Here is a 144,179-nt window from a genome sequence, read left to right on the forward strand (position 1 = left end):
TGAAAAACTGAGAAAAGACAAGGAATTTTTCTCAAGTAATTGTAGGAAAGCATTACTGTGACTGAAGAAATTCTTTCCAACTCTCTAGATTTCTTTTCCAACGCCTCTAGCTAAATTAAAAGCAAAAAACAGACAAATTTTCATCATCTCTCTCAGCACCTTATAATTAGAACCAATTTCATCATGTTAAACATCCTTTCGTCAAATCAAATGCTGATTTGATCTGCAGTATCAACAAAAGCAATAAATCGAAGTTATGCAGCAACCCTGTTGCATTTTGCTGCTAATTAATATTGTATATGTTCTCATGACCAGAGCCAAGACTGTGACCAAGCAGCTCTGAATGCCACCCCGGCACCTACATGGCCCACTTGCTGAGTCACCACACTGCTCGCAGTTTTTATTTATTAACATTCTCGCACTTCCGTACCAAGTAAGTTCCACATAAATCTTTGAGCGCTGAAAATGAATTACAATACATTTGTATTTGCCTCCTTAACTTTTTTTTAACTTCTATTTGATACTTTCTAATAATGTTTGCTTAGTAAGCTATTGCAGGTACATTATTTCCAGTTTGCTGACAGTATGCAAACTACAGATACTGAGATCAAAACTAATAATGTTCCCCAACTTTTAAGTCCCTCTGTTTTATATGCTTTTAAAATAAACTTAGGTGGACAAATCCTTGCTGCCTTTGTGTAGAGAATTATTATTGCATAAAAGAACACACTGGTGCAATCACTAGCCTGATAGACTATTTATTTCAACTTGATCCTGTAAAGAGTTTGTACAATGAACTCCTCCTGATTACTTTAAAATTTCACATAAGGAATTCCTGTGTGACCTGAGCTATTCTAGATTTTCTCTCTTTTAAATACCTTTACCAGTCTGTGCCTATGATAGGAACAAAGCAATACCACATGAGTGGAGAACAGCAAACATTATGCCTGCAGTTAAGAAAAGTAAAAGGGGAAATCTAATAGCTATTACAGGCTTGTAAGTCTGACTGCTGTTGTATTCAAACACATGGCAGTATACAGAAAATACCATAAAATGTCACAAGTTGATTAAATGGGGACCACAACAAACTAACCCCTTATCTTTCTTTGAGAACTGATTTTCTTGACTTACCAAACATGTCAAAATTGTCTCGATTCCTTTAACGCATCTGATATAATAGCATGTGGGAGCTTATTTTTTAAAACTAGAGAAAATAAGGATTAGTAGAATTATAAGGCAGCTAAGGAGCTGGCACAAGGGGAAATTACTGCTGTACATAATGCTGAACAGGAAAATTGAGAAGGCTCACCCACCTCAAGTCAATTTGAGATGTTGTTCAGAGAAAATTGGACAACCTTGAGGAATGGAGTACAACCAGTAAGAGTAACATTTAGAAGACCAAAGCACAAGGATCTCTGCTCAGGAGAGTGAGTAACAACAAAGATTTCTACTGTAAAAGCAGTCAGTTGGAAGCAACAAGAGGGTCAGCTTTAGTTGACACTGCATGGATACTGTGAACCAGGTGATCTGCATGGAGCATCCCACAGCTGTGGTCCCCTAAGCAAGCAGTCATCTGCTGCTCCCCTCTGGCCTATGCACCTGTATTTCCCCCTAAAGAAACAAGCAGATGGCACTGCAGGAGTGAAAGCGTGCAACTTGGGGTCTCTCTGGACATACAACTGGAATGTGTGATTGGATAAAACAGCTGGGAAACACTTCTGGATCCCTTTATATTTACATATGCAGAATGGTGATGAGCTGCCACATGCATCAATGCCAGTATGTGAATATGACTTTCTGGCCACTGTGCTTCAAAACATCACAGCAGCTTACAGATGCTCCAGCTGCAAATGGAACATGTGAAAGTGTACTGTACAAGAGATTAAAATTACTCGGCAAGACCCCAGATTTTCAACCATACATTGAAAGAGACATTAATATCAGTTTCACAACAGTTCACCAAGATACCCTGCTCTGGGAAGACCCTGCAGAAGTCCGGTACGGTTACTTATAAACTGGTTTAACTCAAAGTGCTGGGGTTCACCCATGCATTTCAAGGGAATTTTTGGATCAGTTCTACCACTGATCTGCAATATTCAGGATTCGCTACATAAGTAGTTGTTGCATGAACAAACTGAGATTATTGAAGTATTTGCTGCTACATGAGTTACCTGCGCATACAGCTATAAGGTGGTGTTGGGCAAGCACTAGAGGTATGTACATTAGGGTACGCAAATCTAAAAATTTTATTGGTTCATTTAAATATAGACAGCTCTAACTGTTTGCCAAGTCCTAGAAAAGAGGTACTGGTTAATATAGTGCGACCCTTGAGGGAACAGACTATTTCTTTCCATGTACTGGTCAAACTACACTTCAGCTAATATAGGAATAACTAAATGTAATAAGAAAAATTGTAAAACTGAGAGTCAATATAAGACTACATCAAATTTCCTTGTATGATCTTCCCTAGCTCATAGATAGATATCTACACATTGTTCACATGCCGGAATGGGCTACTTTGTCAATAACATGCATATTTTACATGCATTGCTTTGCTACTAATGGGAAACAGAAGTTTTCCTACCCTGACTGCTGGGGTCTGGGGCAATCACTTTCTTATTGCTAAAAATTCATGAAAATTAAGAAAAATTATGCTATTCCAAATGTGAAGAATAATTAAAATCCCTATAATTTTCTGAACTGATAAGCCAAGGGGGAGGAAATCAAACAACACACCCATCACAGTTCAAATAAATCAAAATGCTTGTATTTCCTCATTTCAAGTTTGAATTTTTGTTCTTGGTGGTGGTTTGAATGGGAAGGAGGTTAATTCAAATTTCAGAACGAAATATTTTCCTGAAAATATCCTAGTAGGTCATTTTGACAACCTTAGAACTTTTCCAAAACACTCTTTAAATAAAAAAATTCATCAAAACTGAAAATTTCACAGAAATTATTGTGTTTTCAACAGCTTGTTTTCCCCTCTTCGCCCAAGGAAGAGGTAATGTATTGAAGAAATGCCAGTTCACACTATCAATTATACAAGTCCTATGTTTTGGTAAAAACCCAGTTCAGTAGCCTGCATACAAGTGGAGAATAACTAGTGACGTGTAACCTTGACCTAATGAGTTTGTCTCCATAGGAAACTATACATCCAACTACACATTTAAACATTGCTTCAGTCTGTTAATATCATCTGAAACATTTCATTGGATAAATTGAATAAATTGCTGTCATTATCTTTTTGCCTGAAACCCTCTTCTAAAAACAAAATGAAATTACTGAATAAAATATATCCAATTAGAATTTTTTTCTCTCCTAATCTGTCTCTCCCTGATTAAGCTAATGCTTGCCCACAAAGTTTAGCCTGGGGCTCTGTAGTACAGTCACCTCTTCTGTGTTTCAACATGCTGTCAAGGTTTTTTTTCAAGCTGGAAAAAAAGCAAAATTTTAAGTTGGATGAAGTTACTAGGGTTACTGTTTTCTTGGCTACTGTCTATATGAAAAAAAGATAAATCATAATTTCTTTGGGTAAAACTATTCACAGCAATAGAGGGAAGAAGTGGTGGATGCCTCTAGCTAAACCCTTCTGTGTGTGTGTGTGTGTGTGTGTGTGTGTGTGTGTGTGTGTGCTGTGCTCACCCTGAGTAGTGTAAGGGTGTACTAACACACCCTAAGGGTACTAACATATACTAAGGGTACTAATACACCCTTATATACCCCATATACTAATGGTTCCACCCAAAGGCATGTTAATTTAACATGCCAGAGCCAATTTCTACTAGACTTGCACATGGAATAAAATACTTTTCCCAGAAAATTAGTTTGTCAAAAAGTTTACCTCATATTCAGCACTGGAAAGATTTTTCCAAAAATCTAAGCTACAGAAGAACTTTTGGTCTCCCTGGCCTTTTAATTATTTTTCCATTTCTTCCTTTACTTTCTCCATTCCCTTTTCTTTTATGCTCCTTAATCCTTCTCACTCCTTCCTAGTCTCTCATATACGTACTTTACTTTCCCCTGAAATTCTAAATACACCTCCTTCTTTTTAGTCTTTCCCTCCTTTTCACACCCTTTACAGTGAAAGTTTATTTCCTATAAAAATGAACAATTCTAATTATTTAGAATCCTAGAGTTGTAATAGTTATCTAAATGGTAGTTGGGCAGTAACTGAAGCAGTGCTAATTAGTATGGTATTGTTCTGAAGAATGAGAACCAGACTTCCTTCTAGTACTAAAACCTTTCTGTGCCTATTCGGAGTCATTTGGATAAGAGGCAGAAAGGGTTACCTTGCATGGTCAAAAGAGTTAAATTACATGGACTGCATGCCTCACTTCGTCACAGATGACAGCAGAGTAGTGTCCTCAGTAGAACTCCTGTTCAGGAATTCACTAAAACCAGCTACTGAAGGTTTACTTCTGCATATTTTCCAATTACCTGTGACCACCTCGGACCACCTCTCTTGATAACTTCAGTGGACTCATGGACTGAAACTCGCTATGCAAAATCTTTCCAGGGCAGAAAATCAAGTCAGTCTTCAGACTCATTCAACACAGTCAAATAGCCCTTTGCAAAACTGTGGGGGGGTGTGGATCATGCTGATATGGGGGAAGAAGCCCAAGACCAGCTCTGAGCCACTTCTGCTTCTCTCAGTTGGCAAAGGTAATAAGGCTTTTACCCTCTCTCTAGACCTGTTGCAAGAGAGCAACATCTCACACCCATTCCCATCAATACACAGACAGAAACTTGTCAGTTATGCATGCCTAAATGTCCCAAAGTAAGTGGTGACCCCCTAAAGGTGCTGAGCAAGACTAATGGCTTTGATTTCATCAGGACTGGTGGATATTGACCTACAATTCTTCGATTTTTATTTCGCTTTACTGAATACTTGCTGCCTTATTCTAAACACTATGTTTTCTCTACTAATTACATCTGAAAATGCTTATTTAGTGCTGCTACAGCAAAATTCTGCCACTGTCCACATCTCTTACATTTTTTTGTGAACCTGGTGCTAATTGCTTCTTGTGCAGTTCTATTAAAAACAAAGATTAGGAGTTGCATGCACCTCTGTATTTATGGTGCCATTTATTAGCACAGAACAAAGACTCTCACAGAAATGGAAATCAAACACGGAACCTCCCTTTTTCAGTGTGCTTGATGCTGATTCTTCCATATACATAACTTTTAATCATTTCATTTGCAGGACTAGAAAGTCATTCTCCATCTATACAGGATATAAATTATCACAAATATCACACAGTTGAAGAAAGTTGAAGTTGTGTAGCCCAGGTGAATGCTGGTTCTGCATCCACTTTGTGCATACTACTTCCACCATGGATATAATATGTTCTTTATCTTTGACCCCCCCGTGTATAATAAGGGCTGTGAATTAAGAAACACTACCTTTTTTGATGGTGTGCTAAAAATCCCACGGTTATGAGCACGTGCTTAAAGCTAAAAGCACAAAACATATGCCCTTGAATGTGCAAGTCATGCATACTTGTTAGAAGGGCATGCCTCACTTCGTCACAGATGACAGCAGAGTAGTGTCCTCAGTAGAACTCCTGTTCAGGAATTCACTATTTATTCCGTCTGCTTTTAAATGTCAGCAATGACTGCATATTTTAAGTTGTGTTGGGCAACAGATTCTATAACCCCTAGCCATAATTAACCTGCAATCAGAATAAGGCAAGTTAGATAACCTACCAAGATGGATCTTAATACATGATTAGAAACACACAGTAATTAAAAACACACACACACGCACACACACACACACAATACAAAACACTATCTCATCTGGTCAGCGATGACCATTCAAGACCTCAAGACTAAAAATACTTCAAAAGAAACGTGAACCTACCAGTTTCACTAAGGCTTTGCTCTTTGATATTAAGCTTTTACTAGATAGAATACATTTGAAGGGACACTTAGACTCAGCATTGGATTAGAAGTAGTAGCCAGACCTTGGAATTTTGCTAACGGGATTTTGAAATCAAAAAGAGCAACAACGAGAAACCAAGAATATCAACTCCTTTGAGGGAGCAAAAACATTCCTTCCTTATTTTACTTTTTCCAGCCAGCACGAAAAAACAATAACCAGCCACAGAGTTCTACAGCAGCTACAGCTGCTGTTTGCCTGTGCAGGAGGAAGCTAGCGGAAGGGAGGAGAGAAATAGTAACTTTTGTTAGTCTCCTCATGGGTAATCTTCTACACTGTTCCCACTGTGGATGAAATAATGCCTGTTTCAGCTTCCTGTCATGCAAGATGTTTGGGTTCCTTTGAAACTTTGAGAGCTAAGTCACTCATACCTAAAGGACACTTCACTGTCCATCCATTGTGTCCATCCAGATTTAAATGTTGGAACTTCTTTTCATTCTAAGGGGAGAACAGTTAAATTACTTGGTGGGGTATGAGTCTGACCCTGACTCAAAAGAGAGAACCATGTTCTGAATCACTGCTACTGCTTTTCAGCAATACCCACCTCTTCCTGGAAAGTCGCATACCTCTGCAACCTGCTGAGTGCCCCAGCACAGAATCACACATTAAACATTTCTGACCAGGGAGATCAAATCACTAAAGAACAATTAATCCAGAAACATAAGGCTGAGGAATAAGTGACAGGGTGAAGGCAAGAAGAAGTAAAAACCCATTACAGCTTTAATAGCACACATCATTGAAATAAAATGCTTCTGTGCATGTGGGAATAGTATATCTGAAAGATTTCAGATTCAGAACCCGGAGAATGGTAATACAAAATCTTCCAAGATGATATAAAGATCTGACAAGTTTACCCACGCTTTGCTCCCACCCTGCAATTAACATGGGAAATTTTTCATCTAAAAGGGAAAGAAATCTCCTCCATCTTGCCTCTTTTGATTCCTCCACAATATCCCTTACAATTTGCTGTTATGAGGAAACTTCACCCTTTCAGCCCTATGAAATACCTGATATTGCTCCTTTCTATCAGGAATGAATGGGATTTTCATAGAGTTTCAGCTGTCACAATACTTAACTACCACATGGCATAACTATTGAAGAGAGCCAGTTGGAGAGCATAGAATTTTCAGTTAAAATATGAAACAAAAATACTCCAAAACTAGAGTGGTAAGTTTCCAGTTTTATTATAACAATGTGTATTTGTTCCATTTTATGTATTCAATTCCAGCTCTCCAAATGGAAAATTTCAAAAGAAAAAATATTTCTTATGGAAATTTTTATTTGCCAGTAATGCCCAACTTCACTAATTAAACAAATGTTAAAATTTTAGCTAGTAACTACACTATTAAGTGTCACAAAGCACTGAACCCTGGGACTATAAAGGTACTTGGGATCGCAGATGCTATTTAGGTAACTCACTCCTGATGAAATCAACAGGCACAACGCCCTTTTCAGGGTCTGTTACTCATCCTACTCACAAGAGCTGAATGTCGTGGGTTAGATAATGTTCCAGTGACTGCAATACAACTGTGCCAATGCACACCAGCCAAGACTGTTTTTACCATTTTAAGATTGAGGACTTCCAATTCCTACGGGTTGACAAGTAAGAGGCTAGAACGGGAGATCAGATTCAAATTTTACACATAACTGTGCAGCTAAGCAGTGGTTTGGATTAAAAGGCTCTTATTCAGTCACAAATTAGTGAACTGCATTCAGGAAATCCTTAGATGACATTTTATGCTCTGCTGGAGGTCAGACTAGAAAAATCACAAAGCTCCCCTCTGGCCTTCCTATATAGAGACATCTGTGAACCTAAGGCTGGGCCTATTCAGTAAGCTTTGCTCATTACTTCCTCTTGAAACAGTTTTCCAAATTTTACTTGCAAACCAATCCTGATAAATCTTCTCCCAACACCTGCAGTAGAGAGCCCACAGGTAGAAATGAATGTTTTCACTCAGGTGGGTTTCTTTCAGGAAGGATTAATTTCCAAAGGGTTGACTATGAAAGACAGTTGCAGATCTAGTTCATCAAGATACTGTGAGTCAGCAGTCTGCACACTGTCAGGGGCAGGGATTGCCAATTTTAATGGGGATTTTTGGGGGTTTGTCATGAAGTGATTATCGACCTTGCAAGGTTCTAATTTTGATAATTGCCTTACGATCATCACTGGCACAAAATTCTCAAGAGATTGCTATCACAGTAATATTGCATAGAAAACTCATATAAGTATTCAGTAGGCCAGAGAGGCAGGTGGTAAGAAGCCGGAGGACGCAAGATAGTTTGGAAACGCAGTATGATATGGAAACTGAGAAACACGAGACAGATAATGAAAAAGCCCATCTATCTAATTACAATATCTATATACCATCACACCCTCTTGTTCTCTCTCTGCTCTGTTATAGGTTTTAACTCCCCTTTTATAAACAAGAAAACACCACCACTGTCATCATGTCTAACACTTTTCGTCCATAGTCTTAGTGATTTTCTATACAGTTTCTTATGGCAAAGTATTCCCAGATCACTGACTTTAGTCTCATGGTCCTCTCTTTTACAGATTAATAGAGCCAATATGATAAGACATAATGAATTTTCATTAGTTCTCATCTCATTTGAATTATCCTGAAAGACACACTTCTCCCTTAAAGCAACAAAAGGTAATCCCAGAGATGAGAGACAAAAGAACTTCCTTCAATCCCGTACCCCAACTCATCATTCAGAAGGTGCCTTCCTGCTATTGCAGATGTTTTGTGCTTTAATTCAAAATAACACTTTTAAATAAAGAACCTATTCCTCAACCTTGAATATGATGATTTCTGCAAGTATCAGCTAAGCTTTACAAGCCCCGCTGTCTAATGAGTAACATAAGGTCACATAAAGATGGACTGAGATTTGCAGGACCATCTTATGTTGCTCAAGCAAGTCCTGCAAGGATCAGGCTTTGCCCTTCCCTCACTGCAATCTCTAAATTTCCCAAGCCCAACTATCGAGGCTGTTTTTTTAACATTTTCTTAACATTAACATTAACATTAACATTTTCATTTTCTTAACAATAAGGAATGATGACAGCAGTCAATAGTTTCCCTCAGCACTCAGCTGCTTAACTATCCTTCCTTTTATTTTTAAACCAAGCCAAAAAGGGGAAATACTGGATAGAAAAAGGGATCGAGAATTTGATAATTCTTTCGTATGAAAGCACCTGAGTCGGAAGCAATAAATCTATGGAAGCCAATTGCCTCTATTTTAAGGGGATAAAATACCCAGAACTATTGGTCACATGCCTCTCATTTCTTTGTGCTTGCCCTTAAGCTCTGGAATTTCAAGAAGATTAGATAAAATCCATTTAAAAAAAATCAGCTTAGGAAAAACTGTATTCCCAGTCTAATAACAGTCATAACCATAAGTCAGCCTTAAAACACTGGTGCTTTCTAGCCTATACCAACCACAAAGGGGAATAGCTAATCTCCAAAGGATTGTGAGCTGTGGCTCCTTTTACTTCTAGCATGTGTAGGTGCTACTTTTGTCCAAGAGGAACTGCTGGGGAATTAATTTTTCAGATGTTCATTCATAGCAGGGTTGCGTGGGGAGTCCAGTCTGAAGAGAAGTCAGCACAGAGAGTCTGCTTCTGCTTAATTGTCTAGCTTATGATTTCCACATACCACCTAAGACTTAATAGATATGGAGACTAAACAACTCTCTCTCTCTGAGAACAGTTCACTGCTGGACACCTCAGCCATTGACTCTACATAAAGAGCAATATTAAATGCAACTGGGCTGCAATATGCCCAGTTAACCACTTACATCAAGAATCACAGAGGTCACTTTACCCACACAGTGCCAGAGATATTACCCAGACTCAGACCCAGTACCCTGCTAAACTGTAAGTTCAAATTAGGATCTCTGAGGAGAAATCTAAACACCTTTTCCACGTTGGATAAATTGTTCTTTCAAGAGCAGAGAGTTATGAGGTTTTTCCCCTGGAAAACTATGCTTTGGGGTACCCTCTTACACAGGGGCTTTACAGTAGATTAACCCAATAATAGGTATAGAATGGCAGCCCTACAGAAGAGAGTTTCAGAAGAGCTTGTCAAAAGCTGCTGACAACTACTTTCCAACCGCATTGCATGTGAACAACCTTGTTAAATTCAATCAAGCAGCCATGCAGATGCAATCAGGGCAGAGAACGCTTCTATTTGGATTTGTAACGTGTCGGTCTCCAGTGAAGCCTGGACTTGGAGTCTAAGGTTTTTGATTCAACATCTTTCACGAGAAACACATACACCCACTACAAGACGCAAGAAACTAAATGAAGAGGTTTTTTTTGTTTTTGTTGTTGCTGTTTTGCTTTAAAAAAGGATCACCTGATGGACTCTGTTTTCCTAACTAAGTCACATCTTGCAGGCGTGTCAACTTTGGAAGGCCTAGAAAAGCAGAGCTAGAAGGAAACCCAACTTAAGCAGTAGACCATAGAACCGTTATTCACTGCCCGATAGCAACGCATAGGCATAGCTGCATCTGAAAGTGCTCACCTGGCCACGTAAGCATTCTACAATTGTTTCTTGACGTAAAGGATAAAACCTTTCGCCCTCCTTTTTGTTTTTTCCCATGGCCAGCATTAATGTTCTGTAATAATTCGTCTCTGAGTAACAAAGTAAACAACATTACAAAATAATTTCTGAAGCCAAATATCTGATAAAGATGATTAATGCTTCATGAAATAGCCAAGTAATATTTGCAATAATTGCAATATTTGAGATGGATAACAAGAGAATTAAAGGGTTTGCTGTAAGGCTGAATTATCTACAGGAAGTTCATGAGAATGTCATGTTACCTTCGGACTCGCTGGCACCTGCCAGGCATAGTCCTTAGCAGCTAGTTTATTTGTTTTCTGAATTTTAGAAACAGAACATTTAAAGTTTAAATATATATTTTGTAAAACTGACTTCCAGAATAACCTCATTCTTGAGAGAAACTACGTCAGTCTAGAAAAAAATGTGCAAACATATGAATCTCCCCCTTATGAACAGATTTTTAGGGAAATGTTCCTGAAGGGTTGCCCAAAATGAAATTTCACAATGTTTATCCTAGACAAAATTTAGCCAGCATTCTTCCAATGAAAAATGACACACTTCTAATTCAGAATAGGTTACATGGGTATAGTCTGTCGTTGCCCAATGCAACCAAAACTTCAATGCTTGGCAAATATTTTGGGAGAAAGACAGTTGAAAGGCACTGTGTTAAACGGCTTCAACCATTTTCAGAATACAGACAGCAGGATATAAAGACTCTTAAGGATACTATCCTTTTTTTCTACAATTATGCAAAGAAGCTCTCCTCCCATTATGTTCATAGACTGTCCCAGTGGCCAGCTAATGGGAAACAACAGGGAAACTTTTGATAGAAGGAGAATAGGAAAGAAAAGTTATTATTGCTGGCAGTCCCCTACTCAAATTTATTCATGTAAAATTATTTATTACATCATTTTGTTAATTATGAATGAGTACTTTGTAAGGATTTTTATGAGCTAAATTCACAATTGGAGTTGTTCTGACCGGACGCAGCTTAACTGTTTTGTTTTGTTTTTACAATGCCTTAAGGTTCTCTCTTATAATCAGTCACTTATCTGGTGCTAACGAAAAGCCTTCCTGCAAATATTCACCTTAATTATTTTTATATGACCACTCCTATCTCCCCCAGCCCCAAATTGTACCATCAAGAACACTGGTAGTAAGCAAGAACAAACAGGGCATGAAAAAGGTCAAAGAAAATTTATGTGACTATTCTTATAAAATACTTTTCAGCACCTGCTCAGTCTTCAGCCCCTAGGATTTTCTGAAGTTCTGCAAACTATCTGTTTCACGTGAAACAGCAGGAAAGAAATACCTGGAGGACGAAAGCTGGCAATAAGGAAGATCCTTCTCCAGCCATTTGCACCCACCATGCAAAATTCCAGGCTCCCTTGAACAGCTGCAGTGTGATGGGGGAGGAATGTGGGCAGACTTTTCCCTCCATTTCTAGTGCAAACAAGCAGAAACAGGGAAATGCTTCACAGGTCTAACCAAGCTGCTGTTGGCTGCATAGGCAATAGTGCTGAGCCACCGCACACTGTTTACTGTAGTTGAGTCCTGCACAGCTGTCTTTTTCTTAAGATGTACTACAAGATCGAGAATAGCTTGCAGTTATCAGTGAAGAACCTGGTCTTCCTTTTGCACATCCAGATTTTTGTCAAGTCCTTCCTTTACCCACCAGCACACTTGGGAATTAACAGAGACACCCTCACTTGAGCCCTTCCTGAATGACCATGAAATCCTGGAACAGCAGATGCACGCTCAACACTGAAGGCTGTAGAACAATTGCTAAATACACCTGGCAGCACCTCTCTCAGGCCAGCCCAGCCCAGAGCGCCAGGGAAGGAGGCAATGACAGAAGAAACAGCATGGTTTTCACCTGCTTCCCTGGTGTTTCATCGCTTTTCTATGTTTGTCAATAAAGTCTGTCCGCTCTCTTGTTAGCACCAAGGGCAGCTAATCTGAAATCAGCTTAGTTATGATTATCAGTGAGACTATGAAGTGCTTGCTGAATCGTTATCCACACCCAATCTGATATTATATTACCCTGCTCTATAACTATGTATGTTTATGGAAGCACTTGTAAACAGTGACTATTTTGCTAACTAATTCTAGGACAAAGGAACATTAGAAAACAAACAAACACAAAAACCTGCAGTAAATGAGAGACTTTGGAAACGATCATCTTTTATTTACAAGGAAAAAATAACCTTATGTGTGTCAGGAATAAATGGAAATCAGCCTCCAGCCTCCACAAATAAATAGTCATGGGTAGAAAACATAGCGTTTTTGTTAAAAATAAAGACATAATTTGCAATTAATGAAGGAATAAGAACTATTTCTTCCAGAGTCAATCTAATGAGGTTTTTAAAACTGATATATTCTGATCTCATCTGTTTCCCTATGGGTAGAGAAGCCAATCCTGAGTTTTCCTGTTGCAGATCAAAGTGACAGCTACAAATGTTATTAAAACAGTCTTCCCTAGTGGCAGGCAAAACGGGATAAAAAGCAAACAAGCAAGAAACTGAGCACCAAAATAGGACAACAGGACAACACTGGAGAATATTTCTGTCACCCCAAGAAAGATGAGCATCCACTAAATCCTGGATTTCAATAAATACAATATTATAATGAGAGGAGACTGTTTATCCTGTATATGTCAACTCCCTTGAGAATCCCATTTTTATTTTCCTTACCTTTCAAGGACAGCTATTCGTATATTTATTTGCATTGCCATAATGCAGAGATGCAGGATCAGAGGTCCATTGTGTAAGGTGCTGTACACACAGTTTATCAAAACAGCCTCCGCTTCAGAGAGCTCTCAGTCTAAACAGGGAAATTCTAAAAGTCCTAAGGGGAAACAAATGCTTGTAAGGCTTCCAAGACAGAACTAGAAAGTCTTCGGAAAAGACTTTGGTGACATTTCAGACTAAACTGAAACCTTGATGTTCTCATTTCAGTGATATATTTCCCTGGATTTGTGTCATTAGGAGTCTTCCCTGTTTTTTCTCAGCAATTACATCAAAATAATTTCAGATAATAAAATTTAATTGAGATTCAAAATTGTGCCCATAGCAAAACTTTACTTAACCAGATTCCTTTTCTATCAGAGAATTTGCTAGCACAGGGGAAAAATGTGTTTAAGAATCATCACAATTCCTCCTTCAAACATCAGATGTCAGAAATTCCTTGGTTGTTCCTCCTCTACAAACATCACAAACCCTAACTTCTTCCATCACTATTTGTCTCATCTTTCTTGAAGACTAAGGGAACGTGGAGAAATGGTAAAGCCTTGTCCACATGAGTGAGTGTCACATGGGAGAGTGTGCAATAAAACATTCTGTTCCGCTAGAACACTTTAAAAATTAAGGTCTGATTTGAGTAAACAAAAGAGTATCTTGAGAAGGACACCCTTGAAAGAAAATGATGCCCTGCTGTGCTCATGTAATAAAAATGAGCATTATGCGTACCTGGAACAATAACAGGTGAGTTCTTACACGTATTATGTTGCATCCATTCAGATGCAAAGTGATTACATACAAGGCATGGTGAAACACTATCCTCTAAACATAAATAGGCACTGGAGAGAGGAGTGTGGCTCTTTTAAGTGGAAAAGAAATAAATGGTAGACAGAAACAAGGGGTACAAGGAGGTTTGCGTTATTGAGAGTGCTACTGCATGAAGATGTATTTCTTGTTCATCTCTCTTCTAGAAGGCATTAGAACTAAGAAGGGAACATAAAAACCAAGGGTAGCACCAAGGTAATGCTTACATTCACGTTAATGAAAAATCAATGGCATCTTAAGGAGCTTCCTCTTTGAACTTCTCTCTTTATCCAGCAGAGGTGCAATCTCTTTGGTATCTGCGTGGACTTCACGATCTTCCAGGAGTCTGTAGAAAGGAGAGTTTGATGGGCTGAAAATATGCTTGCTCTTGGGCTGTGTAGTTGGTGGAGTTTCACCACTTGCATGTGCTTTGTGCTAAAGTTACTGTAGATCTGCATTATAGTTGTCCTACATGTTGGCAAGAAGTGGAGATCTTATAAAAAGGAGTCCTACTTTTGTTGGATGTGCTGGAGAACAGGGTGGGAAAGAGGAAGGAGAGAAAGAGAAGCAAGCTTTTCACCGATTATTCAGACTAAGCAGCACCCCTTAGCTTCTGTTGTAAACATAAATAATCCACATTTGTATTTGCATAGAATATTGATGCAAAATCAGTGGAGAAAACACTGAGAAAGAGATTTGTCGAGCTGTTGGAATTTAAGGGAGAACAAATTGCTGAAGAATTTGTTGGCAGTACTTAATTAATAGAAAATGTAAAATCAATGCTAGCCTTTTTATCACTTATGTAGTTGTTAGGTTCCCATCTTATAACGGTTGAACATAATAAAACTACTTCATTGGAGTCAGATTGCACATTTAAGTGCACATGTAAGTTCTTTTAGTGGAAAATCATATAAACCACTTTTGCACTGGTAGTTGTCAATAACATCAAGAAGATTTTTTTTTTTAATACTCTGTCTTCCGAGTTGCCAGTTTATTTCTTCTAGAGATGGGCAGGCTAATTCTGTAAAAAGCAGAATATGCCTGATCTAGTAAAAGGGATTTCTGTTCTGAAGCTTTCAGATCTCCCGTTCCTCTTCCTGCCAGTTACCGAAACGAATCCACCTTTTAGTGGAAACAACTTTGTCTAATCTTGGTGAGAAAAAAATGGTCTAAGAAAAGCTAGTTCATCTAGTTCTGCAGTATGGCAGGCTGACAGAGGTCCTCCTGAAGACAGGAGACTAACTTAATTCTTCAAGTTCAGAGACTCTAATTTTACTCTTCACTTAATAAATAACCCTGAGAAAATGCATGTAGGTGAACAGCTAGGGGGGAATACAGCCCAAAGGTGTCTGAAGGAAACTGCAAGTGAAGCACCAAATAGTAGAGAGGCTGGCAACGCAATGTGGCTAACTTCGCTGATGATGACTTTTGCTAGCTTTATACAAGCCAGAAGGAGACCTCACAGTTATTGGTCAAAGTTTGCTAAAGCACAGTCATTAAGATGTTTTATTAAATTTTACCAAAAATCAATTCCTAGACTGTAAGAGGCTTATCTAACGTGGATGTAATATTAGTTCAAATCAGCTGCTGAGCAAACGCCTGCAGTGCATGATTATTTTTGTCTTCACTTGTTTTGACAATCTCTAAAGAGAGACCAAAGATGACCCTTCTGGCATATAGCAATTCGAACCTCTTTGCAGCATACAGAAGTTTTCACCTCACCCATTCATTGGTAGTGCTAATGAGATATTTCCACAAGCTCTAGATTTATTTCAATAAATTTCAATCCAATGTCAATTTATTTTTCGTTTATTCTTAAATTAATTTTTGAAGAGTTTTAGAAGAAAGAACTGACAAGATAGGAAACAAGAGAAGAAAGGATAAAGAAGGAAGGAAAAAAGGATAAAAGTTAAGGGATGTGAGGCAAAGACAAGAGTAAAGAAAAAGGCTTTACAGGTACTTTTTAATAGGCCTAAACTGGAGTCTTGGAATTCCAGTGACACTGCAACAGCAGCTTGGATACAATTGCTCAGTCGTGTAGGTGATCATGCAGTGCTGGATGAGGCTTTGAGATGCTCTGTCAGTACAGTTCAGGTATAACACACAAGAGAAATATAACCACATTTCCCCAGTCCTAAATGCAGCAATCCTTTCTTGGGAGATTCCAGCAGCACTAGGGGAAAAACTCACATAAGAAGATTTCATTAGATTTTTGGTATTACTGAATTCAGTCTTAAATTACAGAAGATTTTTTTTTTTTAAACTTGAACTCTGAATAGCACATTGAGTCTTAAATATCATGCTGATTCCTCAAGCCATTTGCATTCAAACAGGGCTAGAGGTTTGTCTACAGATTTGATCTGAAACAATAGATTCCTCAAATTTTAAAAATCACTGGAGAAGCAACTGGCATTTTAACAAAGCGCAGAAGAGATGAAAACACGTAAATTCCTAGTGATCTCACCACACTATTTCTTCCTGTAGCATTAACTGGACCTAAAGTAAAATCTATAGAACCAACAGAAATTCCTGTGCTTTGGATCAGGTATTTTAATCTAGGATTTGCTTTTCCTCTAGTGCAGTTTTAAGGCTTTGAGGAACAGGTAGCCTTTATTATAATATACATAGGAATAAATCTCAACTCTAGATTCACTAGATTATACTTGTTATTGCCAAAGTTGACAATGAAGAGAGATATTTACTCAATATGCTTTCCACTAGGGCCAAGGACTAAGGTCATGTTTTATGGCTGTTTCTTATGTAATGAGCATCAAATGAAAACGCAAAAGGATTCCATTTCAAGATGCAGTTGAAATGAGCTATTTAATACACTAAAAGCTAGTGTGTGCTGTATTGCAAGTTCACAATGTTCCACGATGTCAACAGCTGCCTATGTTATTAAAGAAATTTAATAGATTGAGCTTCAAAAATAACCTGCAAGCTATTTAGGAAAGACTTCTGCAGCCCCTGAAAATGAATTTTCTATTTACAGCTGCATGGCCCACAACATTAGTGTGAAACTCTCCCTTGGTTTCACACTGGAGGGAAACACATCCCTCTAACGCTCAAGTGAAAATGTGAGATTCTCATGAGCTTCAGCCACTGAGTAAAACTCAGCTGAAACCTCTGCACTTCCTCTGGCTCCACAGGAAGACCACATAATACCACAATTTTACATTCTGTGAATACCCATAAATCAAGTTTCCTGCAAGACTGGCCCAAGTCTATGAAAAAGATGCATGAATATTGTAGACAAGTCAAGACTGCTCACAGCTTTTAACCTGCACGGAAATAAACTATGATTTGCTCAGTTACAGATGATGGCAAAAATTTCCCACCTGCATATTTCCTGCATATTTTCTTTCTTGTTTTTGTAATTCATAGTCTATTATGTGATAATCAACTACTACCACCGGGGAGATAAAACAGCTTAGGCAGCTCTTCCCTGGCAAGTATGGGAGAATTGCAGGGGTAATTAATTAATGTTGTAATATGCAGATAAATGACACTCTTTTACAGCTGGGATTTTTCATAGTATTGTATAATTATACAAAGACTTCATCTGTGGTTCAGGAAGTCTTGCGACCACAAATCATAGGAAGCTGGAAAAATACTACTTTTTCCTTGCCCTATCCATACACTCTTCCTTAGACATCCACATTTAACCCTTTCAGGGACAGGATTCAAACCTAGAAGGACCTTTAGTTTGGCTTGGTACAGTCATTCTTTTGTGTAAGCAAGCACAGCTTCAGAAGGAAACAAGTTTTGCAAATGGACATATTTATTCTATTTCTTTTTTCCAAATGTAAGTTCTGTTTGATTGCTCTTCCACAGGTGTACAACATGAAAGTGGAATCAGGCATAGGGGAAGCGTGTATGAACAGGGAGCTCAATCCCACTGGATGATACACAGCCCAGGTCTCGACTCGAGTGACTCCTGAATTCAACTCCAGCAGAAATGACAGCGTGGATATTGTGATAAGTACCACCACTTAGACCTCATAGTGAGGTAAAAAATGAAGGCATCAGAAACAGTTTAGGTGGGAGGGAAAACTGGGCACTGTCCTATGCTTGGTTTCTGTATTGTTTCATTTTGTTTTAATACTCTAACTGCCTGCTGCTCATAAGGGTTTAAGGTATTTTAGAATACAGATATCCCAAGACATAAATGTGCTATTCATTCTGTATTTTCACCTTAAAGGCAAAAAGGTAGTAGATGGAAGTCAGATCTTCTTTAAAGAAATATCTATTTACCCGCAGTGGGTCACCATCAGCTGCTACTGCTACTCCAGTTATTGGTTTGCAGATTGTATTTTTCTATATAGACACCAGTTCCTCCAACCTCTGCCATTTGACATCAGCAAGGAAGGGGCAAGGCAGTCTGGGCGGCACTCAAATCCTGGTGAGAGAAGAGGACAACAACAATGTTCTTCCTTTGATTTTAGGAGAAAGAATAGTATTTTTTAAACTTTTTTGCTTGCATAAAACTTTAGCAAGTTAATCATCTCTCTATAATAAAATAAAAAATAAACAAAGAACACTGGAAAACTAAAACTACCGACTTGTGTCTCACAGCCAGCTACCACTGGTGCTTATGATGGCACAGGCTTTGATGGATGGTTTTCTCATGATCCAATCACTTAGAATCTCTTTCGCATGTATATTAAGTACCTATTAAAAGAAGAGCTCATGATGGTGCCTTTCCCTATGACAAACTTGTTTTCTCCTCTGCATATTTATTTTGGAAAGCTTATAGGAAATGAGTATCTTTGAAAAGTCTACTCCTCCATCAAATCTAGCTAAAACTAGCTCAATGAGTTCAAAAGGTATTGGGAGGATTGTTCAGATGGAAGGCAAGCACACAGGCAATAGTGGGCACACAGGCCCATTTCTTTAGGAAGCCAGGCAAGAGAAGAAATCCATGCTCAGAGGGACGCCAAAAGCCCTCTGTGAAATTGAGCTGAGTGCATGAAGTGATCAGGACACAGAGAAAAGGCACAATGAGGTTTGTGCAATTCGGCTGTGTTATGGCATTTGACCTACTGCTTAGCTGAGCACCAGCCCTACTGCCAGCAGGAGCAACAGTCAGGAAGTAAGCAGGTAGGAGGAGACAGGGAACAAAAGGAAAGAAAGAAAGAAAAAAAAAAAGGCTTTGCTAGCTGATCTGGCTGATTGATGTGATTAATTGCCACCCACACAGGTAGGTGTTGCTACTGTTTACTTAGCACTCTGCCAGCAACAAGTGGTTGAGATTCCTTTGGGTTGCTCCACAGGCTTTGTCTACCTGGAAATCAAAACCAGTTGTATCTTACATATTGCCAACAACAAAACAAAACATCATGAGCATAAAATAAACAATTCTAAACTGCTGGATTGCAGGGACACTGCATTCACTTCCCATCTCCCAGGAATTTGTGGGCAAGGGAATCCAATGATCTCTCTTTACAAAGTTATCTCTCTTCTAAAATGTCTCTTTCTACAGAAAGATACTATTGCAGCACTGAATAAAAAGACTCACAACTATATATGTTCTTGGAAACTTGTGGGCTTGAAGATTAAAAAGCAACTCCTTCATGTGCTTCATAACCAACAAAGACAATAAGAGAGGGAGAAGAGAAAAGGGAAAGAAAATGACATAAAAGTACTGTTCCACTGGGGAAGGAAGCTTACATTCAAGAACATATAGATCATGCAAAAGATCCTTGGGGCAGGAACTACTTTGCTTTTGTTTTTTGATTCTGTATTTATATATCCTGCCTGGACTAAGTTTACTAGGAGCTACTGCACTTACAAAGGATAAAAAAAAGAAAGAAAAAGAAAGAAAAGCTGTAAAATATTCTGACTTACTCAAAATAAACATATGCATTTCATTCCACACATACAGCTTTCTAAAACTCTTCCAATTTTAGTCACTGCTGAAAAGCATATTTTGAATACATCTGTGCAAGTGTGCAAAGGTGGAATGACTGCTCTTTTACCCATTGGTGTGTATAAAGATAAGTTACTGCTCTCTTATTGATTAGAACAGTTAGCGTTTCAAGTCTGGGTAAGCTTCTCTCAGGAGATCCAGTTGCTATTGCCAGTTTCCACATATTAAGCATAGCAAGAGTAAGCACCAAGAACACAGTAATAGCTAAAGACATGTCAGATATTTTCTAAGGTTTCATTTTTAGACTACCTTGCAACATTTTTTCTAACACTTTCCCACTTCCCACTAAGTCTGTGAATGTACATCTCCTTTAGTAACATGCACAGCTCCATGTCTGTTCTCAAGAAGCAATGTGCACATAGACACTCAGCTAGTATGAAAGAAAAACCTAGACTATGGGAAAACATGCTTTTAGCCAACAGTTTATGCTTTAGAAGAGAGATATGAGAGAAAATGAGGTCAGTTGGTCAGCATACCTGTTAAAAAAGAAAAACCATAGAGGGTGCTTGGAGCACTTTGTGTCATGCTGCTTCAATGCTTTATCTTGGCCAGGGAATGTACCGAATGTGGCTTTCCCAGCTGAAAATAGGTGTCTATTGTTTTCACTTTTGGTAAGAAGCCAATTAGTTGTCAAACAGGCTCATCACAAAATTCTTAGTGTGCATGGCAAAGCAAAAATACTTTTGACTTACACGTTCACTTTGTCAGGAACAAATTAAAATACAAGTATTTCCAGCTAGGAGGGGGTGGCGGCTAGAGTGGTATATCCTTGTTCACAAAGCAATTGAGATGCAAACCTTCCTGTTAAGCTAGGCTTGAGCTGATGAGGAAAACGAGTGATGAATTATAGAGGATTGGTCTATAACATCCTGAATAGGCATCACATAGAATATTTTAAGTACTACAGGCCAACTCCTCCTACATACATATACCAGCTCTTGATCAGATAATATAGTACCTGGAACGTACAACATATGGTTTGCTGCTGAGGGTTTTCTTTATTTTCTCCTCAGTGATATTTGCAAAAGGCATGAAGAAAACTGAATTGTCATAGGTGCATGAAGTCAGGCTTGCACTGTACCGGAGTGAATAAATCTATGTTAGCATTAACAAGAGTAACAACAAATTTGAGAGGCATTACATGCCTCTTTCTGCCTATTAGCATTACAGCATTCTTTCCATATGCAATTAGCCCTGCTTACCTCTCTTAGCCACCATCTCTCTGCCTAACACATGGCATTAAAGCTAATCACCCAGGCATAGCAAATGCCACACTTCCAGTTCAGGGATATATGGAGCCCAAACACTTCGTGCTTCAAACTTTATATCGGAACACTGCTTCACACTAGACAAAAAGATCGTAGGTAGAACTGGTTTCAGGAAGAACACCCACAACGCCTACAAGCCTAATGGGCAACTTTTTGGGCAAAAGTTCCCAGGCTGTCCTTGGAGTTCAGCTGAGCAAGCTCAGGTGTGGGCATGTCCAGGTTGCCAAGACCTATCACGCCCAAGGCCTTCAAGACTGGTCTTTGCATGTATGCAGTGCTGTGAAGGATGACAGACAGATGATGCATGGCTAATCTTTCTTAATATTGTTTAGATTCTTGCCTTACTTGCTTTGCCTGGCCACAATAAAGCTAACCAGTAGTACCAGAGACAATGGCTACCGAAGGCACAGGAGCTTTGGGCTACCTGTGTAAATAGGTTTCCAAAAGGTTAGCAAAGGCCAGTGGGCATTGTGGTCTGTCAGCTGAAGAATGCAGTTTAAGAAGATCATATAATCTGGCCATGATAAAAAGATAAATCCATAGCTAAATTAAACCTAGATCTGATTCTGCCACCTCAGTGCCTTATATATTACACCATGGATAAACGTCTCCTAAATGTATGGCATCAACTTTTATTCCTAGCCAGACTTTCATTGCCTAAGCCCACCATGCTTGTACAATGTCATACCTGCCCTGCTAAATCCTTGGTAAGCTCGATCACTTCCCCTAACCACTGAACTGGTGTGCCTGTGGATCAGGCAGCATGCTCTGAGTGAGAGAGATCAGCTTGGGGTGTGGTATTCAACCAAAAGGCTACCTGCTGGCTGTTCCTGAACCAGGCCAATTCACCAAGTTGATAAAAAAAAACCCTGCGAATACTGATGGGAAGAGGAACAACCACATTAAGGGCACTCAGACTACAGGTACTGTACATGAAGTTAAGATGAGGGAATCTCTGCCTCTTGGCCAGGCTTGGCTGGATTTACGCAAAATGAATGATCTTTTCCTCAGATGCATCCCTTTTAAGTTTACCACAAGCGTATGTGCCACATGCATTTACACTGTCTTTACAGTGGTAGGTACCATGCTTAATGCTCTGTTCCCACCATGTGCACTGCTGAATGTGTATAATACACAAGGCATGCCATCCAAGTTTATTTTCAATTACTTCAGAGAATGTTTCTCCCTGAGGCACAGTTTCTGTTTAGCTTGTTTAGTTGCCACAAATGCAAACCCTTGAGGGAGAGGGGAAAAAAAAAGATATAGTTGAATAGCATAAACAAAGCACTGTGAAAGACTGCCCCTGGGAGGGAGAAGATGAACTACAATTTTAAAAATTAAAACTCCTGCAAACGTTTTGCCAGTTCCTTTGATGATGAAAGCAAATTTCATTAAAGTGACAGCAGTCTATTTCCTGCAACTGCACTGATGTCTTCCTGCAAAAGCAAAACTAACAAATATATACATATATATATATATACACACACATATATATATATATTTAAAGGAGTGCATGTTGATACTGCACTAGGAAAGGCATAGGGAGCCTCTGCCTCTCCTTCCACATTCATATGTCAAGTCTTCCTTCCTGCAGCAGGCTCACCTTCACTAATATCCTCCTGCCTTTGCTTTTCTTCTGACAGCAGGTCAGAGGAAGGGACAGTCCCCTCTAGTGCGGTGGGTTACGTGCTCTCATGTACCAAAATAGCTACTTCTTCACTGACACAAAAGAAAGAAAACATCCTTGCATCCTGTCCTGCTGCCAGCTTTCAAAAGGTAATTAAACATCCCCTGTTTTCAAAGAGCAGAGTTCTCCAGGACCGTGGTGTCTCAGCTCTGATGTTGTCAAACAACAGGGGGTTGCTTAAGCTTTGACTGACCTTTCCAAAGACCTACAAGCAATTTAATGGGAGCGCTCTTTAGTGGAGACAGAAATGTTCCATTATCTGCTTCCTGTTGTCTTGATTACTTGGGGTAAGGAGGAACTTTGATTCTCATGGTCTTGAGGGCCAAATCAAACCACTCCAGGCAGATTAAAAAGATGCACATTCATCCGTATCTCTAGTGTAAAGAAAACTTTTGCTTTGTACCTACATCTTGATCACTTGAATTTTAGTTCTTTCCTGCCCCCATTCTATTCTCTTTGCCTACTGTTTCTTTCTGGTGTTCAAAAACTGTAGTAACTAAGTTCTATAAAGATCCAATTCCACTCCCAAATTACAAGTATGTTTTCTGTGTCCACGGAGATCAACTTTCCACCTCAGGGCTCCTAAGAGGTAGGAACGGCTTTGAAAGAATTGCTTGTCAGCCAAGATCTGTTGGAGCACAGCACAGAGTCTTCCAGTGACACCTACTTTTCCCCTACACTCTACACTAGCTGCTGCAGAGACAAAGGTAGGCTAGGAGTTGACTAGGACAGTGCTCTGCTGGGTCAAGACTCCTTACGCTCAGAAAATTTCCTTGTTGCTTTGCAGTCCGCCAGAGACATCAGAAGAGAACTAGGGAACAAAAGTCCCCTCAAAATTCACTCTACAATTTGTTTTTCTCTTATTTCTGTTTTTCCATCATAATCAAACATGAAAATAGGAGTCCAAAAACAAATACTGAGTCAAATTTTGCTGGCTGCAACCCAATACACAACCCACTCATTTCATGGGAATTTTATTCAATTAAGAACCATTAAGCCTAGCTCTGTTTCATGATTTTATTGTCTGCCGAAAAGCCCCTGGAAGGCAGCCTCTCAAAGAATCGGATCTCTGCTGCCAACGTGAGGTGAAGAAGTTGCACTTTTACTATTCCTGGACTCACTCAGACAGGACCCATTCACCCATGATGTTGAAGTGAGGCTCTTGTCATGCCATCCAACATTTAGCCGTTTTCTCTGTCTTAAATAAAAGGAGAGAAATAAAGCAGGCTGATTTTTGGCTGGAGAGAGCCCTATAGCGGGCCCGCTAAGGGGCCAGCTGGCTTCAGGCAGGGCTCTGGCTTCTGCGTTTTGTCTTTGCCTCAGTGAGATCATTCTCTGAACCGCATTCCCCTCACTCAAGTTTTCCTCTGCTTAGTTGATATAAAATAAGAGAATTACTGGCAGGAAACCTGACTGTCAGCTTTCTTTGCCTCTCCTCCAGATATCTGAGGGACAACAATGTTCTGGGGAAGCTATGAGATTAAAAAAAAATAAATCCTTATGTTTCATTCCTTCAACAGCACAGTCATTATCACAGCCCTCTTTTTAGCTCCCCCCGGCAGGTGAGTGAGGAGACAAGGGGATACCAACAAAAAGCAACTTGTCTAAGCCTTTTCAAGACATCAGTGGCATGGACGAGGATTGATGTGTGTTTTGGCCCAGCCCAGGTAATATAGGGAGTTGCTTAAGGCAGCAGACTCCCTGCTGTTGCCTATGCCAGAGCTCGGAAAAGCCATGCTTGCTGCTGCAGACAGGGAGAGGGGTTGCAGAGGGGCAAGGGTGATCATCGTGTCAGGAAGGTGAGGGGGAAAAGCAGCCTTCTAGAAATGCTGGCTGGGGTTACTTTCCCCCACGTTCTCCTCATGCAAGAGGGGGAGAGGCCACCAGCTCAGCTTTTCAGGGCACTTGCCCAGCTTGGTGGCAGGAGCAGACAGGCTCTTTTACCTTGGGCCAGCAAATTTAATTCTGCCAGCACTACAGAAAAATGCCTGAACTGGCCCTGCTCAAACATGGGTCAAGGTCATTACTTGAGAGCTCCAAGAATATCAGAGTAACCGTAATGGCCGTAACAAATTAATGCAACACATCAAGCAGTCGCCAGCATTTCTGGGAAAGTACCTTTGGATTATGCTTCTAGCAAAGCAAATCCTCACAGGAAGCACACACAAATTCTGCAGTCATATGGAGAAGGCGGGGGGATTGCATCTCTTATTTTCTTTTCTTTTCTTTTTTTTTGACATCAGTTGCTGTAAATTTGGAAGGCAAAATTAGCTGTGAGCTAACTGAAAAATGCATTCACATTAGTAATTTTTTTTAGTTATCAGATCAGAATGTACAGTTGAGTAAAGAGCTGCCTCGTAAGTTACCTGAACGCATCCAAATGTAACGCCTACTCTGAAAGTGATTTATGACTGCATCAATAATACATTGACGTGGCCCCAAACAGGGCTGTCATAAGCACTCGTATCACTGTGAGGTAACCCCAAGCACAATGGTGTGGCTTCCTATCAGCTCCAGGATAAATAGAGAACATGGGGCCAATCCCATTCCCTGGAAACCCCTATTTGCTTTTTATCACAACTACAGGGGATGATTTTTTTTTCTGCTTCCCTGGAAGAAGTGAGGGTTGCCTAGCTTTTCATTATGCCATCTTGACTCCCTTTCTCCCATGATCGTGGCTATGGGCAGTGCTGCACCACCTGCCACAGAGCCCCAAAATAACGGAGTCAAAGATGCCCTAACCCATGCAGAATTTCTGAACAAAAGGCAAACCATGATCTCCTCTAGTTCAGAGCATGAACCCTTGCAGCATGCTTCCACTTGCTCTGCCTTCTTTCTTCCCTCTGTGCCAGCATCCTAGATCCTATAGGAAGAAAAGCATAAGGCCACGACAGCGAGGTTTTGAGTACATTTAAGACAAAAAGAATTTCCTGGTATGTTTTTTCTCTCACTAGCATGGGGGAACAACAGGATAGAAACCACCACAAATCTCTTCCATCACCCTGAAGCACTTTCCTCTGAAATGAGAAAAGAACTTGAATAAACTTTTCATAAGCCTCATGATGAAAGTACCTAGATCCCATACTTAACGGATTTCACATCACCCACATTTCTTGGTTGCTTTCGAAAATTCTGGCTTGCGCTTCAGTGGAGATAGAGGCAAAACATACAAAAATAATTACATTCTACTTCTAGCAATGTAAAAGATCATTGCTCCATTGATTTCATTTGTATAACACTGATTTGGCACATGGCAAAAATATGACCCAACAGAACTAACCACTTCCTCCTTGTATCCAAGTCTCATGAAAGTTATCCATATATCATTTTGGTTAATCAACATCCTTAATGCAGTTCAGACAGTAGCTTCAAATAGTTGATTTCTCTGCCATCCACTATTCATCTTTTTCACGCATTGGCTTAGTTTATAATCCTCCTTTATACCTCTCAAATCTCTGCTTACCAGCTCATCTTGATTTGTTATCATGGGATTATTTTTTTTTACCTTTATCATTGTGCCATGTAATCCATTAAGCAAAGCCAGAATTTAGCAGCCAGATTGTCAGACTATTTTCTTCTTTTATCTTTTTTTTTTTTTTTTTTGGGGGGGGGGGAGGGCAGGGGAAAGAATTAGCTGTGGAAGGAATTATCTATGGGAATGTCAGATTCTTAACCCTTCTCACTTGGTGTAGCATACTGTATTTTGTATATCCAGCTGGTTTTGATTGAGAATGTTTGTTAGTGTTCATAAGACAGGCTCTATCACTATTGGATGCACAATGGAATAGCCTAATATATTCTTGAAAATTAGACCTACTTTTCTCTGCCCTGACCTATTTTTAATAGCCGTAGCAGTAGAAGTTCAAAGAAAAGTTGCTCTGCCTGGAGCTGCATCCTTCCCAAGATGATCGCATCACTAAAAGCCACAAGAACTCAACAGTCAAAGTAACGAACTCTCGTATATACTAAGAAATACACTCTCACACTCAAATACATAAGCAAGAATGTTAGCAAGTCAGATGCTGTAGATGGGGTGAAGTGATAAACAACCCCCTCCTTTCCCTATTAAGAATGAGGGATTCAGCTTCTCCTTCACAGCTGGAGGTAAAAAGGCCTATTGCTTACAGGAGTGAAAATGGTAGGATAAGAAGAAAAAAAAAATTGCCCTTAATTAAGTGGTGATTTGCTCACTCAAACACACCTTAGCTTTATAGCCAAAATCTCTCTGCTCTTTCATTTGCCAGTGTGGATGTTCTGCATTGAAGGTTAAAATCTGGAGTTGGACAGCAGTATGAATGTGGCGTTATCCTACAATGAGAGCACTTTATCCTGTTCAGGTGGGAAAGGAGTGAATATGATGATATGATGCATGCATGTGAGGAAAAGGAAAGTGCAGTCAGCACAACTAAGCGAAGGTATGACTGAGGCTTCAAAGAAAAATGATTTAGAAGATGCTGTAAGACTTTAGTCCATGCTAATCAGTCAAGCTCCAGCAAAATCTACTGTCTTCATTGGGTCACACCCAATGAAGAATGGCTGTTAAATCTACTATTTAAGCTGTCACCCAGATTTGCTTCTGAAATAGCTAGCTAATGTTATTATTGAAATTAATTGTTCCTGAGTTGCTTCATCTTGTGTATTTTAATTCAAGTAGCTGGAGGACTCCTTCAGTTTTAAATCATGAGGTTCTCTCGCCTCCAGTAAATCCACTCAAAGCACAGCTATTAAAACTCCAAGCTCCAAGCTGAGAGATTTAAAACAGCTTTCAAGTATCAAGAGTTAAACCCACAAGGAAAATTCTCTATCGAGACAAACGGGTGCAATTCCACTAAAGTCAACACCAGCAGACAGTTTAAGCAAAAGTATGGTGACAAGCATACAAGCAGTGACTGGGACATCTCTAAATGTAAGGTGCGCTGCAAATACTGGTTTCTGCCAAAACCATGTTGCTGTGACAAGATTCCAGAGGCTGATATCCTGTTTGGGTCAAGCAGGAGAGTCAATTTTTACTTATCAAATGAGCTCAATTTGTAAAATTTCTCCTGAGGCATTTGCTTCCTTCCAAAAGCTCAGCTATCTTTAATATATTCTCTTCCTTGAAGATATATTTTTGTTCCTAACTTCTGATGAGAAATTGGGCTGTGTGAAAGTGATGAGAGTCTACAGCAGTACTCCCACCTTTTCCAAGATTGTTTCTGGTGTTATTTTGACGCCTCAGGAGTCTATTTTAGCCTTAAAACAACCCACTTACATATGAACAACTAGTAGTTGTCACTCAGTGATGTTTCATATCTTCAGGCTTCCCATACCAAAAAGCTCAAGGCTTATTCTCTGTTTATGTTTCTCTGATGTGGGGTAGTGATGCTTTCCTACACACTGCTTGCAACTTTCCTTCCTAATAAATTTAATTTGGCATGTCTTTGCAGTTGACTCCATGTTGCTTAGTGGAAAAGGTGAGTGACTCAGGGATTCGAGGAGAGTGCTGACTGGACCAAAGTCTGTTGTATATACAACTCCTGTCATCCCAGGAACCCTCTTGTGCAACAGAATTGATGTGGCAATATCAACAAGCACCAGTTACAAGCATAAGCGTGCCTGCAGCTCCTTTTGACATGAAAAGAGGGCAAAGAGTGCTCAGTGGTCATGAAAAGACTCCAGTCCGCGGTCTGGGGATGAGGGGGTCATCATTTGAATAACCAGGATGAGCTTAAGATCCCTTAGTGGAGCACTGTTACCAGCCCCGGTTATAGTAAGTGGCCAAGAGAGATGGATGATCTTGCCAGTGATCTTTATTTAAACTGATATTAAACTAAAATTCATCTGTCACTGCAAAGCATTCACCCCACTTTTTGATAGATGCTATTTATCTAACACTACACCTCTGGTTTTAAATTGCCTAAATAATAACTGGGAACTTAGTAGATGGTACAAGACACTACAAGACAAGCTTTTTACTTACATAACCTTGGATCCAGCCAAGCAACAAAGAAGTTTCCCAGATTTGGAACAGGAATGTGGATAATACAACTTAATTCTTTCCTTCTCAACCTGGATTTGGTTCTCCTCTTGTTTTGTTTATCTGCCTAAGACCTAAGATATTTCATTCACAGATGCACAGTCCTTATGGTTAGAAAAGTTTCCAAATGATTACTTTTGACCTCTAGGATCGCACATATCATTACATTTCATGCCAGTGTTATACCAAAAGTTTGCATTTGCCAACTTATGTTTTCTGAGGGTTTTGGTCTAAATTAGAAGCAATTAAGAATCCACTAGTGTACATATAGCTTGTTCTAGGGTTTAGTCCACCACTTTCACATTCTCTCCTTTGTATTTTAAAAATACCAATTGACAACTTTCAGCCATTGATGATTCTTAGGCTATTGATTCTTCTAGAAAGAGGCATCCTAATAGGTGATTTGTTCTCCTTTTAAAGGCATTTATTCACTGTATTTTATTACCTTTATTACCTTCTACTCACTTAGCAAGAGCTCAAAACAAATTTTTCTGATTCTCTTGTCGTTTACACAGCAAATGAGGAATAACTTGAATCAGTGGAGCTGATGACCAACAGGACATCAGAGCTGCAGAGTTTTGACTCTCTGAAGTTTAGAAAGAATGTTACTTGCTGGTCAGAGATCAATTCATTCAAGTTATTCTTCCTCTTCAGCCACCATGGACATTCTTTGGTATGTGGCACCAAAGGAAAAAAAAAAAAAAAATTCAGGTTTTGAAGTAAACTGCTGTGAGGAAGTCTCACATACCACCTGTTGGTTAACAAGTGCCACCCTTGCCAATACTCACAAATGACTTGGAAAAACAGAGAGCTTTTGGCATCTTCTTACATGACCTGTACTGAAGAGTGGCTCTTCTGCCCTCCCATCTAGCAGAAGACACAGATCTCACATGACCTGCCCTGCAGCAAAAGCATGCAGGGGAAGGCTTCTCCTCTGGCTGTCACCTCAGCACCTGTTGTGAGATGGTTTTCAGATCAAACTGGTATGGTGAGAAGCACCGACTACCTGGTTCTACAAGGACAAGAGCTGCTGAGATGTTTCCCTCTCATTTCTTTGGAGCCACATGAGACCCTGCTGGGCCCAAACGCAGTAGTGCAGTATTTGCCTAGGTGGGAGCAGAGCACACTGCCTTTGGAGGGGCAGTAAGAAGTTTCCCATCTTCCCCCAATAACAAATGAAATTTCTATAAGGGTGGAAGGATCCTTCTTTGCAGTTCCATTTTTCTTCTGAATTTTCTTTTCCTTCTTGTCTGTTAGCTCCTGACTTATCGGCAACTGGAGTTAAATTGTGAGGACAAATTTCCTACCTGCAGGGGTTCCAAACCTTTTGGCAATAAAGAAGCCAAGGACTAAACCCGCCACCTCTTCCTAAGAGCAAAGGGGACACTTGCACAAACACAAGAATAAAAATCTCTCCACCTTTTATCCCAAGCTGTTGAATTGGGAACACCCACACTACAGACCTTTGCGCGCAGCAGAGCTGCTGGTACAACTTCTCTGCTCCCTGCTTTCATTCGCATCCCTTCAGTTCTTGTTTTTGACTTGCAGTAATCAAATAAAACACATTTGCAAGGGAGTCCTGCGCTGACGGGAATGGATGCACGTAGCTGCTTGCCTGATTACTTCATTCCAAGCCCTCCTGATAGCTGCAATTGTTCTTTATCAGCTGATATACTTGAGTAACAGCAACAGAGAGCTAAACTGCTCTCAAACAGAGCTGTCCAACTCTACCAGGTTTGATGAGACTGATCAGGTAAAATTGCTCAGTGTAGCCCTTAATATTAAAAAAAATGCTTATACAGATGTTTACAAGATCATTTCATGTTCCTCTCAGAATAGCAAGGAGCTGTTCAGTGATGCACCATGCTTGCTTTCCTATCTTTCTATCTGACCTGGCTGTCCAAGTAACATTATATAAACTACAGACATTATACAGACTTCAGCAATCCACCTTCCACTCCCTTCAAGATTTCTAAACAACCTCCTGATGCATTAAGTGGAGCGCACATACCACAGCAGGGTTTGTTCACATGTTCAGCTCCCCAACAAAATGCTTTGCACTCTTTCGAGTGACTGGTATGGTAATAAATACTCGTTAATGTTCACCATGGCGCTCAGACGAATGAATGCCCAGGTCTCTGTGCTTGGCCAGAGACAAGTGCACTAACTCTTGCTGGTGCAACCGTGGTGAGCTGAGTGCTCTGACACGCACTGCCGACAGCACTGGAACACAAAAGCATTTAGCAGTGGCCCAGTACACATGGATGTAAGCATCTGAAGAGGGATGAAGAGCATGTTTCAGAAGACAACAGTCCTCTGCCAGAAGCCATGCCCCTGCTAACAGGTCGATCCCAAGGCACCCACACGTATTTCACGTGCTTTCAGGAACTGTTCTAGCTGTTCCTTTCCCTTCCAAAGGTGTTCCTGCAGCCCTTCACCCTGGCAAAACTGAGCAAGCAATTCCAAGAGCAAACAATAAACTATGAGCTCCTTCCACTTCATAAGTAACATACTTTTGCATTCATGTAGGACACGCACACATACACACATTCATACATATTTATATCTGTGTGTATGTAATGTAAATAACATACATACATATAGGCAACCCCCATGCGGGAAATTTCCAACTACAGGGCAAAAAAAAAAATCTAACAAAGAGCCGACCTTTTTGACCCCAGGGACACCTGCCTTTTGTAGGAGGAGGGCTGTTTATTTAAGATGTTTTGCAGATAATTGTATCTCTGAGACACACAACTGCGTGCACGCATACTGCTGGCATTGAACAGGCTAAACTGAAAAGCAAAGCAGGGAATTTCTGGAAAAAAAGAAAAAGCTTGTCCCGACAGAAAGCCAGCCCTCTCTGTTATGCTTTACCAGCTTCACAGATATACTTTCAAAGGACACCTGGAAGGAGCTGGCAAGAAAAAAAAAAATCTATTTATGCAACTTTTGTGTAAATGTCCCTTAAAAGCCACAGAGTTTACAGATGTCAGAGGACACAGGAAAGCACCTGTCCGCCAGCATTCTCTTGCCTGATTAGAGGCTTTGTTATCCCTTGGTCACCAGAGAGTAGATGCCTTTTTACCACCAGTGACCAGATACAACCTGATGAACTGCACAACCATCCAATGCTAACAAAAGGAGACTTCATCACTCCAAGGAAAAGGTGTCACATGATTTCAGATTCCTATCTGATTTGTCCTTCAGTAGATCATCTACCACCTTATAGAGAAGAGAACCGTCTTTAAAAGAAAGATACCATCCTCCCCACCTGCCTGAATTAGACAAACATATTGGTGGTAGCCTCATCAGGGCGCAGCAATTAAGATTTCCCAGGCAACCTCCCAGAAAACAGGAACGGGCCATTTTCAGGAGTCTTGGTTTCCCAAAGCCTTTACACACAGTCTTAAAAATCTCACTGGAGTGAGTGTAGGTTTTAGAGCGGTAATTTCACTAACATCAGTGCTTTGATGCATTTAGGGAGCTCATAGGGCTAGATCTGAAAGCACTTTATGGAAGCTTGCAAATAATATTGTCTCCTTCAGCAGACAAGGAAAGCAAGGCATAGAGGTACACTGAGGATGCAAGATGGTTCACCACAGTATAGTGTGAATCTTTAACATATTCAAGACAAGAGAATTTACATGTTATGGTATGAAAATTTTTTTTTGGAACGATAAACATCCTGAAGAGCCTTTGCATGAAAAACTGCAAAGCTACTGCTGATCTTTTCAAGTACTGCCCCTTAACTGGTGCTTCTTCTCTCAGTAGTTTCATTCAGAGACCAGATATTTATTCATAACATATTCAATGTTTTTAAAAATGCTGTAATAGTTTGGGGGAAAAGTAAAGAAGGAAAAGAAAGAAAAGAGCACAAGCACTCCCGTCTTGCCTTAGGGCTCGCTGTTTATCCAACCTGAATTTAACCATCCCTTGCAACAATCAGCGCAGCAAAGCCTATTTTTCTAAAGACAACACTCTTCGGCATTAATGTCAGCCAACCTGATTGCAATCACTACTCTGGATTCAGACCCAGTTTATAGAAATGGCAAATTGAATATTACCAGAAGCAGAATGAGCTAACACAAATACTGCCGTGAAGCCCTGCCCTTTGTCAACATTGCACTCCTGTCTCCAATCCTCTGTAATGGATTTATTATACACGTTCCCACATAACTTCTAACTGTGCTAAAAAAAATGATGACTTCATTGCATCATACGAGCATTACAATACCAGAAAAAAAGCACTGCAGCTTGACTATCAGAATGGAGAAGGGAGACATCAGACTGTAGGTATTAGACAGAATTTGTGTAGTAACCAAGATGGCAAGTTTCAGACAGGGATAAGGTTTATAGACAGTTGTGACCAAATAACAGTTTGTGAACGAAAACAATTAGGCAACCTTAAACGTAATGGTTGCAATAAATAATTGAGGATGCACTCTATGTGCAACTAAAATTGTAGCTTTTAAAACTACTGATGAAGCTTTTCAGTGCTGGAATCACACATTTATTTGAAACATCTGTGAAATCTTGTTTCCTTTATATTTTTGTACTAGCCCACTGTTCCAGTGGAATCAGATTAAAGGAGGTCTGCCATGAATGTGAGAAAGCTGGCCACCTCTCTTAATTCACAGAATGGTTTAGGTTGGAAGGGACCTCTGGAGATCATCTAGTCCAACCTCCCTGCTCAAGCAGGGTCCTCTAGAGAATATTTCCCAGGATCGCGTCCGGGTGGGTTTTGAATATCTCCAGCAAAGGAGGCTTCACTACCTCTCTGGGCAACCTGTGCCAGTGCTCGGTCACCCTCACAGTGAAGAATTTTTTTTCATGTTCAGATACTTCTGAATTCAATGCTGCTGAAAGAATAAACATTCTAGCTGACTCACAGATAAAATGGCAATGAATAAAGAAAAGGGAACATTGGTTATGTGATCGTATTTGTCACTCCAGCCAGAGTTCATAGAAAGTTTGCTGTCAAAACTTAAAAAAAAAAAAAAAGTGGATTATTTCCCCTTAAAATCTTTAGTTATTTAAAAAACTAAGGGAACTGCAGTGAACTAGAGATCTGAGAATTCGTTGTTATAGAAAAAAATTCCTTTTTCCTCCCCCGCTTGAAAATGAGGTGGGGAAGTCTTAGAAAATGTAAGAAATGAAGAAAGCTATTCTGTCTTTTTTTCCTCTAAAATCTTTTCCAACAAGACCTGAGGAAAAAGCTTTTTAAACATACCTCAGAAAGAAGGAAAGAAAACACAAAATTTCCCAATTCCCCTCCAAGCCCCAAAAGTGGCTTTTCTGCATTTTGACCTTTCCTGTTGGAAATGAAATCTGAAACTGTTGCTTGGAGTTGTATATTTGTACTCTCTAAAAATGTTCCCTCATGCCTAACCACACTTCTAACAATTTGCTTTTCTGGCCTCAGTTTGCACTCATTAATTCCTTCCTCCTCATGCCTTCCTAGGTGAGCAAAGTGATCATTTGATCCTTGCCATCTTGTGGCTGCAGCAGCAGTGGGTGAGGAGGAGAGGAGACAGGGCTGATCACAGCAGCAGCGTGGAAATCCTGCACAGAGCTCCCTTCCCATCAACTCTTGCTTATCAAGCTCCAGTCTGAACAGCTAATATTGCTGCATCTCAGGCGGAGCAACCCCTGGCCCTAATTCTGCAGCTGGATCTGCACTGGCCTACAAGTTCACCTGCTTACATGATGCATCTTGCAGCATTAGGGCCACTGCCTCTGTTTTTCTTGGCTTCACGGCCCATGTAGTTGGGATACGTTTTAATGCTATCGTTCGCTGGCATCCGCAGCGTTCACTGAGGAGCGAGGTGCTGTTGACTGTGAGGAAGAGACCTGGAAACCAGCCCAGAGTTATATGGCAATTGGTTCACCTGGGGAAGAACCAAGTTCCCTGTTTATGCACAAGGCACCAATAGGTATTTCCCATTCCGTTTCTTTTCCCTGATTTGACTAGCGTCCCGGTTCAAAGGCATCGGGATTCTGATCTCATTCTGCCCATGGCAATCCGAATTCACAGTAACACCTATTTGTCAGGTTTGCCAAGCCTGCAGTGTCCAGGTAGGAAGGGCAAAGTGGATCTGTTACAGCTAGGAACGGCACTAAGGTTTCACAGAGAGGGAAAAATTCAACCTACATCTTGCTGTAGAGAGCTGGAAGGAAATAAAATGGCGCTTTTTAAACTGGCACATCTCCAAAGGGCAATATCTGAGCTTTACTCTTTCAGTTATTCCCATTAAAAAAATAAAATTATCAGAAATGTTTATTCAACAGTGAATAAAACGCTCAAATCAGATAGGCTTTATCTGATAGTAAGGTAATGACTGACTACCAAATCACATGGCAGTAAAACATTTTTCATGGATGTGGTAATGTGCCCTTACCTGAAAACCTCTAATTAAACAACTGGGGGCTGAAGGTGGGGGGAGGGGAACTGCAGATAAGAACAGAGAAGTCACGTAACTTAGCAATAATAGGAACACAGAGCAGGGCTCTAGGAAGAAAAAAAAAAAACTTGGGCAGCCACCTACAACCAGAGATCTGTCTCTGTTCTGCCCTGTAGTCAGACTGCCTTTCCATTAATTGCTGCCTGATTCAGTTTGCCCTGATAGTTCAACATGATCAAGCATTTTTGTATTTTATTTCTCTGACTCCTATTGCTCAGAATGACAATTTCCACGAGACTTCTATTATTTATATAAAACTCATAAATAATAAATTATTTTTTGTCTTACATAACAACCATTGTGTAGTTTATCTAGAAGTCTCAGTCTAACTCCCTAAAAAAAAACTTTATGTTCTCGGGGGACATTCTTAAAAAAAATTGTGAGACAATTACACAGCAGTAAAGTTTACAAGAAGGAATTTACTTTCTCTAAATTCAATACACACTAAGTTGTTGGCAATTTTCAATCCTATTGTATCATAGCTGCTTTAATGCTCTGTGGAAGTAGCAGTTTCACTGCTAACCAGTAGTCTTCAACATTTTTAGCAGCTCATAACGGCAAGCCTGGAAAGCCACAGTATCAGAGAATCAGAGACGGAATAGACCCAAAGGGTCATCTAAGCCAGATCAGCAATGTCTAAATCACTCCTGGCAGACGTTTGTCTAACCTGTTTAAAAGCTGCAGTGACGAAGGGAGGAACACATAGTAAATTACTAACAGAGACTGAAGACTTCAAGTTCTATTCTGAGAAATATTATAAAGCATACTCTCCTCATGTAGATAAATTTCCCTGTTAACCTCAGTATAAATGTGTTTATGGAGTGGAAGATACTTGAGCTATTAGCCACCAAACACTGCAAATCTCATGAGATTAGTAAATGACTTCTTATTTTGGACTATGAGTAGCTTTGTCCAATTCAGTGGCTACTTTCCCAGATATCGCCAGTTGCAGCAATCAAATTCAGAGATTATACAAGCGTCAAATGAAAGCTTGACAGTCTGAGGTGCGGACTGCTGGCAGAAGAGGGCGCCTTCAGAAGCTGAAGATATTTCCAGAAGAATTGAGGTTTTGATATAAGTCCCACAGCCTGGAGAACTTCTTGGCAATTTCTAGGGCAAAAATTGCACCATGCACTGCTCGGATGCGGCAGCTTTCTAAAAAGTTTCCCTTTGCCCCCAAACGATGCCCTACACAGTCTACAAACAGGAAGAAGGTAAGTCACGGGAGAGAACTAACACCAGAATTCAATATTCCAAGAATGAACTTACAGAAAGCAAAAAGCCCACCCCACAGGTCTGCAGAGCTTTCTTTACTGTGACCAGCTTCCTTTTGTTTTAAAATGCTGATATGTCCTACACAGGTTACTTTGCTCTCAAGCACACACCTGCAAGATAAATCCCTAATACTCCTTTTCAAGATAATCTGAATACATGTGTAGACATCTCTCACTTAAAGGGAGTAGCTTTATCAGGATAAAGCATTTGTAGTCAACTCCACAGTGACACCTGGAGCACCTCTATCACACATCACTCCTCATAATGCATGCTTACATGATGTCCACTCGTATCCTCCATGTGGAGGAGACTGCTCTTTAACAGCATTTTCAGGTAAAATGTATTACTTCTGCATGTAGAAAATCAGCTCAACTGCTGACTAAAGGTTGCCTAGTCCAGTGCAGCCTACGCCCTTGCTCCAGCCCACACAACACCTGCGTCCAACTGTTTTCCCTTCCACAGGAAAAGACAGCAAGAGGCTCTTCTGGCAGTGCACGCCATCCTAACTACTGAGCGCTTTGCATGCTAGCGGAGCCTGCATCCCTGTGGAAAGGCAGAGAAGGGCTGGGTGCATATTTCCCACTGCACTGTCCCACATCGTGGCATAGAACCAAGAACAACCCTACAGCCTGCAAGAGAGGTTCCCAAAACCAGGATCCAGCATAAGCAGCTGTGGAGGCTGAGGTAGCTTCCCCAAGACCACCTGCTTCAGGGCATTTCTTGAATATGACCTTTGTAACCTCTCACATTGTTCAGTCTCCCAGAGTCACACGTGGGTCCAAGCAAGTTAGTAACTTTTTTTTGTTAGATTATTTCCACCTAATTAATAATAAATCTGAATGTTGTTGCCACCATCTTCAGCATCAGCCCCATAATCCAACCCAGGTTCACCAAAGTGAAGCTATGAAAAGGTGTTCTATTCTATTGTTCAAGTAACTAATGCGAAAAGAAGCTGGATATTATTACAGGTACACATTGCCTGTGTACCTGTTTGGTTGCAAAATGCAATTCACATTACATAAATGCATTAATAGTACTGCAGTTTTATAATATAACAGCAAAGAAAATGAAGGATAACTCTAGCAAGAAAAATATGAATCAGCTTGCCCTATCAAGCTAGGAACTTTAAAGCAATTTATAGCAGCCTACAGATTCCATTTAGTCAACCCAAAATTACTCATCAGAGCACAGATAACTGACATCTGAGTCAGAAATTTCACTGAAATGAACATTTTAATATTAACAACTAAAGGGGCAGAAGACACTTATGTAATCTTAACAGCAAAAAGAACACTTGGGACTTGAGAAAGAAATTCCTTGCAATTCACTTATGCCCTGTTTAACAGAGGTTTATTTTTTGGAGGTACATTGTGTTCTCGCCCCCCAACTGATTCCGTGCACCGCTCCAAACGCTAAATATCTATACAACAGCTTCAGCTTTGAACTACAGTAATGACCGGACATCAAATAACCTTCCGGGGGTGTGAAAACTTTTTCACTCTTGGATCTAGTTATATAAAGGGGACATTTTGTATGCAAAAATGCTTGCTGTATTTGCTATCTGTAATCATTCAATTTAGAACTAGAAGCTATTGATAAAATCAATTTGGCAAAAATAACGTGGCTCATAGTGGACTTTGTTTTTCGTCCTAGCTGGCCTTAGATCCTAAATATTTCCAGTAGACTCTGATGTATGCCTGTTCTTTGATACACTGAGGATTAACCTCCTACTTTGTATACTCCTCTGATGAAGTACACAGTAAAACAAACACACTCTTATAAATGACCCAGAAAAATCTGAGTACAATTTGGATAAGTGAAAGCTCACAAGGTTATAGCATACAAGGCTCAGTTGCCCGTTATGCTTAGTAACGCTAACACAGACAACACGATGTCTGTTAAAGATATGCTAAACGTATTCTCACAAACACAGAAAAAAAACACAGTGCCCTCAGTCGTAAAAATGATTAGTAGTTTGTAGTGGATACCAAATGCCTGAGGAAAAGAAGGCAACTGATACTTTCCGGATTCTCCATGCTAATACCATTGGGTTTCAATACTACAAAGACTGCTCCACAGATAGTTTCTCAGGCAATAGCGTTTCCTTATTCCATGTGGACTGTTGTAACACTTTTAGCAACTCAGAGGGGGAAAATGCTTTCCACAAGGCCTGGTTCTGTTCCAGACTAAAGGAAAAGAAAAACGCCCACTGGCCTCCTTGAGTATTGAACTAGGTCCTCAGCGACTGGAGCCAAAGCGAGCTGGAGTTTGTCAACGCTGAACGTAAGCGTGCAAGTTCCAGTGGGCTGTTCTTCTCTGCACCTATCAACATGTTTCGGCCTGCTCACTTAGACTGGTGCCACATAGCTCAGCAATGGATCCCAAGCACCAAAACTTCAACGGCATTTAGGACCAGAGGTTTAGTTTGGCTAGGCCTGAAACTTCAGACGGTTGCCATCCACGCAGTTTGACAACAGCTCAGCTAAATCTCCTAGCCCCTGAAGTTCCTGGTAGTAAGAATTCAGTTAAGCATCAAGACTGATGATTATTGCTGTTTTTAAATTTTTTCTCACAGGCAAATAGGTAGACTATCCAGATGGCTGATCTGCAAGGAGATGAAAAGCAATTCCTCCAAATCAAATTATTAGAGCAAACTGCTTACTGCTTATTTGCAGCATTAAATGTGATGACAAATGTGACTGAAGCCAGCACCTTTTATTTTTTTCCCAGTAGGAGTGACCTGCCAAGCTAGAGGATGGAATTAGTAATTATGGCGTCCCTCGGCCTCACTGTTCGACATGTATGCATGAAGAGGCATGACAACAGATCCAGACGGATAACATGAGGAAACAATTGGTACATAGTGGGATCAGTATGTTGTGCAATTTAAACAAACACAGTGTCTAATATTGAGCAGTATGAGTCACAAGCACGCATACAATCTCCAAGGTTTTTTCAGAGAGCAAATGCAGATCCCTGTGCTTCTTCCATAGGCAGGCAAATATTATCTTTAAAGGCAAAATTCATCCATTGTTTGTGTCATGTTGCACGTGTCAATAGTTTAACTCTTCATGGTCATGTTACTGGGCACTGTAGGATGACATTTGACTTTCTGCGGTGCTGTCAGAAACAGAGAGGACCTTTCTCTGCTATTGTGCCAGAAAGTATAACCACCTAATACAGCCGGTGCTAGTAGTTGCACTGCTAATTCAATCTGTGAAATTACTGTGTGGGCAGGAACACAGGGAAAATGGGAGACTAACTCAAATGACAACTAATTACTGCTCCTTCTTATCACTCTATTTAATCCCTAGAAACTACACTTTTGTGTAGTTCTTATTAATTCAAATCTCAGAATGAACACTTTGAATAGGAAAGAGTGGGAAACTGAATGGGAACAACCCCTTCCACAACCACTTCAAACTCAATTACTCAATCCTTAAAAAATAAACAATACCCCCAGGTTCACAGTTTGATTAGAAAGTATCTGTTGCTTCGCTTATGTACCCAATGCCTGTTTCATGGCATGCTTTACAATGATTTCTGAAGAAGCTTGCCCATTTCTCCATCATTACTTGGATAATCTCCCTGTGTTCTGGTTTGGCATTTCCCAAAAAACAAAGGAAAACGCATATTTGTATGTGCCCACACACATGGATTTCCTCACTTATCAATGTATAAAGACCCTATGTTCGTATCTGAGTACCATGCAAGAGACTTAGAAGTAAAAATTTTGTAATTGCAAATGAGGAACAGGCATCTAAATCCCCATTTTCACTGCCTGAAATGTACTAGCTTAACCACCTATTATGTGCTCCGGAGGCACGTTGTGTCAGTATTTCACAGTTCACATCACAATACCATCTGGAGGAACAACCCTTCTTCAGCCTAAGAACATGAACTATTTTCTTGTGCAATATTTCACCATTCATAGAAAGACAAATATCTTCATTGGCTAACCCTACTAGAAAAAACGTCTTCTGATTTTAGGCAACAGAGATTTTAAAGGCACTGTAAAAACTTAAAATCATTATGAAAATCAACAGATTATTTCTAGATTCATCTAGGAGAAGAGTACTTGGAACTTGCCTGAAAGATCTGAACAACTGCAACAAGTGGTTTGTGTTTGGCTTGAAACCTGTGTGTTTCATAGCTTTCTAAGGTGCACAGCTCAGGCTTGTACAGCCCAACACTATTTTATCTGAGTCAGCTATGAAATACACTGCCTACGGTACATGGATCCCTAGTGGTCCACAGACTACTTCAAAGACGCATTCCACCAAGAAAAGGTCTTTTCCTTATCAGGTGTTTGTACATCAGATGAATAGACAAATACTTGAGATCTTGTTTACTTTGTTCAGCTGAATTCATCAAGTGCCTTTGCTCGTGCAAGACAAATACTCCACTCTTTTGGGTTACCCTAGTAATCTGCCTCTACATCTTTTGTATGCTTCTTCCTGAACACAAGTAACCAGCGTGCTACAAATCACTGAACTCCACCCTGCAGGAGTTGCGACAGAGTTCTTATCATCTCTGCTTCAGTCAGTGCCATAACTAATCAATTGGCTAACCAAAGACAGATATCAGGTTAGTATGGCATGTAAACTGTATCTGTTGTAAAATATCTGTTGCAAATTCATTTTGCGTTTCATTTCTTTCTACATTTACATGTACGTCTTCATATTTTCTCTCCAAAATATATTCTAAGGCAACATCTACAGTATGAGGTAAGGCTAACATGGATTAAATTCCACTTCATTCTCTTCCCTCTTCTCAACCAAAGTCCTCCTCTGCTATTGTACAAGCACAAATTGGCTATACTAGCTATATAACTCCTTACAAAGACAAAACGAATACTGGAAAACTGGCATTAGACATGGCAGATCAGGAGCACAACACTATAAATTCTGATCAAGACCGAGTCCAAAGACTGGATCTGCAATCTACACATCATAGAGAAGGTATAATAAACTCAAGAGGGAGAGGGGAAATAAATGGAAAAATTAATATATCTAGAAAATCTATCCAATCTATAAGAACTGCCTAAAGGATCACACTTTTCAAGAAACCACATCTGATGCTCCATTTTTCTGCAACGGCACCAATTCCCAAGTGGGTGTGGAAACTCAAGGACTGGGTTCTGCAAAGCAGTATCTATTTCTGCCACCACAGGTATCCTAATTACGCACCAGAATTGCACTATCCTAGACAGCACACGAGCACAAACATGCTGCATCTCTTGCAATCCTAGAACTTCATCATAGCCTTTCCCTACTTAACCCTGGACTTCAGTAAACACAAACCCTACCTAAAGGCTACTCTGCTGCAGTTATCAGAGCCTTTAGGTTAAATTCTGACCAATGCCCAAACAATCTCACCATCCTCACCGCAGAGGGTAATAGAGGGCAAGCTGTGGCCTTGAAAACTTTTTAATTTATCACCCAGTGTCTTTGTCTCTTAAGTTTCAAAAATCAGTAACAAGTGCCCACAGGCATCTTAAACCTGGACATTCTCCTTTTCTGATCTATGATAAATGAATAAGCATGTGATAAAAGAGGGAGAAATTCAGATTAGGTCTTGCCTCTTATAGTGGTCCACCCACAAGCGGGCTGTGGCTTTCTTGAATGTATTCCCTGCCATATTCAGGTAGGGCATGTGAACAGTTTGCTGCAATTAGTTAGTATTTGTAATTCAAGCTACACATACAGGTCACCTGGAATATTATGCTTCTCTTCCCCAGTGAATTAACTCCTAAAAGTTGGCTTCTGGTGGTAATACTCATGGTTCTGAATTTGTCATCTTTGTTAAATGCTCACGGCTTTCTTGAACATTCCTGCCAGTAAACATTCACTATAGAGAGCTGGAACGCAAAGAAAGAATTTGTTCAAAACTTCTAATGACTCTTTGAAATGGAGAGTCATTTGCTTCTTGTTTATAATTAGCACACTGAGTTCCTGACCTGGTCAGACCTTAAGGTGGTACCATAGAGTAAATGTTAATTTACAATAAATAATAAGCAAGAAAAGTGGCCTTGCTTGACTCGCTCAAATACCACAGTGCAAGAAAGGGCTGGTGCTAGGTCTCTTCCCCAGGGTCGCCAGCCAAAAAACCTAGCGCTGTGTCGCTTTTTTCTACATATTTTCTTCTGTATCTTCCATCTACCTACAATCTAATTGAAGGTCCTCGCATAAAAATCTACATGAAATCTTAGTACAAAAACATTTGCTGATTAGAAGGTCCCCCATCCCTCAAGCTAGTTCTTTCCTCACTCTTTAGCTCTCTGCCTTTCAATTAAATGGATTCCCTCCAGGAATGCAGGGAGAGACCCAGACCCAGATGAGGTTAAATGTAGGATTCATCTCACCTAACTTTAACTGTTTAAAAGATATCCAGCTTAAACTAGCTGCCCAGACTCCCACTCTGGTCAGTGCAAAGAGCTATCTCCAGCAGCAGATCCAACCCTGGTATCTTAGAAACACAGGAAGACTGTTCCCACTCTTTTCTGTGGCACAGGCTACGCTCCCCAGCCAAAGTAGATTTTGGATGAGGAAGCAGGGCATCCTTGACCACTCTACATAATAGCAAAAGCAGCCTTAAAAGGTGCCTGATCCATCGAAGAGAACAGGAACATGAATTTTCTGAGCTATAAATGCCCAATGGACAAACATCTTCTCCAAAAGTACTATACAAGTCTAAAAAAATTCAACAAAAAGCAGAACACCTTTTATGGAGGAAATATGTATTTAGTGAGGGGGAAAAAAATCTGTAAGATAACACTTGCAACAGAAAAATCAGTCATTATACCACTGCAAGCATAAGTTTACCCAGAATTGCTACAGAGAGAGACAGTGCTTTCAGCCTGCTTCTCTTAGAGTCCCAGGAGGAAGACAAATATTTTTGCCAAGTCTCCTGTTGCTATTTTTTATCCAGAGTCTTGGCTTTCATCATCGCAGAATGGGAATTCTGCCACTGATTTCAAAGGCTCCATGATCATAATTGTAACTTTACCATTATATTAATGTACACATGTTTAATTTAATTGCTTTGTTTAAAGATAAAAGGAAAAAAAGATTTCAAATCTCTCAACTGATTTCACTGCACATGTTCATAGTTCTGTAGTTAAAAACTTATGCAGCTTTTCCTCCCCCCACGGGGAAACAGCACTGTAAGAACCACACCTATCTGTGTAATGAAAGTAGCTATTAAATATTTACATTTTCTCCATTGTAATGGAAATTTCACACTCTTCTAGTGTAAAACTGATTTCTCAAGCCCTTATAATCTAATGTTTTAAGGGTAATTTTATGCAAATCTGACTGGAGATTAGGCTACAGCCTTAACCACCTTAAAAAAAAATGCTTTAAGGTCATAGAACTGCAGGTGTAAAGCAGTGCAGTTCCTTTACTGGAATTGCATTAATTTACACTTACATAATTTGTTTCAAGGGCTTAGTTATTCCGATGCTATATGTGAATAATCTGTAATCAATTTTATAGAAGAAACTAATGTGTTCATCTTCACATTTACATAACATGAAAGTAGATAACTAGATCATGCTCATGCTTACAAGGGAGCATACACCTCTGAACTCAGATCATTCAGGGAAGATTTCTCTCAACAGCAGTCCTATTCAGATTGGGAAGGGAGAGGTTACACAAACATTTACCACAGCTTCTTAATGCAGCTGTAAGCTTGGGGAGCTGTGCAGCAGTAAGTGGGCTCCCCACCCTCACTAGTGTCCAGGAGAACAGGGATGGATTTGGAAAAATATGCACCCAGCTTCCCCTACAATAAAAGAAGGGGTGGTATTACTTCGTACAGTTAGTAGACATTTGCAGGGGGATGGAAGGGGGAATACGATAGTTTTATTTTTATTTTTTTAATCATAATTCAGCGTAATTCATTTCTCTGTTCCGCCAAAGTCAAAGATAAAAGTATGATGGTTCCATTACTTTTACACTGAAAGGTTCACTTTAACTCATATTTAATGAATTGACCTACCAAAAAGGTATGTATGTGGGATGAACTGCTTGGTACTTTAATGGGAGCAGCTATGAATGTTAATCTGAACCCAGGCAGAATATGCTGAGAGGGAAGTTTGACAAAGTTCATGACATCTGCCTAAGTGTGAAAGAGCTTCTATGCACTGCTACTGCGCACAAAAAATAGACATATTTCAAGTTTTTTGTTTCCTTCCTCTCATTTAGCGGCTTACACAGAGAAAGCGTTACAGAGTGTATGCTAAATATACTGCTAATGGAACAAATGGGGCTGAAAGAGCAGCAGAACCTAATAATTCTCGTCACATCATTAACTGTGCAATAAAATAATTGTTGATGTTTAATTTATTATTTTCAATAGGTTTCTTATTGCCAGAGTGAGTCAGAATACAAAGAGGCTGCAAACAGGTCCTGATAGTTAAACTAAAAAAAAAAATTAAGTTGTTTCAAGAACAAAACTGCCTGTTTTGTATATATTTGATTCTCAGTAATTCAAGGGTTATTGCAAACAACGATAATGACCATCAAAACTGCATTTCCATGCTGCTTTAAGCAAGTAGCAAGACAGAGCAGGTTTAAGCATCTCACTGCTTATTGGAAGGCAAGTTGCGTGTTATGGACTCACATCAAAACTACCTTCAGTCGCCGCCTCTGTAAATGATTACCCACACACTCAAGCATCAAAGGTAGCCTGAGGTGATGCTGGCCATGTCACTTGATTTGGCTCCCTTGTTTTACTAAAAATAGTATGCTTTAGCTAGCAGTGGACTGGGTAGCTTCAGCTGGATCTTTGATCTTCTTCCCCTGGCCTCTGCTTGGTGATCTTCTAAGAAAATTCTGCCATGTACAAGTAATGGAAATAAGATTCTGATATCTGAACAAACAATTATTCAAAAATTGTTTTAAAAGCTAAAGGTTTAAAATATTTCTGAAAAAAATCCTTCTTGTGTTAGCACACGGCTTGCCAGCACATCATTCATTACCTGGAGTACATGGCTTTGTCTAGATGGATGGCAGCTGTTTCAGAGTGACAAAAGTGTTCTCATTGGCTGAAATCACCACCAATTGACAGGTGAAACTACCTTTAAAATACGCTATTCTTTGTCATATATCTGACTTCACTTATATTTAGTTACCCATTCTTCTCTGACCGGATGCCGATACGAGTCTTTGGGTCAGTGGATGGGAACAATGCACTGACAAAGTTGTGCGCAGGGCTCTCTCCTAGGACTGCACATCGCAGGAGGGGAGAAGGAAAACGGTGCAAGGCCATTGCCAGGCAGAGGGCCCTTCCTCAAAGCTCAGGACTGCAATAGCCCTCCTATTTCCTGATATCATGCCAGATAGCCTAACGGCAGAGAAAATCCAGAGTATTGTGCTGTTAATATATGTTCTGTGGGTGCTACGGAGGGGCTACATGAGGTGGAGATAAACTGGATGCATCTCATGCTTCAAGCTAGTATTTGGCAGCTCTATTTACAGAGACAACGATGGGAGAAAGTTATTAACACAATGCAGCCTGAAGCCCTTATAACCTTCTTGCAAAAATCCTCTGCAGTACAGAATCCTTTTCTAGTAAAGGAGGGAATTATTTTAGGGCCGCTGTAATTAGGACGAACAAGAACAGAAACCACTTGGGAGGCTACTCTCACTTCATAAGAGATGCAAGAGTATTCTGATATCGCATTGACTGCTAGTTATATCTGCTGTACTGACCACAGAACTCCACTCATCATAAAGTTATAGCACCCTCCTTCCTTGGCCTAAACCTACTTGGCCTCAAAGCAAAAAGAGAGTTTACACAGTGTGACTGACAAGCAGAGAAGTCAGAAGACATTAGTCTAAGTGGTTTCCTAATCTCCTTCATTTATACATCCTTTTCCTCGTTCTTCAGCAAGACAGCTTTGCTAGGAGAGTTAGTTTCTGTATTTTATATTCATCTCATTTACTTATGTTTAAAGAGACCTTATTGTATTTAAAGAGTCTGACTTGCATATTACTTAAAAATATGGTTCTAATTTTCTTTAATATTTATTTCTCTAAGGGCCACAAGCCTTCAAGCCTCACTGCATAGGTAATCTTCATCAATCAGCTAACAGAATCACTTACAAGAGTAAAAATTATCTGTGTAAGGAAGAATCTAAAAAGGATGGACCCTGACAAATAAGAATAGTCTTTCATCCAACTCTGCTATCAAAACAACTTCATTTAACTTAACAATGATCCCTTTCAATGCAGTCACACAACAAGCGACACCTAGAGATGGAAGGTCATGCCTTACTCATTACTTGAATTCTTTCTGCTCGTCAGGCCATGGGTAAAGTTGAAGTTCAGTGATGCAGTTCACTTTTCAGTACTTCCCTCCAGGTAGTTGGGCAGGTTATAAGAGAACCCCCTTCCTGCTAAACACCAGCACATTCTTAGACAACTTGTCATCCTGAAAAGCAGCTGAAACAAATAAACAGTCTGACTGAGAAGCAGAAAATAGTAAACTGTCTATGGGTCAAATAGCAATAGATGTTTCCGGCTCTCTGCATACTGAAGGTTGTCAAGTTTTATTTTCTGCTTGTTTTTTGTCAGCTGCTCTAGAGGAGGAGCTGAATTCTGTCCTTCATGTGTTTTGTCCTTTCACGTTGCTTTTTTCACTTCCATGCGCCTATGTTTCCACACCTGTAAAACGGGGTGGATTAAGAAATGTTTTACACTTTTCCTCATGAACTAAAGTACATAACAGTGACATGTTAGCAATAACTACTCGGACATCATTTAGATATCGCACACGGAGCTTTAGCCCAGACAGGTCTCTCCATGACAAAACAGAAAGGGGGATGAGGGCTCTTTCATGGACTTCTCTAAGTGGTGTGGAAAGAACCCCTCGTAATGTGGGACTAGGTCAGGCACTGCACTGTACCTGCATATATGCTCAATCCCACGTAATTCAGGAAGAGGAAAGTCAAAGGCTTCCCCAATCTATCCACATCACCCCTTAGACACACTGACAGCCCACCTGTAACGGGGATCCCATCTTCAATGGGATACAACTCAAGTATAGGCAATGGAAAAGTACTCCTTCTCTGTGAATAACCTTTCTGTATTTGTCTTATGTTAGCAGAACACATACCTACATAGCTTCTATGGGCCTATACATACCTGTTTCATATACGTGGACGAAGGCCAAAGCTTCTTGCTCAGCCTGAACATACTGACACTTTGTTGGCACCTGTAATTTACAGGCTAGATTTTGAACAGAGTATTGAGGAGGGCTGCACTAGTTCAGCGCAGTGTCTCTCATAGAAAGTCTATCAGTTAGTGCCTGTGTCCTACGTTTATTCCCTCTACTTTCAGTTTCCCCAAAACTCTACAAAATTGCATCCTGCCTCTTCTATAATGGCTCATTGCATCATGGTGCTTCCTGGTTGTTGGTCCAGCCTGCTAGATTAGGTACATGCTTCCTGGCACAGTTCACCACTCCAGGGAACATAGGCTCCCTTCCCTCACCTGCTCAGGAAGATGCATGGCACCTGTAAGCTTTGCTGAATTGTCACATCTTAGAGTCGGTCACTACTGTTACACAGACTCTTCATGTTTGGGAGGAGAAGGGAGTTACCTGCTAAGGCTGAAAGTACCTACAGTATCTGGTAGTATTTTCCTACTCTTTTTCTCCATGACACATAGAGGTTGGGAAGAATATGATGATTTCCTCAGTGCACTGAGGGATAGCTCTGCAATAACATGTAAAGTTACTTAATGTGCTTCCACAGCCATCGGTGTTCAGATTAGCAGTATATGGATGGAAGAAAAGCTATATAAGATCCAGCAGCTATCCTTATAGCACAGGATAACAGAGGGATGTATTTCATAGCCAGTAGCAGTTATCTATGAAAGAGCATAAGAGTAAGTTAAACATACAGTGACATTTACCCCACCCGTTATCGTGGTTTTTGGGAAACTGCAGCTTAGAGACTTTGCAAACCTTCGGGTTGAATATTCCCCAGTTTCCATCTCACAAACTGAGATATTTCAATCTTTTAAAATTAAAGGACAAAACTACCTAAAATGCCGGGGGGAAGGGGAGGACATCTCTTCACGCCAGCATGGCGCTGGCATAATGCATGTTTGCTGTGGAAGATTATGTGAAATCGTAACTAGCTGCTTTGTGTCTTAATTAAGATGAAAGCAGGGGGTTCTGAGAATAAGGGGAAGCGATGAATGACGACTCCGTTTGCAGATGAGTTAATCTAAGATAAGCCAAGCATCTCGAGAGTTCCATGGCTAAAAAATGCAAAACAGGTAAACAAAGTAAAGTCTTTACAAATTATATTGAAATTCATAAGTCAAGCTAATTAAACATCAGAGTTAAGTCAGCAGCTCAGAGAACTGGGACCTGGTACTCTATTTTTGGTTTTAATTTTACAAGACTAAAACCTAGTTGATGAGCTGTTGCAAAGAGCAAACCAGTGCCAGTACTACTCTAATGTGTCCAATTTAACTTTCCAACATCCTGGTTCCTTTTGTTTAGATCTGCATGCTGAGACTTCTGCGCCTCAGATTTGGCTTTCACACTCTGACCATAGCTGCAGTGTACTGCATTTTGTGTTATCTGTACCCCTACATCCTGCAAGCCAAACCTTTATCATCTGATGCTTTGGTTATTTCATTTTTTGTGCGACCTAGTCTACCTTTGCTCCCACCTCAATCCCTGCTCCACATAGTTCAAAGTGGTTGCCTAGGTCACTTCCTCAGCTTTGCCTGTGCCATCCCTCTATTCACCTGCCACTCTCCGTCTGTCACACACAACCTTCTTGCCTTGCCTTGAAAAATCCTTGACAAATTAACTGTTTGCTATCTATCTGTCCTATGAGAACCTTTCAGTGAACTTCAGATTAGAAATCTCCTGCAAGGCCCTTGTCACATTCTTCCAAGTTCTGATACGCACAATGGCTCCATGCAATTTGTTCTTAAAAAAAAAAAAAAAAAAACCTCTAAATCCACTACTTCCTCTTCCTTTAAAGGTAACAAATGGATAGGGCAGATGGTAAGCTAGGGTCTCAGCTAATCATCTGCTGTCATTTTTGTAAGTGTCTGCACTTATACTATGTTCACATCACTAGTTTAGAAGAACACATTCTCATGTCACTATTGATGGATTAATTCCAAACACATCAAAGGCCTCCTGTACCGGAACAGCAACCATTGAGCTGCTCTTGGAAAACAAGGAAGAAAAAGCCAAGCATAAACTATGCAAGAGCTGTATAAAACTTCTCTTGAGCTACAGGGACAGTTTTCTAGAGATGATTAGACAGTTCTTGAGCCTGCTCATTCAGAGACACCCTCATAAAGCCACTGTCTTGAGAGAGCCTCTTCACCTGATATTGTTCAAGTGTTCCTGTTAGCCCTTAACCTTTCTGACCTCCTCCTTCCACAAAGGAATCTCTCTCAGAGTTCAGTCGTGACTATCATACCAAAACCAGTTTTACATAGGACATGCTCACATACAATCTCCACGAGCAGCAGAATAAAAACTGAAGAAAATCAGCAATAATTATCAGTAGCATCCTATCTTCTTTCTTTCCCCTATTACTTTCTTCTTCATGTCAGCCACCTATTACCTCCTATTACCTGTTCAAGTCATGAATCCACAAAGAGAAAGCATGAAGTTAAGTTTTTAGATTCTTAGTTTCATAGTCTCCAGTGGAATGGCTCAGAAAGCAGAATTTTCACAGACTTCCGTAGGATGAGAGCAGAAGGCCGTAAGCAACACAGAAACTCTTTAAGTATTGCCTTGTACAGTTATTGGGCTAAGGTTGTTCAGTTGCTATAAACTACCTAAAAATAAATAAATAGCAAGGACAATAATTTTTAAAGAAAAAAGCAAAATGTTGTCTGAAACGTGCAGGTTAATTCATTCAAGGCTTTCCTAAGTTGTGCAAAATGAGATATTCCTAATATATGTTTTTCAAGACAGACACCATTTTAGAGACTCTCCAATCTAAACCTGCCCCAGGCTCTGAAGCATATAAAATATAGATATGAATGAGATCATTGGAAGCCACCAAAACAGAAGTCCTGAATTATCTTTAAAGTAGCTTGAACAGAGCAGGTATTATGTTATAGATAGAGGTCCTAATAGGCTAGGCATGGGAGAAGAAACGCAAGTGTGGCCTGGAAAGAGGGCATAAAGTTAGCATTGACATTACCTCCCAGTCATACTTAACGGCCCAGATACAATAACATTTAGGGGGAAAAAAAGTCGTATCTGAGCTGAACTAGAGCTAAGCACAGAGATCACAGAGTAGCTCAAAGTGGAAACAAGTCTTGGAGTATACCTTGTTACTTTTAATTTTATCAACAAAAATCCTGCCTCAGGATGTAGGCAAGTTTGATCTTGCTAGGTATATGGACAACATCTTTTTGCCTATAAAAAAGTCACCCACTCACAGTTAAGACAGACAGGTTTACCAGGCAGTCTCAAAAAAAACTGCTCAAGTTTTCACATATAATTTCACCTCAGTGGTTTTAGAAGCAAAGGATTAGACTTAAATTTTTTTCCCATCTCCACATAATGCAAATATCTGCCTCCTGCTTTTAGGTAGCATTAAATAGGAAGATGATAAGGGGGAAAAAAAAGCCACAACCTCCCCCAAGATTGTCCCCCTCACTATCCCCTACCCCCTCCAAAAAGTCATTCTTATGGTATGACTGGCTCTTTCAGAATCAGGAAATGTGTGAAAAGTTGTGGGAAAAAAAAATCTCATAAGAGAACAAGCCTTCTTCTAAAGGTTTAAATACACTTCAGATAAGAATCTAAAGAGACAGGAACATCCAGACATCTTGAGCTTTACCCTTCACTAGTTTCTGACTCAACTGGTTTAGATGTTTTCTTCAAAAAGAGGAGGAGAATGCACCCGTGTGGACAACTCCATTCCATTACATACCATGTTTCTGCTTGAAAATGATTTTTTTCATGCTGTGGAATATCTCAATTGGCATTTCTCTGCTTCACAAGTCTAATTAAAACACAACCCTATAGCAAACTACAGGTAAGCCAGGTCAGCTACATGGGTTTGGGGTTTTTTACTATTATTATTTTTCCTCTGAACTGTTATTCAGTTGTGACTATGGAATAATGAAACAAAATCCTCTTTTATTTGGTTTTAAAGAGTCGGATCCTTCTGCCCTTACTTTGGCAAAACTTTCCTCCATTCCACAGAGCCCCAGGAAAACACTGCTAAAATCTTTTGAGATTTCATTCACTTTTCTCTTTTAAAAAACAACCTGAGCTGCACGTTTTTCGCTTGGTCCTTGAACGCTTGTGTGCCTGAGAGTTACTAGCACAATCCCCACACCTAAGGTGCTAACATATGTGAATGTTCAGTTCTCCCATTTGATTTCCACCTTATGACCTAAGTAACTCAATAATTAGCATTCTGCTTAGAGCACTGGGGAGCAGAAGTACTTATAGACTACAACAGCTAAGCAAAACAGAGCAGATGCAAAGACACAAAATAAGAAATATATTTTTCACAAGAGAACTTGTGCAATAACAAATCAGCTTGAAAGGAACAAGCCATTTGGAAGCCATGTGAGATGCATTAGCCACTCTTTCTGCCTCACTTTTCATGCTTGTAGTGCCTGAATGAGATGCTCATTAATCCCAGGATGCTGAGTTTGGCAATTTTAGCTGATGGGTAAATTGTCATAAAGTCTCCTGTCAGTTGCTATTTGTGGTGATTGTGCTATGAGCTTGACACGCGTTGCATTGTTCAGGCTGGTTTTTGTTCTTTTATTTTGCTTGGGCTGGCTGCCTCTTAGAACCTACACACTGCCTACTTCCTGAGGATTAAAGCATGTCTTCTGGGCAAGGAGACATAGGGACCACCTGCGGATTCTGTTTATAAATCCAGCCTCGTAGGCTGATTGATCTCACAATAGGACTGCATAATGTAAACACTTCATTATTCTACTAAAGGATATGTGCTGTACCACCTAAGGTCCCCCTGACCAGGAGTCAGTTTTAGATGGCTAAAATCGACTAAACCACACCAAAAGAAGCTAAACAAAGGAAAATCCATTCTGGTGACATTTTAAAGTCTCTCAGTTAAACTAATTAAATACTATTAAGCTGGAAATTTTACCCTACCTCTTTATTCCATGATTTTGCCATCAACTCTCAGCAGTGTTCAGGCCTGCTGCTCAGTTTCAGTGTTTCTACAAACAACCCACACCCAAATCATCAGCTGGGATTCATTCCTGCTCAGGGTCCCAGACACCACAAATGCAGCCTTGGGAACATCCATCCGGACAAGGGGGAACTGCCCCACGCCAGACCGGCAGGAAACAGTGGCCTGGTTCCAGCTCTCCTCACAGCTTCCAGGCTTCGTCAGGAGTGAAATGGGAGCAAAGGCGATGCCTCTCCTCGGCCACTTTCGACACGGTGCCTCTTACTGTGTTGCCTCCCAAGCCCACGCAACCAAATGGGGTGGTGAGGGGGAAAAAGGCAGGGGGAACAGTGGGGCTAGTCAGCTCCGAGACCTTTCCTTTCCACACATACTTCCAAGTCCTCCCTAGGACTTATGCTAAAGTCATTGCGTTCAGGATTTCTTAACTGCCTATTTCCTCCCTCTGTGGCTTTTCGACCTGCTCCTGCCAAAAGGCCTGGAGAAGGCTGGGCCCATCTAGCACAGAGCCTCACTGGACCCCCTCCAGGGGGACACGCTATCTCAATCCTTTGCTTTCTGCTCCTCTCAAATCACAGTAACTAAGGGAAGCAACGCTTCTAAATATTTCCCACAGGCATCTATGTCAGTATTTCCTTTCTTTAGATGAGAAACCAAGGAAAAGAGGTCAGTGTCTTCTCATATTTTGGGATGGCTGTCACGGTCTGAGCCCAAATTAGCACTCAGCAGCTCATGGCCTCCATCTCGTGCTCATGCTGCCTCCTGCTCAGAGCATTATATCGCCCTTCCCCGGCTGCTCGAGAACAAATACCTCCTGTCAGAACAAAAGGACCAGTCAAGGGCAGAGGCACAGCCATGACACTGCATATCCTGGGACTCCGGGCTCAGCTCTTAGGAGTGTTTCAACATCGTTCTTGTGGTTTATTTTCCTTTGGAATTTGTTTGTTGGTTGTTTTGTTTATTTAACAGCATTAATTAAAAACTAAAGGCACACCCAGCTAAACGGAGGAGCGGTAATCTGAAGGACTGCCTGAGTTCCTCATAAGGGAGGAGAAGTTTGCCCTGAATTTATCTAAGTTGCTATAAATAATAGAAGAAAGGTTGGACACTCTGAAAGAAATATGGGGTACACCGACATTTGTAATGCACAAATGCACAGTGCACATCTCAGCCTGCTTCTGAAAGCATAAACCAAAATAGAATTTAATCCAGCTCTAGACAAAACAGCCCATTTTGATTAGTAAACAAGGTATGTGCCTGCACAGAGTGTCATTGTATCTGTTCAAACAGCATTCAGAAGTTTGATGCAAAAAACAACCCTAAGTTCTTGATTCAGTAAAAAACATAGGCTAGGCATGTAAACACTTATTGAGGTCAATGGCACTTAAAACATATGAATACTTACATACTTTACAGAATCAGAGCTTAATTGTTCAGCAAATTGCAGTAGTTCAGTGTTTACACCAAACAGTGCTTACATCAACTCAAATACCTCCTCTCTCTTTTTTTTTTTTTTTTTCCCCTCTTCTTCTATCCCCAAACTGAGCAGGTTTTATGCTTTGGATCGGACTGTGGGCCTTCAACAAGATGAACTGTCAATCTTCTCAGTGGTTGAGCTGGTTTAAAAAATGGATGTCATTACCCTGCTAACTAGCGCTGACCCTAATTTTTGATGATGGGCACCTAAATTTAAGTCCCTAAATCCAGATGTGGATTAGTAAATAGGAATAGTTTGAAATGTGGGAATTTTCTGAATCTTTGAAATGAGATCAAGATCATCTGAATCCTAAATGTAGGTTCAGGTACTTCCAATATAGGATCTCAAGAAGAAAAAAACATTTCTGAACTAAAAAAATAGTAATAATTTTAGGAAAAGCTCAGAACCAATTAAAATACTAGAAGAAAGAATTGTCTTAATTTTGACAGAGGACAGATACAGCCATGCCTTTAAACATAGCTCCAGCATTGGTTCAGGAAGGATTTCTGCCTACAGACTTTGATATATGAAACAGCTTTAAACAATGCTCTCGGCTAGAATTTTTTCTGAATAAACCTTAGCGAAGCTTATCCTTGAAGGTTTCTTTTTATTGAAGTCTACAGCATAAACAGTTTATCCTATCTCTACTAGCAACTTATCAGAGGAACAGATCTTTACTGCGTGAATTCTCCCAGAAATTTATTTAGGGGAAAGTCTCACTTAGTATGAGAAAGAAAGTACAACTGACTCTGAATTTCTATATGCATTATGCTGTTTCTCACTCCTTTAAATCAGTGTGAATTTAAAACTATCTATCTGAAACAATAGCAAGACTTATCCCCTATTTTTAACATATCTCACCAAATGCAACATCCTGACTTTTTCATGGCTGGAATTCCTCAATACCTAGGCCTGCTCCTGTTAACTGAATGCAGCTATTAACACATCCGTGATTATTACCTACCTGTACTGCAGCAGGAGCAAGGCGTTTTCTCCAGAACCCTGTTGGCACTGTTTAAACACAGAGCCAAGATAATATTTCTCCTTGAAAACTTTGTTAGCACAGTCCTTACTGAACAGAATACACTTTACATTTTAAAAAGTGCATTTGTTACCTGCAAAGAGGAGCACTGCTGTGAAGAAAATACAAGAGCAGTTGCCAGGAGAGCTATGCTCTTCCTCCGAAGGCTGCCACGACATAGCTAGGCAGCTCACCACTGAGCAGCACGTCAGGTGAACCTTGTCAAGTTATTTGACCTCTCTGGGCTTTGACTTCTTCCTCTGTGAAGAAGGGTAGTACCTTTGCATGACAGGAGAGTCTGACAAGGCTATGCTTTTTCATATTCCTAACACAACCTGAAATCTGCTACACAATAGAAAACTTTCTTAAGGAATAGGTCTGTACAGATTAAAAGAGATTTATTTATTTTTAAAAGTTGCATAGCTATGATTTGATTCATTCTGACTAATGAGTCTAGACTTGTTCTTCATGGTCTTTTCTTATGCCCAATAGCTTTTCCTTTAACCTGCTTTCCCTTTAAAAGCTTTCTCACCATTTTAGGGTCTGTCTTGCGATCCCAAAGTAGATACATTTTGATTTATGCTCTTTCCTAAGTTTGCTGCAGCAGAGAGGAAAAAAGACATTCTTTCTATCAGGCAAAGAAATTCTAGCTCTTTCTCTCTCCCCAATCCTGAAATACTTCCCTTGGCAGTTCTGGCAGGCTGGGTCAGCAGCCCCGCAGTTCTCAGCCCCTCGTGTCACACTGGGCAGGAGGAGCGACGCTGCTCGACAGCCCACACCGGCAGTGCCCACGGGATCAGCATCCCTCTTACAGCACACATCTGGAGGAAAGGCTGGAAATCAAAATCTGTGGAACATCAGCATTATTAGAGACGGAGCTAAGCTGCAGGTTTTGAGTCCAAATCTGAATTTTTTCCAAATTTAAGAACTGGGGATTTGTTTCAACCTTGTATAGAAACAAAGAGCCATAAGGTTTTGATCTGAATCAGAAAACCCAGGCATGTTCAGAAACTAGCTTTTGGCCTGGGCCCCATGCCTAATCACAGCTGGTTATAAAGTGATTACTCAGCATTGCTTGTCCGGTTCATTCATTTTGCAGCCTCTGAAGTACTTGTGCGCTGTCATGTATACTTGGAATCCCTTACCTGTTTTTGGCCATGATCAGCTAAATCTAAACTGATTTTTGGTTTCATACAAAGGAGTTAAAATGTTGGATTGGGGCAGGGGAAATGACCTCAAACATTTCAGTTTCTCATTTCTGAAATCCACTGAGAACCACAAGTTGTAGGTGTTTTGTGCAAAAACAGAGTTCCTGAGGTACTTGAGGTGAGCTCCTACTGGTATGTATCACGTAGAGTTTTTCTTCATTGGTGCTACCGCTTTGCAGCATTCAAAAATAACCCAAACAGGTTAGGTAGTAACTGAGATATTATCTGAGTAAATTTTACCTCAGGGGATTCCTTCAGAGTCAAAAATGTTTTAGTCTGTCTGCACGAATGTGGCCCCAAGGAAGATTTTACAAGCAAACAAGTTGAACGGCACAAAAAAGCAGGCAAAAATAGACATGGTAAAAAAAGAGATAGAAAAAATTGTGACACACTTCAGTAGTTATGTTTTTAAAAACCTTAGTATTGATATTTGTCTGTCTTTAAAAAAAAAAAACACATCTGGGCTTTTGTAAAAAATGACAGCTCACTTGTTTTGGTTTTGTAAGAGGCACAAGGCAGGTCCAAACACCATTTGTGGTGGGAAGAATCAAACTCCCAAAATACAAGTGCTCCTTTAATCCGAGTACTTTCCAAATCCTCTTGTGTCTCTGCATTACACTGCTGGGCATTGTCTGACCATAAAGCCAATTTAATTTTCTAGGGTATGGATGATTTTTCAGTGCTGTTGAGTTGATGTAGAGAATTTTACACTGCTTGCTTCTTCCACTGCCAGTGTAATAAGGAAAATAACTTAAGCCATAGGTGTCTATGCGCCTTGGTAACCTTGATCTGCATATACTGCATCTTATGTTCAAGGCAGCCTAATTTAACTTAGCTGAGAGACAGCTAGCTCACTCTCTTCCTGTCTTCTGACCTGCACTCTTTTCATATCTGTAGATCCCACCTTCTCCCTCTGTAATAAGCAAGACCAAAATTTTAACCCGTATACTGCGGTATTTGAAAACCAGTCAGTTGTGCTGACTTACCCAGCTATGTCTCTTCATAGAAATAGGCTTGAGCAAGGAACTTACCTATGAACCCAGATACAATTTTACTTCAGCAGATTTGGATCACATTATACACAGCCTATATAAAATAAGATGTAGTGTAGTGTGTTGTGGCTGCTATTTTCCAGCCATGCACAATAACAATGAGCAAATAAGGAAGGAACACATTTTGGCCTGGCTTCCTTCACAGCTTGCTCTCTTCACTTTCCTGCCAATATTAATAATTTTTTTCTTCATGTGTATGTTTGCACAAATGCTCATATACAGGCAGGTAGGCAAATAAATGTATGTGTATGTGTGTCTATTTATATTTATCAATATTACTTCTATATTTTAAATACCTTTCATATCTACTACATGTATGTAATATATGTTTATATTTTTTCCACAAAAGAGTGTGTGCTATAGTATGATTAAATATATCTTAATGTTTCATGCTAGAAGTATTTTGCCTGTCATCCTGCTGTCCCTTGTAGGTTTCAGAGTGTAAGAGGTCAAACAGAGAAATTGACAGAAAAACATTGTTTCAACTTAAGTCTTCCCACCTCTTACTAGACCACCAGGGAAGGAAACAAAGCCATGGGAGTTAGATGACCAGCCACACAGCTCTGACTGCACTAGTTTCACTGCATGCTGATGACAGGCCGAAGTTGTAGCCAGCTCATGTTCACTGTACCCATTTCACGCAGTATTATGCATAGGGTGTACACTAGCTCTTGTGTGGAACTTCTGGACCCATTAAGCCACTAACGCAAGACAGACACTAAGAGAAGTGCAGCATGTAATACTATCAGAATTACTTGCGGCTAGCCGTTCACAGATCAAAAAAGGTTTAAAAAATTTGTATTAACCACCATGACAAGTAGATTCATTAAAAATCTGGTTCTTTACCGTGTTTCTCCAAATCACTGATTTCAGCCAGGCTGCACCAAAGCCGAACAAGTATTAACATACTTGTGAATCAAGCCCAAGATGAGTGCAGAGGGACAGATAAACAGAGGCAGGGAAGCTAGGACACTAGCCAAGGACTTGTCCCAGAGAGCCAGACATGTGAGCCCAGACGAAGCCTGGAGGAACGCTGGGTGATCAACAGCCCACAGCTCTCTCCCTGACTGTGTTTTGACTAGCAGTGTAAGCATGGCCTATGAGCAGGACTCTGGCACTTGTACAATAGGGATATTAGCGTTCTTCTAAGATGCTAGTCCAAGGTGTTTGGGAAAGTACTGTAGACATCCCCCATCGCACAGATGAGGAAATAAAGCGTGCAGGGACAAAATGTTTTGCCATGAGGCCAGAAGATGTAAAGATTAATAGAAAAGGGGTCATGTCATTAACTTAGGCTGAGACTTGCTTGTGCTAGAGAAAAAAAAATCCGTGGACTAATCTGCTATTTGTTAGAGAGTAATAGGACTCCAAGGGACCCCAAAGGTCACATGAGCCATTCCAGTGCTCCAAAGTGGGATTGGTTCCTGGAATTATTTGTCTAAGCTTATTCTTAAAGGCCTCCAAATATGCTTCACAGCCAAACCCTTTCCAGTGCATCAATATAGTTTATCCTTTATTGCAGGTGCAAACTTTCTGTTCACCCCAGTGTCTAGCCTTCTTAGGGGCTGGTTTTGTATCCCTTACAAACATGACAAATGGAAAAAAAACAGTGAGCAGAGGTGAGCAAGACCAAAAGGAACAAAACAACCCAGCTCTCTGTGAACTATACGAATGGATTTCTTCATTGTCTAAAAATGGTCTTACCGTTTTGCTTTTAAACTTCCCTCATCAGTCATTCTTGTCTCCCAGGAATAAATAGTCTGAGAATTCCTATATATCAAGAAAAGCATGTTGGTTTTTTTTTTTTTTTCAATTTCTCATGGTACCAAAAGACTGTGACTTCCTGGTTTACCTGAGTTTCATAACAGTACGATCATAGCTAAGGGCGCAGAGAGCAATGAATATGGGCTGCTGTCTATGAATGTATTCATTATTGCATCTTTTTTGTACAAGCATATTTTTCAGAGGAAGACACCTCAAGACAAGTCTCTGTTACCTAGCTATGAGTTGATTCCACAGCAGCAGTAGCGCTACTTTAGATTTTTATTCAGGGAAACAACAAAATCTGTCCTCTAATTTCAAAATGACACCTTTTACTCCCTTTCTGCTGTGATGCTAACTGTTAGAGAAATGGTACTAAAATACAGCAGCAATACTTCACCATGTGTAGGGAGCTCCTTGGTGTCAATTAGAGACATGCACTCACCAGAGAAACAGGCTAGTCTGAGGATTACAGCAATATATTGAAAGCTGCTGCAGAGCAACATACTGTTGATCCTTCGGAGTGGGAAACTGCAATGGCAGCTTCATCCTCTATTAAGAGCGAAAACTTATAGACATTGGTGCCAAGATAGGGGCTACTTAAAGCTCAGGGGCCCTGAAAGAACGCTGCTAGGTCTTCATCCCTCTCTACTTCTAAAACAATGCCATTATACTTAATAGCAATATTAATCCTGAAAGAGCTTTAGGTCCCCAAATCAGGCCTTGGATGACCCTCCAACAGAGTCACAGCAGGATCAGCTCCTTTTCCCACACACAAACTGCCTGCCAAAAACTCTTACAGAAGTGCTTCCACCTCCCGATCCAATTATGGCTCCTAGGGATGCCAGTGAGAGCGCAGTTCAGAGCAGAGGCCCCACTGACACATAACCCGTCCTGGCTTCAAAAAACAGGGTGCCATGGCAGTGATTCTCCGACAGCGTCACAACCGAGGCTTGACAGATGACTCCACGGAGGCAAAGCTTCCCGAACTGATTTGAAATAGCAAATGGTTGTTGTCAAGGACATCTGTCAGACAGCAGAGCCTACAAGCAAACAAGACCTTTTGTATTTGCAAAGCCTTGTGTGAACTGTTTCATTCAGCCAGGATGAAGTTAAATGAGTGCTGGCTTACGTTTGAAATATATCCAAGGTAGTTTACTTGAATGGTATTCATGTCAACAGAGTTTTATCACCTTTAAATTGTTTTTGTTTTATTTGCCTGCTCATAAACCATTCCAGGGAGTGTTTATGGTTTATTTAAACACTGGCGGTATTGAGACAAGTTGCACAGCATTGTTATTTCTTGTATTTCCTTGATCACCTGAACCTACTGCATGGAATTGGGAAGGTCTGCCTAGCTGTTGACCAGCTGAACAGAAAAGCCTTTTCTCTGGTGTCTGACTTGGTCAGCTATAAGGCCAGTAAACACTTTATCATGCATTTACTTTCAAGTACTTCTAGACTGCTTTTGCAGAAGAGGCAGCCTGACACAGCTAGTGTAAAGAGCAAATATTTTACTAGCTCCCCCTACAGATGTGTTGTATTTAAAAGTCAAAAATGTTTAATCGCAAATGATTTTGTCTAGAAAAGATTGAGAAATTTTGCTCTGTTGCCACTGAACTTAGCTTGTGCACATCTCTAGGAAGGTAGTTAGTCTTATAGCCTTGACTTTACCATCTCAAGAGATGGAGAGATCAGCACCACACTTCAAAAATTTGTTCCACAGAGGATCTCAGTCACAGAGCAACATTAAAAAATCCTTCACTGTAGGATATTTCCCACTCCCCCATCCTAACAGGTATTTTTCTGGTCTTCTCTGCTCCCTCCCCATTTTTCAACTTTCTGTTGAAATATAAGTTGGAGGAGAGGACACCATATTTCATATAGTCTTCACTAGTAAAGTGCTCTTTATCCAGGGAAAAATCAGCTGTAGGTTCTTGTTTATTGTTCCTGCTTGTTTTTACGTTCAAAGGCAGCCTTCACCCTTTTGGCTGATACCAGTTTGGGAATGCCTCTGAAGCTACTTGCCCGCTGCGATCTGAAATCCTCTGTAGAATCACCATCCTCCAGCATACAACCTGCCCCTTATCAGTCCCCTAACCCCATTTTACAGATGCAGCCCAGCATTTCTTGTTCCTAAGTGTCTCCATTTGCTTTTTTTTTTTTTTTTTGTGCTCAACTGCAGGTTATTTGAAAGGCTGTTTCCCAAGAGACGTTACTTACTCTTTACACCTTGTCCTCCTTAAAACAAAGCCACAGCTTCCTGTGTTACACTACACACTCACAGACTGCACAACAGCTGCCTCATCTTTCGGAAATGGTTTATTTCGTATTTAGACTAAATATGTAGGCCAACATATTCTTATGCTGGAGAGAGAGCTCTGTTGTCTCTAGTAAAACCAAGCTATGACTGCATGAGCAATGAACTTCAGAATTAATGCTTGGGTGCAGGAGAATATATATGCTGTAAATGAAGCCTCTTGGATACATCACGCATACTTTGCTGACTTGTCAAAGTGGAACATAATAGTCTCACATGATCATCCCCAGCAAACACAAGGATCTTGCTCTTCTCTCACTAGCAAACTTGCGTGGACATCTTTTTGGTTTCAGAGTGTCATTATAAACATGGAGGGAAGTTCTGACACACTATGTCACTGTGTATACCTGTGCTAAGTAGCAGCTACTCTTGATGGTTTTGAAATCAGATTGAAAAAAGAAAACTGAAAAAAAGAAAAGCATGGAAGATGCCAGTTACAGAACGATGGACTGTGCCCATCAGCAGCAGCGTGGCAAGCATTGGTAGTACCAGTGAGGCCGTGGCTTGCCATCTGACCTGTTGTTGTTATTTTCTGCTGCTATTTCGTGGTACGTAGCAGATGTTAACATTCATGGAAATACAATGGCAAAGAGAATTCTAAATGAAATAACCCAATTCTGAACCACAGTTCTGAAGTTTTCCAGAACAGAGGAGTGGTTTTGCCTAAAATAAAGCTTATTTTCACTTAGATTAATTATTTGCTCTCCTGGAAAATTCTTTGAAAATGATCCATTTTGCACGTTACCAGAAGGAATTAATTAAAGTGAGTTTTCTAATATTATCCCATTGAAGTAGAGGCCAGGCATTCCAGTTATCAGTATTGCTTCTCTGTGCCAGCTGCTGTACACAACGGATCTCAATGTCTTCTGTCCTTAAAGAGCATCTATTCAAATCCTTGGGCACAAGGGTTTAGAAAACTGTTGTATGAAAAATACTTTTCAGGCTCTCACAAGGTGTTTTTTTGAATATTAGTCTTACGCCATTAAGAAAAAATCCAGTTATGATTTTGTCAATGGTGGGAGTTAGCTGGAAAGACAAGGAGGTCAGTTTTAGCCAGGTTAAATAATAACTTGCTACTATTTGTGGCTGGCTCCCAGAGGGCCAAAGAAATTAACTCAACATTACTTAAATAATAGTTTTATTAAAACAATGATCAGATCAAATAACTGGCATGTATGTGCAGGAAGTCTTTCAAAATACTCAGGTCCTGCAAAAAAGTTAGATTAGGAAAATGTATTTTAAATGTCTGATCCCTGAAGTAACTGAAACCAGTAGAAATTGGATGCCTTAAAAAGAAAAAGATTTTTTTAAACCTTAATCCCAACATTCTCTCCTAAGAATAACATAGCTCTCTACTTTCAATGTTTTCTCTTCTTGCAGATGTTTTCATTCTCTCATTAAAGTAGAGAAATTATTTTTTTCTGTGACCACAGCTACCTTCTAACTTTGTATTTTATTTTTTAAAAGAGAAATAAATGAAAGATCTAAGCTGTGTGGTTTCACATCTCCCAGTTGAGTTGTCCAGTGAAAAGAGCAAGTAACTCAAGAACATTGACTGAAGAACAAGTCTCCAAATACCTTACGAGGTGCGGACAATCCCAGCTGCAGAAGTGCAGCTCAGAAAGCCACCACAGGTGCAGATGGGCACCTGCCCCTGTGAGTAGGTAGCCTCTTTTATGCCCTACTACGGGTTTCCTACCCACCTTTGCACAGTCATGTTTTTGCAAGCCCTGATAAGAGTAAATTCAATCCTAAATTATTTTCCTGCATCTGGACTATGAGAATAGCAGGGCTAATTAGAAGCTGTTGCAGCTACCCTGGTCCATCACGAGGAGCTTTGCCGCTGGCTGTGCGACGGCAGAGTCAGGTCTATGGTGAAATTGCTCTGAGCAAAATTACCAGCTTCGCTATGAGAGGATTCCAGGGTATGAACAATCTGTGCCTGAAAAGGGCCAAATTACCTCATGGAGTTCAACGAGAGTGCACAAAGGCAGGGCACCTGCAGGCAATATTTGGCCCCTAATCTCTCTGCTTCTCATCCATGGAACTAATTGCCTGGTGGATGCTTTGTAACTATCAGAGTTTGTGAAGGCAGCTCGAGGTACTGAGAGTTGTTTATATAATCCGCAGTGCAAATGGATGCTGTCAGCAAAACAAAGCATGTTCAGAGAGAACAGCAAAACAAAGAATGTCTGATTTCTTCAAAACTGAGAATGAGTTTTCTTAAGTGTAAACACATGCACACACTTGTGGCAGATACCCATCTAAAGGTGAACTGCTACCCCTAACCTGTGCTTGCATCTATCAGTTTACATTATATTCAGGTAGCGGTAAACGCTGCATACTGGGTGGGTGCAAAGTGCTTGATGAGCTTTCTGGACGAAGGGCAGGTAAAAACTCGCTTCGTCTGGTATCCAAGATTCGAGTATTTACCTGTTGGAGACCTGCATATTAAGGCCCACGCATTTACCCTGCAACAGAACATGTAATTTTAATGAATTCATGGACTCTAAAGGCCCCCACCCATCTCTTCTCAAACCACTGAAATCCTTTGCATTCACCTCAACTAAAGGTGCTTTGCATGCAACGGGTGCAGATCAGACTGGGAGCAAAGAGTGCCCCTACTAAACATAGAGAAAGTGATAGGGACTTTCACGTGCCGTCTAAACCAAAGTAGAAAAAGTTCTTCCCCTCTCAAAGCACAAGAGGATCAAAAAATTGGTCTAGGTTCTCCCCTTCCAGTAAATTTTAATAGCCTGTATGGCACTGAGGTATACAGCATAACAAGCCAGTCTTGATCACTTCAATCTTCCTCTTCAAGAAACCACTCTTGCTGAAGCACAAAATGTGCTTGTGATAGCCAGAACCAACCGCTTATCTAAAGGCCAAATGAAAACCAGCAGCAACTTAGACCTTTGCAGAGCCGTGAGCATATTTTTCATTATGCACATCATCCTTAGACAAGAGGAAGATGGGTGGAAATCGAACCAAACTTCCAGAATGTAACAGAATCCATTTTTACAACCTGTGTTGATAACCAAAAGATATAAAGCACTATCTTAGTCCAAAGAGACTATGCCACCCATGTGAGCGAAAGATGGAGACAGAGACAATTTCTCTTCCAGTATTTCAAAATGTGATGAAACACTAAAAAATAAACTCTAGATATCATAAACCTCACATATTGTCTTAGGAACTATCACAGACAGAGGAAAAAAAACAGACATGCCTATTTTCTAGAGAGAAGAGGAAGACAGGAGAGCAGAGAAGAGGAATAGCATGACAGTTGGGAGGCAGAGAAGTGACAGAAGATACAACCATAAAGCTGGTCAATCCTTTTCTGCCCCAGCTGGAGCCCAAGGGGTTCCTCCCGTTTTCATTCCTAGGCAACAGTGGTACCTCTTCTCATGCCAAGACCACCTGAGTGAGCTGGCTTGACAAATCCCATGGCAGGTAAGAAGATTTCAATTACGATGAGATTTGACATTTCAAAGCAGGGTTATTACAAATACAACCTGCCAACGACAGTCAAAACCAAAACTTGGATTAAGAAACATTGGACAGCTCTGGGTTCTTCTAAATCCCAGGCTTAACATCAAAGGAGAAAGAGTAGAGTGAGTAATGCATGCAGATGACAGTATTCATATTTGAACATAAATCAGAAATGCCTGTCATTAAAGAAAACCCTGTTGGTATCCCACCCCGGGAGTCAGACAGTGCAACTGAATACAATAGCATTTATACACGTGCAGTGATATTAGTGCTGTCCCTTCTCTAGCCTGCTTGTGACACATTCTAGGACCTGAAGGCCTGTTTCACAGATATATTATGCTGATGACTTGCAGTTATCATGTTTTACAATAAAACAGCGTTTTCCTCCTTCTCACCTACTCTTGATTGATAAGCCAATTTCTGCTTACAGCAGAAATTCTGTTAGCAAGAGTTTCGCATTTGCTTTTATTATGACAGATCTCACATCTGTTTCTCCCAGAGTCTCTCATGTTATGCCTTGATCAGTTCTCTGGGCATTTGATACTTCCCGTATATTTCAGTCCTTCTGACATTACCTCCCAACTCTGTTGCAGCCAGTTTCATTAGCACACTTCTACTTTCTGTGTGATAGTCTTTAATGAAATTAGTACAGAAAAGTGAGACCAAGACGAGTCCTTGAAAGTTTCCAATAATAACTCTCCTCTAGTCTGAAAAGTTTCTCACTTTAATCTACGCATTAACCAGTCCCTCATCCACACTTTTTCTTCCGTTATCCAGTTTCTCTCACAGTTTTCCGTGGTGTGCTATACAAGAAGCTAAGTGAGAAGGACCGCATTTCCATCATAGGAAGTATCAGTGCTTTTATCAGAGGCAGTGATTAGGTTTATCTAGATCAGGCTAGATCTACCTTTGGCAAACCTAGTAGCTTTTTATCTGATTTTTTCCACTGCTTTTTCTTTCTTTTAGAGTAGTTGCCATGAATAGTATGCACTCAAATAAGTACTATTCTAATGACTGTTCTTTAAAGGCAGACCTATGTTCTGCAGTTGAATGCGTCTTACTTCATTTAAGTCCAACTGAAAACATTCTTCTTGAATCAGCAGTCACATGTGCCAAATCTTTCCAAATTCTGAGATGACAATGATCCAGCCTTCCTCTGCTACTAAACTCCTTGATTTTTTGTTCCATTTCAGCTGAAGCGATTTTGATTTCCAGGGCTTTGTTACCACTACAAACCTGCTATGTCTGTGTATTCAGCGTCTGCATCCTAATAGACACAGAAGTGAAGTATTTGATACATTTTTGGGCCACACCCAACTTCTTCCCTTTCTCCCTTTCCCTTTCCTTTTCCCCTGGCTGAAGGACCTTTTGCTATTTGTTTTAATTGCAGAAGCAAACTCAGCTTGACTTCTGCCAGTTCTCATTTTCCCATACATTTCCTGACCTCTCACTTGTGGCTTTCTTTGCTAACCTGTTTTTTTCTATTCCTTATTCAATCAGGTCTGATAACTTTTATTCTGTATTTTTCACTGTGCAAGATACGTCAATTCCAGACAGTTTTAACACCACTGACTCAAAGAAGCGCCAACCTCTCTTTAAAATCCAGTCCCCTTGCGCTCTTCAGGTTCTAGCTAGTTCCCTAAACATATCAAATGCCATCCATCTGGAATTGAGAATCTGAGCAATAGATCTGCACTTGTTTATCCTTCATTTTAACTGAAACTGAAATCACTCAAACAAAGGTTATTTTCTCCTTTGTGCTACAATTTAAGTGTCAGATCTAAAACAGTATTGCCTCTTGCTGTTTCAGTGACTATTAAGGAACTCCATTGGTTACTGCATTCAGAAATGTCTGAACTTAGCTATTTGTTCCCCTGTATAATCTATAAAGTCAAAGCCTCCCATAATGACAGACCTCTAACAAAAATAGCGAGATCTGTATCTACCAAATCCAATTCTTGAGGTCCTTGGTGGATATACCACACTGCCTCAGCGATCATGCCTGCCCAGAATGTCTCTGGCTCTATTAGGCTAGTTATTTAATTCATATTATCTCTTCTTATTTTATCTCATTAAATGCTTACAATAGCATCACACTATTCACCTTTACTTATCTTTCACAACTCACAGTTGCTATTCCTCTTCTTCAGTGTTTCCAGATCAATAAATATCTACTCAGTTTCCCTCTGTCACCCCAGTTTCCTCTGTTATATCCTTAGATATCCCCCTAGAATCCCCCACTACTTCCAAGAGAAACTCAAGTCCTGTGATTTACTTTTCTAGAAGCTCCACCCAGCAATATGTCATGCCTGACTAGTTTCTGTGAAGTACCCACTCAGGGATAATGTACAACCTGAAACCTTCTTTGTTATCTCCACCATTCTTTTGCCATCTTCTCTGTTCTGCCTCAGGAGTCATCCTCATCTTCTGTTCATTATCAGAGTTTTTAGTGAAAAAAAGGAGGTCTCCTCTCCCGTAGATCCCCACCCTTTAATTCCATACCTGTAGAATGGCTCTCTACCCTTGGCTCTTGGCTATTCCAGATCACTTCTTGCCTAGTATAGCCTTAGCCCCTCATTCAAGCCTGATGCTAACCCAAACTTTAGCTCTGATAAAAGGGAGAAGTCAGTCTCGCCTCCAGATGCAAGTCCCCTATCCTACTCACAATGTGCAGTCCATAGACTGATTCTGCCACCTGCAAACTGAAATTTATTTTGGCCAGATTTTATTTCAGTTTCATGTATTTCTTTTTCAAAGATGTGGCTAACTAACTATTCATATTTGGATCTCCGCCTCCTGCCTTAGTCTCTTACTTCATATTTATCGGTATTACCATAATGAAATGTAAGCTGCCGAAAAAGGGGAGTTCTTTTACATTATGACCTAACAGATACAGGCCAAATTGCTTGCGAGATCTTCACAGAGGGATACTATTTCTTCCATAATACCCTTAAGCTATAATCTTCCTTATTCCTACCTTAAATCAAACATAAAAGTACCCAAACTCTATCAACTTTCTCCCTTTAACACAAATAAAAATAACTGTGGTTGGCAAACTGGTTGCCTATTCTCATTCTCTCCTGCTTGCTGGAATTTCACCTTGCGAGAGCTCATACAAACCATTTTTTATTGGCTTTGGTTAACATAAGTTCAAATAAACTCAACACTCAAAGCCAAACTTTCAAAAGGTGTCATATATTTTGCCTGCTTTGAACTCAATGATTTTGCAGGCTTTCCCTGTAGATCTGCCAAGGTTAGCAAAGTTCAGAGAACCTAGCCCAAATTGCAAGGCTGCAATAAAACCTGAAATGGAAATTTGTCTAGTTTGAATGTTTATGACCATCGTTTTACACAGCTGTTTGCTTGGTTCTTCCAACACCACAGGAGAGGGCAAAGAAAAGGGACAAGAGTGGATTTTCCAATATTGTCACATGGCTAAAAATGTGTCAAGACTTTTAAAGAGCTATGTGTTACTACTGATATTATCACAGCCATCACTGTTTCTATTTCACAAGGAACTGGCTCTGAGTTGAAAGGAGCCACAACTCAAATTCTGAATTCCAGCTCTTTGAATTCACCACATAAGTTGGTTTCATACCTGCTCTAATGACATTGTTTCCAACATAGGTCTAACCTCTCTCTCCATTCCCAGAGCCATTTTAAAAGCTGATATCTTGCTTGTGTGGCTGATTACACAGTATACAGACACCTTTGAAGAAATCGGTCATCTCATAAGATCATACAATGATCAAATTCTTTCCCACACCAGCTCAGTATACCTGCACTGTATGCAGATTCAAGGTCAAGAATATATGTTTATGTGTTCCCTCAGAGCTCTATACTGAAAAGAAGCTGAAAATCTAGAGCTAATTTATACTTCACATTCCACCTCTGACTCTGAAAACAAAGATAATTACAAAGAATAGCACTGTACCATTGCTAAGGATGCATATGTATTACAACTGTTTCTTCCTTGTTCTCTCCTTCTTGTTTTCTTCTTCCTCCATCCTAACCTGGTCATCTTTACCTGCAGTGGACATAAAAAACTATCTAGTGACCTGGATCACGAGTACATCTGGATCTGCCACATGCTGCACTTCTGTTAATAACATATTCTAAATGGGCTGACTGAAGAATGAAATTAATCTTTTTATCAATTTCCACAAAAAATACAATATTACTCCAGGAAATATAAAAATGTAAGCTGCAAGGGCCATAACAGGTGAGTGCAAAGACCCATTTACAATTTATGCATATCAGACATACTCTGTTATTGGCATTTTGTCAGAATCACATGGACGACATCTTTATCCCTGTGCCTGTTTCCAGCAAGGAGACACACTATGGGTTAACTGTATGAAGTAATGGCCCAGCCCTTCAACCTGTACGCCGTATCCTTTCAGTAAAACTGAGGGTAGAAGGCCTAGAGAATCGCCATGTTACTGCTGGGATATCCATTTCCAGGTGGCATCTCTGCCATGCAGCAGGCTCACTTTGCCTTCTGTACAATTTGACAAGGACAAAGCAATTTAAAGGAGGACAGGACACTACCAATACACTGTTTAATCAAATCTCAAGCCACTGCTACCGATACTTTCTCTAATCTCTTAAAAATTGAGGTGTGTGAGGAGCAAAAGCAAACAAAGACTAAATGTCTCCCCTTGGAAGACAGTTTCAGACCAGGAGCCACTGGCTGCTCTGTGTTTGTAAGAGCTGGGGCCCTTATTTAGGTTCTTAAATACAGACATACGTGTATTAACAAAGCACCTAGAAATCTTTTGTTAAAGGTGCATTGACCCTGCAATCCATTGACCTCCAAATCCTTTCCATAAGACATACTTGCTCACTCTCTCTCTTCACAGATTAGTTCTGTCCGCTCCTGGGCGCCTACTCTTTCTTTCTCTAATGTGATTAAATAAGCTCTCTGTCTCTCCAGGCTTGTGCAATTGCCTCTCGCTTAGTCACTGAAGCGCTGTACAACACCCCAAAGGAGTGGAGTCAGCTGAAACAGGAGTGTTCCCAGCTCTGACATGTAAAGTACTTGCACTCAGTGCTAAATAAACTTGGAAAAATGTTCACAATGCAGCTGTATGCCCGAGATGCTGCAACCTCAGGGCAAGAATAATTATACACAAACAAGATACTTAGGATTTATGTTCCCGTCAAATAAAAATGTGCACTACTCATGCCAATCTGAGCACTTCATGGTATGCCCACAATTTGAAGCAGAGGAACAGATTTCCCTGCTAGGGTTAACAGATTAGATACTATCACTGGTTTATTTTCCAGTAAACTTTACAGGCGTTCTAAGCATTACTGGTACACATTGATATACCTTTCACCATAGGAGGCTAAAGATTCATGGGAGGTCCTTAGAAATGCCCTGTTGTGTATGGTATCTATTTGGGCAATTTTCTGTCATCATTTTTGGGGGACTGCATTATAGAAGTTATAGAGTTAAAGCCCATAGCAATGTAAGACTAAAAGAAAACTAAAAAAGTTGCAGGAAACAGAAACAAGTATCCCGAGACCATTCATAGCACGGGTTTATCTAACTTTTCCTTTAAATTCTCTCACAAAAGAGAGAGCCCATGGCATGTGCAAGTAGCCTGTTGCAATGCTTAAATATCTCTCAGAAGGAGATAATCTCCCTTAACAATCAATGTCAATCAAGTTTGTTGCTAATAAAGTCAAATTCTCTTTGTCTTTTCCTGGTTAATGTGGCAAAAGATGTTCATTGACCTCTTCATAGTGACTTTTTAAATATGGTCAAGTTTATCTTCTTTGACTGAGAAAAAACGTTAAGCCGATTCCCTGATCATCTATGTTTTCCAAACCACTCATCAGTCTTGTTGTGGTCCTCCGGTTCTGTAATTGTTTGTAAGTACAGCATCATCAGGCAATGCCAAAATCAAAGAAACATGTGGAAAGATATCTTGATGGCAATGGGCCTGAGATTTCTCGGCAGGAATTCTCCTGGGCTACATTGAGCAATGACATATATAGTGGTACTTAATTAGACTCTCATTCTCTAACTTAATCTCACTTCGTACTTAATTAGACTCCCATACTCTAACTTAATCTCACTATAAAAATCAAGGGATACCCTTTAAAATGATGGAACTTCAAGTGGTATAACTTAAGCACAGAGCTGAAAGGCGGCTTTATAAGCTATGTTAAAGCTGTTACCAACAAGGAAAACTCAACAAACAACTCTCAGTAGTACTTTGGTAAGCAATTGCTTGCTGGCTGGAATGCAAGTTACGCCATGTTAGACACACTTCAAATTTTGCCCCAAGGAGCAAGAGAGCTGGGTGGGAGACCGCCCAGCATTCCCACCAGCCTGTCAGGCTGGACAGGCTGCAAGAACAAGTAGTCAGTCAAATATTTTTGTCTATCTATTCCTGACCACCAAAACAGGGAGGAAAAGGTTAAATCAACTTTCAACCTTTATATTTAGGTCAAGTTCAGCTAAAATTCTAAGAAAAAGGTTCAAGAGTTCATCATTTTCTTATCCAATTAACAAAGAAAACCTAATTTGCACTCCTCTGGTTAGAGGACTTATCCAGAACGAAGAGTCAATCTATTCAAGTGATAAACGAGCTCTTCACAGGAATCTTCTGGAACCAAAGGAGAGAACCACGGGAGGCAACTGTCACGCTACCAAGACCAGACATAACGATAACTCGCACAATCTCTTTTTCAATGTTTTGTTCCTAAAGCTCTCTTTTTATGAGGGACCATTCCTGCTCCTGGCCATACCCTTTGCTACATGAAAAAAAAAGAAAAATTAACTAGGCATGGGGGAAAGATGCTAGTCCCAAAGCCTATGGCATGGAGGAAAATGTTAATTTTCCTACTGGCTGTTTTGTTTAGTTTGGCAGAACATTTCATTTCTACTATGAAAAGTAGCACGTGTACTACTCTGTGAGCTCATCTTGGTATCTCTGCCAGTGCCAACTAGTAGCAATTCAGAGCTTAGCTTGTTACTGAAGATGAATCCATTAGAGCTGTCAGGTACCTGCCAATATAAATCTTAATGGAAACCGGTCAGAAATTGAGTGATTTTAATAACTGACATATTTTTGCTTGTTTGTTGCAGAGGCTCAAATGAACACATGCAGAAGATACTATTTCCCAGTGGCCCATTTTGCAATTGATTAGAAGTTAAATCCTTTGTGCTTGAATCAGGGTAGGGGAAAATATTTTGAGACTGCAGTTTGATCTAAATGTTGCTCTCGCTTGTGGTTTGGCATGAGACTCTGAAATGCTGTTAAATCAAAAAGGCAAAGAAAACCTGCAACTGCTGTGTCTCTGCTTATAAAAAAATTTTTAAAAAAACCCACATGCATCACTCTCTACACAGATGCTGCATTCTTCCCTACTCTTATTTAATAGCTAGCTGTCAATCTATGTTGAGGAGCAGTTACCTGACATTACCATAATAATGCTTCAAAGCTTTATATTAAAGATGGGTATCTTCCTAGGCAAGCCCAGAGGAAAAGAAAGCCTCTTCCCTCTTCAGTTGCATAAATGCAATTCTTTGAGAAGAGATGATAGAGTGTAATTAGACAGGGGATGACCATCACAGATACCCCTGACTTCGCTTTCCTGCGCGTGAGCAAATGTGCCTCTGGATAAGAATGATTTCTCTTCTGTATTTGTATTAGTTGTGGTACCGTGAACTGAAATCTCTGGCCACTAACATAACATAAACACTTCCGCCATCTTCCAGGGTAAGTGCTGTGCTTCACAGGACAGTTCATGTACAACCGCTTGGATGTTTAGTCATTCTCAAACACTCTTTTCACATGCTCCTACTATGAGTAAATACCGCAATGGAAACTTGCCTGTGTCACAGGGTATGGGAAATGGTGTCTTGTGTAGAAGCCAAAAGAGCTCATTAAAAAATCTTTGAAGTTGTGTCAATTTGATAGTGAGTATGGGAACAGGAACTGACATAAAAAGCATCCTTTTGTGAGCAAGATTAGAGAGCAAGGAGGTAGTGGAACCCAAAGACGTGCTGAGCCACTGGGTCATGCAATCACCTCCAACAACTGTGAGGAATGGTGGAAGAATCAAAGCATGGAAATCCTGTGAAGAAGGGACTAGGTGCTTAGACAGAAGGGAAATACGACTAGGCAGGAGCTTACAGACATGTAACAACTTCCACTCCCTCTGCAAGAGGATGGAGCAGCCCAGACCCAGAGGGCAGTTAGAAAGCTGATCACTGGAGGTGCTTCTCTGAAGAATGTCTAACACCAAACACACAGCAAGCACCAAGCATGTCCTTTCTCCTCCTAGCAAGGCCTTGCCAGACGCTACTGTCAGCAAAGCTATTGACACCAGCCTCCATGATCTGCAGATCCCTCGTGCAACCCCCCAATTGATTAAGCCTTCCACACCACGGACGGCTTTTCACTGATGAGAAACTAAATGTTGGAGGAATGTAGCTGCGCCAGTCCTCAACATTATGTGAGAGAAGATTACAGGGACCCTGTTTACCTCTGACACATGAGACTACACAGAGGAAGCCATTAGGTAATGACACAAAAAAACAAGTGTCTAACAGAGACAAAAGGAGGCGAAAGATAAACTCCCTCCATCCCCAGAGAGAAAGAAAACCTCTGCCACTCGTGCTATTTAGCATGAGAGGAATACGTTCCTGGGAGCCATCTTCTAGTAGTCCACATTGGAAGAATTAGTTGCCCTAGTGAATACCCCTCAACTTCTGTTTCTATGAATATAAGCATATTGTCAGTCAAGGATGGACAGAAATGACATCTATCAGCACCTTCCCCCATATTCCACAAGTGATAAAACTACTACATGAAAGCAATGGCGACTATTCAACACTCCAAGTCACAAAACATTAAGATAGGGAAGTTCCTTATTTATCCTGGAGTTGATAATCAAGTGTAGAAGTATGTAGCCAAGGCAAATATTCATAAATTTTTATATAAGGTTGTTTACCGTGATACAACTGGATTGCTTCATATAAGTGTTTTGACTGAAAAAAGATGAGATAATGGGAAACCTGACTGTTAATTCAGTTTGGTTTGAATGTATGTATGTATTTAAGCCTTCACATGGTCTCCCACTGACTCTGCACATAAGAGGAGTTATGTTAATGAAGAAAGTGGGCCACATTTGCTCAGAATGGTATCTGTGGGCACATGAAGAAAATGTGAAAAAACAAACAACACAAAGGTTTTAGGTGTCATGAAATTTGTTCGTAAAAGTTCATTTGACATCTGTGTTTCCCTCTGATTCTCAAAGAGGTCTTCTGTGATGTAGAAGAACAGGGAAGAGGAGAGAAAACACTTCAAGAAAGCAAATGAAATATTTTACTTCTTCACATTGAGTTTTCTATTAGCATATAGAAAAGTTTCTACATCAGAGGAATTAGAGGATATAAAGTACAAATGTCTTTGCAGTGAATCTTCATAAGACACATTACACAAGTAATGTGTGTCCACATGCGTGTATGAACATGTGCACACATGCATGCGCACGCGTGCACACACACACACACACACACACACACACACACACACACACACAGGCAGTGACTACTGCTTTTTCCAGGGGAGTTTCTTCTATAGTCTGAGAACAGCAGTTCACAGTAAGAACATCCACTTTTGAATTGGTTTTCAAGTAATGGATATAACCTAATAATGAGCCGAAGCCACAAATTTGAATCCAGCTTCAATCCTCTCCCAATTTTGACCACAAGAGGTACTGTGTCTGGGCTTTCCACTGGATCTGTCACAGATCAAATTATGTTGCTATTAACTCTTCGATCCTACAGGTGGACCAAAACATTAATGATACAGCTATTAACAATTTGAGTTCTTCAGAAAAATCGACAAAATATGCTGGTATTCTAAGTATTGCAACAGTGCTTTTCATTAAATGTTCGCAGTAAGTATAGCAACCATGACAAAATAATCTGTGGTTTATGCATGTATATAGCTACATTAGACAGCAAAGGCCATTTAAATAGTGCATTACGTTAGCAATCATCGTGAGTAACCCTATGTTAAGAAGTGCGGGCAGATACTTCATTAATGCACACGCAGATTGTCAGGATATTGTGCTGTCTCCCTGCTGCAAAAATATAAAATGTAGTAGCAAGATTGAGTGGGATGATGAAGTCATCTGGTAAGTCTCCACTGGGTGATGCACCTAGGAGCAAATGACATGACATTTTCACACCACCCACTGGATACACAACTGGACTGGAATTCAGATGCAGACAGTTCTAATGCTCACATAGTTCAGTGATCCCCATTGCCTGAGCATGGAGGAGACACAAATCAGACCTAACCTGTTATATCTTTGAACAAGGGAACACTATCGTTATCTTTCCCAGCTTTAAATTTTAACAGGAAAAAAAAAAGTACAGGTAGAGCTCCAAAATTTGGGATTGCCCAATGTTTCCCATTCCAAAGATTTCATTTTCAGTTGACTATGAATTGGCTAAACTTCAACTATTTGGGCTGAAATTTTCATGCCAGGATCTGCTTCCTGCTATTTTTTTTTTCCTTCTGAAATAAAGATGGTATAAATCAATCATGTCCTAATCTCAGGTAACAGAGTCCCACTTTGTAAATAAATTCTGTGTAAGTTAGTAAAACAAAAAGGTTACTTTGTTTCTTAGGCCCCCATCTGAGGAAGGGGATGATATTTCTGTATCTCAAACAGTTATGAAAATGATAAATTCACTAATGATTGAAGTGCTCATATATTATGGGGAAACTATGCAAGCAGATACAAGAGCCCTTGCTTTTAGGGTCATGTAATCTAAACATTGATCAACAGCTATTACTGGTAAAGACTAACAACAAAACACAAGGGCCCCAAAAACGGTCCCGAAAACCATTTAAGCACACCAGAATGGGGACTCAAGCTTCAACAGAAAAAGTCAATTGCAAGAGTGAGGAGAGGAAAGGTTAATAAGACCATAATGTGCAATGCTCACTCAGAAAGCGCTTTTAGTAAGAGGCAAGTATCAACAAAAGCGAGCAGGAATTTCTCAGAGATAGGTGTTTCCTTTGAAGTTGGCCTTTTTACATGCCTTTATCAATCTGTGGAGGACATCTCAAAGCTCAACATTTATTTAGTAAGAAGGTTAATTTAAATAATTGTACTTTGTGGGCAAAATACAGCTTTATGACGTGCTGAGGACAAAAGAAGATATCTCCTAACAGGCCAGCATAAAAAAGGAATAAACAAGTGATATATTTATTTTACCAGTCATGTTTTTTCCAGTATAACTTTCCTTTCCCCTTCACTCTTTGCTAAGAGGATGTCCCTTTCATGCCTTTTCTGTAATTATTTTTCAGCTTAATTCTTTCTGGGCTTCCCCTAACCTCCCCATCTATTTGCTCAGTCCCTCCATGAGGAGAGGCCAAACCCTGCAATGTTTGAGTGGAATGTTCACACCCACGTGGGTGGGTGCAGAATTAGCCAAAACAAGTCCCTGCATTCCTTAGGATGTCAGCCCCTTTTAATGGCTCTTTCCTAATATCTTATTAATAGGTAAAATCTCTTGCCCAAATCAGCCTTCCCCATTCCTTCACAATGGAAAAACAGAAATACAGCTTCCTTCGCCAGGTGCCCAGGCATATTTATAGAAAAGTATTATGCTAGTTAGACAATCACAGTTTTTCAGTTGCCCAATTTAAATTCCTGTAGGTACCTAATAAACCATCAAATAAAGAAGAATTACCAGTAAATAGCAATTACCTTGAAAGAACACTGCTTTAAATATTAAAGTGGCACTTCATTAGTTATGCTGGCAAACAGGTTAGTTTGAATCAAATGGCTATTTTAAATTAGTGGTCCTATTGCAGATGTGGGTGTCATTTTTTCTTTCCAAATACCCAACCAAGCTACTGACCTTAAAAACATTGCTCAATAAATGGTACAGAATTAATTAGAATACTATGCCAGGGGAAGGAAGAAAAAAGAATAGTCTTGAACATCTCTGAATTCTTTCCAAGAAGGTGTTTTTAATAATGGCAGTAGTTTACTCCATTTAAAGGTCCATATCCTCAAGTCAAAAGGTAGGCTTTTATGAAACCAGCAAGTGTAAGACTAAAATAATATTACCATCATTTTGCTCCAACTGAAGTGAAATATTTTCTTAAGAAACAACATGAAGCGCCTCCAAAGCATCAACAGCTTCAGAACTGCATCTGGACTCTACCACAGGACATTAACTAGAAACTGACTCCCAGCAGAAGTTTATACTGATATTTACTTTTGCTGTTCAAGCTGAAATGAGAAAAAAGCTGCATAGAAATGTAATTTGACATGCAATTGTTTTCATTTTTAGTAATCTATGGTATCGGAACCAACTTCTTTGCAGTCTTACCACTCTCTTTGGCTGGGGCACCAGATTTGATACTCGAGTCAAACTGCAAAATTTGGTTAAAATGCATTTTCTTGACTGCAATCTCTCTTTTCTATAACCTGAGTCAAAGCAAGCAGTTTTCAGACTGACAGTTCAAGCAGCTGCTACCTGTAATGTCACTCCTGTGCAAGGCTCCCACTGCACAGAGGAGTATCCTCTATCTTGATCACTCCTAAAAACTGTGACTCCAGTCTTTTTTAGCAGAAATAACATCTAAGCCGGCACAATGCAAGTGGAATAAACTCCCAGCACTGATCATTTCTTTTAGGATCCTGTACAGATATATTCACTTCACATTCTCCTTTTCATCCCTTTTTATTTCTATTTGACATTTTCATGAGGTATTCCCTTTTATATCCAGTGCACGCTGTGATGGCAATAACCTCAATCACAATCACAGCTGTGGTTCTTAAATTCTGCCCAGCTTAGGTACAGTGTTTAAGTTCTTTTAATGCCATAGCTGCAGAGAATTTGCCAACCGCTTACCAGACATATAAGAAAGAACATGACACTATGAGTCGTAATGGAGGATCCATGAGAACTGCCATAACTACACTAAAGTTCAACATAACAGTTAATTCCCTCTAAGATAGAATGACTTCACATACAACTCTAAAGCAGATATGAAATGAAGGTTGAGAGTTGAATGGAAAAATATAGGTAATCTTTCTATCTAAAGGTGGAATCCGTTCATTTCCAGGTAGAATACCTGGCAGAGTTGCAGGGAAGATTCACAGTTTTGTGAAAACTTTGGAATTCCAAAATTGTCAGAGATCTGATAAAGGACTTTGGTACCAAAGGTGGGACTTGGACGGAATGAGACCTGAGGGGAGCCCTGAGATCTGGTCTTTGTTCCCCTGAGCTTTATGTCAAGCAATAAAATATGTGAACAGTCTCAGAAGCAGGGATCAAAATCCTGGATTCCTCCTCCTTGGCTGAGTTCCCTAACCACGAGATTACATACACACTACATGCTCCCAGTGGCTCTCTTGAGTTATTACCTGACTAGTAGAATAGTTTTAACAAGAGCAGTGGAGAATGTTCTCACCCTTCCCTAGGAGATGGGAGACAATGGTAAGAACACTTCAAGGAAAGCTGGGAACTGAACTTGGATCTCCCACATCTTGGACAAGCTCCAGACACTAAGGTGTAAAATGTGAGAATACAGTTCTTTTAGCCAAATTTTAAGAGAAGGATTGAGCCTCATTCAACACTTTGGGACCAAAACTGTGGATATTGAGAGCAGGAGAGACTTCAGGACATCAGATGGGTGCACAGAGTCAAGTTTGATTTGAGTGTCAGGTCTAGTGCTCCAGCCAAAGAGAGTGGTAAGACTTCAGATATATTCTTGTCTTTAGTGTTTCTTTTAGCTGATACTTGGCACTTCATGAGCCTGCTAACTGTTTTGGATCCCATTCTGAAGTGCCTAACTCCCCTTAATTATTGTACAGAAATGCTAAAGTGCCAGACACCAAAATGTGGATTGCACTCAAGGTGGTTCTGGACAGACAACTACCAAACTTGAATCCAGACCTATGTGCCTGATTCTGCATTCCACTGAGAGCTTTGCCACAGATCTGAATGGGCACTGGGTCAAATTCAGTGCAGTCTCAGTGAAGCTCTGAGTACGTATAGAGGTAGACACAAGGGCCAAGTGGGGACCTATAATTGACCATGTATCATTATTTTTCCTTACGCACACATCCACTGAAAGCCATTCAGTAGCACCTGAGACTGGAGAAAACAGATGTACTACATGTACTGTACTACATGCACAGTAGCAACCCCTGGAATGCTTCTGAGCCTCCAGGTCCCAGCCTCAGCCTTGTCCTGGCCCCATCCTGGAATGATATCCACTACCCAACACCATCTTGGTTGCATCAGGGAAAAAGAAAGTTAGCTCAGAGGCCGGATAGTAAGAGGAGCAAGGTGCTAGAACGTGTTGTGCTGAGCACCCGCCACTCAGCTTCAGTTTATCCAGAAAGGGTAGTAGTACAAGGCCAACAAATGCCCCATTCCAAAAGGCTCTTGCCATGCTGTGCAAGGACACAGTGACTCAGATCCCTAAGCAAGGCCCTCACAAAAGGCAGACTGTGGAGTCAACATGAGCTGTTGCTCAGTTGTCCAAAAGATAGCTATCTGGGGAAAAAAAGAAAAGACAACTATTTTGGATTAACTGTGAACTTAGCAGCCTTAAGCACTCACACTGGAAAATCTCAACTGCAAAGTACAGCTGTAGGAAACAAGGCCCTTATAATCAAAGAAGTTAATTTACTCATTTCAGCTAGGTAGTCTTTGAAATGCCTATCTTGTACAAATATTTGTCTGATGTATTGATATACAAATATAATTTCAGTATATTAGCTGAAGCACTAATTAGATTAATAACTATATTTGCTTGGAAAAGGCCTCCTTAGCTGAAACCAATTAAATGTGCATGATGAAATTTCATTAAGCTCTACAATATGTTTTTTCATCAAGTGCAAAGTTACTATCTTTCAGCTATCATATTCTAACCATGCATGATAGGAGTCTCGTACACTCAGAAAACCTTGTGCCAAGACTGTTTTGTATTGCTTTATCAGAAAGCATGAATTTTCCCCCTCTCCCTCAAGGGAACACATTTGCCTCACATGTAAACAGCACTGAGCTTGTGAATGCAGGATTAAATTGACCAAAGGATTGGTAATAGGTTGGGATTTACGTGTGGTATTCTCAACCTAGCAGTGCTTAGGAGTGATCCCCTGTATGAAGAAGTGCACATTTCATGCTACGCAAGCAAGGGGGTAGCCCCTTCTTCTCCCTCAACCGCCATCTCATTTGTATCTGGCCTCAGAGTATGCTATAAATCATAGAACAAAGAAATAGAACCATTGCAAGTATATAGATATTATATGTGGCTCAGTAAGTGCTACCACAAGGCAAAGAAACACCAGAAGTCATGGTCAGAGGCCTGAGCTAACTAGAGGGGCTTAGAAAACAAAGATTATATACGTCTCCTTCCCCAAAATGGTCATTAAATTTAAAGCTGGGCAGGAGAGAGTTGTGACAGATGGCAATTGGATGCACAAACAGAGAAGAGATGGAAGTGCTATTCCTAGAACCAGCTCTAGTGTCAACAGTTGTACCTAGACGGGCAACAGTTGGGCTATTCTTCTCCCTGTCACCTCTTCCACTTTCACTTTGTGAAACTTCAGTCTAAACAGACCAAGTGATCTATCACGACACAACTTGGGAAGCTAAGTCAGTTCTTTGCTCCTGAACATCCTCTGTACCTTGTCTCTTTGTTTCTCTAGATTGCTTATCCAGCGATAAGCACACAAAGAAACCTTTCATAAGCTAGACCAGTCCGCCGAACAGCAACAGGTTTTATTCTAGGCTAGTATACCTGAGGCAATGAGGTCCCAATCCCAGGTACTCCCTACTACTTGAGTGCTTCCGTAATATATTTCCTGCATTACCTTGTCTGTCTCCAGTGCATGAGACCCAGAAGGAAAAGAATAGGGTAGGAAAAGTAAGAGAAAAAGCAGTGCCAGCACTGGCGTGGCCCAGAGGTACTAAGACAAAGTAGTCCTCCCTGCTAAGGAATTGTGCTCTTTATGAGAGGGAACTAGAAAGCACCTTGTGAAAATAGGATCCTTACAAACATAAAGGGAAAAAATGTAAGACATCTGAATAATTCTGGAGTCAAGAGTCTGACCTCACACCACTAAAATCAGATGAGCCACTCTACATGCAGGTGTTAAGCACGTGCCTACAAATTTACTCTGAAAAATTGACTCACAGTGTAAGTTTGCAGTACATAGTTTTTAAGCAGAACATAACTACCTTCTTCACTCAGAGACCCCCTAAAAAGGCAAAGAATTAAATGGATAATATTTTACAAATATGTAACATATTTTCTAATAAAAGCAATAACTGGCACTTTTATAAAACCAGATAAATTTATGTTAGCTTTTTGAGATATCCGATGTAGGACTCAGTGAGAAATCTGTCACCTTTTGTGAGGAGTTTTATTCCATCAATGGCTCAGTCACCCACCTAAGACTACCCACGTGTTGGTGTGGAAGAGTGCTATTCCCTTTTCCCAAACACCGCAGCATACATGTCAGAATTAAATACCTTACATTGCAGACACTTTATGAGTGCTTTATCATGCTCAGCTGATGCACATAGCAGGTCATTATGATTGGGTAACTCAGCCATTAAGTTCTACAGTAAGCCCACGCTGAATCCTAAAAAGGGAGCCATTTATAGGCTATGGAGGTGTTAGGCGAGACAAGATTTAGTGTACTCTACATAAATAATTTTGTCTTCTGTCTTTCCGGCATTTTTAATGAAGCTGCAAGCTGAGCACACTGAATAATTTTATCCCTGGTGTAATTTCATTGTGGACATTCCAACTCCACAGAGCCCTACAGTCTGTGTTCAGACTGTTTCTGCCCCTTCCTCAAAGAACAACTGAATATGCTCCGGCTAACCATAGAGAAAAAATACAACTATTTTTCTACAGTTGAGGCTCCTAGTTACTCTGGACCTGGGTAGCCTCATCACCTATGCAACTGCTCACTTAATCATACCCAAGCAGTACGGAGGAGAAAGCTTTTGGACGAGAACAGAAAAAAGGTAAGAGCCCAAGTGGGAAAGGGAAAAGAATTAGAAAAGACAAACTAGAGAGGATGGAAAGGAACAGCAAAATGAGTGAAGGGAAGGGAGACTGGAACAGTATAGAAAAATCGAATGGAGCTGGAAGCCAGTTTGAAAAAAAAAAAGCCTGAGAATCAGAATCAAGTTAGATGGTACAGGGTTATTTCCTATTTGCTACAGCCAAAAGCAAGGGAAGAAGAGAAACCAAAGCAGGCTAGTCAGAGATTACAATAAGGAACCAGGTAGAGGTGGAGAAAGGGAGGAAACACAGGACATCAATGCAGCACAGTGAGAGACAAGAATGAATGCAGGTTCCAATGCTAAAGCCCAAGATATGGGGTTATCCTGGATTAGTCCCATATGGGTATCAATCTAACGTCACATTATGGGATTTTTATTTCTTGGTTTTACTTCAAAATATAAGCCAGCTTGTTGCTATAATTCCCTATATTAAAAGAATATCTTTTGGCTGGCAAAGTCAAAGATTAAGCTCTTAAGAAATACCTATGTAATGTTAACACATCCTTGTACACTGGGCGTTCTGATACAGCCCGTATTTAGGTGACTACCTGCTAGTCTTTCTCCCCTACTTATTTTTATGCGTGGTTTGTTTCATGACTGTGGTATAAATCTTTCCTGCATGTGCCTTTAATTCATAAACATTAGGTAGGGCTGTTTATTCCATCACTGATTACGAGTGCAATTAAACGTATTTATTCAAATGAAGTTGTTAATATCCATTACCAATGTCATTCAGAGCTCTAGATTCCAGCTCAAACTCACATGCACTCCAATACCTAAAATTTATCAGAGAACTTTTGTCATGGGATTGTCGCTTCTATTTAAAGATTGGCCACATAGCACAACGAGTAAATCCAATTAAACCTCACCTTATTGAATGATATACTTGACAGCTCAACTGGAGACCTTGGAACACTTCAAAAAGCAGAGGAATGAAGAAGAGTGAGTGCTCATCTCAGGACAGCAGGGCTATTTCTGTGCTTTTAGCAGTCTGTGATGGGTACTCACAGCTGTATTTTTTTCCTGAAACTGAAAGCAAACACAAAGATAGGCCCGTATAAGCAGAGAATCTTCTGATTTTCATAGTTCTAAAGCCTAACTAAACAAATAGCAAACAAACAAACAAACTCACTGAGAAGAAAAGAGAGGAGGATGCTAGGAAATGAAGTATGAAGCCCAGTATAAACTGTGTGACTGTACGCATTATATGAGTAAAAACGATACTCCATTAGGCATAGCTTATAGAAGGGATAAGTGGTGCTCTATTACAAAAGCAGATTTGATGAAATTCAACTACACTCATTGGCAAGAGGACAGTTCTGACAAATCTGACCCGCAGGCCATCTTAACCAAAATCACTGAAAGGTAGTAAGTTGTGCTTTTTTTTAATCACCCACACCATAGAGAAAACAAAACAAAACAAAAAACTCATTCCATCGGCTTTCCCCATGACAAGAGGGAAATTTTGATCACCACCAGCAATGCACTGGATACTGACCAAGCGAGACAGCTGAGGAAGTTTTGGTTGACTTTATCACCACAATATATCCTCATGAGGATTGAGCAAGTAAATAAATAAATCAGGCCTTGGAAAAATAAACACCTCATCATCTGTCATTTCCATTTCTCAGCAGTTTCCATTGTGTTTCTCTCACATACTGGGTTTTAAATGATTGAGGTTGGAAGGGAACTCTGGATATCATCTAGTCCAACCACCTTGCTCAAGTAGGGTCACCTCGAGCACGTTGCCCAGGAGTGTGTCCAGACAGCCTTTGAATATCTCCAGGGAAGGAGCCTCAAGCATATTAAGCGTGTTGTACATGTTCTAGATTCATGATCCATTTACTTTTTTCTGGGCACAAGGTTCCCCTAACTGTGTCTCACTCCAAACTGTTCCCCAGAAGCCTCTGTATAGATTTCATTTGGGCATTTGACTACAAAAGGATAAAGGCAGGATTTGACTTGAGGAGGAACCAGGAAGCTGAAATTCCCTTTGCAAGATTATCTGGAATGAAGAAATGTGTCTGAAATACTCAGGAAGAGAACAGAATAGAAAAGAAATTCCCCAGAGCGTGATTGCCCAGAGTTTGGGATTGGTGCAAGTTAAAAAAAAATGTTATAAATCAGTGATACCCTTCAAACTATGGATTAATACAGTATTAAAGAAATAGTAGGCCTCCACTTCTTGGGTGGTTTAAGAACCTACGCGCTTGTTTATGTTGGGGGATCAGCCCTGATTTCAGCAGCTGATAACCAGCAATTGGTTTGCTCCCATGTGCCCTCTATTGTAAACAAGCAAAACCACTGGGGATCTTCCATACTAAGTTTCTCCACAACTGCTAACTGAATACATCATGAAGAGGGAAGAGGATGAGTCCCTCGGTTTCTGAGGATGCAGCCCTGAGCATCCTACCCAGTAAAAACAAAGGCAGGATATGTGGCCGTACTTCAGAAACCCAATCTGACCCTGGGATAACAATGAAAGGTAAAAGAAAGCTTGAGTGACATAGCTAGGAAATAATCTGTTTACTTCCATTTGGCCTAGCAGGTCAAGTAATAGCTGATCACGGCAGACATTTCTCAAACAGTGCTAATTGTCATCACAAATTATTGGCAGAAGCTGTGCTTCAGGAATGTTCTTCAGATTCCTTTTCACATACCTCCAAATCAATTTTCCTGGCATGTCCCCAAATGCTCTGTTCTGAAGCATATCAGGGGCATTAAAAAAGAGGTAAAAATAGTTCATCTGGGTCAAGCAAAGGTCTATGAAGCCCATATCTTGTCTTGCACGATGGTCAACAAGTACAAGATCAAGGCAAACCTATAGTGATCCAGCTGGGGGATTGTCACTGCTGATCTATTCTGGCTAATGCGATCAAGCAAGCAGAGCTCTGTCTCACTGGAGGAATGCCTGGAGCATGGCAGGCTTGGATGTGTTTCACCCTAAAATTCCAGGAAAGCATTGTGCAAATACTCTGCGTGGGAAGGCTCTCTGCCTCGCACTGCCCATGTGACTGAGTACAGTAAAAATGTCCCAAGTCTCTTCCTGATATAACCACATTGTACTCAGTGGGTTTGCACCAGGAACAAATTGGCCCATAAACCTAACGATCTGTCATGAAAGAATGGTCAATGGGGAAGTGGCAAAAAAGAGGTGGAGAGAGAGAGGAGCTGTTCAGTTTCCAAAACAAAACAAAATTAAAAAACCAGCCACAGATGTAGAAAGAGATCCAAGATATCTGTGCAAGGTTTAAGTGGAAGAACTGACAGAGTGTCAGTGTTTTAATGATGCTCTTTGTTATTGAAGCTGTGCTCTGGACACCCCAGGCCTGAATCAGCTCCTGTACCCATTTACCTCGCATCGCTGTAGCGCTACCGACATTAGTAAACAACTCCTGAGGAAAGCAAGTGTAAAAGGTGTGGCTGATCATCCAAGGCTGGCAAAGTCTGGGCCTTCTTAGTCCACATAAAGGAACATGAAGGAGCTGATCGAAAGCCCAAAGGACACGTAGGAGCACAACTGCCAGTGACTCAGCAGATGACATTTTAAAGCAGGAGAGAGGTTTTACACCTCATCCTTTTCATTAATCTGATGGAATACCTCTAGATGATGGTACTCCAAGATACTGCTTCAATATCTCTAAATAACTGTGCCACTGATGGAATAAATAATAACATCTTTTTTTGGAAAAAGGCATCTATCTAGCATCTCTATATTTCATAATACTCTCTTAGGCAAATATTTATAGATGAACAATTGTGGCAGGCGTTAGGTTAGCCTATGTTTTTTCCCCTCAAAATACTGTACACAAAAATCAATATATTCAGTTACAAACTACCAACTATCAACATTTCTCACAAACCACAATGTAAATCTTCTCATTTGACTTTTTAATTGAAAACAGTGTTGAAAGCACTGTTAAACACTGCTAATAGTCTCAAGACTTCCTTGGACTCAGCCCATCTTGGAGTTCTTGCCACAGGACAGTCAGGATTCATTTACTGGGCTCCTGTTGAATCCGGATGAGATGTTGGCACTTGAAGAACAATAGGGAAAAGACATAAACACTGAAAGAAAATAGAAGCTTCACTTCCAAAATGCCTTTCAAATATACTTCAATGAAAAAGAACTGAGTAAAAAGTCTACAATATATTTTACTTCTCCCAAAGACAAACATGAAGCACACAATCTCTGTGTGCGTGTGTGTGTGCGTGCGTGCGTGTGTGTGTGTGTGTGCGCGCGTGCATGCGTGCATGCACACACCCAGACACACATACAATAAATGAAACTGTTTTGTCTGATTTGGCACTTGACTGCAAATTAAAATGACAAAAGGAGAGAATAAAGTAGTCCTCTGACTCGTGCAAATTTTGTGCTATAACCAGACAAAAATGACACCCCAGTAGACTGCTGGCTTTAAGGCTCTAATGGCTGCTACATAAATCAAAAAGTAAGGATGCAGTAGAAAGAAGTCCCAGCTTACCCAGTACTTCAACTGCGAGAGCTCTCTGACAATGCTGCCTCAGTTGATACAGGGTTTTGTCCCAAATACTTCAATGAGAGGTGCAGCTTTACACTACTGCAGAGAATAATTGTGCCTAAAGAGCATCTCACAGCTACAAGAGTACAAGTAATCTGAAGCATGAATTGTGCTTCTCTCTCTTCGGTATGTTATCCCAACCACATTCAGTAAACAAATACCAGGACATCTTGAAATCTCTAACATTGTGCCAAGTGCAGTCCCAAAGGCCAATAAGACATGAGTTAATCAACTGGCCAAGTGCAAGACGATGTGTAACTATAATTTCACATCAAGCTAACATCTGCACATCTACTGGGCATGTTGATGGTAAACATAAGCTTCTTAGAAGAGATACTGATGATTAATTCTTTATTCCCACTAAATTAACAAAGATCCCTGACGTGGCTGAATAGTATACTCATTAGACTGGTATAATAGATACGCTCCAGGGGGAAAGATGAAGGAATCTAATTACCCTAATTTAGTCAAGATCGTTTTAATATCTTGGCTTTAGAGAATAAAGAAGCCTAAAGGAATCCGGTCCCAAGTCCTACATCTAAATTCTTTAGATTTATTTTAAAATTTCAGTTGATGAACATTGGAGGAAGGCTCCTAAATGTCTTTTGAGACACCTGTCTGAGTGTCTGAGAGCTCAGTGCCTAGCTGCTTTATGGATGCTCAACATACCTGAGCAAAAAAAGGCTGCCCAAATAAGGAAAATGCGGACGACACAGTCAGTGATTCATTAGGTTGATATTCTGCCTATTGTTCTTCCAGTGCTCAAAGAATGGGTGGGGATTTAGGGAACCAATATGTATAAGGTCAATGGCCCGTTTCATGAACAACACAACTGATGAACCTTGGTTTCCTACGGATCCCCCAATTACATCGCCCAATAACAACCACTTTCCTTTGTAATCACAGGACCCCTCAGTTCCCTTCCATGTGCTCATTTATTGGCCTGTGCAAATGACAGCATGTGTTATAGCTGATTTGGAGCTACATGTGTTGATTAGATAGCAGACTGTGGTCTCAGCCTAGAAAGGGGAGTGACCATCAATGTCATTTCCACACTTAAGCTTTAATAGGAGTCCCTTTTTTCTGGCCAGCTACCGACAGTCACTAAATCTGTACACGTTTGCCCTTTACCCTATGACTCTATTCCCTACTTAATTTGACCAAGGGATTCAAAAGTTACACATAGGGAAAGGCACATACATGCCTTTTGCCATAAATTCTTGATTCTAGGAACGAGGAGCTGTATGAGCTAAAGGATTATTGTGGAAATGGATAGATGTCTTTGTAAAAACAAAGTCAAAGGGCCATTTAAAGAAACCCGTTTTCCTATCCCGAAAGCTAGTATGATTAGTTGCCCTGGAGGTGGGGTTAGTTGCTTACCATCAATGAAAATTAACATAAATACTTTTCACTTTTAAGTTTCCAAGTTAACTCTGTGCCATTTGAGCTACCCCCACAGAGAACATGGATTCCAGCAACAAAGGTTTCTTGTTGCCAGCTCACTGCCAAATATTGTTCCGCCTCAGAAAAAAATTCTTTTTTTTTTTCTGATTGAACATCAGCACATCAATCAGCACATCCCAGATGGCAAAGGAAGAAATGGAGAAGACCTACTCAGAAGGGATTTTACTGGGGCAGGGGCTCTGCACCCACAAATCCAGCTGGAGCCAACAGGAGCTGCACCTCACATCATGAACTCCACAGATCAAGTATCTTTAAAAAAATGTTTAAACATCTTGCTAGAATGTCTCCTATGGAAGGTATCAAAATGGAATGTGACAAACCAGAATTCTAGAAATCTATCAGTTTGAAGCAGAAAGATATTATAAGCTTTTCAGGGCAAAAAGTACCTCTTGGTTTTTTGCCCATATAGTACCTAGCACAATGTATTCCTGAGTCCTATTTTGTACTTCTAGGTACTGCTGTATTACATGTAGCATATACCTCAGATGAGAAGGACAGAAAATGGCTGCACGCTAAGACAACCAAAGCATATAACCACTTCTATCCGAATAAGAGGTTCTACTTCAGTTGGTTGGATTAAGGATATTTGTGTTGCACTCATGAATCCTTGTGAGGATAAGTATTTCTTCCACCTGGCAACATTCTTACATTGGCAAATGTTGACCTAACCTTATTTCTGGTGCCCATGTTCTTGAGCAGAAGCTCTGGAGGCTGAAACAAAGCTAACATATTCAAGCATCTAGTTCACTACAGCTTGGATGTTCTATCTATCAGTATCAGTATTACTTGTTTGTTGTCCTAATAAACACTTAATGCAGCGTTGTTTAGATGGCCTCCGCAAGTCCAAAGGCATTTCATTAAACGCCAACAACCAAATGCAGAGACTACTTTAAGGAGAAGCAACACAAGGATAACTTCTGTATTTACTGGTTTTGACTCTCGGGTACAGAACACGAGAAAGAGAAGGGAAAAGCCTTTATATTTAACTCATGGTCACCTGATTTTGTGACCGGCCAGGAAAGGGCTCAACTCCCAACACAAAATTAAGTCACTGAACAGCTGATAAAGTTACAGCTTCTTCAGCAGCTGAGCACAACTAGAGCAAAAAGGCTGTGATCCTTTTTCTTCTCAGTACCCCCCGAGTTGCACCACATGGACAGAATATACATCTACATCCATCTGTGCAGGAATCATTTCTCCATAGACAACTTTACATTCCCTTTCACAGTGCCACAAGGTGACAAAATTGGAACAGAGAACAGTGCCTAATGCTGTTAACAATCCCTAGTAAAAGCACCAAGCAGGGATCTGATCAGTCCCTTATATTAAACAACACAACAATAAGATTCATTCAGTGACATGACTAGGAAAAACAAGACAGTAAAATGCAATACTTAATTTACACCTAAGTCTATCAGGATGCTAACCACAACAGTGGATGTGAGGATATATGCTACTGATAGATTTAAGAAAGGGAGTAATCTTTGACGAGATGGTAGCTGCAGGCAGAAGAATTTAACCTTCTTGTACTAGGGTGTAAAGAAATTCCCAAAGAAGCCTGGAAAGACTCATGCCCACAGCCTTGAACAGTTGTGATGCATATCCTTCTCTTTTTACCCAGCAACAGTTGAACCAGCATTCCCCATACATTCAGGGACAAGAGAAAGAGGAGAGCACAGCAGCATTGGCTAAGTTAACTACAGCATAAGTAGAAAAGTGGAGGATTGAACCAGTGGGACTTCATTTGCCTATGAACCATAGTGCCTTAAATTTAGCTAGAGGCAGGATACCAGGCTTGAGATCTTAATGATCTGAGCTGACGTGGCAAATCTCATGTTGCTAGAGAAAACAAAGAGCAGGGCAGAGCCCCTCGAGGCATAATGTGAATTCTCAGTAACAGCAAATCCACTCTCATCCAAAGGAAAGTTTCCATGCTGCACAGAGCTCTCACCTTCCCAAGCAGGAGCTGGCCATTCAGCTGGGGACCTTAGAATACAAGAACATTGCACGTTGTGCAATTGCTGAAATTTCCTTGTACCATTAGAGTTGATGACAGAATTCATAATTTGTTATAGGGCTAGGAAACCAATATAAGCTTTGTGTTATGAGCAAAGTGTAAAATCATACTGGAACTTTTCCCAGAGTATAGGATGAACAAGAGGAGCATGAAGCTGAGTTGTCACCACCTTCAAATACAGATGATTTAATTAAAACTAAAAAAAAGAAAAGGCATCTAATTTGACATTTTTTCGCCTTACCCCAAAGTCAGCACATTGGAAAGTGAGCACAGTTTATCCTACTGAAGAAGCACATGGCCAGGTGAATCCAAGGGAGTGGCTGAGGAGGTTTAGTAATGAACTTTTCCTGTACAAGTTGGGATCTTAGTTCCTCCTTACACTCTGACTGCTCTCTACTGCATTAGGATTGAATAGAAGCCTTCAACTGGATGTAAATATGATTTACCCCCTCACTTATGTTCCTCTACACTGCCACAGCAACGCAAAGTAGCTTTACAGTTGGCCTGTACCGAGAAAACAGTAATAAAACTACACCAGTCAAGGTTGAGGACCAGTCCTAGCAAGGATACAGTTATAACAGTACAAAGGTGTCTCATGCCAATAGAACTTATTCCACTGCCTCAAATAGAACAAGATATCCCAGGAGAAGTACTTTCATCTCTGGACACATCTGTCTATCCTGTGTATACTATTCACCCCACAGAGGTCAACCTCAAAGCCATCTCTAAAACCAGCTTCATGACCATACAGGCAGCAAACCTGTACGCAGGGGTGCTGACACAGCTGAAACGCATAGGCTTGAGCATGTCTGGACACAAAAAAGAGGTCAGCGGACTGTCAAACATGTCTAACAGGCTGTCCACAAACTAGTCCTGTGGACAGGAGATGAGCAGGAGTAGATATGTGCTGCTACAGTTGAGATGGTGTAGTGGCAAACAGAGGCAAAACTATAAAAATCAATTAGAACTAGGCAACCCATACATAACTGATAACCCCTACAAATTTTTAGTGCAAATAACTGCGAACAACCTTGAATCTCACCTTCTCATGGGAAATACAATTACCCTCTAAATAGAAACTACCTAATCAGGGTCCATGCCTCATCAAAGTCCCTCTTAGAGCTTCAGAGTCATGCCTAAGAGAGCCACAGCCTCTGCACAAAATGACCGTCACTGGCCCCAAGCAAGGTCAAGAGAGATGCACTTTGTTACAAACCATCATATGCATTTTCTCCTTGACATCCTACTGGCACAAGCCAGTTTTGTAACAAGCAAGTTAATGGGCCCTGTCCAAAGCTCACTGCCTGTTCACTTAAAGAAAAGGTTTTGTTTACTTATACAGTATCCAGTTGCCATATGAACTGACAGTTAAGACAAAACTACTCAGTAAGTTAATGATTTTTTTCCTTTCTGTGAAGCATCTACAAGATGAAATCCCATCTGAATCTCAATTTCACAGCCTTGCCTTATTTAAACAATTGAGCTTCTTTTGTTTCTCATTTGTACTGCACGCTGTGCGTCATTCTGGGTTGTTTCACTGCCTATTGCACAATTATAAGTGTTCAAACATATAGAAAGCAAGAATAGCTTAGCTTGTTTCGGTTGCCTTACAATCAATACCTCTGCCTGAGGCAACAGAGAACATATGAGAAAATGAGTTTTCTGTTTTTATAAACTTTGTCTATCTTCAAGCTCACTTTGATCCATTCTTCTATACAAATGAATAGGGTGGGGCCACTACAGAACAAGTAGAGACAACAACAACGTTCTGTTAGACTGAATCTCAACAGAGATGACCACACCAAAGGCCACCTTCTTAATGATCACGCTTTTATTCTCCAGTTCATTTGGAATCTTTACTCTCTCTTCCTGCATTGAACAAATGCAAGCTTTGTGATATCTGTTCCTTTTCATTTTGTAGCACGGATGTTACTTTCCTTTGATCTGCTCCAGTATGCAATTTTGTGAAGGTACTCTCTAGTGAAATAGTAAAAGCTATGCACTTTATGACTGTGGGAAGTGAAAGCTGATTGGGGGATGCTTTTGTTTTGTGATAACATGATAATTCAGAACATATCCCTACCCAAAACAACGGGGGGGGAGGGGGAGAGAATTAGCATATTACAGTGCTGAAAAACTTTGCTAGAGCAGTTTTCACCACAAGAGACCGTGGCTTACATACATGAGGCATTACAAGCCTACAGAAGAATTGCTGACATTTTAACACTAGTACAGAATTTTTTGAGCAGTTTAGCTCCCTTTCAATCCAACCAAAATAATAGTCGCACCTCCAGTGTGCCAAGCCTTTCGGAAAGCCTCGTCTTAGGTATCTAAATGGAAACAGCATTTTTTTTCAGCTTCATAAATTTGAAAAATCTCCCTTAAAATGAAAGATGATTTTGATCATCTTGCAGATGAGATGAAGTCTGCCACAAAATGCACAAAGAATAAAATATTAAGGAAAGCCGTGAGAGGGTGGTACAGAATTCTTCCACACCACAAGACGTTTCAAATACAGAACTCGATCTTCAGCTTAGGTCTAAATGTCAACATAGGTCTAAATGTCAACACAGAGGGCTCTCATCTCGTCATCTTTCTCCAGTTTACATTCCAAGAGGCAGCAATATCATTAATCCAGTTACCACTGGCTCAGAGAAATACATCTTTCGATTCAAACTGCCTGAGTACAGCTGACAGCACTGCTTTCCATATTCTTGGTCACAGAGACCTATGCTGCTATTCACTTGAAGCTTGAACTTTCTCCCATCGACATCATGAAAAATCTCCCTCTGATTTCAGTATGGCCAGAAGGGTTTGGCATGTGTAGAAATCTAATGAATTGTGGGTGGCTGTTCTATCTTTTGTGCTTTGTGAAGTGTTTAGTAGGTAATTTTTGCTTTCTTGCCAGTTTCCAATTTCATGTTGCACTTTTTATGGAAAATAAATATTGTGTTTGATTGTATTTTGCCTAAAGGCTTTCACATATAAGTATCCTATAAAAAAGCATTCTTGCTTATTATTATTAATAATAATAATGCCACTGAATCAAGACCAGTCTAGACTCTACATATGGCTCAAGCTAACTTGAGCCACCCAAGTTGGATAATTTTTGCCTACATGTCTACAATGCCAGGAGGTGGTAGTCTCTCCACTGTTAAATTTGAGCTTTGTAGCTGAGTATTGCTGACTATGTAGCCTAGGCAAGAAGAATCACTGTAATCGCCTGTACATTATCAGTGTGCCAGCCGTTTAGAGTTAAAGATTTATTTCTAATCCAAGAACTTGATTCAAATGAAGGGAAAGCTACTATTCCAAGGATGTAAAGCATAATCTTCAGCTTGTTACTGTCCATCTTTCACATCTACTACTACATGAACTATTTATGAACTCACACTCAATATCATTATATAAAAGACGACTCAATCTTCCAAAGCAATTATTGGGGTAAAAAATGCTAACAGAACTAGCAAGCTGTTTTGTCATGAAGTTATGCTACATTTCAAATATATTTCTTGATTATAGCTATCAAAGACTCATGAAAACATGCACACATGCTCCTGGCATGTTCACTAGGGTGGAAATGTAAGAATCACTAGGAAGAAGGTAGTCTGAGCCTTCACCACAAGCTGAGGCAAAGTAGTGTGGGTCAAATATTAAAAAAAAAAATCACATATATTTTCAAGAAGAGTTCTGCCTTCAGCTCATTAGTGTTTTGTGAGGTCACATTACTTTTTTTTTTCCTTCCTAAGAGTATTGGGACAGCTGCCAAGCATTTGTAAAAACGTTTCACAAATTTTAGCATGAATGACGGCTTCTCAGAAAATTTCTGCAGGAACTGTCTCATTTGCTATTTATCATTATCCTGTATAACAACAAAAAAGAAAAGGTTCAGTTATCAAGATGGCAGGAAAACCTGTATGAATCACCAAATAATGCAAAGAGCAATATTTGAATAAGACCTTCCTTAATGGCCTACAATCTGACAACCAGGACAGTGAGCTGGTGGGGAGAGGGAATAGCAAAAGCATGTAGGAGCATTTTGCTAAGAGAAGATAACCTTATTCTTACTATCTCATCTGTAATTGCAGCTGATTTGGATTTTGGTGAGATAATATTTCCAATACGGAAACATAACTCCCTAACTGCCCCTACACCACAGGATAGGTACTTCCTGGCAGTGAGATAAGAGTGACTATATAAGAGGTAGGATTCATCTCAGATAACTTTAGACATCTACGCTTCCAGAGCATGATTCATCTGACCTATTTAAATGTTTGCTTTAGCATGAGATGAAGCTCATTCTAGAAATGCTTCTTTCTTTCCAGTGACTAAAAAGGGAGTCTTCAATGACTTATTCAGGTGGGAATGTCTACACTGGCGTTTGGTCAGATGAACCCCAGACAGAGTTCTGAGCTACAACTTCCTTGTGCCATTTCAGGACCTGAGAAAAATGTAGTTTTATATCACCAATCTAAATTTGTAGACTGTAATTTCCTAGATCTTCTTGTTCCTTGAGAACTTGTGAATATTTGGTATTTTGTCATAGTTCAGGCTAAATACAAATCTTCTTAACAAGAAAACATTCCTATTTTTGCTCAGCCCTCATTTCTGTAATGAATTGCTTAGCCAGCCACGCTTAAAAGACTCTTTAAGGACTTCACTTTATAAATTAATACAATGTTCTAGTTGCTGTAAATCAGAAAATATTTCTCCCAGATAACACTGATATTTGGAACATGATAAAAATCTCTCTACTTCCCAGGATCCCACTATCCTGGGAAGTATAGTGCCTGATAACGCTAACACATAGATGGCTCTAATTTAAATAGAAAGAACAAGCATAGGAAATCATTAAGGAGACACAGAATTTGATTGCAGATAGGATCTCAAAACTTTATTTTCTTTTGGTCTTAATTTTACCTATAGGGAATTCAGATACATTGCAAATTCTGGACATATCGTCTTCTTTTGTCAAAATCATCTTCAAATTTATTTAGCTACATATCAGAAATATTATGTAAAAAAACTTAAATTTGGATGAAAATTGCTTATTTCAAGTGTGTTATTCCTATCATCACACCTACTTGGTTTGCCTCTACAATATAAACATGCTTTTGATACAAATCTGTTCTAAATCAAGCCTCTTTCTTAAAACAGTTGTCTTAATAAAAAAATGTTCTTTATCAAAAAGTAAAATAAGTTTTAGATACAGTGCCAAAGATGTGGTTTTAGACTTTGCTGTTTGGTTCTACCCATAACACTCTTAAATATAGCGGATAGCCCATTCCCTTTTAAGACGGCATTATCTTCATTTCTGCTGCTTTCAGATCCCATTTTGAAAGATATGGTGACTTCTTAACAAAGCAGGTGACTAGAACACCTTAACTCATAGCACCAGTTAGATGCAGTTTTCAGTGGCCTCTGAATTCAAAGTTACTAAACAAACTGAATTGGTGACTATGACAGACAAACACAATCATCCTGCCAATGTTGGCCAAATACACATCCATCTAGAAACTCAGGCTATGTTTACATTTACTCTGTAAACTCCAGTTTAGTAGGACTCCAGAGTTTCTGAAGAAGCACATCACAAGCAAATGTTAGCTTACGCTGCACTGTGTAGTCCATATATAATGGCATAAGTTCACTCATGCCATAATAATTTTGTTTATGCAGTGCTAAAGATAACTGTAATGTTAATGACCAGGTACAGAACAAGAAGATAGATCCATAAAGAACCTAGATGTCCAAATTCCACCAGAATCCAAGCCTATGGACCTGTAAACCCTCATGCAGCTGCTACTTAATGCCAGCATGTCTATATTTCATAGTTGCCAGGACACTCAAAGCTCTGCTTCTCCATGTGCCAGGATGCATCTCAGCCTCGGTAACACTGAATATCTGCTACCTAAGCCAAGCAAAATCCAGGAGTCAGTCATTCTTCTACTCATCTCTCCCAAGGCCTTGATCCACCAAGAGTTCTCAGAGCACCCCAGCACAGCAGGCACCACAAAATGGCAGTAGCAGCCACTGTTTTCTTTCTATGTAAAGCGGCCATCTCATTCTTAGTCTGGTTATCAGAGCACTCTGCTAGCATGCAAGAAACTTGGGATTGTGCCTCCCACCACCACACGACAACAGCCTTAGAGAGTTCAGGCTCATATTCTGCATCTGTTATATAAACTATAAAGGGTTCTCCTCTCCTCTTACTGAAGCTGTTTCATGGGGTAGAGGAGAATTCAAGCTGATCAGGGCCAGAGGGAGAGAAATGAAGAGCACAGCTCCATAGCCTCACAGGTAAAGCCCTCACTAGGGAGAAGAGAACCTTGAAAACCAGTTCCTACTCTGCATTGCAAATACATTTTATATAAAATGGTCCTTTGAGCAGGAAGATGAACACAGGTCCGAGGTGTGCTCCTCAGAAGCACTGTCTCATTCTTGATTTCTAGCCTAGTTCATCTTCAGTTCTCTTTAATTCCACGGCAGGGACACTACCTGCACTTATAGAAAACAGATAGACACTCATTTAGGGAACTCTCTGGGAGGTGAGTTTGTGTTCCCTCAGGCAAAAGCAATAACTGAGCTAGATTTCCCACAGCCTGGGGTGTGGTTTAATCACTAGGCTCCTGTTCAAAAGACCACCCCCACCTAGTGTTCTGCCATATTTTAGAAGAAAAGAGAGAGCTGAGCTCTATTTTTGGAATAAGGGTGTAACAGGTGGCTACGTGCTGCTAAAGATTCCACCGTATCCTCAGCATTTCCTAATAGAAAGCTGACTACCCAACTATGATGTACCTAACTCTTCCCACACACCTATATGGGGCCGAGGCACTTAATAGAGGTGTCTGCTTACCTTGGGCCAGCCACATAAAAGCTAGGCAATATAGCACTTAGCGTTGCAGCATCAAAGTCCCACTTTGGACGAAGCCTGAGGGCACTACCAAAGGGAATTTACAATGTCAGGACTTAAAACTGTATTTGATGCTCATTACTGTAACAACTGACTCTAGTCTAACAAAAGCAGCAATGCCACAATAGTTACTGTTAAGCAATTTAATTGATCTAGACATTTATGCAGAGCCATTTACTTGCTGAGGCTCTAGGCAGAGGCCAGCTACCAAGCCATCCTTCTTTGCATTCCCACATTAGATGACTTGTAATTTCTTAACTCAGCCTGATGGGATGTCCCCAGGCTTCAGGGCCTTCAGCAGCTATTCTGGTTGCTCCTCTCCAAAACTGAGTCTGCATGCATACTGCTATATTGTGCTAGTCACCACAGACGACACCTTTAATTTCTGGATGCAGACACTTTATGGTAATGGTATATGCAAGTCCTTGGTCTTGAGGCTCACTTTACTTCAGCTCCAAAGATGAGGTAACATGGTTTAGTGAACTCCAGAGGTTTTGTGAGGTGCCTTGAAATACTACGGTTTTCCTTCTATTTTTCCATAGACCTGTGAACAGAACCAGTGACTCCACAAGTCTAACAGTGGGGATATTGGAGAAAGAAAACAAATAATTTCCAACAGTATTCCCACTTGAAATAGTTTAACTTGCTTTTTCCTCAGGTAAAGTAGATGACAAACAGTAGACTGCTCTATGGACCAGGTAGGAAAACCTGTTGACTTTCTCATATAAATCCAAATGAAATTTAGATTTTACCCCTAACTCCAAACTACTGGGCTTGGTTCCTAGTACTATTTATCCAAATATATCAGGTGGCTTGACTTGAATGCAACCTTCTTACCTACCTATAAACTACATTACAGTTAATAGGGAGAACGGGCATGCAGCATCAAGAAGGGTTGGGGCATTTCCAGGTAGAAGCCCAGCTGAGCTACGGAGGTATTGCTCTGTTCTATGGTGATTGTGCAAATAGTCACTACTCCTGTTCATAGAAGAGGGTAGTCAATCAGTGTGTTTTATTCCAGAGAACCAACTAGACAGAAGAATGGATTTTGAAGAGTGAGGTGTAAATTTAGAGCTAATTAATTCAGATGATACTCCATGGGTCAGACAAAAGTATTTGATTGTTTGAGCTACAGTACTGACTGAATACTAGGAGAGCTTACAACCAAAGGAAGCAAGAGGCCCTGCTGCACATCCTGACTTTTCATAGTGCTCACACACCAGTTTGATTCCATTTATTTTCCCCTTCTGGGTAGCATGAGATTCTATAAGTGCACTTTATACCACTAAGAACAATTAAGAAATATTCATTGTAATGTAATATACTATTAAATATAAATAGTTATCAAATAATCTCTTAGCTGATAAGAACTGTGTGTCAAATATTCTAACATCAGTTTATGTTTATGTTGGGCAAGTTCCTACCATCTTAGCTGATAGAAATGTACATCTTTAGACCTATTCTTCAGTTATGGGATATTAATAAGTCTCATGAACTTGTATATGAGCAACTTACACGTCCTTTCTTTCCCTCCAAACGGAAATAGGACTTCTAGGTAGTTTTGTGGCTAAACAAAACTTATCTCTTTTGTTGGTCTAGTTAAACTGGATAGGTATCTTTCTACATTTTTACATTCTTTCTTGCTTTCAATAGCTGCCTACACAGCCATACTGACCAAAAAACACATATAGCTGAAAATTTGAACTCATTCCCTCCCCTTTTCTGTTGATGTAGTGGCAGAAGAATAGATGTTTGAAATTAAAGAACTGCTTGGAGAAGTAGCAGACCATGTTGGAGGAAGGAAAGCAGACAGCATTTCTTTTTGAGGAAAAGAAATAAAATAAAAAACACTTTCCTCTAAGCAAGCCAATGAAAAAATGTAAGTTACTAAGGAACTTCTTCCTCCAAGAAATTAAATCAAAGCTAATACCCACAAAAAATAAATGAGTCTTTTGACTTACACGGGCACCGAATCATGCTTTTTGCAGGATCAAGCTATTGCATTTGTGTAGCACTTAAAAAATAGCAGTTTAAAATAAACAAATAATTTCCTTCCAGTAGCCATACTGCATCAAATACACCCATGCTGTAAAACCCTTAATGTCAACCAGATTTGCACTTGCAGTGAACTAGATCCAGGATTTTCCATTCCCTGTGTTCCTACCAAATAAGCTGTATGCAAAGATGCATTCGTGCGAAGTACAGCTAGTGAAAAAACTCCTCCAACCCTGTTGATGGATAACACATTCATGCTATTATTAGTGAAGACATATCTGAGGAGGAAAATAAAGACACATTGAATGTATTATTACAGAAAGTGTGAGATCACCACCGAGAATGGAGAACTTCTTCATTTCCCCTGCCTCTTCCATCTATCTTCAGATGAGGTGCCTCCTTGCATCTTTCTATTTAGCTGTGTTCCAAGCTCTTGAACTTTTATCTTACCTATGACTGCTCCCGCGAATTCAGTAAAACACACAGGTTATGTCTGTCATCATAAGCATAACGGTGCAACATATTTATCTGGTTCGATATAATTTTTAAAAAGTCATACTAAAGATGGACATCTAGAACGTCCTTCCTCTACCCCCAAAATTGATTTAAAGGCACAAAGAGAAGTTACACAAAAAACTTGCTCTCCACTTCCCATTTTATCTTGTGTTAATTAAAACTGTATTTATAACTTTAATTTCAATAAAAATCAGTCCTAATTTTATTTAAAACGCCCCCCGCCCTTCCTTCACACTCTTCTATTTCAGCCTCAGACAGGAGCAATAACCTGTTTGCTTCAACTTTACTCCTGTAGCCACTTTTAACAGTTAACTTTTGCAATGCTCCAAAAGTCAACAGGTTCTGCGTGGAGTTGGGGGAAGGGTGTCCCAAAGGCAGAGATACTTGCACAGATGAATACAGATCAGTGAAAACCAGCTTCAAGAAAGCAGAAGAGTGGAGTCCAGCCATCTTTTCTGAGAAATTTTTAAGGTCAGTTATGAACCAGTCCATACATGACCTCCGTTTCATCCTTTGGACCCTTAGGCTCACACACTGGACTGAGACTCAAGGATTTTGGAAGCTCTGGGATTTCTGATGAGTAATTCCATAAGCTGAAGTGGTAGTGCAAGGATTCATTTGCTGCAGGTGTCATACTGTCTTTGTTCTAGCGAGTACATGGGACATAAAAGTGAGCTAGGCACAAACTTGTTCATATGAGCACCTGAGTGCATGAAAGTCCACTGGAGGCTGGCCATCGATTTCTGTGGGAACAAGGACAACTCAATTTCATATATGTACAAATCATGAGCTATCTGTCAGTCCTCCTGGGTGCAGAAAGAGTGGCTGACCTCAGAAACTCAGAAATATATGGGAAACTAAATTACCTCAATATTGATGAGTGCTGGGTGCCTAATAACCAAGGACATGGGCCTGATTCACCACAGCCATCCAAGAGCAGAGGGACAATAAAAGATTAATTAGTTCAAGGTTATGGGAAAGGCCTGAGATTCCAACCAATCCATATAGTTCAGTGCTGACTACTGAAGTTAATGCTCATTAAAACTATTAAAACTACTATTATAACTATTCATACTACTAGCAAATTTTTCAGAGCTGACAGCATGGACAATTGCTCAAACAAGTTTTTCATTGCTTGAGATAGTGACCAAAGAGACTTTTCTGTCTCCAGGCTAATCACAGTAAAACTACACAGAAGATGAGAAGTTATATTCACAAAGCAAAAGAGATGCTGCAGAAATAGTGACTTGGAACATACGAATCTTTCACAGCTCCAGGTTTTGCAAGCTTCTGAGTAATGTTTGTGTCTGCAAAACTTGTTGGACTACAATGGACCTTATTTTTGTAATCTGATCCTGTATTTTTCTGCAGAGTCAATTAAAGAGGGCAGAGAGAAAAAAAAGCCACCGTTTTTCTACATGAATGGAAGCCTTCAAAATAAGATGAGATAATCTAGCTCTATCACCTCCAGAAACTAATCTTCCACATGGAAGTATCTGAGGACTTGGCTGGCACGCTTCTGTTTCTCATTCTGTTTTTCCTCTTATTATCCTTCTACATTTATTCTTCCCCTACCTAATTTATTTATCATTTTTCACAATACACCTTCTTTTTTCCTCTTACCACCTCTTCACAAGCACCTCCCCATTTCTCCATGAATCACAATAGAGTGGCAAACCACTTTAAAAACAAAGGAACATTCAAGTTATGTCATACCACTGCTACAGAAGATCAGTGGAATTGTTAAAAGCTTCATAACAGCAGAAGGATTTAGCCTGCTGCACTCCATCTCAGCTTTCTTCAGAAAAGATTTAGAAAAGAAGCTTTCTCTCAAAGGCCCATTTGTTTTCACAGAGAGAGCTACTAGTATCTTTACTGAAGCCTTCACAGCCTTTTTCAATACTTTCATGCGGGGGGGGGCTCAGCCAATCACTATCCCACGAGGCCAGACTTCATCATTATATTTGCTAAGTTTTCAAATTAGTACTTCTGGGCTTTCTCCTACTGTCCCACTTTAAGAGGATCTCTATAACATCTGTAAGCACTATCTCATTATCTCCCTTCATAGCCTTTCTCTACCGTTCATTTACTTGACAGCTCAGTAGCTTCACTGCTGTCAAGATTTGGATAGCTGTTGCATCATGCTATCTACCGTATTAGCCAACATTGTCTTACAGTCTTCTTATACTTCTTCCTTTTCTTTGCATCTACGTTTATCTGCCATCACTTGTCTTTTGCTTCTGCTGTAAGATCTTTGAAAGAAGGATTGCCATTTACTCTGTATTTCTATAGAACCTAACACCAGCCTGTGGCTAGAGCGCTGCAAACTTCAGTAATAAGAGCAACAAGAAAAAATAAACCTTTGAATAGCTTTCATAACCCTTCTCTGAGGTTTTATTCTGATCTCACTTGTACTGATGGGAATCCACCAGTGGATGTATTATAACAAAATATATGTATAATACATTGCATAATGTAACACAATGCCATTCTATGAAATATCTAGACTTAGCAGAGCCACTCCAAAAGCTCTCCCCTGAAAAGTGCTATTGACACTGAAGTTTGGCTATAGCTGATCTCTTCATCTCTAAGCAGGTTGAAAAGCCACATCTGTAAACAAGGCTATATTAATAATGTTCTGTTAATTCTAAACCTGAAAAAGACTTTTTTTTTATTTTCCATTGCACAGTTCTAGACTGAAAACTGTACACAGTGCCCCCAAACCAAATCAAACAGGACTGAAAGCATCAGATTCAAGGTTGCTTGTGCATACTCGAATAAGTCTTCCTTGCATGCACGCATCTTCAATGATATGATGACAGGTGATTTTCCCCAAGACACCCCCCCCACCCTTATTCAGCATCCAGGATTGCCAGCACATCCTCCTAAAACAACGCTAAAACCAGTGTTCATTAAGGGATTCATAGGCTTCTCTGTCATCTTTGTCTTTAGAGCATGTAAGTGCTTTATTAAAAACAAAAAATCCTCGTTAATTTACAATCACAAAGCAGCTACAGCTCTGAGAAAGGAAGAGCTATCCTACCCCCATTGTACCAAGCAGAGCTGGGGCACAGGTATATCTCAAAAGTGCCCCCCAAATTTTGGTATTGCTTACTTACGATATACTTTTCCCTCTTTTGCAGACTTTTACAGAATCATCTGTGTTCAAAGCCTAGCTTCCACTGACTTCACCTGTAGCTGTGAGAGCTGAGCATTTATGCAAACCAAACCAAGGCATTCAGACAGCGAATGTGTGAACAGAAGCTATTTCGGATAGGTGATCTAACCATATTATAGAAGAGCTCTGAGGCCCAGGCAGAAATCAAATCCAGTGCTCTAGGGCAGCATTCAATTGCATAGAGCTCTAGACACCCCTTCTCACTGTCAACTTCTGTTCTCTACGCAATGGACACCCTACAGAAAACAGCAGCATGCAATTATATGGTTAAAGACGACTTCTGAATGCACATACTTGAGGGTGCTGCTATAGAGCTGCACTAAAAGCCCTTACTCAGGCATGTCCTAGCTTCTCAGCACTTAGCTTTTCAACTCTCCATCCTTTTAATGCAGCTTTTGTCGGTAAATTTTTCAATGTATACAGGCTGTGCCTGTGTATACATAACTATGAATTTATAAACTTGTACTACACAGAGCTATCCTGTTTCTGCAATCTGCAGCACAAACCTTTACATCTAACAGCATTATGGCTGATAACACGTTGCAATCCTAAGTATGGACCGGACAACAGAGAACGCCAAGGCATCAATTTGCTTATACATTATGCAGCTACTGAAGGATAGCAGAAGATTATTAATAGTCACAAAAGACAAGTTCTACTCCAGGTTTTGGAAGCTCTGGAGTCTAGTTTTTAAGTGCCCTTCTTTCTGTTTCTCTCTGTTTTGCCACTCAAGCCCCAGAGACCAACTGCAACTTGTCTTTGCCCCATTCTTTGACCTTGTCTTCCATCTCTCACCTCACAACAATCATCTGTCCCTCTAATCTTTCAGTGTCATAGGTGGAAAGTATATAACATCCTGTGCTCTCTTTGTCACTTGTGTGTCACTTGTCTCTCTTAATTTCAACTTCCCAGTTCCTCTACATAAGGTAAAGAGAAATTGCAAGGAAAGTTTTACACAGCTTCTACAGTCCTGGAAAGGAGTATGCCTGGTAGAAATGAAATCTCCGAGAAGTGTAGATGCCAAATTCTAACAGCTGCTACAATGAAGAATACGTGACCTGAAGGGTTTTATTTTGTTTTGAGTTTTTCTTTGCTTATCTTTTTTTTTTTTTTTAAGGGGATTGTAGCTTGGAAAATTTTGAGCTGATTTTCACAAGGACAGCAAAAGGCATACATCTGATATCAAGGCAGTTTCCCAAGCTAAGTTTCAAGCCTTTGTTCAAAAGCACAGGACTCTGAAAAATTCTCTCACAGCAAAAGCTCTGTATTTTCCTCTTTAATTAATTCTCAGAAATAGTCAAACTATTTTTGAGTAAACGATCCTCAAAAATAACAGCAAAATCTACCTAAGCCAAATACCCGGGATGGAAAATTTGAGCCCAAGTGGTTTAAGTTTAGCAGTGTTATCAGCAACTGCAACAAAAGTCTTATAATGAAAAATGCTGGTCACTCTTAATTGTTTGTGTCATGAACAGGTCGGTCTGAAATAACATGGCAGTTCAGTCTCCTGGCCTCTTCTGGATAACACTTGACTGCCAATTCTGTGGGAATTTTTTAATGTGTTACTATATGTGTCATCATTTCATTATGAGGTTAAAATTGTATTCCCATTTATACTCTCATCAGAAATAACGGCCTGAAAATACCCATTTTTATTGCTGCAAATTGTAAATCATGCAGTAAAAAGAAGACCCAGTTATCAAACTGAAACTGCTCTGAAAGAAGGATCCCATTTTGTCACAGGTGAGCACATCTTGAAATCTTATAATTGTTTAGATATCTATGTGCTACATAGCAATTTCAGGGGTACCAGTAGGATTTGTTATTCAGCACCCCATGACGCCATTCAGGTAATGACTGTGATGTAAGGAAATGTTGGGAGGCAGGAAAAAGCTGTTATCCTTATTCTACAGATGGAACACTGAGGCACGAGAAGATTAAATTCCCTGAGAGAGTTCTCATGCGAAATTTGTAGCAGAGCAGGGAACTGAACCTGAGGCTCTGAAGGCCCAGGCTCGTTTCCTAAGCATCAGCCAGCCTTTTTTTCCCTATGACTGTTCTACTGACAGTCATCGAGGAAATCATCCTCTGTGATATCCTATTTTATATATGATTTTCCAAAACACTGGAGAGAAGCTAAAATATCTGCTGTACCACTAGCGAAAGGTTAAGAGGAAAACTGAAAGAAAACATCATTTGAAATGCTGTAGTATCTTATCTAAAGATATCTCTTGGGAAAAAGAGGGTTGCTTCTGCTCATTTTTGCCATATTTAGAGAAACTGGTTAATCTTAGCCCTGTGGTTCAGAGAGATCAGTTCTATCAAACCTGGAGTGGAAATATATATACATTACCTTTCCTGGAATGCTTTTGCATGCTTTTGGGCAGTTATCTTTTATCAGAAGCAGAAATGTTCTGATCTCAAGTAATTTGAAAAGCAGCAATGTTTCTAGAGAAACTGAAGGTAAAACTAAGTTCCTTTCTCCTTTTACATGACAGGAATAACAACATGAGCTGTTTCATAGATTTTTCAGTGTCAAATGCTTTTAAAAAAGCTCTGATAATCTCTTAAGAAATTAGGAGTTTTTCCAACATCTGGCTCTTTAAATAAACAATCGGGAAATGCAAGTCCCGCAACAGTTATTTTGTCTCTGTCATTTCATCACATTCACAGCTTCCTGCATTTGCTTATTTGTACGTGCAACTCTCAGTGTGAGTCTTTAGCACAAATCTGAGGCCTCTCCTCCCACATCCCAAAAATGAGATAAAACTAAGAGGTAGACGTACAATGTCAAGCAACAGACATGTAGGCTCGTAAACAGCACAAGGAACCACGTAGCCACAGGATCAGTATTCTTCTCAGGACCCCACGTAATACGTGGGACACACCTGACATTTTCTGTTAGCCTAGGCTAATATAACTCTTTACCACAGCAAAGTAGAGATCTGAAGATGATATACAGTCATTTCCCACTGGCAGCAGTGCATGGTACAGAATGATTAAGGAAGTTAAAAATCAGACAGCTCACTCATCTCTGTATGCTTTTTAAGATAAATAAAATGTCAGTTGACAACTGTTGTGGGGTACTGTGCACATTTTGCTGCCTTCTGAACAAAACTAGAGCTGGGCAAACAGACACAGAAGCCTTTTGCCCTACAAACCAGCAGCACCAGGCTGTCATCTGCATTTTGTCTCATCAAGTAGAGTTGTCCAGGGAATTTTTTCCTTACAGGAAATATCATATTTCAAAACACCCTCCAAATTGTCCCTGAATAGTGAAGATTTTGGAATACCATCATAGAGCTGCATGTACTTTCATGCATTTTCTTTTATTGAACAGTCTGGCTGGCCAGACTCCCTCTCTTGTAACATGTAACGATCTCTCCTCCTGCAAAGACATTAGTGGTTCATCAAAGGAGAGGGAGTCTGGCCAGTAACTTTGTCTCACAAGTAGAGTAGGGAGCACTCACATTCCCACATGGATTCATGATATCAGCCCTGAAATAGCACTTTCAGTATACAGTCAGCTTGCTGCTATTGTCTGAAAACTAAAATTCTTACAGGTTTCTGGTATTTTATTTTTAGTTAACATATCAACAAGAAGGAAGCCAGTTCCTCCATCTGATTTTATTTTAATCAAAACCTAACTTTTACTACCACCTTTCTCCCCTTCCCCCTCCCCCAAAAAATCAGTGACGGTAAGTTTCCATCCATCAGTCTTAGCTAAATGCCAGCTGCCAAGGAAGTTTGCTTAGCTTCAGATTCTGCTTTTTCCTTCATATCTGATGACATTAAGCATTAGATTGATGGCTTCTATACACTTAACACAAGTTCCCAGGAGCATTTGCAAGTAGCATCTTATGCCTAGCATATACCAAGTGTCTAGTTGCCCTCTTCTCTCTCAGTTTCAAATACATTTTCATCTAGTTTTTCAAAAGAAAATAAAAAAAATCCCATGAGTTATATCACATGGAGATTCTCTAGACAAAATCAGCTAAGCTGCAGCATCCTGAGATTAATCCATTCCACCTCTTCTGTGCTCTGCAGGTACCACTCTAATAGTGATACTCCTCTTTTACCAGCACATATAGAAGATCTGGGTAGATCACTGAGACAGGTCTGTGCAGACTTGTTATAAGATGGTGAAGCTCTATACACGATACTGCGCTAGAACTGTGCCTTAACATTCGCAGAAAGCACAATTCATCTTTAGCAGTCTTGTTTGCTGTTACCTCTTCACCAAGAAATAGAAACTAAAAGGACCTAATCATCTCATTCATTTTGGTGCTCCAAGGCCGAATCATCTGCTACTACATCATTCTTCAAAGACATTTGTCTGTTTTTTCTTAAAGATTTTTACTCACAGAAACTCTACTACTTCTACAGCCACTCACTATCATTATCATTAGAAAATTTTCTTGAATATCCAACCTGTTGTCTAACATACTGCAACTGGAGCCAGTTAACCTTATATGAAGAACAGTCTCATATGACTATACTGTATATGATTATCTTCTTCTTATCCCCCTCTTTGCCAGAAGTTTTCATATACAAATACATATAGAGATATAGATATTTACATATTTATGAAGGCTCTTAGCACATTCTCCCTTCCCTAAATCCTCCATTCTTCAGGTCAAATAACCCAATTCCTTCAGTCTTTTCTTACCACCAAGTTTTCCAGACTTTCGATCATTCTCTTGTTGACTTTGGATTCTCTCCAATGAGCTCACATCCTATTAGAAAGGCACAGCCCAAAATCAGATCCAGTACTCCAGCTGATGCCTTATCAGCACTGATTGAAGCAGGATTACTTCATGTGTCTTGTCAGCTATATTCCTGTTTATATGTCCCAGGTTGGCTTTTTTTTTTTAAACAGCATTCACAACTCATGTTCACACTTGTGAACCACTACAACCTACAAGGCCTTTTTTTTGAAGAAGTATTTCCCATCCTCTTAGTCATCTGAACTGCTGACTTGGTGATGTTCTTCACTAATAGACACTGCCAAAGTAACACACGTAAAGGGCAAAATGTCCCTGATCAAAGTCTTGTCACAGAGGTATTGGAGAGATCTAACGTGTCTTCTATGCAGTAGTATGCCACAATTGCCCTGTGAGGTTTTTTTTTTTATTATTTACTTATTTTTAAAACAAAGCTGGTAGACAATGAGACGACACATACAGAAGACAGATCACACCATTCAATAAATGTTCTTGCTAACTGCAACATATTCACACAGCTGCTGCATGGTCAGTCACTAACATTGCCATGAGGCCATGGGGTCTGTGTCCCTTAGCTCATCTTTGCTGGCTCTAATCCCTTTGCTCCACTGAAGCCATTCCTTGCTGACCATCAGTAGACAAATTGCATCTCCTTCATACAATCCAGTTATGTTCACTGTACACAAACGTATGACCCAATAGAATTAGCATATGTGGTTTTAAAATGATAGTCCCGTGGTGCAAAGCTTCCTAGATCTGAAGAGATAGTCCTTTTCATTTAGACTGACCAATATGACCTGAAGAGATAGTGCTTTTCATTTATACGCTAACCAACCAATAGCTATTGTATATTTGTATTACTACAAATGGAATCCCTTCTCCAAAATCCCTTTGGCCTGATGACGTGAAAATCCAAGATAAAACTTTGGTTACCATGGCCATTCCTGAACTATGATGCAGAGGGCCACTGCACAGGAGAGCTAGAAGCTTAGGGAGAGGGCTCTCATATTTGCAAGCTATTCCCCACTGAGAATTTTAAGTGCTCTACAGAACCAATTCTCACTCATGTTTGAAGCTACTGGACTGACTGAAGTTAACACAAGGTCATTGCACTCAGTTCAGTACATCTTAGGCTTACTGTGCACCCATCTGTGCTTACTAATGCACCTCCAGGGTTTTAATTCCGCCCATGGCTCTTTCCTCTATAACCTTTCTACCTCTATTACTTAAAACACCTTTAAACACCTGAGTCTTAGGTGGAGCCTTTGCGGCTTTTTTTCAGTTAGAGGAGGAGAAGTTTAAGGTCTCCAGGAATTATCAGGCTGGCTTTTGCAAAGCGGAGGCCTTTGGGCATCATTAAAAAGGCTCCAGAGGGAGCATGTGCCTTTGAGAGATTTTCGAAATGGCCCTGCTCCATAGGTTTGAGTTGCAGAAAAACACAGCATAGCTTGAAAGTATGAAGATGGAAAAAAAGAGAACATTTTCATAATAGGAAAACTTATTTGGTCTTAGATGGGCTTCCTGTGTTAGAATGGATTCCAAAAATGGTTTCAAGAGAATTGTGCCATGAAACCAAAAGAAACCTCCCTGTTTATCAAGTAGTAAAAAATAACCAATGACTTCAAATACTTCTTTAATCTCTATCATCCCTACAGAAGGTTTTTCTTTTTACATATTTCAGTTAGTTTATTGCATAAATATTATGTTAGCAGTCATTCTTCAGTGTGTAGGTGGGATCGCCAGTAGGCAGAGACAGTGATATATGAGTCTCCAGGTGTTACTGCTCTTTTTAGAAAATCCTTTAACAAGCAGTTATGAAGACTGAGGTCATTTTGCAAAATTAGAGTTACAGTAAGTTGCTTCACAAACTTTCTCTTTTTAGGAGGTGCTGTCAAAATTGATGATCCTGAAATGGGTTGTAGCTTTTTACTTAGCTCTGTTTACAAAACCCAGATAATTATTTATTTTTGTTTAGTTTTGAGGATGCATTGAAAAGGTCAGGGCTGGCGATTATTGGAGCAACGTTTTCACTAATTTCTTTTTTTGGCTGCAAGAAAGCAAATCTTGCAGTCCCAAAGTCTCAATCAGCCCTAGCATAACAAGTCATTTGCACACTTGATGACAGCAAGTAGATGATGACCTATTTCGTTAAGATAATTATTATAAACATGAAGGAGCCAGGAGAGAAGGTGCACAGCTCAGGAGATAAGAGTCTGAAGCCTTTCACCATCAGATGGTAGATCCTACCAACAACTAGACTGAACAGGTTCGTTCGAATACCCACCCTACAGGAAAGCATCCTCACCACCATTAGTACCCACCAAATCTAGTAGTAATTGGCACACTGATTGACATTCTCCACAGAGAAGTGGAGGACTAACACCTGAGTAACCATCTGAGGAGGAGCAGTGGGCTGTGTCCAACACAACGCAGGCACCTCTGCTGAATGCACTCTTCTTGCTGGGCCTCTTCTGCAGACAGAAAATTTCTGACAGCTTTCCTGTGTATCAAATAGATGTAAACTATTCTGTGAAGCACACCAAAGGAAAAGGAGGAAAAATATTGTTTTCAAAGTTTTGTTCAAAGCACCATGCCACCGTCCTTATCAACACCATCCTTTGGCACAGGGAAAGGCACTGAGCACAGGTAATTCCATGCAAACACCACCCAAAATACCATTTTGAATTCTGAATCCTCCAGTGCCAGCATTTGGAATTGTGTAGCAGAGGAGAGATGTTTCTAAGTCAGTATCTTCAACTAAAGCCCCCAATTAGTTATCAGAATGGAATAAACACCATATTGAAGCAACAGGGTTGTGGAAAACCGTTTGGCATTTCATAACCCAGTCCCCCACCTTCACACTTAAGTAATATTTTATCGTCTAGCATCATGTCTTGGCACAGAGTTCTACAGGCTGAGACTCTTTTGTAATTATTGTGCTCTACAACGTTTTTTCCCCCCCTCAAAGACACCTCTGTCCAAAGGTGGAACACAAACAAGCTCCAATCTGAGTCATAAAAACATAACACATGCGTAAGTGCATGCAATAATCTTAGTATAATTTGCCCCTTAGTCATTGTCTAGTCCTATTATGTAAATCTGAAACATGCATTTTTGAAAATAAAGGGCTTCAGTAAAATAATTACTGTTGTAATCCTGGAACCACACCCGCTAAACTGTTTAGCAATCAACTGGCTCCATATATTTGAAAGCTATAAACAGATTAGTATGAAATTAAAGTAGTAAGGGCCAAAATCTCAGCTGCTGGTGTAAGTTAGTATAGCTTGACTAAATCAAATTAGCAATTTGATTGACTTCAATTAAGCTACACTAATTTACAGTAGGTTGTCATTTTTTCTCTCCATGTGTATGTGTATACATGCATCTCAGTTTGTATACATTTGTACAGTTTGTATACAGAGTATGCATACATTTTCTTCTATTTTCTAGGGAGACTGTGATCTTTCACATAACAATAATCCCATTTCTCTCTCTCTGCATATGTGCATTGGTGAAAACTAAGTTTGACTTCAGGCACTGTGGGTAGAGGAATTGAAGGACTACCAGAAAAGAAATAAGTGATGACTCCAATTCAATCATTTCAGTAAATTCATATCCATTTCCCTAATAATAAATTTGCTTGATTACAGAAGACGGTCTGAAACTGCCCTTTGCAAGCTTCTTTTCAAGCAAACCTAGAGATTATTACCATTTACAGCTTCCAGGACAGGAGATCCATCTGACTTTTTACACATCTTTCCTACAATTCCTGACCTGGCTTAGGTCTCATAGTAGAAAGAATTCTTATTTCAATGGCTTAAACTTATGCAAAACTTACCAGAAGAAAGATCAAATTGGGGCCTGCTCTTCATTTGAAAAAGAAACCACCTATTACCCTTTCATTCTGAAACTTTTTAATATCCCTATGAAGCATGTGAATCCTTATTACTATCCTCAGGTTGCAGGTTGAAAAACTGGGGCTCAGACTTAAATGATGTGCTTAGGCCAAGGCATATAGGGGAATAAAGAACTCATATTAAAAAAAGGAAAAAAAAAGGAAGGGCGCTCCAGCCCTGTACTGAATCCATGCTTTTCCCTCAGATCATGTAGTCCATCATATTTCCAAATTTAAGAGAGCCACTCCACTACAATTGCTTTCTGGTGTTCTGTTCAAACTAATCTTTTGTCACAGGGTAAGCGAAAGAGGAAGGGGAACAGTGAGTAAAGAAGGCTGTGGACTGAAACATGCATTCTTCCCTGGGTCTCCAGGGAAAGTCTCCTTTTAAGAGGGCTTTAAAGCAAAAAGTAACATTATAGCAAATGGAGAAAGCATACAAGGAGGAAAAAAACCAAACCACACATAGTTCAGAGATGAGTGAGGAAATGAAACTTCTATCTAGTTTATTCCCAAGTTATTAAAAAAAAGAAAAAAAAAAAAAAGAAACCACTTACACTGAGCTAAGTTATCAGGGAGCATTCCACAGAGAATGTAAAGGTGTCTGGAGGAATTCCTGTATTTAATGGAAGAATCTGAAAAGATGAAGGCAGACCTCCCCCTCCAGGGTTTTAGGACAAGGAGAACAGAGATGAAAGTAGTAGAGCTGCCAAAAAAGCTGCCAGCATTGCCAAACCATAGCTACGGCTCTTCAATCAGACGCGAAGGAAAATACCTACCATCCTGAATTTCCACTGCCCAGTCCCCTTCCTTGCCTCATTACCTCTTAACCAAGCAAAAGGAGTGTCAGAGCCAGACATAAAAGAAGGTGCAGAAGACATCGCTGCTCCGGAGAGCCAGCAGCAGTTCTGGTGATGAGACGCAGGCCTTGTCCTGCTCCCATACTAGAACCTGGTGCCAAGAGCATTACAGACCCTGGATCCAATTCTGATTTCACTTTCTGAAAGAAGTAGTTAACCAGAACCTCAGTTATAAAAGATTCACACAGCTAAGAAGAAATAACCCCTCACATGCAGGAGTGTAGCTCCTAAAGCTACACTAAAAAGCAGACTAAGTGGCAGAAACAGCTGCCATTTGTTGTTGCATTAGTATTTATCACACATTGCTGAGTCTAAAACCTGACAATGTGTGCCAGTAACATGCTAGTAGTTAGAACGAGTCAGGTTCGGCAGCCTTCGTTTCTCTGGCTCATTTCACATCCATGCTCTGCTGTAAACAAATTAGTTTGACTGCAATGACCCAATAATTGACATGTTGCAGCACATGGAAGAACATTTTTCTGTTTTTTATCCTCATTGTTTTACAGCCATAAGTCCAAGGAGGGGTCTACCTTACAATGCCTGTCATTACATCACTGCTGCTGGAGAAACAAGTAAGAAAGATGAAAAATTTTGTGAGCACAGCACAGAGCTCTGATCGCAAGAGAAGACTGCTCTGTATATTCTTGTTCCTGGGATGTTTCCGAAAGCGTAGAGCACTTATTCTGGCTGGCCTGACTGGAAGACATGCAAAAGAAGCATATGCTTAACAGCATATGGCAGAATAGTGAGAGAAATGCTATATGTGCTGCTTTCCCACATCTGAGTCCATCTTTCAAAGCTTGGGGAGTGCTGCGCTACTAACAGGATCAAGCAAACATTAACATGAAAAGAAAACTTTGCTTATTCATCTATACATTTTGATTTTTAAAATCTGTTTTCCATAGGCTCTTTTACCTATTTTATGCTCATTTATCACAAATCTCAATGAGTTTAAGGGCAAGAACACTTGCAGAAATAGATAGCTTTTAAGTAAATCATAGCAAACGTTCAAAGAATTAATTCTGAAACAGTACACATGACAACAGGTACTGGAATCTATGCAGGGTTAGTTCCATCCCTCAAGGAATACAAGTGAACCACAACACATAACAGGTCATATTTTGACTAGGTTTGTTACATTTAATTGAAACTGCAAAGCTGCCTGTCACTTCATAGATAAAGCATTTCAAGGAACCCACAACATTACGTATGAACCTGAGATGTCCTCTGTTTCTTTCATCTCCTTCCTTCTGCTCCACAAAGCTTCAGATCTTAGAAAGCAATGTAAAAAATGTACTGCTGCTTCTTGGAGTCTTTTTAAGCAGGTCACTACTGAGCTTCTTATCTGAGTTTTCACTCACACACATCACTGAAGTGTAGGACCAGGTTTTACAAGATATATAGATGTTTGAAAAGACTCAGAAGTACATATTGGGACTGCCAATAGACACAGGAGACCCAGGAGCACCTGGGTACTTCTTCCAAAATCAGCGGATAATGCTTACCTAGGAACTTCTGAAAAATCTCATTTCCAACCTATCAGCATTTTCAGGTACCTAAATAACTTCACTGGAAAGAAGAGCACTCAACTCAGCCTCAAGAAAGCCAGAGTCTCACTGCTGATATTCACGCACTGGGTGACTGAGCAAACCTCCTCGTTTCTAAATGCTTCTATTTGTCTACTGGGACTTCATGGGACTATGGGGGCTCACGTCCAAGGCAAATGCACTTTTCATCAACTGTTGCCAGTGCACTATACCAGCTAGATAACATTAGGAAGCTATTTTTTGCAGGCTAATCCAAATAGGCAACGAGAGGACCCTTTGAAGTCACTGGAATGATTTCCATTGGCCTCAGTGGACATCGAATCAGGTCTGACAAGTTGATAGACTTGTTAGACCTTGAAATGATGGGTGCCTTTGAAATACCTATATATAAAGATACACAGAAACATACCTTGCCCATCTGTGTCTCAATTTCCTCAGCTCTGAAATATTGATAACAACAGCTATTTACCCATCTCTATAGAAGGCCTGATAATATTTAAAGCAATTGGTACGATGACTAATTAGCTAATATTTGAACAGGGATTTGAAAATTTAAAGCACTACATAACTGCTAAGTACTATTACTAAATTAAGCCAACTGTTACTAATGGTAGACAATCTGATCTTTGCTGCTTGTTGACACAAGTCCAATTATAAATAATGAGTTCCATTAAGTCTAGAATATGTCATACATGGAGAAATTAATGAAAATTAAGAGGAATAAAATGGTGTACCATCATCATTCAATATTAAATGTATTTATTGGATTTCAGAATTTTAATCAGCAATGCCTACAGCAATTTCCCTTTGTATATGCATTGGATAGCTAAATAAACCACATATGCCTCTTTCATTGGAAATAAGATCTGGGTTAGCCTTATGTCATTAAACTATCCCCCAATACTGTTAGCTCCTATGTCAGGAGTCCTGCTGATAGGTTCATCAAGCTCCAGTTAAGTTTTCTGTTCTTCCTACTCTAGCTGGGAGGCTATTACAGAATCTCATTTTTAGAAACCTCCTAATTACAAACCTAATCCATTAATGACCAGTCTGTTTCCATCTGGCTTTTCTCAGATTGCACCAGAAGCTGACAGTTATTCTATAGTCAATTAACAAATCTAAGTCTTTCTCCTCCCTAGTTCTTTCCCGCTTCATGAGGTACTGGTTTGTAAGGACCAACAATTTCCACTAAGGGCAGAAACTTTCAACTATTAAACCTTTAGCCTATTGCTGTCATTCTTGTCCTCATACTCCCCTCATGGGAAGAACTAGGGGGCATTGTCAATATATAGATGTCCAGTTTTCTGTCAGCAGAAAATTTCATCAGCTGGTTTCAGCCTTCTATATACAAGGCATTAAGAAAAACGTTAAAATCAGTCCTAGGCTGATCTATGAGGATTTCCACTAATAACTTTCTACTAAGCTGGCAGAATCTGTGTCATCTCCCTGGTCCCTTCCCACCTTCCCTACCAGCTTCCTCAGTTTAAGTAAGAAAGAGAGGTACAGTCTAGCTGTGCTATCCCAGTGATTCAGTCTTGCTATAGCAGTTCAGTGGATGAAATGAGAACTTTTTAAGTTAGTCTACTTTATTCAGGTATCCTTTGGTATGTTCCATGAAAAAATCTAGTTCTTCATATTCCAACCTCACATAAAACAAATACGAAGCTCCATGTTCAGCTTCAAAAATGCAAAGGTCTGAATACATATTCAGACAAATCATTACCTGTGATGTTTTCAATAATTGTGGGAAATGATTCCTTTTCAACTGATCAAATAATTACTAGTACTTATTAGTTCTATTTTGACAGAACTAGTTTAACACATTCTCAAAAAAAATGCACACTGCAAAAATATTCTTTTAGATCATCACAAGAGTGCCATCAGCCTTCCACAAATATTGTAACAAACAACTCTACACCACAACGAAACATGATCCTCTAAATGTTGAATCAACATTTTTGCTAAGGAGGTATGTGTATCAAGTCAAGTCATCTCAGCGCATAACTGATCCCCCAGTGGTAAACAAACAAACAAGAACACAGAATGTCTTACCTTGAGACGCCAGCTAACATAGCTCCATAGGTCTAGTTTTTCTCCAGTGCATACCCCAGGCAAGGCAGCTAATTAAGTCACAGGGCTGATGAAATGAATGGCCTGGTCTACAGTTCTCACTAAGGGTGTTCACTGCTGACGCAGAGGAGTGAAGAGTTCAGGGACCCTGCAACTCTTCCAGTAAAGTCAGTAACTTAGCTAAGTGCTTCCTCCTCCTTTTTTCCTCTTTATTTGCAGGGCCATATGCAACCGCATTCTCTCCCTCTATGTAACTCAAGAATTTTCCAGTCTTACATTAAGCCCCAAACCCTCCATAATATCCACTTCACATAGGCTCTCAACTCCTTTGTCTCAAGGGAACTCAAATAAAAGTGTTCTGCTGGGGAAATTCCCTCCTTGGCAATAAAAATCTCCTCCCTCAAGAAAAAGAATGTCTCCCCTACACATTTTGCCTGTAGGCAAAAATCAGTATCCTATTTTTGCAAGTCTTATCCATTTATTTCCAGGAAAACATTAAATCAGCCAAACAGCTCCTGCTGCCCCTCCACTGGAGAGATGGAAAGTAACAAGTGGAGGAGAAAATGTGGAAAGAAAACATGACAGGGGAGAAAGAAGTAGTAGTTCTGACCCCCTGGCTTGAGGGCACTGTGGAAAGGAAAGCAGCTCAGAGTGGGTGGGAAGTGGCAGTGGGAAAACAGAACACGTGTGTGTATGTGTACACATGCAGATTTTCCAAGGACTACTGAGGAGGTGTCAGCCTTCCTACGGGCACTAGTATGTGTGTAGCATGCATTCCTGTGTCATGTGAGACAGCCACAGTAACATGGCTCACCTGCCCCCACCCCATTTAGGGAAGGACATTGCCCACCCTGAACAAAGGTGTTGGTGTCTACATATTCACACGCAATGGGGCCAATATTATAGGAGAACGTTATGTTACATGTGCTGTTTTCAGTTAACGTGAAATGCTTTATAAGCTTACATAAACAAGACAATCTGATCTCGTATTTGTTCCATGTCCGTAATTCCTTGAGACCAGTGCATGCAGACAGACTCTAAAGTCGTAAGTCTCATTTCTCTGTGAAAAAGAAAAGGAATTAGGGGGAAAGGAAAAAAAAAAAACTTTGTATTCTTTGCTCTTACAAGGGCAGATCCCCTTACACCAGATACTGCTCTTTCAGCAGATCTTTGTGGGTGGAGATTTCATATCAGCGTGTCTGCCAGTTCCTGACAGAGTTTCATCCAAGCCACAACATACACAGTCAACATTAATTAGCATTAATTATTATTTATAAGAAGCAGTATTATCTGCATTGCTATCACTCACACTTATTTTTACGTCTTACATAGGGCTCATGTGTATGGTACACCACTGCCCAAACAGACAGAACAAGGTCCCATGGATACTGCAGACTAACTCACGATATTGTCATCCTTAAAGCATTTTGAATAGATCATTTTAAGAGTCAGGACAGCCTGTTTTCTACACTTCCATGAACTTGCCTTCTACTTTCAGTTTATATTCAGGTTAAGTTTTCACTTCTTTTTTTCTCCCCCTCACAATCATGAAGGAACAAAAAAAAAAATCCCCGCCTGTAAAACATAAAATTGCTTTATTTTCCAATCAGAAAAATAGGAAAGAACCAACATAATATCATCCTCTCAAACTCTCTGGAACCATCAGAAGATAGCATTTCTAGCACAGAAATCTCAAGCAAGCTTTTTGTACTTGATCAAAATGTATTGATTTCATATGACTGAGGAAAAAATGCTGAATGCATTTATATTTTGAATTTATTCCTCAATCTCTTTTGTTGGCAGGGGGAAGAGATGGCTAAAAATCGACTTATTATCACAAAGTATTTTTATTTCAATGAAACCAGCCTATCAAAGGAAAAAACGAGGATTGCTACAAGTCTATAACCTACATCTTTCTTTAAGAAAAGACCAATTTTTGCGAGAATGCAGGAGTTGCACCTTTAACACAAGCATCAAGTATCAGAAGTCTAGCAATGAAAGCTCTAAACCTAGAAATCTGATCCTAAACTGGAAAAGCTTCAGTTTCCCAAAGACTTTCACAGAGCCTTAGTAAACGTAAGGAAAGATTTATTCATATTTTTTTCAGTGCAGGATCTGGATCTAACTTTCTGTCAGACTATTTCATATGCCTGCTCGCCCTCTTTAGGGCCCTACAGGGCTTTGAATCACTTCACATATCAACACAGGCAGCACCCTTACCAGCCACCTCTGAGTTCCAGTTTAAATCTGTTTGCAAACCCAGAATCCTGTTCTGTGAAACCGCATTTCGTGTTAGCCAATGGTGTTGATTTTATTCAGGGCCCGTGAAACCACACAAATATCATATAACTCAATTCAAAACAGTTAATTAGCACAGATCTCTATTATCAATATTACTGAAGTTATTAGTATTGTTGATGATAACTATTCATAAATAATGATTTGCATAAATTAAATTAGGTTGGAAGAACTCAGGAGAATTAGTAAATCCTCTAGTCCACATGGTGCAAATTCTCTTTATAATAAGTTCTGCCTTACTTCCCGTTTAAACAACATTTTTATTTATTTTCTTCTTCTCTCTCATTTTATTGCTGGATGCAATACACAACAGCACAGGCACTGAGATTAGTTCGGTGAACCCAACTTAGAAAGTCACTTTAGCATAGGCCAAGGTTAGTGAATCCACTTGAATACATAAGGTGAATTCACTTGGTCAGTCCAGGCTTGTTGAGGAAACTATTAATAATCAGCTGGAACTGCTGAGTCAATATTATGAATGAGATGGAAACACTGAGCACATCTGATGTGCTCCCATTGCTTGCATCCTATTTGTGACTGTTGCAATCACAAATTATGCACAGCTCTGAAATACTACATACTTTGACCAATATGCATTGCAACATTTTGCTGTGAAGTCACAACATGTTGTGTCATACTGTATACACCTTTCAATAAGAAGTAAGAACTGAACAGAGTAGGAAGACGTTGGAGTACTGCTCATATTTAAAAGCTAACTTCAACTTGAGAGCATTTGTGAATAATTTGATTTCTATGGATACATGAGTTTTATTTGCTTTGCAAAGATATAAGACAAGACTTACTTTAAGGATCAGATATATAACAAAAACAAGCTCAAAATTAGATATCTTTGGAGTTTGCCATTTGCTCTAATATTCACATAGGCATTGGATTAATTTTTTCCATAAATTTTCTAATCAGAAAAGAGAAATCATGCCACTTTTCTTATATAACCAGCAAGCACACTCATTACAAATGTTAGAAAAGTTTTTTTGCCAGAATAACTTGTGAATATTTTGGGTAATAGGAAACGTGAGAATACTGTTCACATCTAATAGGCAATTAACACCTAACAATTATTTGTAGAAATAATTCCTTATGAATTTTGTACTGTGGTTTTCAAATGTGAAATGCCACACTCTCATTTAGCATTCTTCATTTGAAAAGACAAGAGATATGCTTCCAGCATAATAAAAGCAGGTATGGAAAACAGTTTGATCCTCATTGCATTTATAATCAGTAATTACCATGCCATTATATTCATCAGTCAAGTACTTCACTGGCATAAACAGACTCACCTCTTTTGGCAATAGAGTTACAATCACATATGCTGTCAGTTATCTTCATCCAAAATGCTCAGAGACAATTAAATATGAGGAATGTATAAATTATTGTCCAGATCTTTAACTAGTTCATCACACAATACTTCACTGAGGTTAATTAAACCATGCCATCTGATAATGGGGCCTACTATTCACAGCCTAATTAATTTTTAGATGGGAGGTTAACAGAAAGAGGTAACTAATGAAATGCAAGCAACACAAATTCACTATGGCAGGCTTAAGCTAGCTCTGTAAAGCAATATCTCAGTCATAATGGAAATAACACTTTCAGAAAGCTTTTGGTGGCAGCAAAGACATTCCTGTTACTATTGATTAAGCAAGGCAACTATCAAGGCACACATAAAGACACATTAATGCACCTTTTCCTGGAGCTAGCGCTGATGATCTAGCACTTCACGGAAAGATCTTGCAAAACAGTCCAGTGTGATATGTCCTTCTGCAAGAGTCATACCAGAAAGAATGCTAAGCAAGTGGCAGCCAGGTAAAGGAAGAGAATAACAGTAATGCTTGGGGTGGAACACAACATGTAGCTTTTAAGCAACAAATAAAAGTTCAAGGAGCAATCTCTCTCACACCTTACACAACGTTTTGGTTTAGCCCCCTCGGTTCAATTGTATTTTAACTTCAGTATGAAGTTTGACTGTGAAGAAAGTAGCTTTACTTTTCCATAGTCTATTATCTTGAGTAAATAACTGAGGTATCTCCATTTTAGGTGCTTCCTAAGAGGAGGCAGACAGCTTGGAGTTCACCCCAAATACTTTTAGAACTCTGAAATACAGCCCAGGTGACACCTTAGACTTCCTTTTGGCTAACAGAGATGTGCACTGCAAGGTGCAAATCACCTAACGTACTGCAGTCATCTGCTTTGGAATGAGATGATGATTAAGTTCCAGCTGTGACAACATGTGCAGCCATTTACAATTTCAGCCAGCAGTTCTGAGAACTCGCTTTCTGGAAAGCAGAGCCAACATATTTAGAAATGCTTAAAGGTAGAAAGTTTCAGTTCAAACTCGCTAGCATGACTTCAGTTCACAGGTTTTAGTTTCTTCTTGTCTATGGATTTCCCTGCCTTCACCTCTGTTCAAAATAAAACCACTCTGCTTAACGCTATAATTTTTCAAAACCTTTTATACCCCAGCCAGTAGTTTTCCTGCAGCAGACTGAAAGGGTGTTTTTAAAAGAAATTCCTCAGACTGTCATTGGATCGTACTTCCAGAAATGAAGGCTCACGCCATGCTGAGAAAGACATTTCCCTACAATGGTCTTGGACAAAACTCCTCAGCATCACCAGAACAGAAACCTAACCAACACATTCCCAAAAGTACACTGCTAAACATAACTATGCTACTGTTTCCTGTAAAGAACAGATGAGAACAATAACATCTTTATCAAAGCTTCAAGATGTGAAATGAACACAAATATTCACAGAAGTTACATCTTGCACTTGGAAACTAAATGGAGCCAGGGCATGGATTCAAGAGCTAACATGTGATTACCCACACAGTTTAGCTAGTAAGAAGCTCCCTGAAATGGGTTTTCTCATGCCAACTCGTACTTTCTCATACAATGTATAGGCACGGTTCAGGGTTTAGCATGGACAAAGGGTTGTTCCCTCTAGGCAGCACAGATGAGGCCACCTCTTTGGGAGGAATAGAGTTTAGCCCTGTGGGCACAAGCCCTCAGGGTCAAAGATTGGGTACTAGTCTGTTTTATTTACTAGTAGTGAGGTAGCCATAAAGACCAGACGGAACATTGTGGGTATCTTTTACATTTAAGATCAAGATCATATCTGCAAGATTCGCCATATTAAGATCATGATGTTTCAAATACTAATACACATACACAAGGGTAATTTTCTCAAATTAGTTAGGATTACTCCTGTACAAAAAAGTATGCCAGCGTAGGTGTTCACAGAAGAAGTTTTGGAACGTCAGTCATCATATATCCATCAGTTAAAGTACAGTCATAAACGATTTTGCTTGGAAGATTGTGTTAACCTTAATATAAAATACATGTTTTCTGGGGCTGATGACTCAAGGAGAACTTGCAAGTCTGTACCGCAACCCATTAAATTTATATAAATAAACTTTCCCCTCGTGAAAGGGAGTCCCATAGCATTAATAAATAGGGATCTTTCTCAATCGTAATCAGATTCTGTAAGAATAATTTAGAAACATTTAGATTAATTATTTGTTGCGAATTATTCACTTACCTCTGTCTCTTCAATCAAGCAGCAAGGTTCTATTTCTTTCGGCAACACGAGCTGGTATAATAGAATACAGAGTTTCCACATTTAACTCTCATATCCAACACCGTTTAATTAAAGTCTCAACTGTGAATAGTTATGAGTCGGGCAAAAGTCTTGAAGGTTTGAATTCAGGCCCACTAGAGTGAAAGTACCACCTATTAAGTTTACCTCTGCACTTGACTCCACCTAACTTCTTCAGTAGGCCACACTTTAATAATAGTGCATTTGAAGGCCACAGTAGGGGTAGAGGGTGCATTACTTCACATTTTGCCTAGAGAATAAACTCTATTCAAGTTACGAAGGTCTACTTACAGTGAATTGATGGATATTTTGAAGTAGTATGGTGGGAGGGCATTTGTCCTACACCACTTTGATGTCTCTTATAGGTTTTAATGTATCTTAGACTCTGCTAAGTTTCTTGGCTTTGACTCTGTCTTGACTGGAGAAAGTTAAAATAGACTGTCTTCCAAACCCAGTATGGCACTGGGATAAATAAATGAAGCAATCAGTAATCTCTTAAGTGATAAGTGTCTCTATAGTCTGACCTGTTAAGTGCTGGAACTTACACCTCTCTGAAATGAACGCTGAAGTTTGCAGAGTTTTTAACTATTGTTCCACTGTCCTGCAAACTCCTCCAGGTATCTGTCTTGCTCAGTTCACAGTTTAGAATTTCCTGTCCTTCACAGCATCTAGAGGTTTTCATTAGGAGGGAAAAAAAAGATTTTGCAGAGAAATGGCAACTAGAAAGAGATAACAAACTGATGCACAGTCGTCCCTTTGAGGAATGACATTCAACTTTCACTTTTGCATTTCTTGACTTCTGATTCACTGAAAAAAAAATTCTTAATCACCACTGGCCATGAAAGACAGGAAAAGCATACCCCACAAGAGAAAATGCAGATGAAAAACTATTGCTTCAAAATGAACCATGGGAAATGAAAACCCAGAGAACTCCCTAGCCCGAGAAAAACTATGGAAGTGAGCAGTCCAAAAAATTCCACCATCAGAAGCAGCTAAATCAGAGATCTTCGGGCATCCTGAGAATTTTCTACAATCTGAGTGGAATTGCTCTTAGCTGGAGGTGGTTACTCCAACTCTCTCCACCTCTCCATCTCTTCATCTCAGCTCTACTCCGGTTCTTTTATCCTTATGTTCTCTTCTTTTTACCCTGTTCCCCTTCCACATAGGCTTCCTTTCCATGTTCCCTACAGTCAAAATTAGAGCGTTCAGAAATGTCATTTAGTAGATGCAAAATGCCAATACCAAAAAACAGTATTTTTAAAGGGGAACTGATCTTTGTATAAAGAAACTCAAACAAGCAGCTCTATATTGCAGAAGCAACTACAAGCCCCAGAGGAGTCAGGATACTATTTTTGCTAGTCAGGATACTATTTTTGCTAGAGATCCCATGTGTACACAAACATATTCCCTCCTCATGGCCCTTGCTGACTTACAGGTAAATAGCCATTGCATTAAAACCAGATTCAGAGATGTTTAGTAAGACCTGGTCTTAACCAAACAAGTCAGAACTACTGACAGATTTACAAGGGGGAAGATACTGGGTGTGACAGGCCAGAAAATCAGTAACAGACATTAAACTGGCTCTAGTTTGTGGAATATGTTTTACCTACCAGTCTTGGGCTAACACCCAGGACTTTTCTTTCTTAGCAAAAGTATGATGTCAGGCACATGGCAGTTCTTGAGATTCTCTATAAGCCAGCATTGCCAGAGGCTCTGTGCAGGTGTGGTTAACAGTTATTTAATGATTCTTCACAATTGCATGTATCTGTCTGAACATAAATACAGTCTGATCGTAATCTTTCTTTTCACACCATGGATTTGCCCTAGTATTTCCACCCTTGCAGGTTCTCAAATGCCTGATCATTAGTATTACAGAACTTAGATACACTGGATCATTTCAGACCATTTATGAGCACTTCACGGACCTGTTGCCTTGGTAAGGTGAGGAGACTGCTTTCTACTGACGGGATGACATTTAACACAAATATTGCTGCTCTGCACTTAAATTCTGAGAGTTGGGTTCCCTGGTGACTCACTGGACTTTCCTCCCTTCCACACATTTGCACACTGATGACACGTATTGTGAAGTTTCTAAAAGTAAAATGATCAAAAATCAGAACACTGGCAATTCCTGGGAAAAGTTCTCAGTCTTCCTCCTCTGTCCAGCAGTTGCATGACCTTTTATTCAACATACATATTAGTACTATTCAATTAGTTAAAATAATTTTGAGTGATAGTTTGACTGTTTCTTTTCCAAAAGGTAATAGTTTTCCTAATTAGTCACTTGCTTTGATAAGGCACTGACTTTTACTCTAATCTAAATTAACAAGACTTTATCTACCTGCATCATTTAAACACACCCTACTTGCAAATCTGGTATGACTAAAAACCAAGACAAGTGTTTGGTTTCATTTTACATTTGCTTCAAAGTGCCCCACTTGGAGGTTAATTATTAATCTACTCAATTATATGCAAAGGCTCAGGGAAACAACGGGGTTAGTAGGTAGAGTGGTAGTTCAGGAATTAGGAACCTATGTCCCATTCTCAGTTTAGATCATGTAAGTTTGGCCAAGACATTTAAATTCCGTGAACTTTTGCTAGCAAAACAGAAGTAGCAACACCCCCTGAGCAAAGCACTTTCGCTTTAACAACTTTAGGGAAGAAAGTTCACGTGTGTGAGGCAACGGTGTGTTTTCACCTTCAAGAGACTGAAACTCAGCTAACCCCTTGAGAACTCAACTAGGAACTTGATATCAGATACTCAACCCATGCAACTCAACAAAATTAATGATTTTGTCAGAGCTGTACAGATCTGCAGCAGCCGAAGAACCAGCTCCTCAAGCTTTTATTTTATTTCTCCATCTCCTGGAAAGCAGTGAAAATATACCTGATTTCTGGAACTTGGTTTGGACACTATAAGCCCCTTCCCACCATTCTTAGCTATTTTAATAGGTGTACCTTTGAGGTAATTATACTGACTATTCCAAGGAGTAAGCAAACAGCCACATGGAGCAGATTTTCAAAGATACCACCGCTGTTCTGGAGTTGCCCAGGGGGTGGGAGGATTAGATTCAAATGACTCCAGATATCACAGTTCAGATGTTTGTTGAAAAATAGCAAATGGAGGACAGAACATGCATAACAGAGGGGCATTATTATTTGGGGGCATTATTGCCAAATTCTATATACCGTAGGAAGGCCTGGCCAGTCTACAGCCTGATCCGGAATAGCTCCATTATAATGCAATTCACTTGGTCTTGAAGAAAAAAACAGAAGAAAAAAATCAAAAAGTTTTTATATCATTAATTATTTATATATTTGGCTAACGCTTATATAAACCATGGGATTCCACCTAGAAGTAGCTTTTTGAAAACAAATAAACAAATAAAAAAGAAAAAACATCCCAGAAGTAAGAATGTTGAATATTTATCGCTCCTCAGCCGGAATATTATTGGCAAGATGATTCATTTGTTAATCCACAGTGCTATAAATAGTACTGTAACTAAGTTGAATGGAAACATATCCTTCATTATCTCTAGTCTCTTGTTAGCCTATGTAAAATATGCGTATTTTTGAGTTGGCTTAGACTTATTCCAGGAAGGGCTAGCAAAGTTCAGTGACTTTCCACAACACATCCAGAGCCCTTTAGCTCTCAGCTCTTTTAATTTTGCTGTGCTTCTCTTACCATGTTGCTCACTCTGATCCATCAACTCATGGACTTGAAGGCAAGAAGAGGCTATTGTAACAACTCATTTGGTGTTTCCTCATATCATGGGCCAGTGATAGCAAGCCTCTGGCATCAATACCAAGTTTGGCGCCAACAGATATTTGGTCTGGCAGCAGTAATAACAAGCTATGATGGTTTCTTTTAAAGTTTGTTTGGCACCACTAGCAAAAAACATTCACCATTCCTGGCAGAGAGCCACAGAATTTCACCAAATGGCTTCTGCATCTTAACTTCATAACAAATATAACACAACATAACTTCTAATTGCAGTGGAGCCCACGTCTCAGCAAGCAACCCCATCCTGACAATTACATCCAGACTTATCAATACCTATTTTGCCTTCCAATACAAGTTTGTTTTTCTCTGTAAGAATACCCTCCTTAAAGAGATCCACAAACCTGCAAGTCCTTCTCCATTTGGATTTCCCCTCTCTTGGTGCAGTTATATGAAATTAGGTAATCAGCTATGATAAAAGCCTATAGGGAGAGTTACTAAATTAAATCATCACAAAATATGCTGTTAATACTGTGTTAACTTAACCTCCCTCCTCACCCTGCACTCTATGTCATGTACCTTCCTTGACTGCACACCTGCAATACGCTCCACATAGGCTGATCTTAAACCTGTGTGGAGCTCCATTTGAGCCTCTGAGGCTTAACATAGCTCTAGTTAAAAGAGAGAATTAGCTATAAATTATCTGAGACTCAGGATGGAACAGTTTCGGTTTTGACAGCTTCCTGCTAAGTGGCACAGTACTTCTGCTTAGGCCACATGGTGGATACCTCAGCGGACACAGCTCAGAATAAGGACCCTGAAGAGCTCAGTTCTATCGGCAGGGCTGCTATTGACCTGCTAGATTAATTTCAGCAAGACACCTTCAGTCCTCTTTGCTCATAAAATGGGAGAACTTGGAGATGTCCAAGTGGGAAGGACTATGTGAGAACAAGGAATTACTTCTCTGGTACTAAGCATTAATAACACCAGCAATGATACCATCCTCTTCACAGAAGAAAATCTGTTCCTGCCCATTCTGTCATAAGCCAGTACATGGGTGAAAAAACACTGCTAAGACGCAAACCTTTTTTATGGGACATGAAGTGGGGACCGGGAGGATAGGATACTAAGCCTTTGGGCATGAGAAAATTTCATCCTAGGCAACTGCTCCCAATAAATTTAACACTGTGTGAGACAAAGTTGAAATGGAAGTCCCCACTGCAAATACAGCTCTTAGTATCTGCCAAAGACATGTTAAAATCTCTGCTCAAAGGGGATGGCTGTTTTGCTGAAAAGTGCAAATCCATAGACTTCAAATGTGGAAACTCACACAGACATGCATTCTACTTCAGTGATCAAACGCCTCCTCTTGATGTCCAAATTAATTTCCACTAGCCTCCTTTCCTACAGCTTAGGACTATATAAATATATACAGCACAGTTAGCCAACATTCATAGACTATGTAGTTCATTTATGCATGCTAGGCATGTCTCCTGCTGTGAGGTGCAGATCCAAAGGGAATTCCCTGAACTGGTCTATTGTTACTCGTGCGTTGCATTGTCCAGCTTCATCATTCCTGGCAAGGCACCGAACTCCTGCAGCTTACTACAGCAGAAGGAAAAGAGATGATGAAGCAATTTGTCCAGCTGGTGTGCCGGACATCTCAGATCTACAAATAAGCTTGCCTACCACTAGCTGTAGGACTTCCTCAGTCACCAGAGAGACACCAGTTATACTGGTCAATGTATCTGCAAGTCCTCTCTAATCTAGTTGGTAGTCTGGAGGGAAAGGAAGCAGGATACACAGTATGAGAGGATGGGATGAGAAAGAAAGATTAAAAAAAAAGGTAAAAGTAAGACCATAGAGCCACACACTTTCGCACAACATTTGCTCACGTCTGAAGCCAAATCATTGTTTAAAGGACCATGAAGGCAATGTAACAAGATCAACCAAAAAGACCACCAGACAGTGCAGGCAGTGTAGCATTTTGCTACATCTAGTAAGAAATATTTGTAGAATTCTAAGCTTGAGCAAACTGCAAAGGACTACGCTGCCCTGTCTCCAAGGACGTATTGGCATACTTTTACCATTTGTGAAGTAACACAGCAGAATACTAAAGAAAACGAGAAGCAAAGTGTGTGATTTGCAAGCAACCATTAGCATTTCTTTCCTTTGTCTTTGAATAGGTACTGTTTCAGGTAGAAAAAGAGGGGGCCATACATCAAAAAAAGAAAAGCCCTGCTCCACTGCCCTGAAGAGGAAGAGATACTTCATTTTAGAACAAAGAAATTAGATCTTTTTTTTTCACATTTGCTTCACTACAGGTTTTTTGGAGGTTTTTCTTGGGATGATGGGGGTGGAATGTTTGGCTTTGCTATAATACAGTACATCAAAGCGCTTTTGATGTGAAGTTTACTTAACAGAATCAGTTTTTCCGATGATTGTGTTAATCTTTATAAACCTGAAGGCGATACTGTGCCTTTTAAAAAACTATAGCAGGAAAAGACTTGAGGTTACATATACTCTCAGTGGTGAGAGACATCAGTAGCTGCACTGTTTCCCCACTTCTTACAACTTTTCCCGTTGTTTGGTGGGCAACAATGACAGCGGGCCCGACTCTGCTCTCACTTGGACCAGGTAGGCTCTGTTTAAACTGTGCACAGCCCTTGCGTAAGCACCTTCACATATTTTCTCAGGTGAGAGCCACCACAGATTTCGGGGGACAAGTTACACAGACACTTACTTGTAGGCAGCACAGGGGCCTTGAGCCCACACAGGAGTCAACTCTGATCTCTTAGAAAGGTACCATGCTCCCAGCTATCTTAGAATTTGTATTATTGTGAGCACAAGCTCCTCTCCCCTCTTAAATCTTGCAAAACCAGCTTCGCCATCCACTCCTAGTCTTGAAGTATGGCTGTGAAAAAAGTTTCTGTTATGTCTGACTGTTTACCTACAGCATTTGAATGACTTTTTAAGTTCTTTGAATAAAGATAAGAGACAATGTGTACATTTTCCACACAAATAGTGAAACGGTAATAAAATAAACATCAAAGGTAAGCTAGCAAATCATCGTTACTTCACTGCTATTTACAACAAAAGCAGGAAGAGGAAAAAACCTACCCTCACCATTGGCATCATCTTAGAAAATAACAAGTTTGGGAAGGAATGATAGCTTTTTCCCATACCCTTAAACACAAACACTGGCACCTACAGCTAATGCAATGCTTTGCAGAAAGATCTTGGTTTACATGACATGGAGACAACAACAACAAGAAACCAAGAGAGGTCTCCCTCCTCTTATTTTTGCCTGTCTGAACTGCCTGCTTTTCTGAAGTGGTCCGGCTTTAGTGAGAACAGGAAAATATCACACCTATTATTAAAAGTTAGCAAGAGTACAAGCAAGAGGACAGAAGAACCGCTCATTGTTCAGTATTTACCATTTAAAACCCTTGCAGACTGAAAAAATGGCAAAGCTTTGAAACATTTTGCAGGTGTGTGTGGGAATGTATATTCTATTCAAGAGAGATTGAGAAAGAAAGTAGTGCTGTTTGTTTCTTGTGTTAGTCTTTTAAATTTGCCTTCTTTCATGTTCCTCTCCAACACTCCTTAATAGCCAGACCACAAGCAGCATAGTCCTAAATACAGTGACTATGCATTTTTAAGTATTTATTCTAAAATAATGTCTGATTTAGAAAGACTGCTTTTGGGAAACATGGTGCAATCCAACTCTTACTCCAGGACACCAAATTCAAAGTGTACATAGAAGAAATAAAATACAAGCACTGTGCTAGATTTCTGCTGATGTTTTTGTTTTGTTATTGTTTTGCAAACGCTAGCACTACTGCTTATGAAGTCAAATATTTGAGTTTTGCAATTGACTTTGAACAGTGAGCAGGACAGGACCGAAGAGGGAGTTTTTGGAGAATCTACTGGCTTCTTGCTCTCTTTATTGCGTTGCTGTGTCCAGCACACTATTGAAGGACACAGAACTTCTGACCTGAAGGAGGGTAAGACTCTGACAACTGTAAAGCTAAAAACAATCGAACATAAAAATCCAACTAATTTTTCTAGAAAGAAGGGTGTGCAAGTAAAATCACAGAGTATTTTTGCCTCAGTTTTACTGGAAATTTACAGCTCCCCCGTAGCAAACAATGCTAAAGCAAAGCCACACACTAAAAGATTTTATGTACAGAAAAACAGTTATAATACGGAGAGATAAAAACGTGCATTCTGGAAGAGACCAGTGGCATTACCATATTCACACTAACACATTTAAAACTAAGGTTAAAGTTTTGACTAACTCTTCCGTAGTAAAAGCACACAGCACTGCCTACTTGCTTACATCGTGCCCCTGCACAGGTCTGTGGTTACGAGAGAAGCGAAGAGGGGCCAGGGTTGAAATGACTTTGTCAGGCTACATAAATCATTAGGAATTTGCAACTGCGCAGCAGTGTATTATTTTCCAACAGGTTGTTGAGCTGTCACATTACAACTTGTTGCTATATACAGCACTATTAAAATAAATCACCGCATGTAACAGGTTCTGCTCTGCCACCTATAAGTCATTCTGCATTTTACACCTGGGAGGCGGGCCCTGCCATGCAAAGTTGCGCCGCACTCCTGCTTCATTCGAAATACCCGGGAAGGGGAGGAACCTGGCAGGAGAAAATACAAACAAAGTTTCGTAAAATGGCTTTCCAACAAGATCTCGCTGTCATCTCAGCTAATTACGGCTCCGATATGGCTCATTAGCGCATACCCACCTTTGCTACCTTGCTTCCCCACCCACCACCCTTTCAGATCTTTGTCCTGGCTCCGCCTCTCGCCGGCGTTATAATGGGCTGGTCTGAAAGTGGTGGAGAGACACAGAACCACAGGGGAAGAGCGAGATAATGACAATAACCCTAATAACCCTAATAACCCGGCTGCTGCCCGCGCCGCAGCTCGCAGCTCGCCCGGCGCCCCAGCGCTGACGGCCCCGGGCCGCCCACCGAGCAGCGACTCCGGCACCGCGAAGACCCCCGGCCCCTCGCCGCCGCCAGCGCTGGACGGTAACGGCGGCACCTTGCCCCGAGGAGCGCCGGGCTCGGGGGGGACGTGGCGGAGGGGGGCCGCCCCCCGGCACCCCGCTCGCCTCTACGCAGCGGCGAGAGTAAAGCGAGGAGCCGAGCGAGCCGCGCCCGCCGGGGCAGCAGGAAGAAGAGCCTCGTCCGGCGGCACGGCGGCCCGCGGCCGCTCTTCCTCCGCGCCGTCGCGGCGGCAAGCGGCCTCCCCCGGGCCGGGCAGCAGCCGGCCGGAGCAGGGCGGGCGGCAGCCCCGCTTCGCTGCGCGCCGCCGCGGAGCTGTCCAGGGCGGCGCGGAGGGGGAGGCCCCGCACCTCGCCTCGCCTCGCCTCCCCTCGGCCACCGCCTCGCCCCCGCCCGCTGGGGCCGCGCTGAGGGGCGGGGGTCGCCCCCACGCACCCGCCGCCGCCACGCCGCCACCATGAAGCTGGAGGTGTTTTCCCAGCACTACGAGGACAAGCTGAGCGCCGGCAGCGACCAGGAAGGCAGCGGCTCCTCGTCGCCGGCGCCGGCCGACAGCGAGCTGGGCTCCGACGGCGACTGCGCCGCCAACAGCCCGGGCGGCGGGGCTGCACCCGCCGGCCGCCCGCCGCCGCCCCCCGCCCCGCCGCCCCCGCCGCCGCCGCCGCCGCCGCCGCCGCCGGCCGAGAGCGCCAAGGGGAAGCCCTACACGCGGCGGCCCAAGCCGCCCTACTCCTACATCGCCCTCATCGCCATGGCCATCCGGGACTCGGCCGGCGGCCGCCTGACCCTGGCCGAGATCAATGACTACCTGATGAGCCGCTTCCCCTTCTTCCGCGGCGCCTACACGGGCTGGCGCAACTCCGTGCGCCACAACCTCTCCCTCAACGACTGCTTCGTCAAGGTGCTGCGCGACCCGGCGCGGCCCTGGGGCAAGGACAACTACTGGATGCTCAACCCCAGCAGCGAGTACACCTTCGCCGACGGCGTCTTCCGCCGCCGCCGCAAGCGCCTCAGCCGCGCCGCCCCGCCGCCGCCGCCGCAACCCGCCCGCCCGCCGCCGCCGCCGCCGCCGCCGCAAGAGGCGGCCGGAGCGGGCGCCGCGTCGCCCGGCGGCTCCCCGCGGTGCTGCTGCGCCTCCTCGCCGTGCAGTTGCGCGCCGGGCCCCGCCAAGGCGGCGGCGGCGGCGGGCGGCGGCGGCGCGGCGGCGGCGGCGGCAGCAGCGGGAGGCGGCGGCGGCACCAAGTTCTCCAGCTCCTTCGCCATCGAGAGCATCCTGCGGCGGCCGGCGGGGCCCAGCGGCGCCGAGCAGCCCGCGGCGCACGCCCGCCTCCTCTGGGCGCCGCCGCCCGGGCCCCCGCACCTGCTGCCCGGCCCCTTCCCGCTGCTCCCCTACCCACCTGCCGCGCAGCACCCGGCGGCCGCCCCCCTCTACGGCGGCGGCGGCGGCGGCGGCCTCCTGCAGCTCTGCGCCTACGGGCTGGGCGAGCCGCCGCTGCTGCTGGCCCCCGGCGAGCCGCCGCCGCCGGAGCGGCCGCGGGCGCCGCTCTTCGCCGCCGCCGCCGCCCTCGCCAAGGGAGTGCGGGGGCCGCCGCCCGCCTCCCCCCTCTACTGCCCGCTGCGGCTGTCCGGAGCGCTGCCGCCGGCGTCGGGGAGCTCTGCCTCTTACCAGCCGTACGCCATGGAGACCCCCTTGGCTTAATGGAGACCCCCGCCTCCCCCGCGAGGGGACCGGCCGGGGGATGCGGGGAGGGGGAAAGGAGGAGGCTCTGGATCCCGCACTTTAACTCCAGAGGCGACCAAAGCCTCCAAGTAAAAGCCTCGGTGACTGTGCCTTAGAGAAGTGACAGCGGGTTTAACTTCAACCAAAAAAAAAAAAAGGTCGTTCTGAACGTAGCCATGGGCCTCAAGTGCTTCTTACTGTCTGTTGAGACGACTTGACTTCAGCCATTCCCTCGCCTTCTCCTTTCTATCCCCCCCTCCCTGTCCCCGCACCTCCTGCTGGTGTCTCCGCGAGCAAAGCAATGGCAGCGGCCCGGGGATGCCCCCGCGGAGGTGCGTGGAGGCTGCCAGCCGGGGGGGATGCGCTGTGCACTTGGGAAGGTGGGAGGACGGGGCTGGGGGCGTCTGCGAGGATGAGCAGGGAGAGAGGAGGAGAGGGGGCCGGGGGCTGCTCTGGAGCCGTAGGGCTGTCTGTACTGCAAAGCAATGCATCACTGTGCCAAAAGAAACCTTTTTTCCTGTCTGGCAACTAGCATTTCGTAGGAAGGGAGGACATTAAATTATTTATAAAAGTAGTGTTTTTAACACGACGAGAGTGCAGCTTTTTTAATTAATTATTGTTCTTGGGGGACAGGGAGCGGGGGAGGCTCAATGACTTGTCAGGCGTGGTCTCCTGAACTGATTTAGGTTGTACATTTAGGGCCAAGACCACTGCTACTGGAAAGAGAAGACTGACTTTTCCATATTTTATTTTTTCGAGTTTGTATATAATATATGTGCGTGTGCATTTTATTGAAGCTCAGGCAAAATGTTTTTTTTTTTCCATTTTCATTTTGGTTCTTCACCCTCCCCCTTCCCCCGAATAAAAGTTGCCCCCCCCCCCCCCAAAATAAACACGGCAATAACGAGAAGAGCGTGATGTCTGTACCGGAGTAGACGAAACGGGAGCTGGCCGTGGGGCAGCGGCGGGCGTGGGAGCTCCGTGGGGCAGCGGCAGAGCAGCCAGGAGGGGCGCTCAGGGCCTCCCTGCGCGGCGGGCTCGGCGCTGCGGGCGCGGCCGGGCTGCCGGGTCTTTCCCCCCTCACCCACGGGCGTGAGCGCGCCGCGCGGGGACGCGCCTCGCTGCGGCGGGGGGCGGCGAGGGAAACGCTCCTCCTCTCGCAGGGACCCAGACCGGCCACCGGGCTGCCTCTAGGTTTGCACGGTACCCTTCAGCTCCTCGCCTGAAATCTCTGCTCTGCCGGTGTTCAGCCCCGCAGAAAGGCTGGCCGGTTAAAGGCGATCTGGCCAAACGGGTGGCCGGTTTGCAGCCTGTCCCGCGCATCTGCCCACCACCTTTTTTTTTTTTCTTTCCATCCCCCAAAGAACAAAAGACGAAACGTAATCCTGCTGTCATCTCTCCATTCAAAGAAAACTCGCTTTGGTACAACTGGAGTCTAACTGCTTCTGATAGAAAAAAAGCTTACTTGCAACTCTAGCAGGAGAAAACTCAGCAGGGTGAAATCTATTAAACTATTTGCAAGTAATAAAACGTTTACACAACTGCCTTCTCCCGACAGGTAGGAGCTAAACTAGGTTAAGGCTGTTTCGCGTTATTAAAAGTCCGTTGCACTGTGATCAGGAAAGGCTCAGAAAGATCAAGTCGGAAAAAGGAAAGGATTATTTTTTAACTGCCAGTGGTACTAAATTACAGTTTAGTGACATCTCGGCACTCAGACCGCCTTATAAAAAATCACTGAAATGATAATTTGGGTTCTGTTTGTTATTAATTTAAAAAAAAAAAAGGAAGAAAGCAGGCGGTTATTTTTCCCCACGTCTTTTATAACCGTAGATCACCTAATAAACGCTGAGATGCAGAATTCGGTGCTCTGATTGTTTTCTAATTACTCTTATCTTGGATCCTGGACTTTTTCCCTCACCTCCTTTTCCCTAAGCTTCGGGGTTCAGCCGTTGGATAGTTTCTCAGTCGCAAAAATTTTGCGAAACAGCGAAGGTGTGTTCAGAAAGGAAAGCTTCAAACAGAACAATCTGAAGGCGAAAACACGGACTTGTTTCAATAAAGCTCAAACAGATTTCACGGTGTGTTTAGCTCAAACCATAACATTCATCAGAACATTGCGAGAGATTAGTGACTAATGTATGAAGTAATCCAACCCTTGAAGGAATTGGTTTTTATATACACACGCACACATACACACACACTTAGTATTTCGACATCGTTTTGCCTTCAAGGCTCGGTGCAAATATTAATCTGCCCTTCTATAATCTACCCTTTCCTCTAGCTTATACTTTAGCCTTTCTTTTTATAGGAGTCTATACTGAGTGGTCAGTAGGCAACTGCTAATATCTTTTCGTTTTGTCGATCTTTAATGACCGTTCCAAGGTATATTAAATGCACCTTGACAGAACGTGGAATTTGCTGTTAAAACCACAAGCGTGTATTTAATAGAAAGTATGCAAGCGTGTGTAGGGATGGATGTGTGAGTAAACTACTATTTACTCGAATGACGTTCGAACTTTCTACTTTTCGAAAATGCGCTTTTTTTTTATTAAAAATAACTCAGCATTAAAAAGAAAGCGCAGCAGTTCGGGATGTGTCCTGTCAAATATATCTCTGCTCTTTAACCTCTGTTTTCGGATTCTTCGGGATACGTACGTCTATAGTGCAGCATAAGCGGAATTTGAATCCTCTCGGTCCTTTTCCAGGGCTTGCTCGGATTTTTCCAGCAGGTCTGGAGAATTTGAGAGGACGGCAGTGAAGCGGGGCTGCCGGGCCGGACAGCGAGCAAGGCAGGGCGCTTTCCCCGCCAGCTATCGCGCCGCAGCCGGGAGCCTGCTCCGCGGCCGGGCTACTGGCGTTTTGCTTGCTGAAGGATCGGGTCTTCTCCGTCCCCTCCCCTGTAAACATCAGTTCCTCTTTCCATCCCTAAAGAGGAGACAAGGGGCGAATTTCTCTCTGTTGACATTTGAGTGGAAATCGTCCCATTTACGACACTGCCTGACTACGCCGGTGTTTCAGAGCAAGGTAGCTGAAATGGTTTTCTCCCAAATAGCGGGGTGGGGGGGAATGGCTGGGTCTCGGCTGCCATCCTGCCCGGTGTGCGCCGTAGCGTTAGGTGCCCGCCGGTCCCGCAGAGCCGATGCAGAGACCGGGAGGGCCCAGATAGCCGCCGCCCGGACCGGCACCGGCACCGGCACCGGCCTCGGCCCCGGCCCCGGCCCTAGCGGATGGGGAGGTCAGCTCTGGTGTACAGCTATAAATCCGGGCTGTCAGCTGTGACAGACGGCTGGTGAAACGCAGCACCTGTCCAAACACTTTCCAGCAGCAGGTAATCAGAGAACCGACACTTTACATTTTTGTGTGGAACAAGCAAATTAACCATTTCGCAGACCTTCTCAAAACAGCGAGGTTTGTATGTCTGGGCACTTTGTCTTTCTTAACGTCTAATAAATCAGGATGACAGGAGAGACAGCCCTTTCTCCTTTTGATATTTGACACATCAGCAGTAAGCCAATGCTTTTGTGCCCTGTTCTTCCAGCCCTACGAGAGTCTCCATTGCCCGGAATATCTGAGGGGTTGTCGGGTGGGTGTAAGTCAGCACAGAAGAGAGGTTTCACTCTCTGAGAAGGCAAAACTCTGATTTCGGTGATGGAAAAAGCCCTGCTGGAACAAGGAGCGTAAAATTCTGTTCCTTGACACGTGAGAGAATCTGCAGATGCCCCATGCCGACTGCCCCAAACACACTACAGAGCATTTGTGCACACAGAAGAAACCCAGTGGGAGCAGAGCTGTGCATGAATTCTGGTCCAGTCTGGGCTCTGGTTTTAACTTCATTTTGAGGAATAGATTTAGCTTTGCAAATAAATATGTTCGCTGTGTTTTCTAAGACTTTCCATTTCAGACCAGTTGCATCTATCATAGTTTCCAAACGTTTCAGTGTGCTTTAAAGAAAAAAAGCCATACCTGACAACCAAAATATTTTCATCACATATTCTTTCAGGGCTTCTCCCCTCCTGTTCCCCATGCTAGGTACTGATAAAAATAGCCACTTATTTGAATAATGTTAGTCATAACGACTCTCCCAAATATCTTAAAATTCTAACCTACTGAGCAGCAGAGCTGCATAAACTGCTTCTTCGTGAGTTAAGACCAAATGAATACAAAGGAGTGGTTTAAGGAAAAGTTTATGTATTTCAAGGATTAATGGATGCCAAACATGAACCCATAGAAGAAACAAGCTTGCAAAAATGACCTATGGATAACAGCTGGCATATATTGCTTAGATCCCACGCTGCAGCAGAATACAATTTTGTGCCTATTCTCCTTTATAGTGGAGATGAAGATTTTTGTTTCTTTGCCTTACTGGAGAGATGTCAGGAGGGCAGCCTTTTGATAGTGTTATTGTCCTTACCAGATTAATTAATCCCATTTTTCACCAGCCAAACCTGATGAAGTCTGAAATTTGCTTTCAGTTCTCACATCCAGTGACCCATAAAATGGGATAAATAGCCCTTTAGTATCCCTAATCCTTACTCAGTAGGAAGCCCACTGAAATCAGTCACATTACTGAAGAGCCATCTCAGCACAGCAGTGCTCGCTAAGAGGCCCAATTCAATGCAAGTCTCCAGTGAAAGCCCCCATGCAAAAGCACAGCCCTTAGTATAACCTTAATTTCACATTAGGTACGGAGAGGATTGAAAGAGGGCGGATGTAATCTTGCTTCAGAAACTTGTCCTGGATCCTTTATCAACAGGGTGGTTCTTGGTGACAGGATATATCAGGCAAAGACGACCCTCAACGAAAAAGTTTTGCCCTGATAAAAAGGCACACACAAAGGGTTCCAGTTCAGAGGCCTTTCAGTATTCACACGGTGCCTGAAGAAGTCAGAGGTGAAACTTCCTAAACAGGAGCGAGAAGGAGAAATATCACAGCCCCAAACAGAAACACAGAATTTATTAGCTAAAGTTCAGATTTTGCATACTTCTTCATGGAGCTGGGGGAAGTGTTTTATCTAATAACAGGCAACAGAGTTCATTTACTGTGCCTCTTTACCTTTTAAGCTGCAGGTAGACATGAAATCAAAGCTGAAATCCACCTCCAGTCAATTTCAAGACACTAAAGCTGTGATTTTGGCAAGGGTGTTGTATCCTGTTGCAATGGTATTGAGTGCTGTAATAGCTCTTTAATAATGGGGTGAATTTGGTTCCATTTCTCATTTGTGTTCTGAAGAGGAAACATTTTCCTCTTGAATAAATTCTCCTGACTCCAATGACACTCTCAGAGGTCTTGAAACCAGCTTCACAAAAGGCACCTATGAAGCCTGATTACCCCATCATAAAATCAGTCAGATGGCTAGAGAGAGACCAGCCTTCTCTAGACATTCAAACCAATATTAATTTTCCATTATTCAGGTTATATAGATTTCCAGCTTCAAAAAGCTAGCAATTTATGTAGTCTCCAGGCCTGCATAATAGCTAAACATCATTATTGCCCTCAGGAGGTTTTACCTCAACATATCTGACTGGACTAGGCTTTTGTCCTCTGCTCTAAAGCCAGAGGGAATGTGTATAAGGAAGGACTGAGAGTACATGCTGTCACAATATTTGTGCTCTTGCACCATGATATTACTTTCTTTATAATGACATATTTCAAAGTTTCTGAGCTCTTTCAAGCAGTGTGGCATACTAATAGCCTCCTTTGCTGTGGGGAAAAACAATATTTCTGTGGGTTCTTTTCTCTCCTCAATAACAGCATGGATAACACTCAAGGTGGATACAACTCTCCTCTTCAGTACATTTTCCTGAGAGCAGTATGTGGGACGTAAGACCAAGGGCAGTTAGAAAAGCACACAAGAGAAACAAGAAGGTAAAAATAAGCTGAGTCTTATTTTTCTGAATTCTATTGCAGTTCTTTCATAGTAATTTCCTGATCATAGCTATTCAGTGAGCACATGTTTATGAGCAGTACATGATGGTTCATAAATATTTTAATGAGCATTATTTATCTGTTTAATGATCCAGTAGGTTTATTTAGGATGTGTTTTAACTCATCCTGTTGTTGTTATTTTAAGGTACAACTGCAATACTAGAGTAATACTCCAATAGCATCTGACACCCAACTAGTAACCATTCATAAACAGCATATTTCATGTTATTCTCACTATTACTAAGGTGTTCTTAGTCTGTTTAAAGAAGTAGCATTAATAAATACCATGCCAGAGCCAAACTGCACTTAACTAATGGTATTCTGTGGCTCCATGAAGAATCTGAGGCTACCTTACCAGATAGAAAAGTCTTGAGCAACACCACTTCTGTGAAATTCTTTTTACTTTGGCAGAACTTTGTCAAGTTACCTGACTTAGAGATCTTAATGTTTCAGCAGAAACCTGAGACTGATTTCCTAACCTTGTATTTTTATCAGTAACCATTATGACTTCCCAGATACAACTTCTACTTGGAATATTTTAGAGTTTAACAACCTTACTTCATAGTTTTGAAAAGATAATTTTCAGTAAGAGCTCAGAGGTTGCCTATGGCTTTTTAAAAAAGACCTATGACACCAAATAGTTTATTTCATTTCCTTCCACAGCATTTGCTGTTGAAAATTGTGACACCTCCCTTCAGAAGTAACTTTCTCTAGACTTATAATAAGAATCTATGAAATTAGGGACAGGAGAGGCTTCTAGAATTGCCTAATTCACTTTCATTCCAGTGCAGTTTCTTCCAGTTTATTTTTAACAGCTTATGAGGCAAAGTAGTATCTCGTAGCCTAGTTCAAAAAATACTAAGCAACGAGAAAAAAAAAACCCACAGAAAATATGATTTTCTTTGTGAGAAAGCAGTTTAACTGCATTATGGTTTAGTAACTGATTTTTAGAATTATTTAATATTCCTAAGACAAGTGTCTAAAGCAATTCTCTCCTACTGTCAACCAAGTGCTGTCACTCTGGGTACTTCATACAGCCATCCTCAATACAGTAGTATACATTCATTACTCATCCTCATCATATAATACTGAAGTTAATTCCCCTCTCTCTCTGCTTGGCATATACAAGCTTCAATTAGTTGTATGTTATCATCACGTTCCCCATTAATCATTTAGCAAAACTGTATAGATGCACAGCAACTTTCTCACTTTTTCCTCATAAGTCAGCCCAGGAAGCCCCCTAGACATTTCTGTTTTTCTCCGAACTTCTCTAAAGTACCTCTTTCTGGCTAATCATAAGACACAGCAAATGCATAGCTTTCTATGTCATAATATGTGTAGTTGTATCGGATTCTTCCCATGCCCCCCAGCCCCTGAAGAGGCAGGTTAAAGAAGGACAAATAAGTTATCTTTCAAACCAGCTAGATTAACACATGACAGCAGAGTACACAGATTCCAGTTGCCCAACCCTTTCAGCAATAACAACCAAAAAACACCCTTCACTGTAACATTTCAGCAGTCTTGTTCAAGCAGAGAAACATCCTTCCCCTTTCACCTTCCTCCTGCTCCCTTATCATACTTGCCCTTTTCCAAGGCTTTTCGTGAGGAAGCAGAAGCAATTTCTCCCTCGAATGTAGTCATGAAACTTTGAGCACCGAAAACCCCCCCCAAAAATAAAAAACTTACTTTGTATATAGGTCATAGATTCTTCTTTGATGCCAGCATCCTTTGCTAAGAAGACTTTGCCCAAATCTCTTGCAAATACGACCTCTCCTTCCAGACTCTGAATTGAGAAGATAAGAAAGGCATGCAAACTGCATTCTTCTGGCTAGGAGCCCCTAACTGAGCTCTACACAGTCACTCCGAGGCAAAGTCACTGCTGAGACTTCGATCAGACCAAAACAAATGCTCGCCACCATTACTGCCGGTCCCCAGGGAAGTGCAGGCAACCTCTGGGTTTTCTGCAGCTAGCAAAATGAGTGGGATAAACATTGTCAGATTTTCATAGGAACATTCAAGTTTAGATTCTCCTGCACCTGCTCTCCCTGTTTCTTTTGCTCCATATGAATTTGACTAGTTTTCCCCTTTGCCAGGCTTCCTTTTCCCCAAACACACAGACCTCATATTGTTCCCAGTGACTGCAAGGAAGAATTCCCACCGCACATTGTCATTTTTGTCCCCACAGTTGACAAATTCAAATCTGACCAGTTGACCTGATAAGCTCAACATATACCGTAATCTTGTCATGATAATTTCTTCCTCTCTCACATGGACAACCAGAGCAAGGATTGTAATTTTACCCAAATCAACGGTAACTAATGCTTGCATCGGTAAAATCAGGATTAGACACTTCTGCTTGTTCCTTGTACAGTGGGCATCTGAAGACCAAAAGATCCCATAACTATCTAAAAAGAAGTTAAAGGCTTACATTTTCATGGTTTAATTTAAATATCAGAGAATTATGCTGGGTCTTCCAACTGGGTGGAGAGGACTCCCTAAACGGGGAAACAACGTCGGAAGTAGCTAGGAATCGATCAGTTCATATGCAGCTTTGTAGGCACTGGTGCCAAAAGGCTATTAGTTGGACAATTATGTTGCCTAGCAGAGAAAAACACGGAATAAGCGGTTCTAGATCTAATGTTTGCACTAATTAACAGAAGTTACAGCTTATTGTCTTATTATGAGATATCGTATGTGCCTTTTTATTTTCAGGTCACAGTGTGGTATCAGCAATTGGTAACTACATTATACAGTTTCATATATACTATGATGTTACATAAAATAAATCAAATCCTACAGTGAGGCATCTTAAAGCTAATTATTCAAAAACTAGGACCACTGTACCCTTATTTTAGCCCCTTTTATTTCATTGCATATACCATTATAATGCATTGTTTAAATTACAGGATCACAGTCTTATTTTTCTTCTTATAGGATTTTTGCATCATCCAATAAATAGTTATCGCAGGAAAAAAGTCAGTCTTGCAATTAAAGGCAATGTTGTTCTTAGGGCCCTGACTTCATTGAAATCAGAAGGCTTATTACAAGTGAGAAAAAGAATGTCTGGAAAAGAATGGGTGATTTAATATTTAGGTAGTAGGATCCTAGATGTGCATGAACATAGGAAAACTAGTAAAAGTTATAAAATCTTTCAGCCAGCTTGATATCAGGATATATAGAAATCTGTTATAATTAAGCTGATTTTCTCATTTGGAATACTCCTGGTTATTAGCTTTTTCAGGAACATGGGTAGTCATTACTTTATCAGAATCCATTCTGATATAGGAGACACTGCAACCGAGAGGTAGACTCCTTGTGGTATCACGTAAAACCTATCACGGTATCTTTTCAGAAATTAGGCTTTGTGTTTTCTGCACAGGCACATGCACCTAGAGTTGAGTCTAACTCGTAGATAATAACCTGAGCCTTGGCACAGGTCTGCTCTTCTTCAGCAGGAACAGGAAGACCAGAACCTAGGCTCAGCATGCTGGTGTCTACAGGTCTCCTGAATGTGATGAGATCTGACAAAACTGCGCTCTCATCCTCATATTTGTTCTTATTTAATTGCTTGCAAAACAGGCTGATCACAATGCTTGAGTTCCATTTATTTTGGCCTGTGGCTTTCAGAAGCACCATCCATCCACTCATCTTCTCTGACACAAGGTCAGTGAGCACCATCCCAGAGTCTGAGATTCTTCTTGTAGCCCAGATCAGTCATCAATCACTATGCAAAATACAGCACATGGGAACACCACTGGGGTTTATGACACCAGCAGGTGGACTCTGTACCCATAAACTTATTACTAGAGCCCATTCCTCCATAGGCTATAGTAACTCATTATTGACTAATGAAATGGCATACACTGTCCTCAGACCAAGCCTACTGCACACTTACACTTTCTACGGGTACCAATTACATCCCAGACCGTATACACAAACCATAAAAGCTGGCAAGCAATCAGAAGCAACACAAACCAATCATTACATTTCACCATTTCATAACAGGCATAGACACCTGAATTGCATGAACGACATATACTCTCAAAGGGGCTGATAGGCATGGATGCATATAATGAATTTTCTGTTAATTTATTTGGTAGATTACCCATTCAATGGGCAAGGACAAACCAACTGAGAAATACTGAAATTATGTATTTGCATATATTGACCAGAGAACTTCTTTATTTAGTTTCAAACCCACAGTTTCATTTCAGAAAAGATAAAAAGAAAGTAGGTAATGCCAAAAAACTAAGGCACAGATTTTTCAAGGTATATACATACTTACCTGGCAGACAGCTCCAGTTGATTTCAGCAGAAGTTCTCATGGACACCAAATATCTCAGTCATTCAGCTCTTGTTGGGAGTGGCTCAAAACTGAGCACAGCCAGGAACTAAATGCAAGCAGCTATACATTAATCTTAATTACTACTCTATAAATAGTCTGAGAAAGAAGGTAATGGGAAACACCAGCCAAATTGAGCAACCAGAGTCATGAAGGGGTATTTTTTTGTCGCCTGCATTATTAAAAGGCCAAATAAGTGCACAAATTAGAAGGCTCAAACACTACCGTGGAACTTTGTTTTGTGCAAGCAACTCGTTTTGGCACAAAGCCAAAAAATAAATCATTAAAATTCATTCTTATCTGAAAATTATCTGTACATTTTCCTCCTTCCCTGCCCCATCTCTTTAAACTCTCCTAACTAAGAGCCAAATAATTGGAAGTCTTAAGATGCTGTACATTTTGATCATTTACACAGCAACTGCATTTCTTGATCTTGATTTTTTTCCAAAGAACCTTAAGATCATGATTGCAGGAAGGGGTCCCTGCATGATTGCTGTGAGGGTCCCATAACATTTCAGGGTGCTGAGCTTGCCATGGGCCAGGCTACATTCAGTCGTTCCAAGATAAGTAACAAAGTATAGGTTAAAAAATCAAGCACACCAGCTTTACCGCTTTAGCAGCCCACAGCCTCAGCAAGGTTCTGCCCCGAACAGGCAGGAAAAACCTCTCTGCATCACTTCTGGGAGCCCATACAATGCCGTCCTTACCGTAGGCGTAAGGAGCCCTTTGACTCCAGTGGGCGGTCAAAGTAGTCAGCAACAAGCAGATAGTTTACTGGATCAGGTCTCCCTACAGCATACCCCCTTGATAGGCACAATGTTAAAATGATAAGCCTTCAAAATGCGCATTCTCACCCTTCAGGATGAGTTACGATAGGCAGGAGGAGTTAGTCGTTTACCCATCAGCAGTCGTTTACCCATCACTCTCCAGCAAAGTAGCAGAAAGTTACTCTCCTTTCATAAATGAAGACCAGGACTCGGGGCACAGCGGACTTGTGCTTCTCTAACCAAAGCTGCTTCAAAGACAGCCTGCCCAAGCCCTACTAGCTGCTGCTGCCACCCAGGAAGATAAGCTGCTGTTCACATTAGCACCTGGAAGAAGCCTAAGAGAGGAGGAGGGAACAACTTAAACTCCTGAAGGTCTTCTCCAGCTCTGTCTCTGAGAGCACATCATCTGCAAGCCAAGAAGTTTGAAAGTTTCCAGCTTAAACACTCTTGTCACTGCACGGAGCTCTGAGAGCATTGCCCTAAGGGCTCCCTTCTGCCCATCAATGCACAGATATGTTATCATCATTTTCTATCATGTAAATTCGACTACTGTTCAAGTTACACTGATATGTGATAACTATACAATGATGATCATCCATATCTGGTTGAAAACAGACGTGAGCTCTGAGACGTTACATGTTCAGACTAGCAGAGAAGTTTGACTGGTAACCCTACTTACACACAGTTCTCCTCCCCTTACTGCATTCGTTCTTTAGATTGAACTAACATTTGCCAATAGTTAAATAGAATTTATACACTTTCA

At 40.8% G+C, this 144,179-nt stretch overlaps 1 protein-coding gene and 1 long non-coding RNA gene across 2 annotated transcripts; one reads left to right on the plus strand and one right to left on the minus strand.

Annotated features, from left to right (window-relative positions):
- Positions 1 to 15,778: 15,778 nt before the first annotated feature.
- LOC104146128 (uncharacterized) lies at positions 15,779 to 120,380 on the minus strand. Its single transcript, XR_011139102.1, has 4 exons — positions 120,005 to 120,380; positions 83,157 to 83,316; positions 18,306 to 18,450; positions 15,779 to 16,236 (listed from the first exon to the last, which is right to left on the minus strand). It is a non-coding gene; the product is annotated as an uncharacterized lncRNA (long non-coding RNA).
- Positions 120,381 to 130,326: 9,946 nt separating this feature from the next.
- FOXQ1 (forkhead box Q1) lies at positions 130,327 to 134,383 on the plus strand. The gene has a single exon (XM_068931993.1). The coding sequence runs from the start codon at positions 131,120 to 131,122 to the stop codon at positions 132,359 to 132,361; it is 1,242 nt and encodes a 413-aa protein (XP_068788094.1). The 5' UTR covers positions 130,327 to 131,119; the 3' UTR covers positions 132,362 to 134,383.
- The last annotated feature ends 9,796 nt before the right edge of the window (positions 134,384 to 144,179 follow it).

Source organism: Struthio camelus, chromosome 2 (genome assembly GCF_040807025.1).
Source record: "Struthio camelus isolate bStrCam1 chromosome 2, bStrCam1.hap1, whole genome shotgun sequence".
NCBI lineage: Eukaryota > Metazoa > Chordata > Aves > Struthioniformes > Struthionidae > Struthio > Struthio camelus.

Coding starts and splice junctions, on each gene's coding strand:
- FOXQ1 (XM_068931993.1), top strand. CDS start 131,120: ATGAAGCTGGAGGTGTTTTCCCAGCACTACGAGGACAAGCTGAGCGCC.